Consider the following 137,849-nt stretch of genomic DNA (forward strand, 5'->3'; position numbering starts at 1 on the left):
GGTAAACCGTTGCCGTCTTGTGGAGACTAGCAACAGGCGGGCACAGTTGATAATGCCAGCACAGCCTAGTGGATCTTTTGAGCCTCGAGCTCAATCTGTTGTGCAATCTAGACCTACGTCTTCTTCTACTCCTACTACTTCATCTGGATCTCGTGGTTCACGAGATATGTTTCGTTTTGGGAAGAAGAAGAAGGAGGAGGAGTTTTGTAGTCATTGTGGAGGGAAGCATCCTGCAGCTTCATGTCGGAGAGCTACTAGTGCTTGTTATATTTGCGGTCAGCAGGGACATCTACGGAGAGATTGTCCTCAGCGCATGGGTTTTGCTAGTGGATCGGGATCACAGGTTGGATCTCAGGCTTCTATTGTTCCACATCAGCAGCCAGCACCACAGAGTTCTTCTGGTTATCGTCTCCAGACTCAAGGGAAGGTGTTTGCTCTGACTCAGGAGCAGGCTACAGAGAGAAGCGATCGCATGTTGGCAGGTACCTTCCTGTTATGTGGTATTCCTGCACTTGTATTAATTGATACTGGAGCATCGCATTCCTTTATTTCTAGTCGCTTTGTTAAAAGACATAGATTACCTTATGTATCATTAGATATGGATTTAGTTGTATCTACTCCATTGGAGCAAGAGATAGTAACTAAGCGTCTAGTGATGGGTTGCCTTCTGGAGTTTGAGGGTAATGTGTTAGCAGCTAATTTGATGATATTAGCGATGGCAGATTTTGACTGTATCTTGGGAATAGATATGCTGACTTTGTATCACGCTACTGTGGATTGTTATCAGCGTCTGGTACAGTTTCATCCGGTTGAGGGTGATAGCTGGTATTTTTATGGTGAGGGTGCGTGACCTCCCGATGCCACTTGTTTCGGCTCTGAAGGCATGTCATGTCTTGGAGTCAGGTGGGGAGGGCTACCTCATCTATGCAGTTGATATTTCCACGAGTAGTACGGGTATTGATCAGTTACCGGTTGTCAGCGAGTTTCCTGATGTATTCCCTGATGAGATTCCTGGTTTTCTGCCGGTGCGAGAGGTTGAATTTGGTATTGATTTAGTACCAGGAACTACGCCTATATCCCGAGCACCTTATCGTCTGGCACCTTCAGAGATGAGGGAATTGAAACAGCAATTACAGGATTTGCTTGATAAGGGATATATTCGTCCGAGTGTTTCTCCGTGGGGAGCACCTGTTTTATTTGTCAAAAGGAAAGATGGATCGATACGATTATGTATTGATTACAGGCAGTTGAATCGTGTCACCATCAAGAATAAGTATCCTTTGCCGCAGATTAATGATATGTTCGATAAATTATAGGGTACTTCTGTTTACTCGAAGATAGATCTGAGATCTGGATACCATCAGATGCGGGTACGAGACTCAGATATATCTACGACTGCTTTCAGGACCAGATACGGGCATTATGAATTTCTGGTGATGCCATTTGGTTTGACGAATGCACCGGCAGTCTTTATGAATCTGATGAATCAGATATTTCGAGAGTATCTGGATAGATTTGTCATCGTCTTCATTGATGATATTCTTGTCTATTCTCATGACAAGGATGAGCATGCACAGCATCTAAGGATTGTTTTACAGACGTTACGAGATAAGCAGTTGTATGCGAAATTGAGCAAGTGTGAATTCTGGCTTGATCGGGTAGTGTTTCTCGGTCATGTGATTTCTAATTAAGGGATATATGTTGATCGTAGTAAGATAGAGGCAGTGCTGAACTGGTCTCGTCCGACGACGGTTGCTGAGATTCGTAGTTTCTTGGGTTTAGCTGGATATTATCGTCGGTTCATCAAGAATTTTTTACAGTTGGCCAGACCTTTGACTCAGCTTACTCGAAAAGATGTTTCCTTCATATGGTCCTCGTAATGTGAGGAGTCATTTCACGAGCTGCGTAGACATCTTAATACTGCACCAGTGCTAGCTCTACCTTCTGGATCAGGAGGTTATGTTGTCTATACTGATGCCTCTGGTCAGGGGTTAGGATGTGTTCTGACACAGCATGGACATGTTATTGCCTATGCTTCTCGACAGTTGAAGACGCATGAGAGTAATTATCCAGTACATGATCTCGAATTAGCCACCATTGTATTTGCACTCAAGATTTGGAGGCATTATCTTTATGGCGAGAAATTTGAGATATTTACGGATCATAAGAGTTTGAAGTATTTATTCACTTAGGCAGAGTTGAATATGCGACAGAGACGCTGGATGGATCTTCTGAAGGATTATGATTGTGAAATTAAATATCATCCAGGTTCTGTTAATCTTACTGCTGATGCCTTGAGTCGGCAGGTGAGACTTTCTGCACTACAGACTAGTGAAATATCTCATATGATTCAAGAGTGCTGTTCATTGAGTTTTACGCTCAAGCACAAGAAAGGGAGAAATGGAATTCAGTTGTATACTGTTTTGTCTGAGCCAGCATTGTATTCTCGGATCAGAGATTCTTAGATATCTGATGTTAAGACTCAGCGTTTGGCACGTCTAGCCAATGGAGTTAATACATCTGGATTCCATTTTCAGGCAGATGGTTTATTGTGCTTACCTAATCGAGTGGTTGTACCTAATGTTGCGGAGCTCAGGAATGATATTCTTTCTCAAGCTCATAGGAGTCGATTATCAGTCCATCCTGGAAGCATGAAAATGTATAAGGACTTGCGAACTAGATTCTGGTGGAAAGGGATGAAGCGAAGTGTGTATCAATTTGTTTCAAGATGTTTGGTTTGTCAACAGGTCAAGGCTGAACACCGACGACCAAGTGGATTACTACAGAATCTTGAGATTCCCGAATGGAAGTGGGAGCACGTAACTATGGATTTTGTTACCCACTTACCTATGACTTCACGTCAGTGTGATGCTATCTGGGTCGTTGTTGACCGTTTGACAAAATCAGCACACTTTATTCCTTATAACCGGGAGTATTCTTATGATCGCATGACACGTTTATACATCCAGGAGATAGTGCAATTACATGGGATTCCAGTGAGCATAGTCAGTGATAGAGACCCGCGATTTACCTCACGTTTTTGGGGTAGTTTTCAGGAGGCGTTGGGTACCACTCTGAGTTTGAGCACTGCATATCATCCGGAGACTGACAGGCAGTCAGAACGGACGATTCGTACGCTGGAGGATATGTTACGTTCTTCTGTCATGGATTTTGGCTTATCTTGGCAGGATCAGTTACCTTTGATCGAATTTTCCTACAATAACAGTTATCATCGTAGTATTGATATGGCACCTTTCGAGGCATTGTACGGTCGACGGTGTCGTACTCCGTTATTCTGGGATGAAGTCGGGGAACGACAAGTCGAGGATCCTGAATTGGTGCAGCAGATTGTAGACAAGGTAGATTTGATCAAGCATAGGATCAAAGTTGCTCAAGATAGACAAGCCAGTTATGCTAATATTCATCGCAGGCCACTTCAGTTTGAGCCTGGTGAATATGTGTTTCTCCGAGTATCACCTTTCAGGAAGGTGATGAGATTCGGCGTGAAAGGCAAGTTGTCTCCTCGTTTTATTGGACCTTTCCAGATACTGGAAAAGATCGGAGATGTTGCATATCGTTTGGCTTTACCGCCAAATCTTTCCAGTATACATAATGTGTTTCATGTGTCGTTACTTCGACAGTATATAGCTGATGAATCTCATGTGATTCAGTCTACTGATATTCAGCTAGAGCCAGATCTGTTTTTTGTTGAACGACCAATCCGTATCCTAGACAGGAAGGAGAAAGCTCTTCGGAACAAGACTATACCACTTGTGATGGTACAGTGGCAGTGCCGAGGCATTGAAGAAGCAACTTGGGAAACTGAAAGTCGTATGCAAGCGGAATATCCTGAGTTGTTTGCTTTGTACTTTTGATTTACCATGTAAGCTGTAATTACAGTTGTTGTAATAAAATATGGTTTGAAGATTGTTATCTTGATTTGTCTTTAGATGTTATTTCGCGGACGAAATATCTAAAGATGGGGAAAATGTAGTAACCCAGATTCCATTTTAAGATAATAATATGTTAAACATGATTAAGGGTTAGTAATTAACTGATTTCGGAGTTTAATTTGGGCTTTTGATTTTGGGCCGGATCGAAAGTTCCGAACCCAGATCGGAAGCTCCGATCCTAGCCACTTCGGAACCTCATCGGAATAACAGAGATCGGAAGCTCCGATCCTGGAACGGAAGTTTCGATCTCCAACTGCCAGCAATGCTCGATGACTCAGCCGCGAGTTTTGACAAGTGTTGAACGTAGAGCAGATCGGAAGCTCCGATCGCCCGATCGGAAGTTCCGATCCCGACGTGTCATACATGCACGCAGTGAGATGGATCGGAAGCTCCGATCCTGGAATCGGAAGTTCCGATCTTGGCCGGGAATTTTGCCTATAAATAGGGCTTCTTAAATTCATTTCTAAATACGAATTCCCGAGTTTCTTTCTTCAGTTATATAGTGTGAGATATACACTTGAGGGCCCTATCGGTTATAATAGAGGTTTTGGAATAACCAAGGTGTGGTTATAGTCATCCGGGACTAGCGACTCCAAAGGGCTAACTACGAACGAAGGTATGGTCCGGGAATTTATTTAAGTTTTGGGAGTACTTATTAGCTTAGTTAAGGCTTATAGAATTTATGTAGTGATACGGTGAACTTTTGAATATAGGCTTGGAACCTAGGATCCTACTTTACTTGAACTAGCCTAGAGGTACGTACACATTGACTGAGATTGCCAGTGAGTATACATGTTTATATGTTGCATTTATTTGGCATTATTATATGGCATGATATATGATTTACCGCTTTCTATATTCATATGTCATGTGCATATACACGTACGGACTATAGAGTCGCTCAACTCTATATTCGATAGTCTGTCACTGAGAGTACCGCGACGGCGCGGGCATTTATGTCTGTCTACTCTGGTGTACTGGACGAGTGTGGTTGCACCCAGAGGTTGATCCGTGCGGTGGCAGCACTCATGTGGCGCCGGTACTGAGCATGATTTTTGGATGACCCGTTACCAGTCATCATGTTGCATGCATCATATATTTACGTGTACTCATGTTTATGTACTGGACATTAGCGCTCACGTCCTAGTTGTTATCTTGGACACCCTATTCCATGGGGCAGGTCGCAGGATGGACGGAGCTGGTAGTTCAAGGCAGGACTAGGGAGTAGGAGCCTTGAGGATTTTATTATACAGCAGAATTCGATATAGCCGTATAAAGTTTACTGTTTAAGTTTTCGATTTGGTTGTATAACTACAAATTTAAGCCTGGAGTTTATTACTAAGCTGATATGTATTTTATGGTTTTGTTTCCGCATGTTTTACTCTGTTAAGTTATTTTGTTGTATTAAGTTTAATGCATGCTATTAGTTGCCAGTTAGTAGGTGATACCATGCAGGTTCACTACAGTCACTGTGTTGGTCGGCCACTCGGAAGAGTTTAAGAGAAAAAATGAATCAAATATCCTATAAAAAAAGAGAGTTTAATCGTCACTTAAAATAAATTATCTTATTTTATTTGAGAAGTCAATGTATTATATATTTAAAAAATGGGGAACGATCCATTAAAGATTATTAAAAAAATACCAAACAAAAATAGACTCAAAAGAGAATTACTCTTTTAAAAAAATCAAAAATTAAAAAAAAAACTAAGATGTTCAAAACATGTTTAATAAGTTAATACGTGAAAAAATATTTATAATTTTTATTAAAATTTATATTATTTGAAGTGAATGTATGGTTTTCCTGTATGTACTGTGTGTGTTGTTTATCGAAAAAAAAATACAAAACTTAATGCATTCCGTCATTCGTTCTCCATCATTAATTTTTATGCATGTTTAGTTTGAATATTTTATATATTCTAAATTTATGCTAAGAATTATGAAAAATAATTAAATAAAATGTGTCAATTTTTAGAATATTATGTTGTCCTAAATTATAAAATTCATATATCATTTCGCGGTGAATATTCAGTAAACTAGAGATTTCAATGTCATCAACTGGTATGGATATATATTTTAATTTTGTTTATATTATTTCATGAATTATGTTAATATATTTTGTTTGAATACTTCATTAATTTTAACATTTTTTCAAAAAATTTAATGATTTTTTATTATTGAAGTTCTAATTATTTCTAAATATATATTCTCTCTGTACCATTTAATTTGCAGATTAATGGGATATATGTGATCCAATATTAAAATATGATTTTTTGTGGTGCAATGTTCTGATATGAAGAATTATGTCAAATTTATAAATCTTGAGTATTATATTTTTTTGTATGCATATATGATTAATTTGTTATATGGATAAATCGAATGATTGATAAGAACAAATATTTTTGTAAAAAACATATGATCTTACAATAATTTTTTTGGTTCATTTAATTTACTTCCATATGAAGGTGCATCTTTGTTTAACAATATATTTCTGACACAAAAATGAAATTCCAAATCGGATATCTACTCTCAAGTATATCTTTAAATCTATATTTATATTATAATCAATTCTATTTATGAATTATGTGATTCTAATTTTGATATGTTATAGTCATATATAGGGGTGCAAACGAACTGAACCTGTTCGTGAGCTTTACGAGCCCGCTCGATAAATATTTGATTCGTATTCGAGCTTATCAAACTCGAGCCGAAATTATCTGTTCGATAGTTCGCGAACCTTAATATTTAATTAATATAATATAATTATATAATAAATATATATATATTTCGAACTTTTTTCGAACATTTCGAGCTTTTAGAACTATAATATCCGAATAGTTCACGAATAGGTTCGAATATTTCGAGTCGAACTCGAACTCGAACTTCATTTCGAGCCGAGCTCGAGCCAAAATATTTGAAATTATCGAACTTCGAATCGAGCTCGAACTCGAATATACTCTTATCGAGCCGAATTCGAGCCTTAAAATTTTACCATTATTCGGCTCGATTCGGTTCGTTTGCACCCCTAGTCATATCAACCAAAAAAACTTCATCGACTGACGTATTTAATAATTTTTGTACGTTAAAGTTAATAAATTATTATATTTTTTTATATGATTTGTTATCTTTATTTGAACGTTATTTCAAATATCGTAATTATTTTTTACATAATAATTACGTTAAAATTTAAATATATTATTATTTTATATCAAAAAATTTATATAATTATTCAGACGTTCATATTTCACTCTTTTCTAGAGAAAAAATAGTCCGACTCTTAATTTGGTTTTAAGAATTAAGACCGTTGGTTTTAATAATGAGTGATTGTCCTTCACCGAACTCTCCATCCTGAGAACGGACGGTTTATAATAATAACTCATCACGACACACGCGATTCGTGTTCCATAAATATATAATTTGGTAAAGACTCAAACTTGATAAAAGTGCATGCCAGCAGAGGAAATTTGAATTTGACAGAGAAAAAAATGAAAGAGATGGAAGGAGGCCAGAGGGAAAATCGATGAGAAAGTGGGAGGAAATGGGACATGGAGTGAGTTTTTTGTCAGTTAGTATGGGGTGTGGGGTATAAATGAGAAAATTTAAAAAAATTATCATTACACCAAAAATAGTTTTTATAAGCCACACACACTTAATAATATAGTAAGATAGTAAGATTAATTAGTAAAAGAATACTATGTGCATCACACAAGTGATAGGCTAGTTGAAGTTGTTATGTACAACTTTAAAAATATTTTAAATTTTAATGGTAATTTTATTTTTTCTATTCTTTTGTTCGCAATTTATTTTGCATCCAACCCGCGTTTGATTATTTCTTTTATTATTATTTTTTGACTGGACGTTTGATTACTTCAAAAACAATAAAAATATCTCAATTATTTTTTTAAAAAAATTATACTTGTACAACAATTTCTTAAAAAGATTCATAAAATTTTCAAAAATCTTGTCCAAATATATAGTTTATTTCTTTCACTTATAAAATGCTAAAAATATTTTTAAAATACTTATCAAAACAAAACAAATAATGGGCATTGACAATTTTTCGAGAGGTAACTGATGAATCTTCTTCCGCATATTTGTTTATGATATTTATTCGCGTTCAGAAACATGATTCTGAAAAAAAAAAATCTAACATCATTGCCTTATAATAAACATTAACTTCCCCATCTGAAAAAACCAGCACCAATATTTTTTTATTCACACTACCAAATCCATCAAGTCATATTTATGTAAATTCTTCTTCATTTACCTTCGTTTATCGATTAATTCCCATGTATTTGACAGTTGCATGTATGTTGGTCGTTCCCTCAATTAATTAGGAAATGTTTGTAATCACAAAAAATCACTTTTGTGTAGTATTTTTTAAACCCAAATTATGTGTTAGTTTATGTTTAACTTAATTGGAATCCAAAAGCTAGTCATATGATTATTATAGTTCTTCAAAAGTGATTCTGATACCCCGGGAAATTATTTTAACCCGGACCCGTTCATTATGGGTTGGCCCAATTATTGGATTATTATTATATATACGAGGTCCAACCCAGTTTCCTACCTATTAGGGCGTATCAAGACCTGGGCTGCTGTTAATGGGCCGACCTACCCGAGTTGGGGCCCAGTGGGCTTGGTATATTTTCTAGTTCAAGTAAGACTCAAATACATTGAAGATAAGCTTGGTCATTGCACAAATATGAATGAGATAGGGATAAACTCAAGGACGGACCAATGAATGAAGAGTCCTACTTCAGGACATGTTATAGTTCGACTAGGTAACTTACTCTATTTTCCCCTATAAATACAGGTACTGTTATGATTTCATTATTCATTACTCACTTTTACATTCACGCACTCATATATCTCAGTTTTCGCATTAATCATACTCTCTGCCTTCAAGCCACTGACTTAGGCATCGGAGGGGTCACGCCGAAAATACCTTCGGCGCCCCTTGACCTAGCTATTGCTCGTGCAGATCTACGTGGAGCCCGACCCGACCTGCTTCATAAAGGAGTTGGAGGATCCATTCTACCAGACCGAACTCGAGGTAAAATTTCGACATCATCAATTGGCGCCGTCTGTGGAAATTTGAAGAAAAAGAGTTTCGATGGCTAATCAGAATGGAAATCACCCAAATTTAGAGGAGTTAGTAGCTCAGGCTGTTCAGAGGGCTTTGGCGGAAAGGGGTGAGGCCAATCCTCCGCACCCCGATCATAATGCCCACCTCGAGGAGATCAAAAAGTTAAAGGAGGAGATGGAGCAGCTAAGGAAGAAGCAGGCCGGGTACCTAGCTACCACAACCAGAAACATTCTTTTTACTCAGGAGATATTGGACGCTGATCTCCCCAAACAATTCAAATTGCCTCACGTCGGGGAGTATGATGGTAAAAGAGATCCTGAAGACCATTTAGCACGCTTTGAGAATGCAGCTCTGTTGCATAAATACTTTGACCAGATTAAGTGCAGGTCTTTCCTTACAACTCTCATAGGACCAGCCCAGCAATGGTTCAATATGCTACGCCCCGGGGAGATCAAGGAATTCAAGGATTTTAGCAAATCCTTTTTGCATCACTTTGCTAGTAGCAAAAAGCATCCTACCACTACTTTCAGTCTCTTTGCAATCAAGCAACGAGAACATGAAAATTTGAGAACATATATCCGCAGGTTTAGTGTCTTGGCTCTCGAGGTACCCATGGCTACCCCAGACCTGCTCATCAATGCCTTCATGCAAGGGCTGGATACAAAAGATTTTCTCAAATCTCTAATAAAGAGGTCGCCGGAGACATACGAGGAATTACTCATCCGATCTGAGAAATATGTCAACATGAAAGAAATACAGGTCTCGCGAGCAGCTGTGAAGAGGGAATGGCCAAAAAGTCCAAAGAACAATAGGGTTTCGAGCAGTAATTCCGGGATGGGACAGCCATTCCGACCCGCACTATTAGGAAAATTCACCTCTTTCACTCCTTTGCGCATGAACAATGTCCGAGCTCTTCAAATTTGTGACGATCGAAAACTCACGCAAAGGCCTCCATGGACTGAGAAGGGACCTCGGAATAGGGAATCGGATAAATATTATCACTTTCATAATGAGTATGGGCACACTAAGGAGAACTATCGTCAATTAGATCAAGAGATTGAAAGTATAATACAGCAACACTCGGAATTAAAAAATATATTGACCCGTCAAGAGGGATATCGCCCGAACAGGGGACAGGGAGGAAGGTCAAGACAAAGAGCCAAGACTATTCCTCCCCACAAAGACTTCAATCATCCAAGTCAAGACCAGCCCAGGGATGACCGAGGTCATCAAAGATCGGCCCCTCCTGCTCGAGGAATTATCAATATGATTTTTGGAGGCCCTACAGATGGAGATTCTAATCGAGCTAGGAAAACTAGCAGCCAAAAATTAATAAATATGGAGATTGACAATCAGACTGTCAACACTGGCCCGACCCTCTCTTTTGGGCCGAAAGATTTAAAAGGGGTTTCTAGCAACCATAACGATGCACTGGTAATAAGGGCCATGGTTGCGAATTACGATGTGGCCCGAATATTTGTGGATTCAGGAAGTTCTGTCAATGTTCTATTCCAAGAAGCTATCGATCAAATGGACCTGGGGCAATACAAAATGGAGCCCATCGTTACATCACTCTTTGGTTTCACGGGTCATGCAATCCGGCCTGTTTGGTTAGTACATCTACCCCTAACTCTTGGGAAAGGCAACGGTCGCAAGACTAGGATTGTGAGCTTTATTATAGTAGACACTCCGTCTGCCTATAATTCCATACTGGGTAGACCTGCCATGACCACTTTCATGGTTGTTGCGTCAGCTCTACATCAGAAAATAAAGTTCCCAGTTGGTAATGAGATCGGTGAAGTACAAGGTGATCAAGTTATTGCTCGCAAATGCTATGTAGAGGAGGTCAGAATAGAACAAAAGGTGACCAGGACGGATAGAGTGGACAGACCTGGACTTTCTAGCATGGAAAAAGTCAACATAATAGAAGACACAACTGTCACCGCTGAAGAGGAGGTTGAGGAAATCATGATCTCCCCTCCTTCGGGGACGGTAAAAATTGCTAGCACCCTTGAAACACCGTTAAAGCAAACCTTATTGACATGCTTGAAAAAAAATAAAGATGTTTTTGCATGGTCAGTTTCAAACCTGGTAGGGGTTCATCGAGAAGTAGCAGAGCACAAGCTCAATGTGGTAAATGGTTGCCATCCTATCATTCAGAGGAAACGACACTTCGGCCCTGAGAAAGACGTAGTAATAAAGGAACAAGTAGACGAATTACTCAGAGTTGGACACATTGAGGAAATCTATTTCCCGACCTGGTTGTCCAATATAGTTCTGGTGCCAAAGTTCTCTGGTAAATGGCGCATGTGTGTGGATTTTCGGGATCTGAACAAGGCATGCCCAAAGGACTGTTATCCGTTACCCAAAATTGATCAACTTGTCGATTCCACAGTGGGGCACGAGCTGCTCAACTTCTTGGATGCCTATCAAGGATATCATCAAATCCCACTAGCTAAAGAGGACAAGAATAAAGTGAGTTTTGTGACGTCAACAGGAACATATTGTTACAGGGTCATGCCATTTGGCCTAAAAAATGCTGGGGCTACATACCAAAGGTTGATGGATAAAATATTCGAGCAACAAATCGGCAAAAATATCGAGGTCTATGTAGATGATATCCTGGTCAAGACCCGAACTACGGACCAGTTCATTACCAACCTAACTCAAACTTTTCAGACTTTGAAGCACTATCAGCTTAAGCTAAACCCTAGCAAGTGTACTTTTGGAGTCCGAGCTGGAAAGTTTCTTGGTGATATGGTTACGAGAAAGGGAATTGAAGCAAATCCGAAAAAGGTCCAAGCTATTATTTCTATGAGCTCGCCCAGAAATATACAGGAAGTACAAAGGTTAACAGGAAGAATCACAACATTAGCCCGGTTTATAAGCAGGTCCACAGATAAAAGTCTATCCTTCTTTAAAGTATTAAAAAAGAACAAAACTTTCGAATGGAATGAGGAAAGTGAGAAAGCCTTCCAGGATTTCAAAGCCTATTTAAAACAATTGTCTGTGCTGAATAAGCCCACTCAAGGAGAAGAACTGTTCTTATATTTGGCGGTCACACCTCGAGCAGCAAGTTCAGTCCTGGTTAGGAAAGAGGGAACAAATCATCAGCCTGTTTACTTTGTGAGTCATGATTTGAAGGGACCCGAGCTCAATTACTTAACTCAAGAAAAGCTTGCCTTAGCTCTGGTCATCACCGCAAGAAAATTACGTCCTTACTTCCTGTCACATCCCATCACCGTGCTCACCAATAGCGTTCTGGGAAAAATTGCAACTAATCCAGACGCATCGGGGAGACTTATCAGGTGGATTACAGAGTTGAGTGAGTACGACATCAAATTTGAGCCTCGGACAGCCATAAAAGCTCAAGCCCTAGCAGACTTCTTAGCAGAGACGGTTCAGTTAGAACAAGAGGAGCTTTGGAAGATCTTTGTAGACGGGTCATCATGTCAATCAGGGAGCGGAGCTGGAGTCGTGATTATCTCACCTTGGGGTGAAGAAACAAATATCTCAATTAGGTTGGACTTCAAAGCTTCTAACAACGAAGCAGAATATGAGGCATTATTACTTGGACTTAAGGCAGCACGAAATCTGGGTATTTCCCAGGCTACTCTATATTCCGATTCCCAATTAGCTATTCAGCAGAGCAATGGAAAGTTTGAGATCAAATATGATAAGATGAGGAAATATGCCAAGGCATTAGACAAAGCCAATGAAGGATTCACCGAACTGAACTTAGAGCTCATCCCCCGAGCTGAGAACATCAAGGCCGACTATTTGGCTCGCTTAGCCAGTGCCTTGAATAACCGACCTAATCCCATTGTTGCAGGTCGGGTGCTCGTATCTCAGCTGGAAACTCTTGATGATATGCTAACTCAAATACCAATAGGGGATTGGAGATATGATCTGCACAATATCTAACCGCGAAAGAATTACCAGTTGATAATAAAAAAGCTAAGGAGATAAAGCAAAGGGCAATTCGTTTTATCATGATAGATCAAATTCTGTTCAAACGATCCTTCTCTCAACCTCTGTTGAAGTGTTTAGGTCCCGACGAAGCAAATTATGTATTATGGGAAATTCATGAAGGGTCTTGCAGAAGTCATCTAGGTAGTCTTGCCCTGGCTCGGAAAGCCCTTCTTGCTGGTTTTTTTTGGCCTACTATGCGGAAAGATTCTTCAGATCTGGTTCATGCGTGTTATAATTGCTAGAGACATGCTAACTTACAGTGGAGACCTGCAGAATACATGAGGGCAGTGGTGGCCGCCTGTCCTTTTGATTAGTGGGGAGGAATGAACATTGTAGGACCATTCCCTGTTAGCACGGGGCAGAGAAAATTTTTGTTGGTCGCGGTCGACTATTTTTCTAAATGGGTGGAGGCCGAGCCCCTAGCTAAAATTACAAAAAATGAAGTGCTCAATTTTCTATGAAAAAATATAGTGTGCTGCTTCGGGATCCCTCGCAGGTTAGCATCAGACAATGGAAGACAGTTCTGTGGATCTAAAGTCCGAGCATGGTGTCAAGAAATGAAGATAGAACAGGTTTTCACCTCTGTAGCGTACCCGCAAGGGAATGGACAGGTCGAAGTTACTAACAGAACGATAGTCCAGGCTCTTAAGACACGACTGGATGCAGCCAAGGGCAAGTGGGCGGACGAACTCCCTTCCGTATTGTGGTCTTACCGAACTACAACTCGATCCGGTACGGGTGAAACTCCTTTCAATATGGTGTATGGGACTGAAGCTGTTCTCCCGGTAGAAATTGGACAGGAGAGTGTTAGGATAATGGCATATGGGGCAAACAATCAGGAACTGCGAGCAATGGATTTAGACTTACTGGAAGAGCACAGGTCCCGAGTTGCAATTAGGCTCGCAGCCTATCGCAAGCGAATGACCCAAGCCTACAACAAAAGAGTATACCCTAAGGTTTTCCATGAGGGAGACCTGGTTATGCAAAAGATACAACATCCAGGGGAAAGAGGAAAGCTAGAGGCCAAGTATGAAGGCCCATTCAAAGTGATAGGAAAAGCTGGAATAGCTGCATATTATTTGGATGATGCCATGCCCAAGAAAAAAAGGGTAAAAGACCATGGAATGCTCAGCACTTAAAAAAATACTATCCGTAGTAGCTCAGCTCGAGTCTCGTCATACTATCTTACAAAGATGGTTCTTAACCAGCCGTCTTTTTGCGTTACAGTCAGTCCTGTTTTGTTTCCATCAGGGCCAGTCCTGTTTTAGTGTCAATTTTGTTTTTTGAATGTTGCAAGAGTCAGTTCTGTTTTATGGAACACCCTGTGATTTTTGGTAACATCCTTTATTCAAAGCTCAGGCAGGTCTGGCACTCAAGGACCACATTAGTGGAACTCAAAGCCCAGGCAGGTCTGGCACACAAAGTCCACCTCAGTGGCCCACATCAGTGGAACTCAAAGCCCAGGCAGGTCTGGCACACAAAGTCCACCTCAGTGGTCCACATCAGTGGAACTCAAAGCCCAGGCAGGTCTGGCACTCAAGGACCACATTAGGGGAACTCAAAGCTCAGGCAGGTCTGGCACACAAAGTCCATCTCACTGGCCCACATCAGTGGAACTCAAAGCCCAGACCGGTCTGGAACTCAAGGACCACATTAGTGGAACTTAAAGCCCAGGCAGGTCTGGCACACAAAGTCCACCTCAGTGGCCCACATCAGTGGAACTCAAAGCCCAGGCAGGTCTGGCACTCAAGGACCACATTAGTGGAATTCAAAGCCCAGGCAGGTCTGGCACACATAGTCCACCGCAGTGGCCCACATCAGTGGAACTCAAAGCCCAGGCAGGTCTGGCACACAAAGTCCACCTCAGTGGCCCACATCAGTGGAACTCAAAGCCCAGGCAGGTCTAGCACTCAAGGACCACATTAGTGGAACTCAAAGCCCATACAGGTCTGGCACACAAACTCCACCGCAGTGGCCCACATCAGTGGAACTCAAAGCCTAGGCAGGCTTAGCACTCAAAAAATCACATTGATGGTACTTAAAAAGTTCAAGTTCGGATCGATATCAAAGACTGCAGTAAGGCTAGAATAGTTTTATTTTGGGACTCAATTGGAATTCAGCCAGTCCTGGTATATGTAGGTCGGGCCTTTAACGAGTTGCACTTAATAAATCCTTGATTAAACTTTTAGCCAGTCCGGGTACATGTAGGTCGGACTCTCAAATATTTAAATAGGTTCGATTCAATTAGTCCGGTAACATGTAGGTCGGGCTTTAATGACAACATTTATTGTTTATCCAGTCCGGGCACATGTAGTCCGGACTCTCAGTAATTTACTCGGTGAAATTTCGACTCAACTGGAATCCAGGCAGTCCGGGGATGTGTAGGTCGGGCCCTTGAATGATTTATACTTAATAAATTTGAGAGCTGGACTTGCATGCGCATTTATAACATTAAAACCATGTTAGAATATGAGAATTCTTAAAGAAAACCGAATTGGGAAAAAACATTCATGCACGAAGCAGTAAACAATGTAATAGACCGACTTGGGCAACAACCAAAATTATTGACCACGCAGGGTCTACCATTAAGATTATGTTTTTAAACAACACATACAACAGGAACAAAAATAATCAAGGAACGAAGGCATCTTGAGGCTTTGAACTCTGGTCGGGATCTGCTGGCTTCTCCGGCTCGGCCTCCTCCGAATCCTCATCAGGCATGTCATCGAGAGCCTTGGTATAGTCTAGGAAAAGGGCGGGGTGCTCGGCCTCTGAGTACCCATTAGCCCTGAACTGGGCTAAGCACCTCTTGAAACCCTCGTCAAATAAGGTGTCCGCCTTCTCGGCTACAGCATTAGCAAAATCGGCGGACTTCAAGAACTCTTTTTTCCCGACCTCCTTCGCAGCCTCAAGCTCTTTGGTCAGGGCCCGCGTTTTGCTCTCCAGCTCAATCTTTTCCACCTCTAGTTCAACAATTCTACTATTGGCAGTATCCAGATCGGTACGGCAAGACTCAACTTCAGCACTCATCCCAACCCGTTCTTCCTCATATTCCTTCTTCATCTCACGAGATTTCCGTGTGAGCTCAGAAATCCGAGCAACGAAGGCCTCCTGGTTCAGGTTGTGTTCCTCCCGGGCTTTAAAAGCTCAGCTGGTGATCTCCCCTCCCCAAGCTAGAGCCTGAGAAAATGTAAGGGGTAAATACCAGCTCGGTAAGTGACAGCTCAGTATACGAAGTAAGACTGAAAAATGCAACATACCTGCAGGGATGCCACAGCAAAGTTCTGTTCAGCTTCCAAGGCAGGCACCCCTTGAAGGATTTTTAAATCAGAACGGGAAATCAGGTTCTGCATTATGCCCAGGCAGCCTTGCGGGTTGGGCTTTGAGAAAAAATACATATCTAGGACCCCGGGCTGATCAGGCATTCCCTGAGGCTCAGTATCAGGTAGGGGTTGAACTCCACTATGGGTTCCTTGCCACGAGCTCGGGATGAGGAAACAGCGGGCGGTTGCTGAACTTCGAGAAGACCAGTGTTGTGTTGGTCCTTGGCTTTGGAGTTTTTCTTTTTGGATGGCTCAGCAGGAGGGGGCTCAGGATGAGCATCGGCCTCATCTTCTGTTTTCTTCCTTTTCAGATTCTTTAGAGCAGCTCGGAAATTAGCAGGCATGGCTGCAGATCTGATCCTGTCGTCTAAACCATATAAAAAGCGATAAGTAAAATACACGGGTTTAAGTTAGTCTACATAAGGGTAGCACGGGTACAGGGGTACTACCTACATCCCCTTCGATCTCCTCTCCCTTCCCACTGAAGCCGTAATGACAGAGCAGATCATCCTCAATCAGGCTTTCAATGTTAAAGGTTTGCGCGAACATTGTGTTGATAAAGTTTGTGAAATCATGAGTGGGTAGAGCTGGGGGTTCAGGGGTGGTGAAATTCATAGCCCAATTAGATCGACATTCCCAGGGCTGGTTGGGTTTAACATAAAAATACCTGTTTGTCCAACCCTTGTGAGAAGTAGGGTTACCCTTCAAAAAGGGATACTCGGGTCGCATGGAAATATAAAAATGCCCTGGGGCGGTTTTCTTAATCTGTAGGAAATAGATGAAATTTCCCAAGTCTAAGGGAATTCTAAAAAAACAGAATAGGACAGCTAATGATAGGATCGAACTAAAGGAGTTCGGGGATAGCTGACTTGGACAAATGCAGAAATATTGACAGAGTTGTGACACACAGCTCGGGAGTGGAAACCTCAAGCCCATTTTTACCTGATCTAAGCTAAAACTTAGAAAGTTGAAGGGAGGCTTGTGAGCTCGGTCTTTCCGACCTGGGATTAAAAGCTCATAGCCCGCAGGCATACCCGATCTCTCTCTAGTACTAGGACCCGAGTCAGGACTTAGGTGGGAGGCTAATATTTCAAACCATTGTTTACCCTTAGCAGTTAATCGAGCCTCATCCGACCTAAGTCTATGTAATCGTTTCAATTTTTCCTCTCGGGTTTCAAATAAATCCAGGTCTGAGCTTGGGTTATCAGAGTCAGAGGGATCGGGTTTGTTTTCAGGGGAACTGGGTGCTTCCATAAATTCTACTATTTCCTTAAGGGAAGTTTCATTTGGGGAAGACATTAAGCTAGCCTATGTGAAAGAGAGAAAACTTATAGGTGGAAGGGTTGCAGTGATGTAGCTCGGTACGAAAGCACACAGGTCGGGAGCAAGTAATTCAGGTCGGGCGAGCTCTCGATATTTTAACAGCGTAACAGTACAAGAGTGAGGTAAAAAATGAAATTTTTTACTGACCTATTTATAGAGGAGGTGAATTGATCTAGACCGTTGATTTTACTCTTGATCTGCGACTCGGGACGAGACGAATCAGGGTTTTCTAAGCTTCGGGAGATGAAGCGTCAGAGGGCATCTTGGCCGTTCATAAAAAGAACATCACGCGGATCCTGATCTGGACCGTTCAAAGAAACACATCCCTCATATTCAATGTTGGACTGTCTGACTGAAGTATGGGTGGTACGGGGTCCGGACTACCTTTCTTGGTCTAAATTCATTCTTCTTTTAGATCAGTTAGGGAGGTACTATTGATACCCCAGGAAATTATTTTAACCCGGACCCGTTCATTATGGGTTGGCCCAATTATTGGATTATTATTATATATACGAGGTTCAGCCCAGTTTTCTACCTGTTAGGGTGTATCAAGACCTGGGCTGCTGTTAATGGGCCGACCTACCCGAGTTGGGGCCCAGTGGGCTTGGTATGTTTTCTAGTTCAAGTAAGACTCAAATACATTGAAGATAAGCTTGGTCATTGCACAGATATGAATGAGATAGGAATAAACTCAAGGGCGGACCAATGAATGAAGAGTCCTACTTCAGGACATGTTATAGTTCAACTAGGTAACTTACTCTATTTTCCCCTATAAATACAGGTACTGTTATGATTTCATTATTCATTATTCATTACTCACTTTTACATTCATGCACTCATATATCTCAGTTTTCGCATTAATCATACTCTCTGTCTTCAAGCCACTGACTTAGGCATCGGAGGGGTCACGCCGAAAACACCTTCGGCGCCCCTTGACCTAGCTGCTGCTCGTGCAGATCTACGTGGAGCCCGACCCGACCTGCTTCATAAAGAAGTTGGAGGATCCATTCTACCAGGCCGAACCCGAGGTAAAATTTCGACATCATCAGATTCTAATAAAAGGGCATAGATCCTCTACAGTGGCTTAGTCACAGCACTGTATGCTGTGGTTTGAAAATGGTATCGTTTTGGTAAGTGTTGTAATTAGGCCACAATCAAATGGATGATTGAAATATTTTTTTAGTTTTAATAATGATCATGCTACATATTCGTATTTAAAAATATTTATCTTTTAATTATTTTTTTGTTTAGATTTAATTTTTTAAGTTAAGATATATAATTGAATTATTTAAAAAATATTTTTAGTATTTTATATATAAAAAAATTAAATTATACGTTTGGACATAATTTTTGTAAAATTAACATTTTAAAAAAAATGTTAGAATTGAAAAAACATATTACTTTTTAATTGTAAACATTTTTATAGAATAGTTCTAAACACATATTCATTCTTAAAAACAAGTTTACAATATTTTATAAAATAAATTAATTTTTTTATGAAAAAACATTTTATAAGTATTGTCACAAGTGACTCACAACAGAACCTTAATTTTTCTGTGTGGTTTTCTAATTTTTAATAGTAATATACTTTGCATGAATTAATTTATTATTTAAAAATAGTAAATAACTAGTATTTCTATTGACTTTGTTGAAATTAGTTAATTTAGTAAAAACTTAGAATAAAATTAGATAGGTGAACAATAAAAAAAATTTATCTTGTATATTGGAGGTTCTTATTAAAAAGAAAAAGAATGAAACACAAAATGAGAAACTTTTAAAAAATGCAAAAAAAAAAACTTGAAACAAAAGGGAACAAGGGATAAATGAACAAAAAAGCCTAACATTTACCAAAACGGTGCCGTTTTCAGGGCCATAGCATGCGGTGCTGTGATTTGGCCACCGTAGAGGATTTTGTTCCCTAATAAAAAGGGTTAAAATCACTCTAATCACAATATCACATAGTTATCAAATACTACCCAATTTTTTTTTTCACATTTATTTCCGAAAACTACCAATTTTTTATTTATTTTTTTTATAATCTATAAATTTAATCACTTTTACAAAAATATAATATTTTGCAAATACTCCCTTAAATCAAGCTACAAATTATCAATTACCGGATCTTATTTGAATTTTTCCGTATTTGCTGTTTATATATATTATAGTGTGCTTATATATCGTGTTGTACGTCGCATTTTGTTTAATTTTTTTAATTTTAGATACATCTATAGTTTCTATTAATTCTTCGGTAGAATATATGTTAGTCTTTCCATTTTACGTTGTGTGTTGTGTCCTTATGTATGATTTAACTCATCTTCTCTACCAAACTCAGCCTTACTGTATAATGTTTCGTATGCCATTGTATTATGTATCATATACTGTTTTGGACCTTAAAAATGATTGTGCTAGTTCTCCATGCATTCATCGGATTTTCTTTAGAGAATTGCATGTTTTTTAAACGTCTTAATTATTAATATTGTGAAATGTGCTTAACCAACACTATTAAATGAATTATCGAATTATTTTACATGTTAATATTAATTAGCATGACATGCATCATGTTTTGACCATTTGTTTTTCTTGTTGAATTATATATAGTTTTATATATCATAAAGGGTTGGATCTTATATTATATATTTAACATAAAAATTCACGAGTTTATAATTTATTCTTAAAAAAAAAATTGTCAGAATCGTGACTATTGTTCCACCTGACTTATATTACACATTTATATTTACATTATTTATTGAATACGAGAAGTTAAGAACACATTTTTTAACCCTAAACAAAAAGCGGCTGCGTCATTGATAATTTTCTCCTCAGTACTTATAACGCAAATGATGTTATAATTACCTAATTATTCATCTTCTGCACATCAAATAGCACATGAGTATGCGAGTATGATGTCCCGAATCAAAACTTGGCATGTGAGCTAACGGACAATTGTGCTAAGGAAGTTGTTTGCAAGAGGCTAAGATCGATTAATTCAAATGAACTACACTCATCTACCTCGTTAGAGAAGCCCAGAAGGTTATGGCATGCACTGGCGGAGCCTGCTTGTACACAGTGTGGGAAGCTGCCCACAATGTGCAAAAAATAAGTATATATATGTATGGGTTATATGTATGAGTTTCTTTCAAGTGCCCACCTATCATGCTCACTACCATGCCCACCATTAATGATGTGGCACTATTCTATTGGATGTGATAAAGATGTGGTCCAATAAAATAGTGTCACATCATTGGTGGGCATGATAAATGAGCACTTGAAAGAAACTCTATATGTATATACTGGTTATATATATATATATTGGTTATATATATATATATAAATAATTTTTAACCCAAAAAACTAGCAAAAAATAACCATTTTTTTTGTCTTTTTATAATTTTATATCTAAATTTTAGGCTTACATTTTTACCTACTATTATTTGACAGCTACAATATAAAACTTTTTGTCCAGTATTTTCTCTTATAGTCTAGAACTTTTTGTCCCGTTTTTTTTCTCACAAGTATCGTACACTTTGATTAACAATCATTTCAACTCATGTTACTTAATGTTTCATCATTCATAATATCTCTACAAAATACAGGATTTCACCAAATTTTAGGTTCAATTTTTTCCTTCAATGTTCTTCAATAATTCATTATATACATATATATAGTGCCTTTCTGAAGTTATACTTATTTTTAAAATGTAGAGTTTATATTTTCCATCCGAATTTATTTTGATTGTGGATTTTGAACGTATTGTTCATCATCATTTTTATGATGTTTTTCCGTCAATTAATAAGTGCTTCTTGTTGTGTGTAGCTTATGTTCGAATTTTAGAATACATTATTTCTAATTGTTGATTAATTGATATTTTTTCATGTACTAGTAAAAGTCACGTGCGTTGTACGTGGGAATACTTTTTATTATCGATAAATATTTTTAAATAAATGAGTTGAGATGAGAAGAGATAAACATGCAATTAGTTAATAATATTCATGATATTTTAGTAAATATTAAATTCAATGTAAGATGATATTTACAATATTTTTTATAAAATGAGTGTGAAGAATCTTTGTTTAGATTTTATATGTTACAAGTCTAATTGAATTTATAGACGTTATTGCAAATAATGGTAGTAACAAATACTATAATTTTGTATAAATTATACATTGAGAAAAATATATAATTTGATGTCATAATATATTTAATAAATAAAATTTAAGAAAAAAATATAACAAAAAATACATAGTGTTGAAAAATTATTTTACCACTACTGATTTTGAAATAATAATAATAATACAAATAATGCATTTTAAACTTTAAATTAAATTACTGCGTCTTTTCTTTCTTTACATAATCATTTTTTATTCTTTCACGATTTTTTCGTTTGTCATCCATTATGTATTCCTAAAAAAATAATGTTCTCACAATCTTCGATAATAATTTTTGAGATGTTTTCTCTATCAATTATTTTTATTTTTATATATTTATTCTTTGATTCTTTTGTTGGATCATGCTGAAATAATTTTTTGCTAGAGTATAAATAATTTCATTGTCTCCAACCTCCATTCTTGTATTATTATCTTCTATTACTTTGTAAGTCAATATCGTTGATAATCAATGTGTTATTGAACGGTTTTTTTATTTTTAATTTCATGCTAAGTTGTTCGAAATCTACTATTGCAATAATTTTTGTTGCTAAATTTTTGCTCGAATTTTGAATGCTTTTGATTAAAAATGTTAACATTTCGTCTTGTATTTCAACCGTCTTATCCATTTTGAGAATAAATGTATATTTTTTTATTTAATGTCTCTAAAATCTTGTAATATATTGAAGTGACGTTGTCCTATAAATAAAGAAGATTTTATTAATAATTTGTAATAATATACAGGACTGAGCATTTGCTGCTTTATCAAAAGCTATAACTGACGGTAATAGTGCAACTCAAATCTTTTAATTAAACCGCACAGCAGCCAAGCTTCATGGTTAGATTTTTTTACCCAGAAAGGACAATTATTGCACTCAATAATCTTCATTGCATTCCTTGTAATCAATGAGAATCGAACTCATGAACTTAGCTATGATACCAATTGTAGGATCGATCGTTTATCACTTTACCAAAAGCTTACAGTTTTAATGTTCATCACTTACAGTTATCGTTAATTCGTAATTTTATAGCTATATATATTAATAGTTTAAAATAATACATTATCCATAACTCATGTTAGCCTATAGATATAATGTTTAATATAGTTTTATTTTGGCACAATATTGATATTGATTCTTATGCAATTATTAACTCGAGTTTTCATCATTTGGTTGATTAATATTGAGCAAATATGACATGTTTGGTACCATGCATTTGTTTTATTTTCTTTCTTATGTATGTATGCTCTGAATCGATATGATTTATTATGTATTTGCTAATAAGTGAGATATATTAATCAAATTAAATAAAATATTTATTTTGTAATGTTCTAATTTATGTGTTAATCACTTGTTTTACGAGTATTGATTTATGTTTATATAATAATAATAATACTAATATATAATGCATTTTAAACCTTAATTCAAATTATTAATCTCTATATGTTGAATTTTTATCACTTTCACGATTTTTTTTCCATTTATCATGCATTATTTTTTCTCTATGAAAAATTCAATATTATTATCATCTTTATTAATAGCAATTTATATGGTGGGTCTAGCCAAACACGAAGATCCATCCGGACCTGTTTGTGAACACGTTTGGGAGAGTCTAAACTCGTCTCTCTGGGGCGGGTTTAATACAAAGCTAAGTTTAGACCCGGTCCATTATCATCCTTTTATTGAAGTGTTGTCGTTTTTTAAATAAAATATATTTTATAATAATTGGTAATGTATATACTATTTGAAAGAAAAACTATTACATGTTTAGTTATGGAATCAATATAATATTTAACATTCCAACTAATAAAAAAATTTCAATATTTTTGAACAATATATCCCTCGAGTTTCAATATTTTTATCATTATGATCATCATTATTTTATATCTAAATTAACAGTTTAGAATAAAAAATTATCAATAAATCATGTAAGCTTATAAATATAGTATTTAATGTAGTTTTATCTTGTCACAATGTTGATATTATAACATATGCAATTATTACATTTAGTGTTTTCTATTGTTTTCTTGATTAATCTTGAAAAATTATAGTTTGTTTCGTATCTTGAATTCGTCTTATTTTCTAACTCATGTATATATGATTTCAAACAATATTATTTATTCATTATTTGTTAATAAGTGAGATAAGTTAATTAAACTAAATATTTATTTTGTAATTTCTTATCTTTTGTGTTGATTATTTATTTTGTGATTATTGATTTTTGAATTTTTTCTCTCTCACTTTTTTTTTCATTTACCATACGTTTTTTATTTTTCTGTGAAAGAATCAATTCTTAACTCGAATTCTCATCATTTGGTTGATTAATATTGAGAAAATATGATATGTTTGGTACCATGCATTTGTTTTATTTTATTTTTTATGTATGTATGATCTGAATCGATATGATTTATTATGTATTTGCTAATAAGTGAGATATGTTAATCAAATAAAATAAAATATTTATTTTGTAATGTTTTAATTTATGTGTTAATTACTTGTTTTACGAGTATTGATTTATGTAATAATAATAATAATAATAATAATAATAATAATAATAACAACAACAACAATAACAACAACAACAACAACAACAACAACATATATATATAATGCATTATAAACCTTAATTTAAATTATTAATATATATTTTTTACTCTATATGTTGATTATTTTTTTTTTATATATTTACGATTTTTTTCTATTTATCATGCGTTAATTTTTTTCTATGAAAAAATCAATATTATTATCATCTTTATTAATAACAATTTCTATGGTGGGTCTGGCCAAACGCGAAGACTCACTCGAACCTATTTGTGAACACGTTTGGGAGAGTCTAAACTCGTATCTCCGGGGCAAGTTTAATACAAGGCTAATTTTAGACTCGATCCATTATCATCCTTTTATTGAAGTGTTGTCGTTCTTTAAATAAAGTATATTTTATAATAATTGATAATATATATACTATTTGAAAGAAAAACTATTACATGTTTAGTTATGGAATCAATATAAACTTTAACATTACAACTAATTAATAAAAAAAATTTACAATATTTTCGAACAATGTAACCCCCGAGTTTTAATATTTTCATCATTTATGGTCATCATTATTTTATATCTACATTAACAGTTTAGAATAAGACATTATTTATAACTCATGTAAGCTTATAAATATAGTCTTTAATGTAGTTTTTCCTTGTCACAATGTTGATATTTAAACCTATGCAATTATTACAGCCAGTGTTTTCTATTGTTTTCTTGATTATTCTTGAGCAATGATGGTCTGTTTTTTTAATCATGAATTTGTCTTATTTTCTAACTCATGTATGTATGCTTTCAAACAATATTATTTATTTTGTATAATTTTTAATTTCTTACCTTATGTGTTTATTATTTATATTGTGACTATTGATTTATGGAAAACAAATGTAATATAGATAATGCATTCTAAACATTAATTTAAATTATTACGCAATTATTTTTTCCTTTTATATTTTGAATTTTTTTCTTTTTTTTTTTTCATTTACCATCCGTTTTTTTTATTTTTCTATGAAAGAATCAATATACACATCATCTTAATGGAATTTTTGTGATGATGTCTTTCTCCATCAATTATTTACATTTTGCTATCGTTATTATTTTATTTTTTCGTTGAACATAATTTTTTTATTACTAAAAAGTTTTAGTTACAATAATAACAATAATTTCATCGTTTTCAACTACATTCTGGTATGTATCGTCTTTTATTACTTGTATGTCAATATCGTTAATGATTGATGTAATTGTTGGACATCCTCTTTTCTTTTTAATTTATTGTTTTCCAAAATATAATTATCTCCTTTTGCTTTTAATATTTTCGTTGCTGAAATTTTTTATTAAATTTTAAATGACATTAATTAAAAACGTTTACATTTCATCTTTTATTTCAACTTTTTTTTCTATTTTGAGAGTAAATGCATATTTTTATTTATTTTGGTATATTTAATATTCCTTCATTAATTGCAAGACTATCTCATAATTTTTTTTAATGGTTTTAGCTTTTATGAGGAGAAAAATTAGTTAAATTTTCAAATTTTATATATATCACACACACACACACACACACACACACATATATATATATATATATTAATAACTTTAAAATTTAATATTTTTTTATATTTAAATATGAAATCATGATATAATTATTTATTTCAACAAATCCTTAGACAAATTAAAATATATAATATTTTTAAAAAAATATGTTTATCCAGTCTACAAACAAATAAAAATCAAATATCTGATTTTTCAATCTTTTAGTATTTAATTAAGCTTTTTTTACAATTTTTTTAAAAATATTTTTCGAAATTTTTTTTCAATTTATCTACAAGAAAATAAAAAATAAAGTTTTTTGTATTTCAATTTTTTGAAAACTGAATCCTTATCTAATATGCAAACACTTTGAATTTTGACCTTATCTTAAAGAAAGTAGAAAATAAAGTATTTTGGTATTTTAATTTTTTTTGAAAACTGAATTCTTATCTAATATGCACACACTTTGTTAATTTTGACCTTATCATAATAATCAATTTTACATATAATATAAATATTGATTTACGTTTATGCCCTAACTAAAAAATTATTTTTACTTTTATAACCCTATATATTTTTATATGGTTTTGCTTATAGTATAAATAAAAGGACAAAGTTTTTATTTCACAATTGTAAAACTTTGACCTTTTATTCACACTTTTATATAGGTATAGATTAATTATAGTATATTATTGCATACACTGAACCGAGAGTCTGGCTCCGTCCCTGCTGACATGCAGCACCTCAACTATTTTGTTAATACAAGACTTGTATTACAACTCGACACTTTACACAATACGATCCTAACTAATCCGATATGCTTGAGTGCGTGCTTGTATTCCTCAACTCTTAATTTAATTATCGATGTAAGCTTGAATGTGTTTTGTGAGTTCTTCTTAGAGCCGAAAGCTTTTTCAAACTGTCTTTGATCTCTATTTATAAGAGGATTGTAACGGCTCTCTTTATTCAAATTGTAGCTGTTATCTTATCTTGTCTGTTACCTCGTACTTCTGATATGATGGCACACTTTTGTGCTCTGTAACTTTGCAGAGTTAGCTTGTATGGGAATTTTCCGCAAAGGTACACTGATATCTTTATTTTGACATGTCCAGTTGACATCGTCACTTGTTCAGTTTGGGTAGATCAGTCTTGCACTGTCTAGTCTAGGTAATTCAGTTTGGATTTGTTGAAGCAATTGGACTTTGAGTAGTTTTGCTCTTAGAGACTGATTCAGTTTAGCTCCCTAAAATGAATGTAGTGAACTCAGTTTGATTGACTCGACTGCTTGATTATTTCAGTTTGACTCTAGTCAAAGTCAACTCAGTTGTTGTCTTCAGTTTAGCTCTGAATCTTGTATAGTTTACGTCTTCGATTTAGATCTCGGACAAACTCGATTTACCTTGATATTTGGTCCAGATTGTTTTGTCAACACCGAAACTCTGCAATATTCCAATATAATTAATAGCAATGATTTAACATCAATCGAGCAAAAACATGAAACCAATTTATGTATAAAAAAAAGGATACAAATTCAAAACATAACTTTTGATGAAAAATAAAAAATCTCGAATCAAATTAATTAATACAGAAACTAAAACAACATATTTCTCAAGAAAATAAATACAAAAAACGAAATTTTAGCATATTTTCCAAGAAAATATTAATACAAAAAATGAAAGAAAATTGAATTTCAAAACACAAAAAATAAAATACATAACACATACAAATCTGAAGAAATAGATTAAGAGATTACGTAAAAAAAAAAAAAAAGAGAGAGATGTGTTAACAGTTTAGGTTTTTCCATTCTGTATAGTTTAACGAATAATTGGACGAGAGCACTTATTTACAATTATTTCTTTTATTAATAGTGTTACAGATGTCGTATGTTCGTGCATGTACGGCGTGGGACATTATTTTATTTTTTGTACTTGAAATGATTATTTTGAAGAAAAAAAATACACACATGGCTGGCGAAAAATATCAAAATGCAGTCATACTGCATATATTGTATCGAAAAAAAATCTTATATACCAAAATTTTTGTTATCGGTATAAGATTTGGAAAATTTTGGTATTTTCGGTATACCGAAATATCAAAAAATATAATAATAAAATATATTTTAATTATATACAACGATTTTTTCGATATCAAAATTTTCGATACGGTATGCGATATTCGTTGAAAATCCGATATACCGTACCGAACCACCCCTAAACACACAATGCTTGTATTATTATTGATAAAACCCAACAGAGTTAATTAAAAATCACAGATTATTTGGAATTGATCATAAAATAATGAATGTATACGATAAATATTGAATTTCAAATTATAATATCAATCAAATTCTTATATGTATTTTTGAGAAATACAATTATTTTTTCTAAAAGAGCTAATAATATTAGTCATGAATATTTTGAGTTGAGAAATGATAAACTTATTAGTTTTTTTTTTTGTTTTTTTTAGATTAAAACTACATTTGTGGCACGCTCATGTTTAAATTTAAAATTATTAATATGATACACACATAAGCAAACACATCACGATCAAACTCAAACGTTGAATTCATGCAAGTAATATTTTTAATGCAAAATTTAAGTATTTAAAATTGATTTTAGATACGTAGGATGGGAATCATAAAATAAATTAATATCACTAGATAAATTAAAAAAAAAAATCGATAACTAAAAGTGGTGTGATAATACTATTTGTGCGATTATCTCATCAACACCGTGAAAAATGCAAAGGTCGAGAAATTATTCACCTTTTTTCTCTATTTCAAATCTAGATTTAATTAAATAAATAAACTGTGTAATCCCGAGACGAACAATCATTGAAATTAATTAATACAGCTTAGCTAGCTCTACCTATAACACGAATCTGTTTAATTTGAGACACAATTATCTACGCCCCAGATGGAATTAAAGTCAATGCATACGCCACATAAACATTTTGGTCAAAAACATCGTTTAGTTTAAAGGTTTTAAAATAACACTCATTATTGCACACGATGTGCCCTTATGTGTAGAGATGTCAAACGGGTCAACTCATGGCGGAGCGAGCTGACACACTAAAAATCCACCTTTTGGCGGGTCGATGGCGGACCGACCCACCATTCTGGCGGGCTAAAAATCCTCAACTCAGCCCAACCCAAGGTGGGTTGCGGGTTAGGCGGGCCGACCCGCGGGTTGGCTCATGAAAAATATAAATAAATAAATAAAATATTATAATTAATTATAAATATCATTTCATAAATAAATATTAATAGAACATATTAATAAAAAATTTAATTATTGATTTTATGTATGTAAATTTTATATAAAGTAATTAATACAAAAAAATTCACAACTTTTATTAAAAAAATACATATATCACAATAATAATAAAAATAAATTATTAATTCTTCAGGCCCGCGGGCCAACCCGCGCGGGTCACGGGCCTAGGCGGGTTGGCCCATCTAGGCCCACTTTTTGTTGGATTGAAAAAATTCAACCCAACTCACTTAAAATGTGTGGCGGGCCGGGCCGACCCGACGGGCCTAACCCAAATTGACGGCTCTACTTATGTGTATACTATAAACTTATATAAAGTTTTATTTCTTTTTTCAATTTATGGATCTTATACCTACTTAAAATCTAATTATAGACAGTACAGTTTACATCTGTTCAAAGATTTCATCAGTAAACAAAATAACTGTGATATATCCAGATGCTTTGAGGTATCGAATCATCTTGAATTAGGGGTAATTTTTTGGTATATCGTATCAAATATATTGGTATGGAAATAATTCATACGGGTACCGATATCGAAATTTTAAAATTTTGGTATGAAAAAAATCCATACCGATACCATAAAGATACTAGAAAAAAATTCGATATGCCAAAAAAATGTTTATGTATTGAAAAAATTTCGATACAATATCCAAAAAATTGATTTTTTTGTTTGATATATCAGTATTATTTTGAATATTCGATCAAAAAAATTATAATATGTTACGTCAACCATTAATTGTCACTTATATCAAATATTTGCGACCGATGATAAGCCAACATAATTTGACGTCAAAAGCGTGGCTGCTGGGGTGAATTAGGCAACAAGCAACTAACACAACCAATAATTGTGGAAATTGGCGTCTGCTCTGAAATTTCATTGGTATTTTTGTCTCTTCCCAAATATTTAAAAAAAAATTATTAAAAAGGGGGTGGGATATTCTTCATATTCCCCCACGTAACAGTATCTGAATGCGATTTTGTTTTCGAATCAGCATCTCTCCCAGAAAATCTTGATGGATGGCATGAACTCTGAAGAACAAGAAGAAAAACTAGAAATCTATCACCGTTTGTGCAGAATCTTGGAAGCAATCAACAAGGTTACGCATGAGCTGGAAGCAGGCCAAGATTCGGCCGCCGATGAAGCCTTGATTGAGCTCCAATCGGCTTCAACTTCCATCATCTCCGGTGACCCAAATCTGTTTACCATATCTCAGCATCTCTCCCAGCTCACTGATTTAATTCAGGAGCACAACAGCTCCAAGCCTTCGAATCACGGTATCAGATCTTTCATAGCCAGTCGTCTCAGATCGCAAGGCTTTTCCAGACACTCGGCGGCCGTCAAATCGGAACTCGAGGCTTGTATTGATCGCGAAGTTGTTTCCAGCTTGAAGAAGACTCTGTCGGAGTTGCGTTCTTCGGAAGATGCTGATTCGTATATGTCTGTGATTGACGAAGACAAGTTGTGTGATAAAATTACTGTATTGGAAGAGAGGATATCTCGTGGGTTTGACATAAATTTGCAGGACTTGCTTTTGAGATCAGGGATTTTCTCGGAGCTGGTATGGGTGTTGTGCACTCCAAATTTCTCGAAGATGGTTCGCGAAAAGGCGGCGAGTTCCTTGCAAAGGCTGGTGCTTTTCAATAAAGATGTGTTCGTGGGATCGGTATTGGTGGGTGGGAGCGTGAAAGCTTTAGTTTCAATGGATTCTTTGTGTTCGTTACAAGTCCTTTCGTCGCTGATAAAGGCCATCAAAAGCCCTTTGGTGGATGAAATCGAGTCATGCGGCGGAATATTGAAGATTGTAAGCTACCTGTCATCTGAAGACATGGAAATGAGAATCATGGCTTTGGATTGCATAATGGAAATAGGTTATTTCGGTCGGAAGGAGGCGGTGGAAGTTATGTTGAAAGCAGGTCTGATAAAGAAGCTGGTGGAACTACAGCGGAGTGCTGTGACTGCCGATGGATTCGAGACGAAGTCGGAGAGGAGGCGACACCATAAGCCTCAGCATCAGCCATTTGTAAGCTGTGTGGCCCGATTTGCGGTGCAGTTGGAGGTGGGAGAGGGATTGAGGCAGAGGGAGAAACGGGCCTTCAAGCAGCAGATATTGGACAAAGTTAGGGAGTGTTGTGTTTCGGATGCCGAATCTGCCAACATTGTGGCTGAGGTTCTGTGGGGATCTACTCCTTGAGAATGTGCTAGTAGTAACTGGTGGCAATATGTTGTTTCTTGATTTGTTTCTTGTGAATATTTACTTTGATGGTGTGATAATAATGTAAAACATTTGTTGTAGAATGCTGTTTCCTTGTAAATGGAATTTGTTCAAATGATCATATGAAGTTGAAGCTGATATGGATGATTCAGGATCTGCCACTAGATTTCTTCTACATATATCATGCCATTGTATTCTGCCTTGTTGCTTAATCCTTCATTTCCAGTTAAGGTTCAGCTGCTGGAACAGGGGCAGCTTGTTCTGCCTCCGCCTCATCTAGTTCTTGATACAAACTTTATATCAAATGTGTTCTATTAAAAATAAATAAATTATAGAGATGGCTAACAGATATGTTTAGAATATTCCTTATAATTTTATTTACTTTCTCAAGAAATATTTTTTAGAATATTCTTTATGCTTTTATTTACAACAAATTTTTTATTCTATTTAATTTAAACTACAGAACTGTTAACATTTTGTTACATATATCTTTTTTCGAAGCCAATACATCACAGTTATTCTTATAAAATAAGTTACTTATAAAGTTATAATGCAAACTAATCATAATAGTTTATACTGATAACGTAGCCAAACTCCAACTCCGGCGCTATCTTGGCAGCGAACCGGAGAGGCCTCAGGCCACACAACTTGCAAATTTGCAAACAACCATAAACAAAATGAAAAACCACACCTTCAATTCAAATTCTCCTACAATATTAAATCAAGGCGTCATATATATAAAAAAGCAGGTAATGATCAAGCTTCATCGTCTTGTTTCTTGCAGCGGTGATGCTTCTTGCATGGAGGCGGCGGCGCCGCCGGAGGAGAGCCAACTCGTGCGGCGCAGAAGTTCTTTATCAACGTGAAAGGGAAGTCGGTGTTCAACTTGGAAGACAACTTGGGCAAGCAACTCCCATTGATCTGCAGAACCGCGTTGCAGCATTGAGGCCCGAGTAGTTTCGGCTGTAAGCTCACAAAGGATGAGATTATCTCCTTCAGGCACCCCGGCACGGCCAAGATTATGTCGAGGCATTCATGAATATGCGGCAGCGAAAGCGCGCCCCTAGCAGCCACGCCGACTAGGCCCTGCACCTCTCCGGCAGAGCCAGTAACCGCGACCGAGCCCTGCGCGCCTATGTCGCCGCCGGCTGAATCTGCATGGCTGGGAGCAGTCAAGAGGAGAGAAATCCCTGCAAAGATAACGAAGATGAAACAACGTTGTGTATACATTTTGCTTTTGATGATATATGAAACAAAAGATGAGATGCAAATGTGTGTGTAAAGATTTGCTATTTATAGGGGTTGGGGGGCATGGAAATGAATTAATTCCATATTTAATTGCTTTTGGAGCGTTATTTCTCTTGAATTTTATGTTGTATATTCAGAGTAAATCAATAAATTGAGTCAAAGGATAGAAATGAATGCTCCTTGAAAGGAGGATTTGTGTACGTTTAAGCTTTTGCATTGATGAAATTTGATTTATGGCGTGTATAATAAATTGGTGTTATATGTTTTTCAGGCACAGAATATATTGTTCTTGTTGGCTTGTTGCAATGTTAACCAAGTAATCTTTGCATGTTTTGTAAACAAAAACTGAAGGGTAAAATTAAAGAAAGCTGTAATATTGATATACATATATGATTCTATTGAATGGGAACATTTTTCTGTATTTCTACAATGAATCAGTCGATCTACATTATATACCCCCATACTAGACTACTTGTATTGGTGAGTATATTTAAATGGTATATAGACTCTCACCAAAATTAAGATAATAATTTTTTTTATAATAGCACTTGAAAGATCAAACACCAGGCCAAAAACTTCCTTCAGCTCCACAAGAGTGTTAAGCCTCAATGAACAAGTTAGCTAGAACATCTTGGAAGATCGAGTCTTTGAGCAATCCAACCAGCATGATATCAAACCAGCAAAGCCAGCCTCTCGTGGCTGGGAAATGTCGTTTTCTCGCCTCTCCAGCACCCTCAAAAACTCATCAGAGCTTAAGCTCCCATCGCGATTTGTGTCAAACATGAAAAATATCAGATTGACCACGTTTTCGGTGAGATTGATCCCACAAACCTTAAAGGAATTGCAACATTAATTTGTTAGTAACTCAAACACATATATATCGACAAGTGATCACTGCGTAGTATATTGAGGCATAAAGATTAAGAAATAATGGGGAGAGGGATGTGTTATAAGTGAAGTGTGTTACTTGATCAGCGGCCCTTTTAAAATCTTGCTTTGACAACAATCCATTCACTTTGCCATAACTGAAGAGGGCTATGGAGAATGGCTCCAATCTTTTCCGGAGCTCGGCGAATTTCTTGAATTCCTCAAATGTGATGCGCACATCTCTTAGAGATGTCTCATTGTTAAGTTCATCAACTCGATCCAGAAACTTGTTTACATATCTCATATCAGCAGAAGCAACCATAGATAAGGCAAAGTCTTTTGCACAGATAGTTCCTTGTGACTTAAAATCATAATGTGAAAACTCCAATCTCAGTATCTGTTCATGAATCACACAATTTGTCATAGAATGTGGTCTACTGAATTTCGAGAGCATGTATGAGCTAGTGTGAGCCGAAAACAACGTACTTCATCGTGCAATTTTCTGAAAAACTGAACAAATTTCTGGTGTTCAAGGCGCCCTTTACCATCTTTCCCAAAGAAGTACTCGAGGAGACCTCCATCCTCCACAGAACCAGAAACTTTTAGTCCAATCCTCATCCCATCTCTGTGGTTAGCCCCTTGTCTATTTTGAGTACGCATCAGGTTCATCACCTTTTGAAACTCTTGTTTGTCTATACCGCTGTGCAAAAGTTCCATTTTCGCACGATAAATTAAAATTAATCCTGCCTTTAGTATAAAACTTAAAGGATATTGCTTATACTTTAGATGAATAAAGATCATATCTTGCTCTGTAAAATCTAAAGCGAAAATGCAGTATCATACCCATCGTTATCAAGATCAAACATCCTAAACGCAACAGAGAAGCTCGACTCTGGGATGCTCAATAGTGTGACAAAAAATATATACCTGTCACAGCAAGAAGAGTTGAAGAGAGATCATATTTTGTCACATAACATTTTCTAGAGACAAATTTGATTGATATACTAACTCTGGAAATGAAATAAGCCCGTCATTGTTGGTATCAAATAACATAAAAAACTTGGAAGGAGCAAAGTGTAAATCGCTAGTCGTCCACTCCCCTGCGAGGTTTCCGACCCTGACACTATGTGCCTCAGATGGAGGGAATACAGGAACCACTGCTCTCATCAAATCTACTGGTGTCATATATATTTCTCCCGACGATGTTCGAAACGTTGCAAAGTACTCAAACACCTGAAATGAAATCCATAGATACATTCAGAAAAAGGTTGTTCTCCAAATATGTATCTTAATCCACTTCATATACACAACATACTAGTCGATATGTTATGTCATGCAAGTATTTCAGTGACTGCTCTTCCATTATCGGAGAGGAATTTAAGCATGCACTGCTGAATGAAATCACCTTTTCGGGAGGACTTCGTGTTCTTATGCGTTTCTCGTATTTGAAGAAAACTTTTCTCCTGTATGCATCTGAAAGATTGAACTATTTAGCTTAAGATTTATATATGCATGTCTCTGTTTTCACATATTGAATATTCAATTATAATTTTTCCCCACCAATAGAAAAGGACAGTGAAACAATATGATCTACAAACATATATCAGCTACCTTATAAATTTATTATACATGTCATATACATGATTCGCAAAAACGGTTGCGGAATGGGTGGAACGACCGTTTCGGAACGAGAAAGACAGTTGCCGCCACAAAGTTTCGGGTGAAAATAGTTGATTAATATAACGTTGTTCTTATTTAAAATATCGGCGATTTTACGGACGTCGCGGAACGGAACGGCAATTTCACGGATTTCACGGCAATCGCTGAACATTTTATGTAATTTTTTCAATTTCTTTGAATTAAAAATATTTCAAATTATATAATTATTTATATTTTTATTATTAAAATACTCTGCGACGATAACCGACCGTTCCATGAAATATCAATGGAACTGAAACCTCCGCGTGCGAACCATACCATGGTCATATTGATATACGTACCTTTGAATAAGAAGCCACCTAGTTTTTTTTCTTGCTCCCTCAAATTGGTTCCGGAATCTGCATAAGAAACCATGGAATCTGAACCAAAGATTGATGAAGAACAATAGAAAAGGCCGAGTCCCGATATTCCAACAACCACCGTCCCACAGCAAACTGATCTCAAAAGTGACCTGAAAAACGAAGATTCAAACTGATCATCACTACAAGAACAATTACTCCTCCCACCATTTCCCGAAGACGATTTCAAGATAATTGGATTGTTTGATTTTCTGGAAATTGTACGAGATTTCAGGCCTCGAGCTGCAAAAGATGGAGTCTGTGAAGTGGGTTTTCTCAATAGCGATGCCAAAGAATGCATGATTAATTAACTGTACATCAAAATTGGAAATTGACAATGGCGCGCGGTAGAAGAGATCGTTCGTAGCGGAGGTTTATGGTATGGATTCAGTATAGCGTAGAAGAAGGTGGGGGAATCAGCAATTTGACCGAGACTCGTTCGTGATTGAATCTCATGAATATTACAACGTAACAAATTACTAGAATACAGGTTTTAACTAGGATCTTGCATGCATGCAGTATTGATTGTAAATATATATCCGAACATCATGCTTTCACAATTTAATTTTTTTGTATGTACAATTTGCAAGATTATTTGTATTGAATGATGATATCCATATCCATATCCATATCTATATATATATATATATATATATATATATATATATATATATATATATATATATATATATATATATATATATATTGATCGATAGTTCTATGTAATATAATGTTGATTTGATATCGAAAAATAGCAATGGTTTAATATTAGAACGATTAGAGGTATTAAAATGGGTTAGACACGTTAAGTTGGTCCGTCTTTCCTTACAAAATAGATAGATTGGGTGAGTAATCTCAACCCATTAAATGAAGGGCTGGCTCGCCCCGCCTAATGGTGATTGTGACGGGTTGCAGGTTGGATTGTTAAAACTCGCTAAATTACATGTAAATTTCCTCGGGTTGGCCCGTCCCGGCCACCACCTAAAATAAGTTAGTTGAGTTGGGTTGGATTGATATTTTTCCAACCTAACTAAAAGGTGGGCCGCCCCACCCACTTAGCCTATTGGTGGTTTGTCGTGGATTGTGAGTCGGCTTTTCCTGTTAGCCCGTTTTGATATCTTTAAGAACGACAAGGGAACGAGTCTGCAGTGATGAATTTGGCCAAACCCCGGACCTACTAACTTCGTTGAGACCCACCTTGAGGCCCCGCGTGTCAATCCGACTTGTCCGATCTAGATTAGACCCACAACAAGTTGTGAAGTTTATTTAAAATTTTTTGGGAAAATTGTTCTTTTGGTCTTGTGTTTTGTCATTTTGCGATTTTGAAAAAATTCATCACGTGCTTCCATGCAGTGGTAATCATGTTGAGTACATTTTCTTATTTAAGTAGCATGTTAGTATTTGTACACTTTCATGTTGAAATTTGGAGCACCCAAATAGGGATGGCAATGGGTCGGGTCTAAATCCGACCCCGTATCAAACCTGCTCCGATGGGGCGGGTCTAAACCCGCCTAAACGGGTCCACAAGCGGGTTCGGGGTTTGGCGAAACTTGCCTCGGATCCGTCCCGCCAAAGTATATATACATGTATATATATTTAAAATATACATGCATGTATATATATTTAAAATATATATATAATATTAATAATAATAATTATATTTTTATAATAAATAATTAATATATATTTCATTATTTGAGTGTATAATATTATTAGATTGAAATAAATTTATTTTATTATGATAGGTTTATTATAAAAATTGTTAGAACCTAATGGGGGGGATTTAGGTTCTATTGACAACTTTAACAATTTAAAGCGATTAAATACGCATGCGGAAGACTTAAAGCAATTAATAATAAGTGCGGTAAATAAATACGTAATGTAAATAAAACAGTAAAAGGGATAAGAGATGTTTATGGAAGTTCGACGATAAATCGTCTACGTCTCCCCTTCTTGGTTAAGATCGATTAACCAAGGATCTACTAGCACTTCGAACGACTTGGCTTTGATGGCTCCAAGGATAGTCGTACAACTTCAACACGATCACCGCGCCGATACAACTCAACACTTGGCCTTAAGGGCTCCAAGGATAGCCACAATACTCGCAAAATACACTTGGCTTCACACACAAGTGTTTACAATAACCGAGCAACCAACTCACGAATGAACTTATACAAACAACCCTCGATTTTGAATATATATCACACAAATATTTCTTTTAAATCTTGTAGGAGAGGATCTTGCTTGCAAAGAGAGTTGAGAGTGAATTGGTGAGTTGAGAAGACTTCAAATGACATGTATTTATAGGTGCCAATCCGAACGGGTTTGGGTCGTCCGAACGGGCCTTCGGGTCGTCCGAACCTTGTCTGATTGAAATTTAAATTCTTACGGCTGGTGAACTGTTCGGGTGGTCCGAAGTCATCTTCGGGTCGTCCGAACGGCGGCATTAAATTCATTCCGGCAATTTTTCTTTCGACAAAATCTTCATGGTCGTAAAGGAGTTCGGGTTGTCCGAACCTGTCTTCGGGTCGTCCGAAGTAGTCATTTCGTGGCCTCCGAGAGTGCCTCCGATCTTTATTTAATTCCAGGAAATTCTTCGGGCCGTCCGAACTCACTTCGGATCGTCCGAAGTAGTCTTCGAAGTCTCCGAGCCTGTCCTCCGATCTTTATTAAATTTTGGAAAATCTTCGGATCGTCCGAACCTGGGCAAATTCGAACCCTTAATATTTTTATTTCCAATTTTTGATTATCGGTTCTTGCTTCCAATATTGTCTATACTCAAAAATATTATTACCTGCAAATTTCTCACTTTAAACTGTTAGTAACGATTAACCGAGTTTTGTAATCATCAAAACAATTTAATTATGAGAATTGTTAATGCATTAAAAACATTAATCTCATTACACGAGATTTGCATGCGTTTAAGGCGTAACAAAAATGTATCATTATAAAGTTTTTTGACTAATAATTATTAATTAATTACAAATTGATAAATTTTAACTTTTGAGAATATTTTTTGTTTTAAATATTATCAATATCCGATGAATTGAATCTAGTAGTTTAATTTTTTACTTGTTTGAATTGAGTTGCATGGATTTGGATACGCATAAAAAACCACAAAAGAAAGAGGGAGTTTTGTTTTATGGTTGTTCCATATACATCGGCTTTGGCTCGACTGAACGTTTTGACGAAACTTCAGTTAAGTTATGTTATATAAAAAACAGGATTCTTGCATTTTTTTTCTCTCCTCTCTCTCTCTCTCTCTCTCTCTCTCTATATATATATATATATATATATATATATATATATATTTGAAATTAAATTTAATGATTTTTATTAATTTTTAAACTTATAAAATTTTAAATTTAATAATTTTAAATTTATTTAATTTCTAACGGATCAAACAGGTCTAAACCGGATTGGACCAGCCGGGTTCGTGGGACGGAATGAGCGGGTCCAAAGAAAAGCGGGGCCGGTCTCGGATTTAGCCAGACCCCACTACAAGAAAATTGACTTTTCGCAGCGCAACATCAACATCGTAAAATAATAGTATGCCATTAATACTATTATTTACAGCTTGCCTCTGTATAAGCTGTTAAATTATAGTGTTTACAGCGCGCAGCACGCTGCGGATAATGGTGAAATAAAATTTAGTAACAATAGCGCGCAACACGCTATTGTTTGGATGTTAAGTTAGATTAATTATCGCGCGCAACACGCTGTGAAATAAAATTTAATTTCTACAGCATTTTATACGCCATTGTTGGGCTTTTTCCCATTCAATCGACAAAGCGCAAATTCCCAAATCTCATAAGCGCCAATTCCCAATTCCCAAATCTCATAATGATCTAGCGCGAAATATTTCTCCACGAAATCTGTCGCACGTAACTTCAGGGAAATCTTGAGAAATCTCTCACGCCGCATATCTTCAGAGCAATCTGCGACTAGTAGAGAAGAAATTAATCGAAAATTCATCCGCCTTTTGAGTAAGTCATCGTCTCGCATATAGCTTCTGATTTTCTCCAATTTTTCCTCTTATGATCGAAACCTCTCTATTCTCCCGAATTTTTGTTTTAATTTTGGTAACCCTATTGCTGCAGGCCAGCCTTCACCGATCGATTTTACTTCCTCAGAACGAAATCTCCCACGGAGAACACAGCGACGCAGGTCAGTTTTCTCTTCTTTTTTTTTTTTTGGTTATCAGTCTGAGAAGAATTCGTGGTGTTGAGAAATAATTTGTTGCAGATTTGTTTTGGTTATCGGTGTACCTTGTTAATCTCTCGGGCTTTGTTAATCTCTCGGGCATATGTATTTAGGTGATTGGTAATAATAGACTCTTGCTTCGAAATTGTTGGATCGGGTTTAGTTCCACATCTTTTATCAACAAGGTTACGAGTTATAATAACTAGATATACTCACATTTGTAATTGGTCAAATGTTCACCATATTATATATGAAATCTGATCAAAACTACTCTTGTTTGATTAGCAGAAAACAGTAGAAGTTTGAACAAATTATTGAGTGTGTGTGTAAGTGAAAATCAGCAGATTTGAACAGATTTGAATGGGAGATATGGATCAAAACAGATTTGAACATAGAGCCCCCATATGTTTCAAGATATAGCTGCTATTTTTGTTCCATGTTGTTACTAGATTTAGTATAAAATCATCATAGTAGCTGCTATATTTACCATTGAATTGCCTCTTTGGATAGACATCTTAATCTTGATCTGAACAATATTTTTTTTATCCACGAAGTAAAATAATTTAAGTTTTTGCTCTTTAGGGGTAGCTGCTATTCACAAATTGTAGCACGATTCGTGAGTGAGTAGTAGGACTTGGATCAATGTTTTGCGATGTACTAAGTAATTTAGTTGAAGTTTTTCAATTTAACTCAAAGAAATCAAAGAAACTTTTGAGACTTTTTTGTTATTATTATTGTACTTGACTTGCACTTGAGTCCTTGACAGTGTATGCATGTGTGGGTGCAACAGGAATAAACTCTAATCTATTTTAGAGTCTTGATCAATTTAATAATTGAACTTTTATGATTATTTTGTCTGGTTGAGTTCTCATGAAACGGGATCTATTGGATTTATCACTTAAAATAATTTGCTAATCTCATAGAATTTGTATAAATTATATTTATATGTGATTCTGTCTCGTCTAAGCCTGTGTCTTCGTGGATGTCATTGTGTTGAAACAGAAGCATGGTTATCTTTGCTTTATTTTTTGTGAAGAACTGATTTGAAGTGAATATGAAACTGTTATTTTGTCCATTTAGAAAAATTTTGTCCTAAATTAATTTTCATGACATTTGAAATCTGTCAACTTGTTTGGCCCTCAAATTGTTTGAGTTTTTATTGAACTTACAATCTTGCACTAGTTTGAAATCTGAACAAGTTTCTCAATTATATGAAAATCAATTTTAATTTGCTTCTCCCTTTTTTATTGACTTTTATTTTTTATGTATATTAAATAAATATAAAAATCTTATTTTATATTAAACATAAAATTTGGGGTGTATTGTTGTATACAAATCTTATTTTCAAATTATATAAGGAATCATGAACGCATATATTTGTACATTAAGGTTTTGTTGATTTATGAAATGGATAAGGAATGGATTCATCTACCTTCAAGGCTTGTACCCGAGTATGAAGAAGGGGTGCAAAAATTTATTGCACAAGCTAGGAACTATTCCAAAACAATGGAAGTAATTTTATGTCCTTGCAAGCGTTGCAAAAATAAGAAGTATATGAAATTTGACAATGTGTACGACCACTTAATTATTAAGGGGTTCGATCCTTTTTATACTGTTTGGGTTTTCCATGGTGAAATTTATAACTCAAAATCTCAAGGTGAAGGTAGTTCAGGAGGAGTTCGGATAGAGGATGAAAGTAGAGAGGCATATAACTTGTATAAGGATGTATTTGTGCCGGAAGAAGAGGATGGAAACACTATGCCTGAAACGAAAGATTATATGTTTGCTGATTTATTAGAAGATGCAGAAACTTCACTCTTTCCTGGTTGTACAACTTACACGAAGTTATCAGCAGTCGTCACATTATACAATTACAAGTCTACTAATGGTCACAGTGACAGTAGTTTCAATGAGCTCCTTAAGATCTTAGTTGACATGCTTCCAGAAAAAAACATACTCCCAGAAAATGTTTACTCAATGAGGAAGTTGTTGAAACCATTTGATTTAGGATATGAGAAGATACATGCTTGCCCAAAGGATTGTTGTCTATTTAGGAATGAGCTTAAAGATTTGGAATTGTGTCCGAAATGTGGTTCTTCAAGATGGAAAGTGGACAAAGTCACTGCCAAAGTTTGTAAAGGAGTTCTTGAAAAGGTACTACGGTATTTTTCCATAATACCAAGATTGCAAAGGATGTTCAGATCAAAAGAAAAAGCTGAAGAGTTGATCTGGCACTCGAACCACAAGAGTCAAGATCATATGATGCGTCATCCAGTTGATTCAGTAGCTTGGGATACAATAAATCATAAGTGGCCAGATTTTGCATCGGATCCTAGAAATCTCCGCCTTGGTCTTGCAACAGATGGATTCAACCCTTTTGTTGACCTTAGTTCCAGATATAGTTGTTGGCCTGTTATTTTGGTCAATTATAACCTTCCTCCATTGATGTGTATGGCGAAGGAAAACCTTATGCTGACATTATTGATTCCAGGTCCGAAGCAACCCAAAAATGATATAGATGTATACTTGAAACCTCTTGTGGATGATTTGAAAAAGTTGTGGGACACAGGTGTGGAGTCGTATGATGCATTTAACAAGTCAATGTTTAATATGAAGGCTATTTTGATGTGGACAATTAATGATTTTCCAGCTTATGGAAATCTAGCTGGATGTGCCACAAAAGGGAAACTTGGTTGCCCCATATGCGGAGAAAATGTATGTTCAATGTGGCTTAAGTATAGTAGAAAGTTTGCATACATGGGTCACAGAAGATTTCTTGCTCCTAATCATCCATTTCGTCAAAAAAAGAAGTGGTTTAATGGGAAAAAAGAGACGAAAGGAAAACCTAGACCTTTGAACGGCTTGGAAATTATGGATGAAATGAAAGACATTGAAAATGATTGGGGTAAAAAGAAAAATGGTGAGACTATCAATACTTTGAGGAAAAAAAGAAAGAAGCAAGATAGTTCAAAGAAGGAACAAAAGTCGGTTCAAAGGTGGAAGAAAAAATCAATCTTTTTCGAGTTGCCATATTGGAGTGTAAGTTATTTTGAAATTATTCGTTATTATTTTTATTCATAAATTGTTAGAAATATTCTCAACTAACACTATGAAATGTGTCCATGGTTACTTGTAGGGGCTTCTGCTACGTCATAACTTAGATGTGATGCATATTGAAAAGAATGTCTGCGAAAATATCATAGGCACATTGTTGAACCTGAAGAACAAATCCAAAGATGGTGTGAATGCTCGCAAAGATTTGATTCACTTAAACATTAGAAAAGAATTACACCCTCAACAAAAAGGAGAAAATAAGTATCACTTGCCTGCTGCACCATACACGTTGTCTAAAAAAGAAATGGATGTATTTTGTTCGAGATTGAAGAAAATAAAGTTACCTGATGACTATAGCTCAAATATTGGGAATTGTGTTTCTTTATAAGAGCATAAGCTTATTGGACTGAAATCTCATGATTGACATGTTCTAATGCAACAATTGCTATCAGTAGCATTGAGAAATCATCTACCGAAAGGTCCACGTAATGCTATATTTCTGCTGTGTGCATTTTACAATGAGTTGTGTCAAAGAGTTTTAGATAGAAACCGTTTAGAACAACTTGAGGAGAATATTGCTGAAATTTTATGCATGTTGGAGAGATATTTTCCACCCGCTTTTTTTACTATCTCTGTTCATTTGACAATTCATTTAGCCAGAGAGGCTCGCTTGTGTGGGCCAGTCCAATTCCGCTATATGTATCCATTTGAAAGGTAAGAAATATTCATTTATATTTTGAAAATTTTTATTTTATATTATAAATTATATTTAGATTTTGCTATCAACACTTATTTTACGTGAATTTTTCTTTGTCATCTAGATTCATGAAAACACTAAAAGGTTATGTGAAGAACCGAGCGAGGCCAGAAGGAGTGTTACCTCGCAGAGGAACGAATGATATTTTGTAGTGCTTATATAAAAAAGGCTGCTAACATTGGTGTTCATCCCAATCGGAATGATGATTTTGAAAATGGATTAGTTGAAGGTCGCCCAATTTCTCAAGGAAAAGAAAAGATTTTGGAAGATCACATATTGCAAGCCGCACATCGATACGTGTTGTTCAATACTGCAGAAGTTGAACCTTACTTACAGTGAGTGTAGTTAATTTCATACTATATCAGTCATGATCTTTTACATATCACGTATAGTATAAGATCTCATTTCAATGATTTTAAATAGGATGCACATTGAAGAGCTTAAACAAACAGATCATCGTCTATTAAGTAGTGAAGCATTGTTACAGAAGCAACATATGGAAACATTTGCTGAATGGTTATCAAAACATGTTTCTGTTAACTCTTCAGAGCGACTTCGATGGCTCGCACATGGTCCGAGAAAGAATGTTACATCTTATATGGGTTATGTTATAAATGGACAGCGGTTCCACACAATTGATGTTAAAAGGTCGACACAAGACAGCGGTGTTTCAATTGAAGCTGATACTGTTTGTCAATCTAGTTCTACTATTGATTCACAAATAGTAGGAAGACTATCATACTATGGGGTTATACGGGATATAGTTTTACTACACTACTACTCTTTCACAGTGCCTGTTTTTAGGTGTGATTGGGCCAATAATGAAACTGGTATCAAGATGGAGGATGGTTTTACATTGGTCAACCTACACCAAGGAATAAAATCTTTTGAAAGCGATCCTTTCATTTTAGCATCCCAAGCAAAGCAAGTATTCTATTCCCGGGATAGTGATGAATCAAATTGGTATGTGTTGCTAAAAGCGCCGCCTCGGGGTATTCATAACATGAATGTCGCTGAATAAGATGCCTATACGACATCAACACCTCTTGACGTGTCTCAAATTGAGATTAATGTTAATGAGAAAGAACCGTACACAAGGAATGAGTGTGAGGGAATTGATGTCACTGAGACATGACTGAATTTTTGGTTGTAGATTATTTAGTTATTTATTTCAATTGATAAATTTTCTTCTCAAGTCACACAAGTTCTCGTTTACTATTGCAATATATTTCTCTCCTTGTTTATTTTCTTGTTTATTTTCAGTGATGCATCATGTAAAATTACATGTTTGATCAGGTCATTACATATCATTCAAATGACGAGCAAAATGGGAAAAAAACGCAGCAATGCATATGTGGATGTGATTCAGGTGATATTGTATTCTATTTCAAATCTTGATTTATTTTAATAAAGTACACTAGGACATATAAGTTTCTGTTTTTGTTATTTTGCAGGAAAAAAATAACTCTAGCAATTCATCTAATTCATCACAAGATTTGCGTGGTAAAGAACCAGTTAATGACGGCAAAATGGATAAGAAAAAAGGACGGGGATCATCAAAGTTGAAATTGATTAGTGGGCAACAAAAGTGCAAAGAACTAGAGCGTAATGAGTTTGGACAACCAGTCGGAGATAATTAAATAATATTTGTATCTTTTCTAGGTTGCTTGGTGAAGGAATTTGTGACATATACATTAGATGGATAGAATGACGTAGACGAAGAAGTGAAGGATAAGATGTGGAGTTGTCTCCAGGTTAGTTATTCAATTTTTAACTTCCAATGCTATTGCAAAATGTGTCTTTATTTTCATATCTTGTAATGTATAGATGAATTATAAAGTTCAAGATTGGGAAAAGAAATCAGTGTTTCAAAGGTTATCCAAATTGTGGCGTGATAGAAAATCCAAACTTCAAATTCTTGTACGCCAAGCTAATTCAAGTCGAATGGCTTCACGGGATCTCAAACTTTTGAAACCCGAATTTATGGACCAAAATCAGTGGGAATTATTTGTAAAGAGGACATTTTCGCCTACCTTTCAAGTAAGTATTTTTTTTTGTTTTTATTGTTGTTTTATGGTTTGATTCTTTATTGATTGGAACTGAAAATTATTTTTTTGGTTTTATTTTTCTGGTTAGAACTTGAATATTTAATCATTATTGCTGTTTTTTGGTTTTAATTTTTTATTATTGTAGCTGGAAATGTTTTTTTGGTTTTTCAGCTTATGGTTAGATGGTGAATATTGGGTATTGGAACATAACTGTTGATTTATAGTTTGAACTGCACATTTTTGGATATGTTAATGATTTTTTTTGCTTTAGGAGCTGTAAATTATCTTATTTGGTTTTTGTTTTTGTGGTTTGAACATGGATCTTGAATAAGATATGCTGATTTTTTGTTAGAATTTTATATCATCTTGTTTTTGGTTTTATTTTTCTGGTTAGAACTTGAATATTGAATCATTATTGCTGTTTTTTGGTTTTATTTATTTATTATTGTAGCTGGAAATGTTTTTTTGGCTTTTCAGCTTATGGTTAGATGGTGAATATTGGGTATTGGAACATAGATGTTGATTTATAGTTTGAACTGCACATTTTTGGATATGTTTATGATTTTTTTTTCTTTAGGAGCTGTAAATTATCTTATTTGGTTTTTGTTTTTGTGGTTTGAACTTGGATCTTGAATAAGATATGATGATTTTCTGTTAGAATTTTATATCATCTTGTTTTTGGTTTTATTTTTCTGGTTAGAACTTGAATATTGAATCATTATTGCTATTTTTTGGTTTTATTTTTTTATTATTGTAGCTGGAAATATTTTTTTGGTTTTTCAGCTTATGGTTAGATGGTGAATATTGGGTATTGGTGTTGGAACACGCGTTCTCTGATCACACGGATGTGATACCTGGAGCAGCGAAAGTTTAAAAATTTTATTTTTCGATATGGAACGATTCCATATCGTGGGTATCAAATCCAATCGATTAAAATCTTGCAAGTAAAAATAAAAATCACAATTAAATATTTTTACCTCTTCAAGCTAAGGCTTGATTATGGACTCCAACAAATTTAATCTGCTCTTGTTGTAAATCCCGGGAACCGATGACTCGCTCGATCAATCTCCAGAATTAGGTCCACGAATAGAAAACAGAAACCCTCTGATTGATTGCACTAGAAATAATCAGATGTTTATCGTAGAGAATAAACAAATTTGATCTGTCAATTCAGAATGTAATTTTTTAGAAAAATCACAGACTGAATTTTCTCAAAAGGAACAAGAGGAATTTGAAATTCCCCTAAGAAAATATAGAGTGTGATTTTCAAAAATTTCTTGATAAAAAGTTATTATTTTCGAAACATACACACATATATATATATAATTTCTAGACTGGATTAAGTTATAATTGTATTAGGACACTAACTCCTTAGGGCCCACAATCCATAACTTAAGCCCTACAAGCCAAGCCCGTTATTATAGAAATTAATATAAAATTCATCATGACTTCGATTGATAAACCGATTTCACCAATGTGCACAGAAACCATTTCTGCACCTTTTAAAGTCAAGACAATTTTTCTGAATCCGAATTCAGTTATTTTCAAAAATGTCCATCCCTATGTCATTTTAGGAAATTTCACTCCCTTTAGTTAAGAAGTTCAACTTCTCTTTCATTAAATTTAACTCTTTAAATTTAACTATCTCAACGGGGTTTAGTAATTCATTACTTGTGTGACCCTCAATGGTTCAGGGATACAGCTAGCTGTGGGCTCACAACTCCCTGTGACTCGGAACAACGATTTTCGACTTGCCCAACGAATCATGGTAAGAGCATCTAGCAACATCGCCCCATGATTCCCTAGGTATCACGGATAGTGCCTGCAAGAACCAGTAAGTTTTGGTTAGCATACAGTACAGCCCCTTCATCCATATATCCCGATCGAATCAACAACCATTGGTACATCGAGAGTCGTTCGAGATTTGATAACTATGCAACGCATCTTGAAGATCAAATAGTGACATCGCATGTGCTACTAGGAAACCAAGTAACCTAAATCACATCGAGTACTCTGGCCAGAGATTTGTCACACTAATATCTCCTCAGATCGCATAGGATATCCACACTTGCAAGCGTGTGGTGAATCCTTGACAACAAAGCATCGACTCCTATATGTGTCGTAACTGTACCCAATCCCGACACCTGATGACCCCTTAGAGTCGGTAAACAAGTCAAAGTACAGTACTAGCATATAGAGTCTCAATGATGTTTCAAGTAGTAAGGACTAATGGTGTACAACCAAAACCGCGGACTTATCCACTCAAATAATAATAACCACTTGGAAAGTTCGAATAGGGTAGTTCGATCATTCATCATATGAATATCCATTTGCATGCTTTGAACATCTCCATGTTCATTACCAATGAAACGTGGTACTTGGCATCACAAATGCTAGTCTCAATCTCGAGCGATCTTTATCCTTATTAGCGGACGGCTCAATTGACTAGGAACTGTTTAGAATATACAGTGACTATAAGATGTGTTTCATAATAGTGATATCTCTTTATTCACTATCTCATCTTACTTACACTATAGTATATTCAAAGTCTTTATCAAAACAAAATAGTATATCACAATATAACAATATGAAGAAAGATAAAGAAAATGCCATTAATAAATGTAAATTATATTAAACAAAGATTGTTTATACATAGAGTCATAAAAGCCCTTAGCCACAAGTTGACTAACCGGGCACCCACTCTTTCAATCTCCCACTTGCCCTAAAGCCAACTAGTCATACTACGTAATCCCATTGCTTCGCGATGTTTGTCAAACAATGGTCCTGGCAAGGGCTTAGTAAGTGGATCAGCGATATTGTCTGTAGAGGTCACTATCTCGACAGTGATGTCTCCTCTTTCCAAAATCTCCCGGATGATGTGGTATTTTCTCAGTACGTGTTTGGATCTTTGTTGAGACCTTGGTTCCTTTGCATGAGCAACGGCACCAGTGTTGTCGCAGTACACTGGAACTGGACCAACAGCTTCAGGAATTACGCCCAACTCTTGGACGAAATTCCTCATCCAAACAGCCTCTTTAGCAGCAGCTGATGCTGCAATGTATTCTGCCTCAGTGGTGGAATCCGCTGTGGTGTCCTGCTTGGAACTCTTCCAAGAGACAGCACAGCGATTGAGCATGAATACAAATCCAGAGGTTGAATTCGAGTCATCTACGTCGCTTTGGAAGCTAGAGTCGGTATAGCCTTCCAATTTCAATTCGCTTCCTCCATAAACCATGAATATATTCTTAGTCCTTCTCAAGTACTTAAGAATATCCTTCACGGCTTTCCAATGCATTTGACTGGGGTTGGCCTGATATCTGCTCGTGACACTCAGAGCAAAGGCTACATCCGGTCTGGTAGATATCATCCCATGCATAATACTACCTATGGCTGACGCATATGGTATATGTGTCTTTTTCTCTATCTCTTCGTCAGTCTTGGGACACATAGACTTGGATAGAGAAACTCCATGACACATAGGTAGATGTTCTCTCTTGGACTCATCCATTGAAAACCTTTTCAATATAGTGTCGATGTAGGTTGCTTGAGTGAGTCCTATCATTCTCTTAGATCTATCTCTATAGATCTGTATCCCTAGAATATAGGAGGCCTCATCCAAATCCTTCATCGAGAATCTACCTGATAACCATATCTTTGTTGACTGCAACATCCCTACGTCATTCCCAATGAGTAGGATGTCATCAACATAAAGCACTAAGAACGTCACCGCATCCTTAACTACTTTCTTGTACACGCACGGTTTCTCCGGGTTTTTGATGAAACCAAAGTCCTTTATTGTTTCATCAAATTTCTGGTTCCAACTTATTGATGCTTGTTTGAGATCATAAATTGATCTCTGAAGCTTGCATACCTTATGCTCGCTTCCCATGGATGTGAATCCCCCGGGCTGCATCATATAGATTTCTTCCTTAATGTTTCTATTAAGAAATGCAGTCTTCACATCCATTTGCCATATCTCATAGTCATACCATACTGCTATGGCAATAAGGATTCTTATAGACTTGAACATTGCGACTGGTGAAAAGGTTTCATCATAGTCAACTCCTTGTCTTTGAGTATAACCTTTTGCTACCAATCGTGCCTTGTAGGTTAATACCTTACAATCTGGCCCAAGTTTTTTCTTGTAGATCCATTTACACCCTATTGGAACAATTCCATCGGGAGGTTCTACTAAAGACCAAACTTGGTTTGTATGCATCGAGTCTATTTTCGACTGCATAGCTTCAAGCCATAAATTCGAATTCGCATCAGAAATTGCTTCCTTGAAGTTTTTTGGATCACATCCAATGTCGGGTTCACTTTGATTCCCTTCAAGAAGAAGACCATATCTAATAGGAGGTCTAGAAGTCCTCTCGGATCTCCTAGGTGTAGGCGTGTCCACTGAAGGTTCTTGAGATGTGGGATCGTTATTTTGTATCTCGGGTACTTCTCGAATTTCTTCAAGTTTCATAATCTTGTCTTTCTTATCTAATAAGAACTCCTTCTCCATGAAGGTGGCATTCCTCGAAACAAACACTTTTGTTTCAGTAGGATGATAGAAATAATATCCGATTGAATTCTTCGAATATCCTACAAAATAACATAAGGTAGATCGACTATCTAACTTATCTCCTACTGTCTGCTTCACGTAAGCAGGACATCCCCAAATCCTCAAGTACGAATACTTAGGAGCTTTGCCATTCCATAACTCGTATGGAGTTTTATTCACTGCTTTGGTGTGAACATTGTTCAACAATAATACCGCCGTTTCAAGTGCATAGCCCCAAAACGAAGGAGGGAGCTCAGTGAAGCTCATCATAGATCAAACCATGTCCAACAAAGTTCGATTGCGACGCTCCGAGACACCATTCAGTTGAGGTGTCATAGGAGGAGTCCACTGAGAGAGAATCTCATTCTCTTTTAGATAGCTCAAAAACTCGGTACTTAAGTATTCTCCACCTCGATCCGATCGAAGTGCTCTAATACTTCTACCTAGTTTGTTTTCTACTTCAGCCTTGAATTCTTTGAACTTTTCAAATGATTCAGACTTATATTTCATTAAATATAAATACTCATACCTAGATTAATCATCAGTAAAGGTAATGAAGTAGGTGTGACCAAATTTAGTACCAATACTAAATGGGCCGCAAACATCCATATGGATCAAATCCAACAGATTTTGACTACGCTCAGGTTTCCCTTTGAAAGAAGATTTAGTCATATTTTCTTTTAGGCAGGACTCACAAGTAGGTAGAGAGTTAATATCAGACATATCAAACATGCCCTCTCCCACTATCTTGTTCATCCTCCTTGAGGAAATATGACCTAGCCTAGCATGCCAAAGGTTTGCCGGGTTTTGACTATCGATTTTCCTTTTGTTTGTTGTTACCGATTTATCAACATAATCAACTGGAACATCTTTTAATTTTAAGTTATATAGATCGTTTTTAAATTGTCCATTTTAAATTAAACATTCATTTTTGTAAATATTGCAAATCTCATTCGCAAATTTTCAAGAAATATCTTCTCTATTAAGAATAGAAAAAGAAATAATGTTTTAATGAAATCTTGGTACAAATAAAAACATCTCTCTCAAAATATAGCTTAAAATTGTTTTTGCAAAATTAAACAAATGTTTTCCATAGCTTTTGGATTCAACTCTGGAACCATTCCCGAGCCTTAACTGGGTCTCACCCATCCTAAGCTTACGACTTCTTGTCATCATCTGCAACTCATTGCAAATGTGAGATCTACAACTGGTATCCAATGCCCAAGAAATAATATTAAGTGAAACATTTATAAAATATATCATTTGTAGTTCGTAACTACTCGATATACATTCTTTGCAGTTGCGCTTCCAGTAACCGGATTTCTTGCAGTGATGGCAAACTTATTTAGACTTGTCCATCTTTGCATGTAACATTTGGCCTTGAGATCATGGTCCTACCATTTCTCTAGTTCGGCCAACCTTTCCGAAGTTACATCAGCCGGGGATATTTTTCGGAGGAGCCTTTTCTAACACTTAGAAAATCTTTTCCGAACTCAGGACAATCTTAACTTATGGAACCATTCCGTATAGTTTGCGCCAGAAATTTTGTTTTGTTCGAGAATTGAAACATGTGGATTACGAAGATTCATCATAATGATATACTTTCAGACAATAATCGATGATTGTTTAATTAATTTACTAAGACATAAAATATGGCAAAATTTATTTTATGAATTTCACTCCCACTATTTTAACGATTTCACTACCCTCTAGTGAAAACGGGAAACTGGTTTCCTTAGTGGGAACATTGAGTCCAATTGAAAAACTATAGTCCCGAATAATATCAGCCAACCATAATTTTCAAAAGGTAGAGCTCAATTGCTTCCAAAGCAACCCCCATGTTTTTACCTCATGTCCAATAAGGGTCCAATAATATGACGCCATTTAATGTGACATGTCAAGATGACCCATCAATATTAAGTTGTGATGGACGGTCGCCATGTGGATCCCCAATAATATGAGCCAATCCCATGGGAGTTCCACCCAACTTACAACATGTGTCGATCCAATGTACAGCTTTTCGACGAACGGGCCCTCTCAATAATATGAGCCGGACCGTGCTCGCGGGTAGCATCTCATACATTGATCGTTGATGGAAGGTAGGAATATTTAAACAATATTTAAATTCCCTTTTGTTTATCTTGATATCAATTTTAAATCATATTTAAAATGAGGGATTTTTAATTTTGAAAATTGTCTCATCATGCAATATTTGTATGCTTGCGGGATTCATACAATTTAGTCTAAACATGCATACAACAATAATATCATATATTATTTAAAAGATGATCGATCCCAATCACTAATCGACCCGTGGTTGCCAATCACGAATCTAAGTCCAATCCTAGGTGATATGCAGGTATGCAATGCAATCCTATTACATTGAGCTTCCAATTTACATTTCTTCGGTCTTTATTGTCTGCTGGGCCCACCATTGTCTTCAAATCTTTATCTCCCACTACGTCTAATAAATTTACAATAAATTTCGATGACAAGTAGGGGATACATATTTAAGGGTAAGAACGGGCCATAAACCAGACCCACTTTTTATTACAAATGACAATTCAAATTGGGCCATAAACCAAGCCCATTAATAAAACTCAACAACAATAAAACCAAATGTAAACAACCTAACATACATCTATAATATTGGTCATGACAATCGATCATCCTTTTATCCAATAATTAATTCAATAATTAAATAATTGGATAACATGCAATGACATCATAATTAAAAAGATAAAATCAAATTTTATCTTATCCTTTCATAAGATCATATCTTATCATCAATTGTATCAAAATAATTAATTTTTATAAAATCTAATTTAACGGATAAAATTTATAAATTTTCCAAAAATTCAAATTTATCCAAAAATCAATTTTAAAAATTTCGGACTCAAACAATTTGATCCGACGCCTCGCGGACCAATCAAAAACAATTTTCGATCGGACCAAAAACTAAAATTTCAAAAATTTAAAATTTTGGAAAAAATAAAAAATTTAATTTTCCGGGCTGCCCAGGACGTTCCCGGGCAGCCCCCACATGGGGTGTAGAGCAGCCCCTTGGCTGCCCTTGGCAGCGATCTCGCTGCCCTGGACAGCAACGATTGCTGCCCTTTGATCGCTGCCCCGTTGCCCTGTTCAAATTTAATTTTCGTTTAAAATTTTGTTTTGTTTTCCAAAAACCGAGGCTTAAAAATTTTATACAATCGATTAATTTTAATCGTTTGATCAAAGAACGACCTGGCTCTGATACCACTGTTGGAACACGCGTTCTTTGATCACACGGATGTGATACCCGGAGCAGCGAAAGTTTAAAAATTTTATTTTTCGATATGGAACGATTCCATATCGTGGGTATCAAATCCAATCGATTAAAATCTTGCAAGTAAAAATAAAAATCACAATTAAATATTTTTACCTCTTCAAGCTAAGGCTTGATTATGGACTCCAACAGATTAAATCTGCTTTTGTTGTAAATCCCAGGAACCGATGACTCGCTCGATCAATCTCCGGAATTAGGTCCACGAATAGAAAACAGAAACCCTCTGATTGATTGCACTAGAAATCAATCAAATGTTTATCGTAGAGAATAAACTGATTTGATCTGTCAATTCAGAATGTAATTTTTCAGAAAAATCACAGACTGAATTTTTTCAAAAGGGACAAGAGGAATTCGAAATTTCCCTAAGAAAATATAGATTGTGATTTTTGAAAATTTCTTGATAAAAAGTTATTATTTTCAAAACCTACACACATATATATATATAATTTCTAGACTGGATTAAGTTATAATTGTATTAAGACACTAACTCCTTAGGGCCCACAATCCATAACTTAAGCCCAACAAGCCAAGCCCGTTATTATAGAAATTAATATAAAATTCATCATGACTCCGATTGATAAACCAATTTCACCAATGTGCACAAAAATCATTTCTGCACCTTTTAAAGTCAAGATAATTTTTCTGAATCCGAATTCAGTGATTTTCAAAAATGTACATCCCTATGTCATTTTAAGAAATTCCACTCCCTTTAGTTAAGAAGTCCAACTTCTCTTTCATTAAATTTAACTCTTTAAATTTAACTATCTCAACGGGGTTTAGTAATCCATTACTTGTGTGACCCTCAATGGTTCAGGGATACAGCTAGCCGTGGGCTCACAACTCCTTGTGACTCGGAACAACGATTTCCGACTTGCCCAACGAATCATGGTAAGAGCGTCTAGCAATATCACCCCATGATTCCCTAGGTATCACTGATAGTGCCTGCAAAAACCAGTAAGTTTTGGTTAGCGTACAGTACAGTCCCTTCATCCATATATCCCGATCAAATCAACAACCATTGGTACATCGAGAGTCGTTCGAGATTCGATAACTATGCAACGCATCTTGAAGATCAAATAGTGACATCGCATGTGCTACTAGGAAACCAAGTAACCTAAATCACATCCAGTACTCTGGCCAGATATTTGTCACACTAATATCTCCTCAGATCGCATAGGATATCCACACTCGCAAGCGTGTGGTGAATCCTTGACAACAAAGCATCGACTCCTATATGTGTCGTAACTGTACCCAATCCCGACACATGATGACCCCTTAGAGTCGGTAAACGAGTCAAAGTACAGTACTAGCATATAGAGTCTCAATGATGTTTCAAGTAGTAAGGACTAATGGTGTACAACCAAAACTTTGGACTTATCCACTCAAATAATAATAACCACTTGGAAAGTTCGAATAGGGTAGTTCGATCATTCATCATATGAATATCCATTTGCATGCTTTGAATATTTCATGTTCATTACCAATGAAACGTGATACTTGGCATCACAAATGCTAGTCTCAATCTCGAGCGATCCTTATCCTTATTAGCGGACGACTCAATTGACTAGGAACTGTTTAGAATATACAGTGACTATAAGATGTGTTTCATAATAGTGATCTCTCTTTATTCACTATCTCATCTTACATACACTATAGTATATTCAAGGTCTTTATCAAAACAACAATAATATATCACAATATAACAATATGAAGAAAGATAAAAAAAATGCCATTAATAAATGTAAATTATATTAAACAAAGATTGTTTATACATAGAGTCATAAAAGCCTTTAGCCACAAGTTGGCTAACCGGGAACCCACTCTTTCAATTGGAACATAGATGTTGATTGAGCTGTAAATTATCTTATTTGGTTTTTGTTTTGGTGGTTTGAACTTGGATCTTGAATAAGATATGATGATTTCCTGTTACAATTTTATATCATCTTGTTTTTGGTTTTATTTTTCTGGTTAGAACTTGAATATTGGATGTTTAGCAGTTGTTTGTTACTATGGTCGTGCATGTTGTTATTTTTCTCTAAGTTATTTAATCATACGTAATGCAGATTTCATTTTATCAAACAAGCAATGACTTGGTTTTATATTTTAAATTGAAGTATATATATTCGTTGGTAATCCCTTTATTAATGTCTTCATTTGTTTGTTAAATCTCAGGAAAAGTGCGCCAAATATAGAACAATGAGGCTAAAGCAAGATCACACTCACACAATGAGCCGGAGAGGTTATGCTCGTTTGAGTCACATTATGGTAAATATTGTTATTAAATTGTAAGGCCCGAAAATATTAAATTATTAATTATGGAATTTGAGAATTAAATTCCATATTATGGGCTAATATTGATTTAAGAAGTTATGAAAATGATAGATTTAATTTCCGAGCCGAAAATATTTAATTGAGAATTTACGGATTTTGTGATTTAAATTCCAAGAATTTTTAAATGAAAAGAATAAATATTGAATATTTATGGAATTTAAGATTAAATTCCATATTTCGGGAATTAAAGAAGATTAATTTTGAAGATACAACCCGATCAGAGACTGATTTGAAAATATCGAAGTTTGAAGGGCTAAAATGCAAAAGACCGGGATTATTTAATTAATTCAAATTTATTTAATTTTAATCTGAGTATATTTAATTTGAGAATATTTAGAGTTTCAATTTTAATTCTAATATTCTTAAATTATTTTGGATTTAAATTGAATTAAAACGAAGGTCGAGGACTGAATTGCAATTAATGAAGACTTGAGGGACTAAATTGCAAATATGCAATACATATCCGATTTTAACTTGATTATTCAGCATGATACGTGTATTTACTTCAGAATTCAGAAGTGAAGAACAGGGGAGCCGAAGTCTTCCTTTTCTTTTGAATTATTGATTTTCAAAACGCCGTAACTTTTGATCCGATCGTCCGATTTCGATTTCGAAAGATGTTCTGGAATCCTTGCGATGAGAACTTCGACTTGATGTAAGTATTTTATTATCTTGGCATGTTTTGAATATCAAAATATGGCAGAGATCAGATTATGAATTTATGTTTGTGTTCTTGAGTTGTATGTCGTTCGATATCGAAGCCGGATTGAAAATGAATTAAGGAATGAACTTGTTATGCTGTTATGAGGATTAGAATGATGTATTAATGATTTTAAATGGACGTATGAATTGGATTGAAGTTAAATAAGTTAGATTCAAATTCGATATTTCGTCGGTTACCGATTTTTAATCGCTACGCCGTCGATTTGTGTTTTTGAACCGTTTTGATAGCCTATGACTGAGTTAAGACATTGTTTGAAATGTTATCGATGATATAGCATTTTTATTTCTCAGTTTTGGATGAGTTTCGAAGGCTAACGACTCACGACATCGAGTTGTACCGAATAAGAAGAAGTAAGGTTTGAAATGAATTTGATTGAAGATGTGTTGATGATTTTGACTCGATTCTGAAATGATTGAATAGAATGAATATTGATATGAATGTTTTGATGCTATGTTTCAGATTTGGAGCGTTCAAAACAGAAGAAATACGAAGGTATAATGACGACATCACGAGTCAGGGACTTTGAAACTCAAGAGCGACTATTCTTGAGTTATCCCGCCAAAATCACATACGTATTTATTGTTTTGATTTGATTTTGATGTTGTCGATCCATCCCAGGTAGTGGATCTTTGATTTGAGTCGATATGATTATGATACGAGACTATATTGAATTGATTCTATGCCAAGGTTGCGGTTAACCTTATTTTCTAGCCCAGAATGGCTACGTTAGATGAATATTCATGTCAAGATCGGATACGAATCTTGATGGCAATGAAGTTGAATGAATCAATTCTTGATCGATCGAAAGAAGCGTTATTTACTATATTTCTTGAGTCGAGTTAAATAGAGTCGATATGATTTATTTAACGCTTTTGATATGTTGCTTATACTGAGATGATTTCTCACCGGAGTTTATCCGGCTGTTGCTTTGTTTTGTATGTGTGCATTGCAACAGATGGGGCAGGATCTAGTCTGAGAGGACGTTGATAGCTCGGGAGCAAGATTTAGCAAGTGTGAACTCGGGTTTTAAGTTGAAAAACTTGACATGAAACTTATGTTTTAGAAGCTCACTTTTGAGACTTGGTGTAGCTTGTAGTTTCATGCCTTTTGAGCTATTTATTTGATGTAATAAATGCATGATTTGATGTTAGGAACTTGATATATGAATGCATGCATGTTCTTAGATTTTATAACATGTTTTAGACTTGAATTTGATAGCTTGGAATGGATGGAAAGGATCAAGAATGGCTGCTGAAAAACAGGGTGAAATTCTGCCCAGGAAGCGCCCGAGCTGCAGTTTTTAGCAGCCCGAGCGCGAGCCTTCTGTTTTAGGAAAAATCAGGGGCGCCCGGGCGGTAGTTTTTGACTGCCCGAGCCCACCCCCCTTTGAAAAAAAAAAATATTGATCCTTATTCTTTCCTTATTAGATTAATGATGCTTATTCATTAATTGCCCCTTAAGATTTGAGATTAGCAACCCGAGGCCCCACAATTGTTTTGTTATATTCTCTAATTTAACACATATATAATGATATATGCGTCCTTTGAATTTTTTTCCACTTATATTTTTTTATATCTCTGTATTTAAAAAAAAAAACAAGTCGCAGATACAAATATCACAAGATCGCAAGTTTGGATTGAAGGTCACAAGAAGAAAAATGGTGAACCTAGTACTCAAGCTGTTAGAGAAAAAATGGTAATATAATTAATTTTTTTTAGATAGTCATAATAAAAAATGACCAGCCTAATTTATTGGATTTTTATTTTCTTTATCTTTTTTATTTGCAGAAAGAAATAGAAGAATGTCCACCCGAATCTCAAAACACATATAACATGGCTGAAGATGCAATCAACCTTGTGTTTGGCAAGGAAGCTCGGGGTAGAGTTCGGGGAATGGGCTTTGGAGTCACACCATCAAAAGTTGGAGTTTCTGTGCAACAAAGTGGATCTGTTACACAACTACGACAAGAAATGCAAGAAATGAAGTCCATGTTTTTACAAGAAATGCAAGAAATGAGATCTATGGTTTTACAAAATCAGCAAGAACAGGTTAGTAATTATACATAATATCTCGATCAATTTTTTTATGTACACTTAAATTCTTGAAATATCATGACAACATTTCTTGACACTATTTGTTTCTAAAATTAGGTTGCCAGTGGTGGAATTGGTAGCGGTGTTGCAAATGGAGTTGGTAGTAGTAGTGATATCAATATTGGTACCAAAAAAAGTGGTGATTTTGGTAATGCTACAAAACATGTAGCTACTGTTCAGGTAACTATCTTCAAATTACGTTTATAAATCACAAAATTTTTATAAAAATATAAGTTGTATAATTATTAACTTTTTATTATTTATTTGCAGTCAAATTTGAAGAATGTCGTCATTCATGGAGATATCCGTGCTAATACTAGATGTAAGTTGCTTCATTATGCTGTTGATGGATTAGTTGTAGGAGAAGAACGCATTGCATCCATAGATCCTAACGCAAAAGTGCACCACGTTGTTCTTGGTGGATCTTTTTGGAAAGTGTGGGTTGATAAGATTTTGGTTGAGAAGGTGGACCACCTAATTCGGCCAAATAATGAAATGCGAGTTCTTGATGACGCACTAGGAAGCACTGTCGCATGGTTATCTAAATTTGTAGTTTTGTCTGAGTGATATAGATTCTAGTTATTCGTGTTTTTATCCATGTTTTGGGTAGTATGATAAAAAAAACTCGAGTATTAACTCTCCAAATCAATCAGACTTGAAATTATGTTTAGTTTCTTGTAAAGATTTGCTTCTTTCATTTTCATGAATGAAATAAAAGTTTTTGTTTAGTTATGGTTTTCATTTCTTCGTTCAGTTTAGTGATGTTTTTGTTACAATCCAATCATACGAGGCAATCTATGATAAAATAGTGAGTTGTTGACTTCTTTTTTTGCGGCGTGCGAATGAGTGTCGCTAATAAACTTTTAACGGCGTGTATTGTGATCTGTTGATGTGATATTTTCGCAGCGTGCAATACATGTTGTTGTTGTTATTTTCTGCAGCGTGCAATGTACGCTATTGATGTTATTTTCCGCAGCGGACACTTGTACGCTGCGGATATGTTGTTCCGCAGCGTGCATATGCACGCTACGGATATGGTTTTACGCAGCGCATAGTGCACGCTGCGGGAAGTAATATCCACAGCGAAAACTGCGCGCCGTTGATGAGATAATTTGCAGCGCGCATTGCGCGCTGTTGATAGCGCTTTCCGCGGCGTACAATGCACGCGGTCAATAGCTTCGAAATTTTAACAACATTGAATTGTACAGCATTCATTGCGAGCTACGGAAAGCCAATTTGCACGCCGCGAAAAGCTGTTTTTGTTATAGTGCCCGTTCAGACCCGCCCCTCGCCATCCCTGCACCCAATGTGTTTTCATCAATATTAAATCTAGCTTTAAACGAAAAAATGGAGAAAGTGGTGCTCCCTAGAATTGGTGTTGTAAATGACGGTGGCGGCCGTCAATGATAGCTTACCGTCTTGGCGGTTTAGGTGGTTGAATTTTTTAATATTATTATTTTTATATCTAATCATATATAATTATGCATGCAATTTGTACACAAATTAAATAATGTTTATGCATAAATAATTTTCAGACCATATATTAATATAATTCACAAGATACAAATAAAAGATTCATCACCATAATAATTAATACTAAAATCGTAAAATCCTAATGTAATAATAGTTCTAGTGATCAGGAGATGACATAATTATATTGGATTCATTTCCTAGAAGACTACTTGAGTTACAACTTATGAACAAAATATTTTATATTGTCAAAACTTATCATGATAATTGATATTAGTTATTTCAAATTTGTAAAAACGGCCACGGCTTAATGGTACCCATTCCTCATATAATTAATTGAGAATTAAATTGAAGTCATGAAATAATTAAAACTCAATTTTTTTTATATTGAAATGATGGCAATAAGTGATTTTCAGATCATTAAATAATTAATTAACTACTAGTATCCCTCCCGTTGGAAAATCACATATCGCAAATAATACGACTTATAATAAAATTATTAAAATTCCCCTCGAATGAAAAGGTCATCGATCGAGTGAAAAAAAACTTTATAATAATTAATGAATACTTGGGCTGCATTACTCGTAGTCAAAATTGGTGTCTAGTCAAACACTCAATCAATGATCGGGTTGTCCATTTCCTCAAGTGGTAAGAATTTTCTTGTAAAATTTGTTCTTAAACAAGCTTTTTAATTATGAACGATTCAATTACATATTATGATTGATCTTAATTATCAGGAAAAACTGCAATTAAAATTATGGACGATTCAATTACATATTTTGATTGATCTTAATTATCAGGAAAAACTGCAATTTTAGTCTGAAATGTTTTTCATTTTGCGATTTCGATCATCTATATTTTCATATTTCAGTTTTAATCCTGCATGTTCCGATGTTTGGCAATTTCAGTCATTTTTATTCGAAAAATGCTTACGTCACACTATACACGTAAGCTCCACATCAGCGCCACATCGAAAAAAGAACCAAATTTGCCAACGAAATAAATAAAAACAACGGACTAAAACAAAATTTTAAAAATATAGATATCAAAATCGCAAAGTGACAAACCTATCTAACGAAAGAAAAACAGTTTTCCCTTTTTTTTTATTATATGCATGCTTGAGAGTTGAGATTATATCATTCGGACAAAATTTGATTGGTAAACGTGCACGTACATATTTGAGAAAACTTTGGACTTGTTTTAATATCGTTTACCAATAAATTTTATCCAGATGGTCCTCTAATTCGACTTTTACTAAGTCCATTAATATATTATAAAGTATAAACCCCAAGTGAATACGTACGTACATATATAGCACTCCACTACATACACCTGCATCAGCAAGAAAATCAAGAATACGTATATATATATATATTCTGCAGATTTCCGCATACATAATCTGTGAATCTTTCTTAGTTAATTTACATCATATATACACACACACCTCGATTATAATGTCGAAAGACTCGAAACTAATCGTGCTCTTTCTCGCGTTCACTCTAGCGCTTACATCGGTGGAATGCAACTCCGAAGGTAAACTCATTATATATATCGCACGCAATTTTTATGTCATGCACGACGTGTTCTTGTCCGCGACAACTTAACTAATTTTCGGGTTTAATTTTCTGGTGGAAACGAGCAGGAGATGCTCTTAATGCGTGGAAATTGTCCCTTAGCGATCCAAACAACGTGCTGGAGAGCTGGGATCCAACGTTGGTCAATCCTTGTACATGGTTTCATATCACTTGCAATTCGCAAAATAGCGTCATAAGAGTGTGAGTTTATGATCGATCTATATATATATGGCACTACGTACTGCTTAATTATATATATGGTTTCGCCATTACGATTCAATCCAATCAAGATATATGATGCAAGTTTCTATAGAAATTAATTAAACTAGCTGATGAGTACTTGGACGTTGTTTAATGTCAAAGGGACCTTGGAAATGCTAACTTATCCGGACCTCTTGTGCCTCAGCTGGGCTTCTTGGCTAATCTTCAGTATCTGTAAGAATAATGTCCATCGATTAAATTTTTATATATTAATTAATTTATATATCGACTATAAAAGCATTTAGCCAGTATTTGGAACAGTTTCTATGTAGCACGTCTCATAGCTGAGAAGTGTTTCTTAGAAGATTTCTCAATCACTACCTTAATCAAATTGAACACAGAATTTATTAATTAATTAATGCTTTTAATTTGTGGTTATATTAGTGCTGATATATACGATGTTTTTAAATTGTCGCAGGGAGGTGTATGAAAACCAGATTACTGGAAGAATACCAAGTGAGCTAGGAAATTTGACTCACCTGGTTAGTTTGGACCTTTACGATAATAAACTAAGTGGTCTGATCCCAGCATCTCTAGCCAATTTGAGATACTTGAGATTCTTGTAAGTTGATTAATTAATTTTATAATTAGTACATGTATCAATTTAATTTTACCTCTCTATATATTGTGAATAATGATCAAGACGCATTCCAAGCTTTATTAATAAATCGAATTTGAATAATTATGTAATTAATGAAACGAAGAATTAGTCAATGGTTTTGTTCTAATTAATGACGACAGGAGACTAAACAACAATAAGTTGATTGGGAGCATCCCAGCTGGAGTTCTTCAGCTCATTCAATGGGGTAGCTTGCAGATTCTGTAAGTTTTAATATATATATATATATATATATATATATATATATATATATAATTACTAATTACTTTTTAACAGATAATTAAATTTACAATTAATTAATTTTTGCGCTGATTAATTAATCGATTCGATGTCATGCATGTAAATACACACACACACACACACACACACACACACACACACATATATATATATATATATATATATATATATATAACACAAATTGATTTCATAATTATTATTTATGATTATATATTTATTTATTTATTTTGTGATAATATTAATTATTATCTCAGGGATGTGTCGTACAATAACTTGGCTGGAAGAACCCACCCTACCAAGGCGAAAGGTATGTTGCAACTTTTAGTTTAAAATTTTGAGTTTACAGTACATTTTACTTAATAAATAAACGCGCACACGCATATGTATATAAGCATGTAGTGTCCCTCTCAAAAAAAAAAATGTATGTAGTGTCACTAATTATTCGGTGGTTAAATTAAATATATATAGGCTACGCTTGATAAGTGATGAGATTAATAATATGTGTATTATTTTTGAGAAAGTATAGGATAAGTTTTAAGCAAGGATAACATTACAAAATAGAAATTCCCGTTTGGCGACTAATATATTGTTCATGTTGTTTTTTTTGGACGCAGGTCTCGCAATTACATCTATAGTTCAAGATCCAAAAGCTTAAAGTGTAAACTTGCACTAGTGTGTCAAATTAAAGAACCGTGTCGCAATAAATTATCAAGTGTTCGATTATTGTGTGGTAAAATGCAATTAACATTGTGATCAAATTGAATGTTTCAAGGTACCGTATACATTAATAAACTCGATGATGCTACACTCGAAATCCATGGTTTGAAAATTAGCCTTTACGTTTGAGTGAATTTATACGAAGGATTTAATCAAAATCCATCAAATCTACGTCCAAATGAAAAGTAAAATTTAATTACTTCCAAATATATTCATGAGACCATCCTACACTTCTTATATATGTACACGCACACACAATATATACATATATATAAGTAATGCTAGATATATACCTCGGTGTACACCTTGGTTTACATCATTCCTTATTAATTATAAAAATTTTCTTGATCAATTAGATATTTATTTCTTATCATGGGTATTTTGCAATTAATGAGGGAAATTAGGAAAATTTTAAGTAAGGGTGTAAACCAAGGTGTACACTACAAGGTGTACATCTAGAATTTATATATATATATATATATATATATATATGACTTTTCAGCTGCCCAACAATATTTTTCCACCTCGTTTCCGACCACTAAAATTCGGTATCGGGTTTTAGTTTTTTTTTATTATTTTTCGCATAACTAAGACACGGTACCGGATTTTAGTGGTCGGGGACGAGTTAGACATCATTGGTTGGGCTGCTGAAAATTTATATATATATATATATATATATATATATATATATATATATATATATACGCGGTGTACACAAAATCTCTGCACACCAGTGTGCAGGGGATCGTTGTTATATATATATATTCAATAGGTGAACGTCATATCAACAGGTGCTCACTTAAGTGCTCACGATAGTTGTTGTTTTATATATATATACAATAGGTGAACGTCACATCAACAGGTGCTCACATAAGTACTGCTCACGATAGTTGTTCATCATATCAAAACTTTATATGTATATACACCTTGAGGTTGCGTATATAGTAATTACATGAGACAAATGCATTGCTTGTGTAAAGTTCTCCAAATACAAACATGATCAAAATTTCCCTACTTGTAAAAGTAAATGAAAAACAAAACATCATGGAAACAAGTACAAATGTACTCAAAGACTTGAAAAGTGAACTTCGAAACGAAAATTTCCAACAAATTCAAATTGATTGGAATGCTGCGTGACATCGGATAAGATCTAAAATTTGGACAAATTTTGATTGCAAAAATGTACACTATTTTTTTTCGTTGTTGTTGACTTTGTCCTTATTAGCAAGTTGAATCAAATATGTGGAATTATTTAACCTGGTCAGCCGCCCTTATCGTTTACCTATAAAACATAAATTGCATCCAGAAGGGTCCTCTAATTTAGCGTTGAATACGTACTAATGCATGCAAAAGTTCATATTTTTATAATTTTATAAATAAACCCAAATAAATGCGTACAATATAGTAAGCAAGCAAGAATATTAAGAATATTATGTAGTGAAACTGAACACAAAAATCAAGGTTTTGAAATAAATATTTGTGTAATTGGGATTTGATTAATTAGTACTTGTGTATTTTAATTGGAGCAGGGCGTTGTCTTCAAACAAAATTAGTTGAGAAATACCAAGTGTGCTAGGAAATTTGAGTCATGCACCTAGTAAGTTTGGACCTTTACGATAGATAATAAATTAACTGGACCTTTATACGTTGTATAATTACTAGGTAATTAAAACTTAATAAAGATGTTTTCTTCTTCTTTTATAATTTTTCAAGAATCAATACTGTATATTGTTTTCTATGACAAAAATGATATCCACTCATGACCATGCTTTTTCTTCCTCTTCTTTAAATTTTTGTTCCCTGAATATAATAATCAAATATACTTAGAAAAAAGTGCTGATCCACGACAAATACAATTTTTTTTCTCAATATTATTTTATTTAATAAACACACATGAATTACTAGTGACACTTTCTTCTAGCATTTGGCAAGAAGTTAAAGCTTAATTTTAAAGAAAATACAAATTTGAAGTTAGATAAAAAAAAATTTGTATTCGGTTGGAAATATATATAAAAAAGGAAAATAGAGTGTATATTTGCAGTGTGCCAAAGAACTAACTGCATTTTATCCACACAAAAAAAAAAAAAAAAAACCTAACGGCATGTGTCGAAATGAAATATCAATAATTGATCAACAAATAGTTCCTTAGAAGTTGTAAGCATAATAAAATATGCTCGATTATATTGTGCATTAATATTGTGATTTGTGGTTCTTACATTTTTCATGTATTGATTTTGGGATTCATTATCATGGTATATTCCGAATAAATGCAAGCATGCCTTTGCGAGTCGAAAACAAGAGAAGTGCTACCCAGCCTTTTTTTTTTTTTTTCTGCTTTTTTTTTAACGAATAACAAAGAAGTGCTTTCAAGAATATTTCGCAACCACTACCATATGCATGTAATGATAAACATTGTGAATGAATTGAATATTCCGTCGTTCAAATCATTATCCAAATCAAATATTTTCTTCCAAACACATGCAACTTACACTACAACAAATCTTGGTATCAACAACACTCAAAAGATAATGGTTTTTTTCAAAAAACTGTTGTCTTTTGACTTTTAACTACAGTTTTAGTAAAAACTGTTGTGGTTGGCTATATTTTAATGAAAAAAAACAACGGTCTATGTGCATTTTTTTTGAAGTCTACGACAACAAAATTTTAAAACCGTTGTCTTCTTATGTTGTCTTTTCTTTATTTAGTTTTTTTAAAAAATAATTATGCCAGATCATTAATTTTCTCAACCCCTTTTCCATCAATAAAAAATAAAAAAAATTTCTCAACACTTCTGTTCCTCCTCCTCGCGCTCTCCCGACTCTCTCAAAACCCAACCCTAGCCGCCGCCCACTTCTCACCGTCGATTTGCTGCCACCGGCATCGGAAATTTGTGTTTGGAGCTAGAATTCGATTAGAGATCATGTTGAGCTTCATTTTGATGTCAATATATAAAGGAATGGCGACATGAAGCTTCGAAGCCGTCACCCCTGTTCGACCATAGTTACCCGGTATTGAAACTTCATCCATTCATTTGAAATTCGATCTACAAGTTTGAGATCTTAAGTTGGCGTTAATGTAAACACTACAAGAAATTTTTTCTCATTCGGAGCTTTCTCGGCAGCGGGCTTCTTCTCTGCTAATTTTTTTTCTCTTTCTTGGCCGCCATTGCTATCTTACACTACCAGATATGGATTTTTGAATTTACTGAAAATGGATGGTGTTTTTTGTTTCCTTGTTTTCTTTGTTGCGAGAATGGTGAATCTAGTTCTTCGTGGTATTTAATTTAACTTGTAGTTCTCTTTTTTATGGGTTTTGCAGTGTTTCAAGCTTTGTAGCGACTGCTTATACAGCAAAGTTGTAAGGTAAAAGGGTACAATGTGTTACATTGTTTCAAATTGCGTACCACGCATTGCACTTTCCACACACAAATCGTGGTGCTGGTGAAGGATGAGGTCTTAACTGCACATCTGTGAAATCATTCCTCTCTGCTGCATCCGAGCAGAGCTCTCGTTTGTGTAGAAAGCTTTTACTGGAAGCTGGGATTCAGATGTTCTTGTCACAGGCCATGGTTTGAAGCTTTATAGACGTTGTGCGTGAAATTAAATGTGCTAGTTTTGAGTCATTTTTGTCTAAAGTAATCGATTCTTTTGGTACTAACTTATTTGATGCAACATAATTTTGGTTTTGGTGTGCAATGGTGTTCTATAAAAGCATTTCTCTATTATCCAGGCTGCGTTCACGAGCCGAAAGTACTTTTAGAAACTTGGCTGCTCTCTATATTTCTCTTGCAGTTGTGTTCATGTACAAAGTACAGAAGATGCGTAATAATTGATTTTATATGGTAAAATTGATGTGTTTATATGTTGTATAAACAATAGATTCAGCAGCCAGGTTTCAGCACTTATGTTCGCTGGCTTCAAATCCAAACCTCCTCTAATGTTGTAAGCATTCTGTCAGTAAGCAGTTATTTAATTTGTAGTTCCCAATTAGATCAGTGAACATGAGATGATCATTATACTGAGGGAGCTGAGATAATCAAGTTCCCAAATTGTATTCAATTTATTCTTTTGTACCTATTTTGATAATATCATTATGTGATGTAGCTATTTGTTGTACTATTAATAGATTTGATACGTTCACATAAAAGAGATTTTGCTTGATTTCTCTTCTTTGGTTTGCACTTGAAACACGTTTACCTCATTGATGGTAAGAGACTAAATTTTGGTATTAATTTCCTTTTTTTCCCCCTTCTCTGCTTGCCTTCCCCTTTCTTTCAGGTACAGGATTGAGCAGGAGCTGGGTACAGAATTAAAACAAATTCTCCTTTTATTGATCAAGTTGTCTACTGTCAGTGATACCTGAACCATATGGTGGTGAGTTACTCGAGCATTTTCTATTTAGATGATGTACCATTTCCTAGTGTGTCGAGGTGGTTCTATCAAGACTTATATGTCTCTCTCATTTAAATTTTCATGTATGTTCTTAGGATACCAAATAAATATTGGGGGTTTCCATGTTCTTGATTATGTTTTTGTGCCACTCAGTCAAGATGGAAACCTACGATGGTTCATTTGGTACCTGGAGGCTTGGATATCTGGATTGGCTTGGGTAATTGGGAGACTGCTTTATTTTTTGAAAGCACGATCAACCAAAAATCTGGGGTTTTCTCCATCATTGCATCTAATGTGTTCATTGTGTGCTGTACTGCTGTTCATGTTTTTTTTGGTAGTTTTTCTTTTATTTATGTCAAGCTGTTACATACACTTTGCTTGTATTCTCTTGCTATAATGTGTTTTGCTGATCATCAAAAAATTGAGTAGGTTTTTCTGACGTAGTTTTGAATTGTATCATTATTCAGCTAGTAACTAACAGTTGGAAGAATCTTGAACAGCTTAAGTGGGTTTCGTGTTTTTTCCTGTTTCCACTATAAGACTATTTCATTCCTAAATCTTTGGGCAATGGATGTAGCCAGTGTTTGGAAATGCATAAAATAAAATGATTATGGACAGTTCATAATCATTTTTGTTTCAGTATTTGCAAACACTATGTTGAACATGGAAACTAAATTTGATTCGAGTATGATCAATAATTTAAGAATGAATGCAGAAATCCTACCTCTGGCTCTGGGCTCAACTTATAGTGAATTTAGTCTCAGAAAATCGATTTTTGAGTGGCCCCTCGAGGAAATTTCACAGTATATGTTGGCTGTGAACTGATGTTTAATGTTGTTTATCAAGGATTTTTCCTCACATTCGTATACCGCTCATTTGTGGGCTTGAAGAGTCTAAATATTTTATTTTATTTTTCAAAGAATGTTTCTCCAAAATATTATTAATAGTATTATGTTTCAGAAGTCTTCCAAGCCATGACAAATATAATAACAATTTATTATTGTTATTAGCGAAAACCTAGCAATTATACACTAATATATATTATTATAAGATTGAGAAGTGGGTTTTATTTAACTTGAATATAAGATTGAGAAGTGGGTTCCATATGCTCGTTAATATTTATTTTTGTTGTCCATGGGCTTTATTTTACTTTAATGGTCAATGTTGTTGCTGATCGATATGCTAAGATTGAGAAGTGAGTTTTTTGTACTTGTTCACTTACATGTAATCTCAATTTATTTGCAACATGTGTGTTTTCTGTACATGGTTTTACTTGGTTTTAAAGAATCAAAATTGCCCTCAGATTTGCTAGTCTTCTCAAATTTTTACACGCTGGAAATCCAAATTTCAATCCCTTCATTGTTCACAATCTGGATGCTGCCCATATATTGCTTGTGGAGGTCTTTTAACTAATTTTCCAATTCTGGTATTATTGTATAAAGTTATTGTTTGTTGAAATTTATGAACTTATCATGCAGGACTATAACCCAAAATTCTTGGTATGATCACTGGTGGTGTGTCCAGCCCTTTTTGATACTTTCTTACCGATCGAAAAAATGTGTTTGCATCGTAGGTGAAGGGTTTTGTCACCAAAATGGAGGAGTACATGGGTGCCTGCGATTGCATTTTAACTAAGGTATAACAATCGAGACCGTAAATAAACTTCCCCTCCCCTGTATATCTCCATGGATAAGAAAAGGAGCATATTTATTGGAAACAATCGATGTTTGACTAATGAAAATTTGAATTATCATTACTTCAAATTCGCAGATTTTTTGGAAGGAGTCATTCTTCTATGGTCAGGCCAATCGGGATCATCTTGTCAAAATAGCAAGGGTATTAACAAATTAGAATAACAATTTCTTCTTACTTTTAATTAATATATTGGACTGATTTAAGAACACTCGTTCGTAAATGTCTGTGTGTTTTGATAAGAGTATATCTTACTAGCATTTTGTATAATTCATAGTGTGCCTCCTGCGTTACTTGTTCGGTTTCTTAGAGAGCACCGATCAGAATGGGCCGATCACGGTGTTTGATGTGTCCATTTGTTTTTTGCATTCTGTTAAGGGTCTAAATCAGTAGACAAAGTCTTTGAGTTGAGATGAGTAGCACTGATGGAGATACCACATATGCTAATTTTTTTAGTGGACAGTGAACTGAAAGGGAGTTTCGCTGACCTATCGATTCACGAATATGGAAGCATTGTGGTTAAGAAATTGATGGGTGCAAACAGAGGGAAACATGAACCTCGAATTATCAACGAGATAATCGGGAGTCCAAGGTTCTTGTATGTCGTAGTAAATCCTTGTGGATAATCTGTTCTTGAATGTTCCAAAAACTACTCTAAGGATGGTATAACAATACTCGTCTTTGTTTCTATGTTTATGGTCTAGCTAGCTCTAACTAAACAATCAATACAACTTTGTACAATCTTGTAGGGAAAACTTCTCAAGACTTTGAACGATCTGATCTGCCAACACTCCTAAGCCCCAACTGCTAGATAAGAATTGAAAGAGGGGTCATATCTTCTTGCCGAGAAATAATGCTTCCTTTCTATTTGGCTTCTGTCTTTGTTTCAATATATATTTCCTCTCTCAATTATTCAATATTTTCATGATTAGTTCATAGCTCTATTTTTTAGTATGCATTAAATTAAAATTCAAATTTTGAGTGATTTGTTATACTTAAAAATTATATATTAAATTTTATTTTTGAAATTTTAAATTTTGATTGATTTATAATATTAAAAATTTGTATATTAAATTTATTTTTTTTTTGTTTTTTATTTGACAAATGACAACGGATTTTCACCGTTGTCGTATGTATGTAAAACTGTTGTTGAAGATCCTGTTATTTAAAAGACAAGCCCAAAGACAACGGTTTTTCACTCAAGCGACAACGGTTAAAAACTGTTATCTTATGTCTCAAAAGACAACGGATGTAAACTGTTGCAGAACCGTTGTCTTATGCCTCCAAAGACAACGGATATAAACGGTTGCAAAACCGTTGTGGTATGCTACAAAAGACAACGGATATAAACTGTTGTCGTAGGGCATGCTTTTTACAACACCTACAATTACAACGGTTTTATTCCCCCCCTACGACAACGGATAAAATCCGTTGTCGTTTTGCGTTTTTCTTGTAGTGGTCACTGAATTAAGGTTTACACTTATTTGGATTTAGGGTATTTGATCAATCCAATGATTCTAAAAATTTGAAATAATATGGTTTTGTAAAAAATATGACTTAAAATCGAAGATGATAAACTTGAAATCCATGAAAATTAGTCAAACAAATTGAGTGGATTTGTATGAAAGATTTGAAACAAAACCTAAAGCTTAGACGAGGAGATTCAAATCTTGCAAGAAATATACACTGTATAGTATGAATCATAGTATACAATATTAAACGCAACACACGACTCTGTGCTCTAACTTTTACAATTCATAGAATGAAATACATGAATTTTTGTCTAAATGGAGGTTTATGCATATGCTTGTATGAAGATCGTTTCCTAGTGCTGCACATAAAATGCAGACATGAAAAATCTGCTAAACAAGTACCTATTTCTCAAAAAAAAAAACACTATGTATAGACGTATATGCGATCTTCCATAATCTTCAATATGACTGCTTCAAAATCTTATCACCAAAAAATGGAGTTCAGCATTTTCAGGCAGGTGTGGACCATACGGCATGTAAAAATCAGCTACATATCCAAAATCTTCAGAAAAACGGTATGGATGGAATATTGGGTACATGTCCTTCAATCTACTAAAATTCAAGTTCCACGCAGGAGAAAATCTATCCACTGTAATGAACCTAATCATATGTACTTGAAAAATCTCAAAACCATTATCATATATTTGGATCCAACCAATGCACTCAATCCACCACAAAGAGTTAATGCGGACATGTATAACAATGCAAGTTTTAGAAAAATCAACAATGCATGACAAACACATAATCTAGAAAACATAGCATGATATAGTGACGGTTCATTGGCCCAAATCTCACCAAATTAAAGAAGATGGCTATGTGTACGTTAGACCCATTCATTTGTCTTTTCAACCAATCATCAAGAACAACTACCCATATATATTACAGCCTAGAGAATACAAAACATCATCATTTTTTTGTATGTTGGGATTGGTGTCGGAAGTATGACTCAGAAGAGAAAAACAATAATTATGAACTAAATACCTATTGGACAGAAACCCACAACACATGAAATTAAAATAATGAAAAATATAACCGAAAAAAAATGTCACAAATCGATCCCCTCAATCTGAAATTTCTAATGTGCATGTTATGTCATTTTTTCATGTGAAGAGGACGGCTAATGAAGTGACGTACTCCTTACTCAGTCCTTAGCCAATTGCATTATTTTTATTGGGTATTGTATGAGAGTTTTACATCTAGACTGGATAATATTGTAACAAAAGACCTCTATTAACGAATTATATTCTTGGTCTTGTTATTTTCACATTTTTCATTTTTGATTTCGTTAAAAGTAAATTTGCATGTTTAGTCCTGTAACTTGCATTCTTTTTTATTTTTAGTCCTATTAAAAAATTCACATTTAGTTCGGTAATTTGCATTCTTTTTTTATTTTAAGTCCTGTTAACATTGAATTTATATTTTTAGTCTTGTAACTTTTTTTTTTCACATTTTTAATCATGCTAACACTAAATTTGCATTTTTTGTCCTGTAAATTCCATATATTTTAGTTTTATTTTTTAGTCGTATTAAAGGTGAATTTTCACTTTTAGATCATGTAATTTGTAATTTTTTTTATTTTTTATATTTAGTTTATGTCGAAAATTGATTATGTAACAGACATAGATGACTTAAACTTTAGTTAAAACAAAAAAAGACAATAAATCCAAATCCAAATCCAAGATAGATTTTTGGAAGACAACTTGTATACGTGTCGTTATTTTTTTATAATATCATTTGAAAGAAAATACAAACGAATTTTGGCAATAAAAATGATGTAAAAAATGAAAAAAAAATGCAATTTATGGAATTAAAAATGTAAATTCACCGTAATTAATTTGACCAAAAATAGAAAAAAAATGTAAGTTATGACACTAAAATACAAACGTATCGTTAATTAATATGATCAAAAGTGAAAAAACATGCAAGTTACAGGATTAAAACTGAAAATTCATCTTTAACATGACCAAAAATAAAAAAATAAAAATCATGTAAATTACAGGATTAAAAATATGAATTCAATGTTAATAAGATCAAAAATGAGAAAAAATGCAAATTACAAGACTAAAAATACAAATTTACTATTAACATGATAAAAAATAAAAAAAATATACAAATTACGAGATTAAAAATATAATTATCCTCATTTATTATGTTACACTTTTCTCGTTAAAAAAACAGCTAAATGCATGGTACGTACCCATTCCTAATATAAAAGTTTATAATAATTAATTAATGGGATATAATCGTGGTCAAACTCGGTGAGTGATGTTTGTTGATCTCCTACTTAAGAGTGATGTTTGAGAGTGATGTTTGTTGATCTCCTACTTAAGAGTGGTAACAATTTTCTTGTAAATTTTGTTCTTGAACAAGTTTTTAATAATGGACGATTCAATTATATATTTTGACTGATCTTTTTTATTAATATATATATGCATGCTTGAGGGTTCATGAGATTATATAATTCGGACAAAATTTGATTGGTAGACGTGCACGTGCATATTTGAGAAATAGGGAAAATTGTTTTTTTATCCGGTATGTTTGTCATTTTGCGATTTCAGTCTTTTATATTTTTAGATTTCAGTTTTAGTCCGCTATATTTATTTTTTTGGTAATTTTAGTCCTTTTTTCGATATGGCACCAATTTAGTGCTGATGTGGAGCTGACGTTTACAGTGTCACGCAAGTATTTTCGAATAAAATGGACCGAAATTACAAAAAATCAAAACATGCAAAACTAAAACTAAAATGTGAAAATATAAAGGACCAAAATCACAAAATGACAAACATACAATACTAAATTTGTCATATTCCCTGAAAAACAAGACTTTGGACTTGGTTTATTATCGTTTACCAATAAATTTTATCCAGATGGTCCTGATCTAATTTGACTTTTACTTTGACTAAGTCCATTAATATATTATAAACCCCAAGTGAATGCGTACATATATAGCACTCCACTACATATATACACCTGCATATATCAGCAAGAAACTCAAATATATATATATATATATAATGTCGAAACTAATCGTTCTCTTTCTCGCGTTCACTCTGGCGCTTACATCGGTGGAGTGCAACTCCGAAGGTACGTAAACTCATTACCGTATGTAATTTTATGCCATGCATGCACGACAACTTAATTAACTAATTTCCGGGTTTAATTTTATGGTGTGGAAACGAGCAGGAGATGCTCTTTATGCTTGGAAATCTCACCTTATCGATCCAAACAACGTACTGGAGCTGGGATCCAACGTTGATCAATCCTTGTACATGGTTTTATGTCACTTGCAATTGGGAAAATAGCGTCACAAGAGTGTGAGTTTACGATCCATCTTATAATAGTTTTTGGGAGAGCTTCTAATAATTAAGTATTTTTCAGTTTTTTTTTAACAAAATTTTGAAAAGAACCATAGTACTTACTGCTTATGGTGTCGCCATTACGATTCAATCCAATCAAGATATATTATGCAAATTTCTATAGGAAATTAACTAGCTAGCTAGCTAAATTAATTTAATTGCTGATGAGTTGGTTGTTTAATATGAAAGGGACCTTGGAAATGCAAACTTATCCGGAATTCTTGTGCCTCAGCTGGGGTTGTTGCCTAATCTTCAGTATCTGTAAGAATAATGTCGATGGATTAAAATTTTTGTACATTAATTATCGGCTACAAAAGCACTTGAACGTACAGAATTAATTAATTCTTTTAATTTGTGGTTATATTAATTAGTGCTGATACGATGTTTTAAAATTGTCGCAGTGAAGTGTATATAAACAAGATTAGTGGAAGAATACCAAGTGAGTTAGGCAATTTGACTCACCTGGTTAGTTTGGACCTTTACCATAATAAACTAAGTGGTCCGATCCCAGCATCTCTAGCCAATTTGAGATACTTGAGATTCTTGTAAGTTGATTAATTAATTATAATCAGTATCAATTTAATTTTATTACCTCTATATATATATATTGTGAATAATAATCAAGACGCCTTAATTCCAAGCCTTATAATTAATAAACAGAGTTTGATTCATTATGTCGTGAAAAGAAGAATTAGTCAATGGGTTTTGTTATAATTAATGACAGGAGACTAAATAACAATAAGTTGACTGGGAGCATCCCAGCTGGAGTTCTTCAGCTGATTCAATGGGGTAGCTTGCAGATTATGTAAGTTTAATTTTAATATATACTAATTACTCTTTAATTTACACTAAATAATTTACAATTATATTCATTAATTTTTTACCTCATTAAGTAATGTATTCGCTGTCATGCATATGTATATATATATATATCACAGATTGATTTCATAATTATTTTATTATTATACATTTACTTATTTATTTTGGGATAATATTATTATCTCAGGGATGTGGCTTACAATAAGTTGGCTGGAAGAACCCACACTACTAAGGCGAAAGGTATGTCTTGCAACTTCAGTTTTAAATTTTTGAGTTTACAGTACATTTTAATTAATAAATAAACGTGCACACATATATGTATATATGTACGCAGTGTCACTAATTATTCGGTTGCTAAGGAAATGTTTATAATTTTTAAAAATAAGTAATCGTGGATCTTTTTCTTAACAAATTGTAACACACGACCTAAATTAAATATACATACGTGTGTGTGTGCTAGTTGTCGGCATACACAATAAATGGTATTGTGTCTTATCGGTATACTGTATACACATTAAATGGTATTGTGTAATTTTTTATTTTTGGAAAACCGATCTTTGAATCTTATAAAACAGTTTTCCAACTAAATTCGTGGAGCGATAAGTTTTTTTCCTTTGTCGTTTTTCCCCCCTTCTTAATCGTCGTTAGTACTTAGTTTTCCTATCTTTATTATATATATATATATATATATATATATATATATATATATATATATATATATATATATATATATATATATATTTGCATTATAAAGTGCCACTAATTATTCCGTGGTTATCCACCAGCATTTGACAAGAAATTAGAGCTTAATTTTAAAGAAAATGAAATTTTAAATTTAGATAAAATATTTTATTGTATTTTGTTGGAAAAGTAAAAAGATAGGGAAAATAATTTTTTTGGTCCGTTAACTTGTCCATGTTTTGGTTTTGGTTCATTAACTTTTTCGACGTGGGTTTTGGTACATTAACTTTGCATTTTCAGTGTTTTTTGGTTCAACTGCATACGTGTTAATTTCTGATTGGTCCAAAATGATTACGTGGACCAATCAAAAGTTGACATGTATGCAGTTGGACCAAAAAAACAATTAAAATGCAAAGTTAATATACCAAAATCCACATCAAAAAAGTTATTGGACAAAAACTCAAATGGGGTAAAGTTACTAGACCAAAAAACTTATTTTTCCAAAAAGATATATAGGTGTATTTGAAAAGGCTTAACGTTACAAAATAGAAATTTCCGTTTGGTACTAAATATATATTGTTGATGTTGGTTTAATTTTTTGCACGCAGGTCTCGCAATTACATCTATAGTTCAAGATCCAAAAGCTTAAAGCGTAAATTTGCACTAGTGCGTCAAATTAAAGAACCGTGTCGCAATAAATTATCAAGTTTTCTTATTGTGTGGTAAAGTGCAATTAACATTGTGATCCAAATTGAATGTTTTTACACTCAAAATAAATATTTGTTTAATGTTTGAAGGTATATTATGATGTTAAAATCGAAATCCATGGTTTGAAAATTAACCTTTACACTGTGTTTGGAATCACGGAATTGCATTGGATTTGGTGGGATTTGGAATTGAAAATACCGTTTTAGTGTTTGGCAAAACGGAATTTCAAAAGGGGATTGGTATTTGATGGGATTTCATGGGATTTCATTTAACTAACTGAAATCCTTATAAAATTGGTCAGATTTCATGGGATTTCACGGGATTTGGGTTTATAAAAATAATAAAAATATTTTAATAATAAATATATATACTTTGGTTATAAATTTTAAGTTTTCTTCAAAAATTTTTTACAAAATATCATTTATATAAAATTTATACCATCAAATTCCAAAATATATTTTAATTTTTTTTCAAACACCAAAATGGAATTCAAATTCCATATATTTAAAATCCAATTCCAAATTCAATTTCAATTCCAAATTCAAATCCTATTTTTTAGGTATCCAAACACACTGTTACGATTTGAGTGAATTTATACGAAGGATTTGAAATCAAAATCCGTCAAATCTAATTCGTCCGAATGAAAAGTAAAATTTATCATAAAACTATTAATGATCAGACTATCCTACAATTCTTATATGTGTGCCGTTCATGCGTATATATATACAATAATAATCACCTGCACTCTAATGTGCAGGGTTTTTTGTGTGCGGCTACTAAAACCCGATACTGGATTTTAGTGTTTTTTTAAACTAAAACACGGTATCGGGTTTTAGTGATTGCACACGAAAAACCCTACACGCTAAAGTGAGGGTTATCAAAATTATATATATATATATATTATAAACTTCATCTTGCGAATATAATAATTACATGTATGAGACAAACGCAAAGCTTGTGTGAAGTTGAACTCCAAATATAAACTTGATCAAAATTTTCCTGCTCGTGAAAGTAAATGGAAAACAAAATCAATATCTGTAATTTGGACAAAATTTGATTGCAAAAATGTACATTTTTTTTTGTACATTGGCCTTAATTCTCTTAATTAGCAAGTTTGAATCAAATATGTGGAATTATTTAACCTGGTCAGCCGTCCTCATCGTTTACCTATAAATTCATCCAGAAGGGTCATCTAATTTGGCGTTGAATTACGTACTATTGCTCGCAAAAGTCCATTATTATAATTTTTATAAATACACCCAAATAAAACTATAAAAGCGTACAATATGGTTAAAACCAATGAGAGAATATAATCTTCGTATATCTTAAGAAATAAATACACGATATATATATAAATATATATATATATATATAAATATAAATTGCGAGAAAAGATAAGAGAAAACATAATATTGTTGTTCGATTATTGCACATATATATATATATATATATATATATAAAGCAAGAGCGAGCACCTAATGGTCTCTTGGTATGCTTACTTTAAATTTATTTTTAAAAAAAAACTGCAAAATTATCGAATTGAATTTTTTTTAAAAAAAAATCAAAAACTTGAAAAAACTAAATGGGAAAATTGCTTTTTTGGTCCTGTATGTTTGTCACTTTGCGATTTTGGTCCTTTATATTTTCAGATTGCAGTTTTAGTCCGCTATCTTTATTTTTTTGGCAATTTTAGTCCTTTTTCCGATGTGGCGCTGACGTGGCACCAATTCAATGCTGATGTGGAGCTGACGTGTACAGTGCCACGTCAGCATTTTCGAAGAAAAATGACCGAAATTGCCAAAAATCGAAACATACAGGACTAAAACTGAAATGTGAAAACATAAAGGACCAAAATCGCAAAGTGACAAACATACAGGACTAAATTTGCAATTTTCCCAAACTAAATTTATATTATATACACAAACATAATATTTGTATATAATATTATACACATAATGCATGTACGGTGTAGCTATTTTTTGAAAAGTCAACCTCTAGTAATTTATTAATCACTCAATAGGTCCCAAGTAAAGAGGAAAAGCTCCGGTCTCCCATAAAAACTGGGAAGATGAGAAAATAGAAAAATTAGCGATAAAATGAGTCACTCGATTTGCAAAGCGCCACACATTACTAATAAAAATGTTATTCTGGAAATCCTAAAGACATCTGATTACTGATATACATCATTTCATGTATTGATTTTGGGATCCATATTTGTCATAGTATATTCCGAAGAAATGTGAGCATGCTTTTGCGATCGAAGACCGGGGTATCATTAACCTCGATCAAGAAAATAAAGTTATGTTTGAATGATGAAATAGTGATTTTAAATATATTTAATTGTTTGAATGAATATATTATTTGCATATCAAATTCACTTCTTACTTATTTGTGTATATGTAATTATAAGTATGAATGAATTGATTATTCCTCCGTCATTCATATCATTGTATTATACAAATCAAATATTTTCTTCCAAACATACAACAATATTCTTTTCTTCCAAACACAACTTGCTGAATTAAGGTTGACGCATTTTTTTGGACTAAAAAGGAACACATGTTTCGGACGTGGGGAAGTCCTGATTGGCATTAGGCAATAACACCCATTGCTTTAATTTAGACCTAAGAACTTAATTAAATCACCCAAGAAGAATTGATTCTCAATTTGCGTTGACTAAATAATTCATAGCCCAAAGATTTACTTTGGCTTCCAAACTAAATAAAAATTTAGGGTTTCATTTGCATTATTTCTTTGAGATTCAAAGATATATAAAAGTGATGCACACAATGACACGACTATAATTACCCCAAGTCAAGCACGCTTATTTTTGGAGTTCTTATGTGATGAGCTTCCGAAAAGAAGATGCACCTTCTTGATATGAGTTGTACATATCAAATCTTTTGTACATCTCATTCCGGTGTGGGATCGGTTCATTCATGTCACCCGCCGCCCATTCTTTGGTGGGGTTTTCATCTTTTAGGTATTAACCACCCATATTACGGACCATGTACCGCCCTAGGAATTTTTGGCTCCGAGTGTCACATGCATGCCCACCAGCTTCCGCTTGGTTCGTCCCCGAACCACACCGTACTGGGAGAGGCCAGGCTCTGATACCATTTGTAACGCCCCACTGTATCAAGACGGGTATCAAAACGGGTCTTTTCAGCGTACTTATGTCTTCACTCACACGCACCCTGGAAAACTTCCCAGGGGGTCACCCATCCTATAATTACCCCAAGTCAAGCACGCTTAACTTTGGAATTCTTATGTGATGAGCTTCCGAAAAGAAAATGCACCTTCTTGATATGAGTTGTACATATCAAATCTTTTGTACCTCTCATTCCGGTGTGGGATCGGTTCATTCATGTCACCCGTCGCCCATTCTTTGGTGGGGTTTCCATCTTTTAGGTATTAACTACCCATATTGCGGACCATGTACCGTCCTAAAACTTTTTGGCTCCGAGTGTCACAACAAGCATCTTATTTAGCGCTGGAACCATGCTCAAAGACTTGAGAATAAAGGCATAGGTAAATGCATACATCTTCTTGGAGCCTCTCGAACCTACATCATTAAAATAAATCAAACTCTCATTTAAATAAAAAGATTAAAATAAATCAGGTTATGGTATATATGAATATGAATACATCCCATATTATAGTCCGAAATTCAAGGTCTAACATCGCAAAAAGAAATATTGTACTTCAAAATAAAAATTTCAGCAAGTATACATTATATCGTATTGATTTCTCTAATTAAAAATAAAAATTAATGGGATCCAAAGAATAAGAGGAAAACCGGGGGAAAAAAATAAAATAAAGGTAACATAGACCAAAATTTGTGGGATTTTCGTCAAGTTACCGAATCAAACAAACGGCCGAGATACAACTATAAAAGAAATATACTTCAATTACTATTTCTATAGTTGACCCATGACCCTCCTATCAATGGAGTTTTCTCTTTGATTGTGCAAGAGAAGAGATACAACGGGGTATTGGTCACCATTTTGCTGGAAATGGTATGGATAACGACATGGCTTTTGCAATTAGGAATTTAAAAAAAAAAAAAGAAAAAGAAAGGTTCACCCCAACGATGAGAAAGTCGAGAATAGAAACACTAACAAAAGACAATACAATGAATGAATTTCCCAAATTTTATCGAAACAAAGAAATGAAAATAACATTATGTTTAGGAAGACGAAGAGGCAACAAAAAACATGCACTTGTGAACAAAATTAAAGAAAATCAAGAGCCGTGTGAAAAAAATGAGATGTTAATTATTGATGGGGGAAAATTTTAATGTATTCAACGTAATCACCAACTAATTGGAACAAAAACAAATATATATTGTCGTTAAGGGGGTGTTCAAGTTGGTGAAGTAGATGAATTTTTGGTCATAGGTTAAGAGTTTGATTTCCCTGCCAACAACTTTTTGGACTAGCCTGTCACATAGAGTTTGCCTAGTATGGTTTATCTGACTAGCGTAGTTTGCAGGCTATTGCGTTAGTCCGAGGGTTTTAGTTTGCAGGATATTGCGTTAGTCCGAGGATTTATCCTGAGCGCACAGAAAAGTAGCGGCTGCGGGTTCTCACATTACAAAAAAAAAAAAAAACCAACATAAATTAATTCAATTCAATGGCAATATTGGAAAATCAAATATTATAAAGACACAAAAGTAATTGTGATCTTATTAATGCTTTTATAATATAGATAGAGTATATATAGATAGATAGATAGATTTAGGCACCGTTCTGTTCACAATATTATTAATATATGTATAACTTATCTCATCCTATCTCACGTTATTCTCATCATATTATTTATCCATATATTAACTATTTATTTACATCAATCAAATCATTGAATTTAAATTACTATATTATCCCTTATAAATAATATAATTTTTATTTTATTTATTATTAAAAGGACAAAATAATCATTTAACATTTTTATATAAAATTTAATCAATCAAATCAAATAAACTATAATTTATCAATCAAATCCAATACTATTTTAACTATCATTTCTTATTTATTTTTTATTACATTATACTACTTATCTATATATTACTTATATCATACTCAAACCAAACGATGCCTTAAGGTATTTCAATTCAATGATGAATTTAGTTTAAAGCTGAAAGCCTGAAACGATTCTAAAAATTTAAAATTTGAAATAATTTGGTTTTGTAAAAAATATAACTTAAAATTGAAGATGATAAACTTGATCCATGGTTTGAAAATTATTTAAACAATTTGAGTGGATTTGTATGAAAGATTTGAAATTAAACCTAAAGCTTAGACGAGGAGATTCATATCTTGCAAGAAATATACACTGTATAATATGAATCATAGTATACACTATTTAAACAACACACGACTCTGTAACCTTTACATGTCATAAAATGACATACATGAGTTTTTGTCTAAATGGAGGTTTATGTATATGCTTTTATGCAGACCATTTCCTAGTGCTGCACATAAAATACAGAGACATAAAAAAATCTGTTAAACAAGAACCTATTTAAGTATACATTGTGTCTATATAGACATGTATGCGATCTTACATAATCTTCAATGTGACTGCTTCAAAATCTTAACCATGAAAATATATTCCTGTATTGTGGAACTGAATGGCGTGAACATGTAGAAGACGCGTGATGAGCTCTGTGATCAATGTGCGATTATGCTCGGCAAAAGCCATTTGCCCTCATTCAGCTTCCCTTTGATTTCACTTTTCACAACATGAATTAACAGAACCATGGCTATGGATATTGAAATGATGAGCATTAAAAAAACACTGTTCCATCCACGAGTTGAGATATATCCGGCTAGAAGAGGTCCCAGAGCACCACCTACAGAGCCAGTGCCATCTATAATTGCTGTGACAGTGGCTAAAGCACGAGAATTCCCTTTAATTAAGCTCTGGGTACCAAGATCAGTAGCTACTGCTGTTGTTATTAGGGAGTATGGTCCGTTTACTAGTAAACCAGAAGTAAACATTAATATGGAGTTGGCGAAAATTGATATGCTTCCATAAAGACGGTAGAAAATAAGAGATGGAATAGAGAGAAATAAAAATACAACTGACGTAATTGCACGAGCCTCAATTAAGTCGGAGATCAAACCCGCGGAAATTCCCCCAAAGACTCCCCCGATATCAAAGACTGTGGAAAGAATTCCAGCAGTTTTATGAGATAGATGCACTCCATCAACAGCTGCAAGTTTCGAAGAACAGTGTAGAAGTTATAAGGTGCATACACCACTTATCACCAAAACCTGGCGTTCAGCATTTTCAGGCAGGTGTGGACCATAAGGCATATAAAAATCAGCTACATATCCAAAATCTTCAGAAAAATACTATGGATAGAACATACACAGGAGAAAATCAATCAACTGTAATGAACCTAGTAATGTGTTGAAACAGGTACTTTTGTCTAAAACAACCATCACACATCCTCTAGCTTCCCGATTGGAAGCATAATGCCAGAAGAAGACAAAACCTTTCAGACTTGCAGCCAATTGAAAATCCATATGAGCATCAAAATGCATCACTATAACAGTCTTACAAAGCAAGTTCATGTTTATCATGAAAATAAACATTCTATGAATTCGGCAGTCAAATGCAAAATCTTTGATCAAAACATAAGAAAGCAAGATTACCTGTGTTTCTTATGTAAAAGGGCAACCAATATAGAAATGTGTATGCAACAAGCTTGGAGAAGAACAAGCAGAATGCATATGACCCTACATGTGGCAACCTCCATGCCTCCAAGAAACTTATTGCAACTGAACCCTCGTCCTCAGAATCCCCTATTCCCTCATCGATCTCAACTTTCTGGGACTCAACCAAGGACATTCCTTCAACACTCATCTCGACATCCTCCCTCGATAAAATGAGCCCGAGATTTTCAGGACTGACAACAAGGAACAAATACACAAAAATCGCCACCAAGATAACAAAAATCCCTGGCAGAACGAAAGACCACCCCCATCCGTACCCCAAAACAGAGGAAGCCACTAGAGAACCGATAATGTTACCAACGGACATATGCGAATTCCACACCCCCATGATCAATCCTCTTTTTGCCTTACCAAACCAATTACCTACCACTGACACTACGCAAGGCCAACCGACCGACTGAAATAACCCACAAACAACCTGTATAAACAGAAATGCACCAAACGAATGCAAATGAATAAAGTAACCCAACCCAAAGAATATAACAAAAATGCCACTCCCCACCATCCCAACAGTCAAGAAAATTCTCAAGTCAATCGAATCACCGATATGCCCCGAAAAATACATGCCAATGGCATAAGCTAATAGGAACACGAGATCAAGCTCCCCAAGACGGTGCGGCCCACGCGGACCATCGAATGGCGCCCACCCAGTCTGATTACGAAGTGGGTCTCCGCCGAATTCGAGTGGGTCCTGGCCAGAATTGGACGCCGCGGTGGCATTAGCGGCCAGAGTTTCATGGGTAAGAACGGATTTAACAATGCTGGGGGGTTTACGGGAGGCATGGAAGGCGGCGTAGGCGGTGAAGGTGAGGAGGAGAACGAGAAATCGGTGGAATTGAAGGGTCTTTTGAGGAGGTGCGAGGCCGGGGAAATAGCTGAACCCCGGTGGTGGTTGTGGTGGTGGAGGTGGGGCTAGGGTTTTCAGGTGCATCATCGAATCAGAAATTAATTAATAATGCGTCGTCGTTTGGACAGGACAGGCATATGTGATGTGTCCAAAACGAAGATCTAGGAGAGGAGAAGTTTCGATCGGATCGGATCGCTTGTCATATGTTTAAAGAATGATTGGATAAGGTATATGGACGAATTGATAAGTGAAATGATTTAACTCGATTTATAATTGTAGTAAAAATAATTTTTGATAAAAACAATAATTTTTATAAGTTTGATGAAATCATATGTGAAATGATTTAACTCGATTTATAATTGTAGTAAAAATAAATATTTTTGATAAAAAACAATAATTTTTATGAGTTCGATGAAACCACATAATTGATACGTGAAATGATTTAATTCGATTTATAATTGTAGTAAAAATAAATATTTTTGATAAAAAACAATAATTTTTATGAGTTCGATGAAACCACATAATTGATACGTGAAATGATTTAACTCGATTTATAATTGTAGTTAAAATAAATATTTTTAATAAAAAAACAATAATTTTTATGAGTTCGATGAAACCATATATTCATTTTACGAAATTGAACAGTGTTTTTTGAGCATGTATTTAGAAATTAAATATTGAATTAATAATGATAACTATGTTAAATCTCAAAAAAATTATATTATTTTGGTGGTTGAATGAAAATTATACAATAAATTATATATCCAACCTATTAAAATCTAGACGCAAGAGATTTAAATTTAATATATTATTAATGAAAAATACACACGCTTCATTCGTGTATAAAATAGATATTTTTTCAATATAAAAAATGTAGTGAATGAGAGATTTTTAGTGATTTGTGAATATGAATGTTAATGATCGAATAATATATTTTGACATCTTCAAAAGTAATTTTTATAATAGACGCATCTTTCAAAATAGATATGGTATGCATAGTCGTCAGACCAAGTGGCATATTTTGAAAAATCAAAGCAATATGTTAGAGCACCCATAATGGGTGTTCATTGGGTGTTATTAACACCCTATGAACACCCATGTGGGTGTTCATAGCATTGTGGGTGGGTGTTATTAACACCCACCCACAATAAAAGAGAGATGGGCGTTCACAGTTGTGAACGCCCATCATATTATTTTTTTTTTTTTCAAGAAATGGGGCGTGCTTGCACGCCCCATCATTTTCTTTCTGGCGCGTGCAAGCACGCGCCAGAAAGAGAGTGGGCAGGTGCAGACGCGGGCCCCACGCGTCTGCACCTGCATTACTTTATTTTTTTTTATTTTTTTTTAATTTTTTTAATTTTTTTAATTTAAATAATAATAAATAACGGTAATATATTAAATTATTTGTCAGATTGTGTCAAACTAGTACATTTTTTAACGGAAACTTTTTTTTTGTTATTTAATTTATTTTTTTTTTAATATAAAAAAAATAAATAAATAAATAAATTATAACGGCCAGTTAACGGGTAGTTAGAATTTTTATTTTTTTATTTTTTTTAAATTTTTTTAATTTAAATAATAATAAATAACGGTAATATATTCAATTATTTGTCAGATTGTGTCAAACTAGTACATTTTATAACGGAAACTTTTTTTTTGTTATTTAATTTATTTTATTTTTAATATAAAAAAAATAAATAAATAAATAAATTATAACGGCTAGTTAACGGCTAGTTAGAATTTTCATTTTTTTATTTTTTTTTAATTTTTTTAATTTAAATAATAATAAATAACGGTAATATATTCAATTATTTGTCAGATTGTGTCAAACTAGTACATTTTTTAACGGAAACTTTTGTTTTGTTATTTAATTTTTTTTAAAATATAAAAAAAATAAATAAATAAATAAATTATAACGGCTAGTTAGAATTTTCATCTATAAATACCCTTCAATGCTAACACCAAAATTCATTCCACTTCCAACACTCTTCAATTCTACTTTCATTCTCTCCTATATCTTTCTTACTCTTTTCTGAAATATTATTTTCTATCCGAAATGGATGAAAATACGAGGGCATATCTTACATATTTGTTAAATTCTACACAAAACTCGCAAGAAAATGCATCTTCCCAAAATCCACAAATTCCACCAACTCATCAATATCCACATCCATTTCCAAATATGCAGTTTCCTCCACAAAACGTTCAAAATTTCCCAGGATTTGGAAATTTTATGAGCCATCCGAATTATACCTCCAGAGGTTCACCACAACCCCTTCCAGCCGAATATTGGCAAAACACGAGTCATCCACCATTCACGCCGCCAGTTCTTCAAGGCTTTGGTACCCCATACACAACTGGTACGCATTTTTCATCTTCGATGCCGACTGAACCTGCATCTCCGACTTTTGTCCCAGAGACTCAACTGTCCGATCGTGAATCCCCAATCGAGGTGGTGAATTTAGAAAAAACGATTCCGAATGCTGAGGGTACGAGAAAGCGTTCGACTTGGACAAAGGTTGAAGATGAGGTCTTGGCCAGAAGTTTTGTCACAATCAGTGATGATCCAATAATCGGCAATGACCAGAAGGCAGATGCATTTTGGGGACGTGTCGCAAGCTACTACAATGACAATCGTCCTGCAGGTTCAAACAGCAGAAAAGCTAATGTTATACGGTCACATTGGCACAACACAATCCAGAAGAAGGTAAATCTATTCAACGCAAATTACAATAGTATTTACAGTTTATATCGCAGTGGTCACAGTGATGAAGACATATTGAGGTTTGCGTATGAAAAATATCGCGAAGAACACAATGGTGTTGCGTTCAACCTCGAGCATGTGTGGAGAATTGTTAAAGATCGTCCAATGTTTACTCCACAATCCGATGATCACTTTGTGGCCACAAAGAAGACGAGGACCTCTGAGTCAGGAGCAAGCAACACATCTTCCAACCAAAATGTGAGCGTAGACATAGATGACGAAGATAATCGTCCAATGGGTAGGAAGGCTGCAAAAAGAAAGGGAAAAGACAAAGTCAAATCGACCATGGAGGATCTGACAGTAAACTATAACAGTATTTTTTCAAAGTTCAATGAGTACACAAACGTAAAGAAGTCTGAAGTCGATCTGAAACAAAAACAACTTGAAGTTGAGAAGATTAAGGCAAAAGCTTCCTTGTCCAATGCAGAAGCAAAGAATCGTCGATTGAGGTTGAAGGAGTACGAGATCTTGAACAAAGACACCTCGGAAATGACTACTGAGCAACTTATCATACATGAATGTTTGTGCAAGGATATCAGGTCCAGTTGGAATATATAACACGGTTTGCGCATTTCGATTGATTGTATTGTTTAATTATTGCATTTCGAAGTATTTGTATTGTTTAGTTATTGTATTTTCGAGTGATTGTAATGTAGTATTTCCGAGTGATTGTAATTTTTAATTATTGTGGTTTCGAGTGATTGTAATTTTTAATTACTGTGGTTCCAATTATCGTGATTTAAAATTTTTATCAACTTTGAAAACTAGTCATTACAAAGTAGTAATATCAAATGTCTAATTATCCAATAACTTGACTTATTAGATTACAAATAAAATCAACTTACAACTTATTTCAAAATAAACAAAATTATATTTTCAAAACATATTGATTTAATTAATAGATTTCAAAGATATATAAATATATGGTGCTAAGCAAATAATCTAATCTTTGAAGCAAAATGAGTTTGATAAAAGACACGGCTAAACAAAAAAGGAAAGAAAATATGGTGGAATTGGTATAATTATTAAAATTGTTGGATTGCTCAAGTTATGTGGATTCTCTAAGAATGCAAGCCACGTTAGGTATCTACTATAATAAATTTTTGAGACTTTTTTTATTAAAATAATATAAAAATAAAGAATATATATTAAAGTATACAATTTGAAAAAGTTGATGAATGTATTAAACTATTTTTGCAAAATAGTCGTTAGAAACTATCCGTTGCAAACTAGCCGTTAGAATCTAATCGTTGCAAAATAGCCGTTGGAAACTAGTCGTTGCAAGATATCCTTTATATATAGACACATTGTGCTAAGATATTTGCATTTCACTAAGATAAATTTCACAAACACATATACAACAATATATTTCCTCCGAAAATGTCTCATTCCACAGACAGCTCTAGGTCAAGTTCCAGTTCGACAAGCGAAGAAGAAGTACATGTTCAAATCGATGAGCAAGATGATGATCCGGTAGAAGATCTGATGTTAATGGTACTTCAACAACACCAACAAGTTATGGAAGCATATCAGAGGAGAGAAACACGCAGAAGAAGGAGGTTCATCCAAAGAAATCGTGAAGCCGGTCATGAGAGGCTCGTCAATGATTATTTCTCTACAAACCCGGTGTATCATGATGGAATATTTCGAAGACGGTTTCGAATGCGAAGAGAGTTATTCCTTTGCATAGTGACTGCCTTAGAGAATCATTCGACGTTTTTTCAACAAAGGGAAGATGCTGTGCAAAGAAAAGGGTTGTCACCACTACAAAAATGCACCGCTGCGATTCGTCAACTAGCTTACGGAGTCCCTGCAGATCATCTTGATGAGTACCTACGTATGGGTGAATCCACGGCAATCAGGTGTCTTTTCAAGTTTTGTGAATACTTGGTTGAAATATTTGGTGATAGGTACTTAAGAAGACCAAATGCTGATGATGTTCAACGTCTTCTTCAAATGCATGATGACAGACACGGCTTTCCTGGCATGTTGGGTAGCCTTGATTGTATGCATTGAAAATGGAAAAATTGTCCGGTTACTTGGAAAGGTCAATTTACAAGGGGACATGGGTCACCAACAATTGTGCTAGAGGCGGTCGCGTCTCATGACTTGTGGATTTGGCATGCCTTCTTTGGGGTCGCCGGTTCACGCAACGATATCAACGTGTTATATGAATCTTCAATCTTCAACAACGTCTTGCAAGGAAATGCACCGGAGGTTAATTTCACGGTGAACGGCACTACATATACGAAAGGTTATTATTTAACAGATGGAATATATCCCGAGTGGGCTACTTTCGTTAAGGCTTTTCCTTGCCCGGAGGATCCCAAGAGAAAGTTATTTAAGGAAAGACAGGAATCTGCAAGAAAAGATGTCGAGCGGGCATTTGGTGTGCTCCAATCTCGATGGGCGATTGTCAGAGGCCCAGCTCGCTATTGGTATAGGAAAAAATTAAAACAAATAATGTTAGCATGCATTATTTTGCATAACATGATTATTGAGGACGAAGGAGGTCACGTGATAGATTGGTACAACGATGAAGCGGATGAACTTGCACAACCTATCCTAGGATCCAACCGAGGCTTTCAGGATTATCTTCGGACAAATTCAGAACTACGTGACACTCAAGTTCATCACCAACTTCGCGCGGACTTAGTGGAGCATATCTGGGGGAATTGCAACAACATGAATCCGTGAATTAATATTGTATTTGTTATTTTTAATTTCTTTGAATTGTTATTTTTTAAAAGTTATTGTTGCATTTGAATTTAATAATTTCGTGTATTGAATAAATATATTAAAATGATTTTATTTATTTTTAAAATTAATTAAATTAAAACTTAAAATATAATATTATAAATATATTATAAAATGTAAAAAAAATGAATTTATTTAGTATAAAATAATTTTATAATGTTGAGTGGAATGTGGGACCCATAAATAATGAGTGTTAATGTTAATAGGATTGTGGGTGGAAAGAAGGATGTGTTATTAACAGTGGGACCCATGACTTTTGATGATGTGGAGAGTGTTATTGTGTTAATAACGAGATAGCATTGCGGATGCTCTTATAAAGTAAATATCTAACTCAATCATCAGCGTTCAAGAGATGTATTTAATCACTTTGCAAGCACTCCCTTAGTGATGAACACTTGGTCATAACTATCAAGTTCGATTTTCTTACCAACAGTTATTTAACTAGTTTATCGCATAAAACTTATCTGATACGATTTACTGATCAGCCTAATCTGCATACTATTGCGTACGATTGATTGATTGACTAACATACATATCTATTTACTAATAAAAATATTATTTTCCATCTCAAATATATTATCAAATTCAATAATAATTCTTTTTTAAAAAAAGCAATAATAATTAATGATAAATATAATACTATATTATTAATTAAATATTAAATTAAATAATCACCTAATTTTTTTTTGAAAAAGAACTTTTTTCTAGAGAAATCATTGTCTCCCTAATGACCTCTCACCTTTGAGGCGTGTCTTCTCGCGCAGGCCCTCCATTGTTGTGGTCACCTTCCTCACCAATACAATACAATACAATACAAGGAGATATGCGCTTATAAAATCACTTTAATTTAATAATAAAAAATTATATACAGTTGTTCTCTCTTGGTTGAGAGAAGAGGAGAATCTCAGATGGGGTTAGGCAACAGCGGAATGCGCTCCTGCCCGTCTCCTCGGCCAGCTCCGGCCAAATTCAGGCGACGTTCCCTCACCCGCGCCCTCTCTTCCCTCCTCATCTGCGGCGCCTCCGCTTCTCGCTCGCCGGACGAGGTATGTTGTGTATTCTTACGTTATATGCCTGATGTGTTTCAATTTTGTCTTGTGGTTGTGCCTGTGACCTTTTTTGCCTTCTTTAACCCCAAAACTATATGATTTTTGTGCCTCTTGATGTGCCCGATACGAATATTGTCTATTTTTTTTCGATTGATTTATGTGACATAACACAAGGAGATGTTTCGAGGAATATTTCCTGTGAGCTGAATTTTTCTCTTGGAATGTTTAGTTTGCTATTTTGTCTGTGGAGGAATTCGCTGTCAATAGGGAATGACCTAATTTCTCCAAGAGAATCAGACAATGACAAAGGCAGGGATGAGAGATTTATGATTTTTAACATGGATTTTTATTTTATAGAGTTATTAGTCTACCGTTGGCCGATATAATTTTAATGGCTCCTTAACCATTCTTTTGTAGTGATTGCGCGATATGGACTGTTCAACCGAACCTTGAATGTTTTTTCGCCTCTGACTTTTGATTATAGCTATTGTTCCGAGAGAAAATCTTTGGAGCTCTGCTTGGCTTTCAAATGATATCGTTTAGCATCTAGCTTATTCGTTTATATTATATAGAATAATGTAACAGGAGAATAACACTATTGTGGGGGAGAGCTTAAGTTTGTTTGTGATGTCACTGATGTTAACATAGTCAGATGATATGTACTATCCCAGCTTTCTTCTGCTATATACATTCAGGATGGGTTGATCTACATCTGTTTTATCTTGCTACTCATTGTTCATGCTTATCTAAGAGTCGTCATTTGTTTCTGTAGATGGAAGATCATCCAGCCGAATCTCTGGTGAATTTTTCTGGGCAAGGTGTTCAAGAAAAGTTCAGTACCCAAAATAAAGGTTTTAATATTTCCCGTGGCATTAGAACTTGTCTAATGAGTAGCAAAACTGAAAACAGGGTCTCATCAGTAAGCCGCATAGATGCTACTGATAATCCTACGCTTAGAGCGAATTCAAACAATGTTGATCGTCGTGATAAAGGGAAATACTTGTCTGAGAGTGGGGAATCAGTTCCATATGATCAACCCATCAGTAACTCTAGAGGTAATGAATCTGCAAGCACTTCCTATGTAGATAAACCCATCGGTAATTCTAGAGGTAATGAATCTGCAAGCACTTCCTATGTAGATCAACCACGTCCAAATTGTGATACTGAAAAAGAAATTGGCTCCACGGTTGCTGTCAAGGGAATAAATAGCAACATGAATGGAGATTCTTCTCAAGTCAGTGGAAGGCTCAGCTATTTGAGTAGTCTGCCTTCTCGTGGTCACGAAGAATTTATGTTGGATGAAGCGTCGGTTCAAAATAATGTCCATGAAACTGATTTTTCTAGTTCTGAGTTTGGTTCTTCTTCAGTTGTTTCTGATTCACCCATTGACTTCCAATTTCTGAGAAATAGTAATATAAACGAGAGAATACCTTCAGATTTAGGATTTCTAGTGTCAGAAAGAGAACAAAACCGGCAAGATGAGAGCCTTCTGCATGTTGACATTGTGAGTACATCCTCAAATATGTCATCTAGAAGTTCCGAGATAAGCAGTCAAGAAGCAAGAAGGAATAGTAGAAGATTATTTTGGGATGCTTTTTCTAGACGCAATTCTAGGTGAGATAGAGATTAAAGAGCCTTCCCTTTTTTCACCTAATTATTTTGATGGTATCACTTCTCATGTCAGATCGCTCCTTGATTTCAGTGGTGACTTCTTTAGTGACGAACTTGGAGGAGATTTCAGATCAAGCAGGAATACTACTAGGGGTGGTAGTGAGCAGCAATCACAATCAAGATCTGAGGTAGTATATTTTCCTTTCATTTATTGGAGGGATATCATCACAGTGACACAGTTGGAGAGAGTTTGTCAGTGCATTCTCTTCCTCAGCTTCACCAAAATAATACTCTGTCTTGTGTAAATGTTTCTTGCAATCAGGCCCTTCCTCTTTTTAATTTTCTTCACTCGCTACACCTCATAAACTTAGTGATAATTTGTTCTCTTGTTCTGCTTCATTCTCTTCTGTAGGTATGACAGTATGAGTCTGGTTTGATGTAATGTGTTACTGCTTTCTAACAGTGTCGAATTAGTCATTCTGCATATGGCCGGTTAATAAACTACTTATCTTATGCAGCTCTGGAGTGGTACTGTTGAGTCGATCAATCATAGAATGGCATTCTGTCCCAGAGGTATGCATGCTGATGGCTCATGCTCATGCCATTCAGGTTTTTCAGCTGAAGAATCTGGTTCTAGTGCTCGATCTGGTATTTCTCGAATTGTCATGTTGGCTGAAGCATTGTTTGAGGTATATCTCTGCATGCCGTCCCTTTATGTTAAACACGAATCAATTTTTTTCTTGCTATGCAGCTCTTACTTTATCTGTTTGTTTTCTATTACCTTCAACATGCAGGTCCTTGATCAAATACATCGACAGCCCATGTCTCTTTCCTTGTCCATGGTCTCACTTCCGGCTCCAGAATCTATCGTTGACTCTTTCCCTGTGAAGACTCAAGGAAAGTCAGTGAGATCTCAATCTGAAGATGATGTTACTCAGTATGTTTCTTCTTCCTTTTTTATGTACACAGTGTGAAAAATTAGATGATTTGGTGGTGGTGGTGAGTCTGGTGACTATTGTTCTTTTCCCTCTAAGGGGGTGGTCAAGATTTGTATTTGTGTGGATACCATGTGAAAACGACACAAAAGAATTCTAGGAGACTACTAACCAAAGGAAAAGTTAACTCAATTTATGCACCTAGTCCGTATCTCATGGAATGCCCACGAATTGTGGTTTGAAATTTGACCAACTAATACTAAAAGTTGCATATCCAAAAGTACGCTTGGGTTCCTTACCCAAAGCTTGCAGGATACTTGAATTTTCATACCACATTTGATTTGGGAAGTGCATCTCAGTCATCCATACTGTAAAATGCTAAAAATTCGTGGAAATAATTATTATTTTGTTTAATGTGTACTAATAAGTGATACCTGAGATGATCGGTGTCATCCATTCTCAAGTATTGAGTAATGTTGTTTGGCCTTCAGTTTAGCCTCTTTAAGATGAAAATATGCCAATGCAGGTGCTATATATGCCTTGCTGAGTACGAGGAGGGAGACAAAATACGTGTTCTTCCATGCCAACACGAGTATCACATATCATGTATAGATAAATGGCTTAAAGAGATTCATGGGTATGTGAGCATTGCTGCATTAATTTATCATGTCTCCAAGCTCATGTTTAATAACCATTTCGATTCTGATTCTCCAGTGTGTGTCCTCTCTGCCGAGGAGATGTTCGCGAGGGTTTCACAGAGATCTCCGTTTCCAACTAAGGCGAGGCTTTACTGCTTTTTCTCTGTTTTAATGAATGTAACGTACTTGCTTTATTCCCCATCTATGGAACCATTGGGAGGCTAAGTGACAAGGGCAGCAAGGAAAGAGAAGAAACGAGTTTTAACACTCGGAATATTTTTAGTATCAGTAAATGAGATGGCTTCCTATCCTTTTGCTTGAATCCTTGCTCATTTATGTTACATATACCTATGTATATTTTTAATTTTTTTTTTGGACATCAAAATTTATCGATCATAAAATCTTTGTGGTTATTAAATCGGGTAAAGGATTTTAAAGAATAGAAGTAAGTAAATGAAAAATAAAACCAGTATGTACCAGTACCACCCAAGGACGACATGAACTTCAATTTTGAAAACAAAAGCCATGTAACAATTTTGGAAATCGGTTATCACAATTATTTTTTAATCTAATTTAATAAATTTGGACCAATTCATTATTAATTAAAATATAAAAACATAACACAAGAGTAGTGTATTTGCACAATTTGTCACTGTAAAATAGTGTGGTATAGATAGAAAAACTTTAGTTGCAAGTTTGCAACTAGAATTTCGTTACCGAAAATCCACGCACGGATTTTATTTTCTTAAAAAATAACTGAAAATTATTATTATTTAGTTAAAGATACTTATTAGAGATATACTTGTATATACTATATTTTAAAGTATGAGGGTGTTATCATAATTATTTTTTATGTTATGATATCCATTTTCAAGTATACAGAATACCCATTCAAATATATATTATGTTATAAAATGTGAGGTGACCATTTGGAATACAGTGTCCAAAATTTGAAATTTCAAGATTATTGGTATACTCATAAAATTGAAAATTTTATTGTTTTCCTAAAAAATTGTATAATATTATTGAAGCGATGACGTGCTCATACACATTCACACATGCTTCCAAAATTCAGAGTATTATTTTCAGCTCATTAATTTGGAAGAAATGCGATTATGCATGCGAACCGCAAGCCATTGTTTTCAGGTGTGACAAGTGACCCGTCAACACTACCTTTTTACTCTTCCATTTATTTATTTATTTATTATTAATTTGAACATATATTTTAATCTCAATTTTCATATTTTAAAATCAACTTAAATATATTAAAATTATCAAACTTTAAGCTTTAGCCATAACCCATATCTCTAAATTTTTAAAATCTTCGGAAAATATAACTTAAGTATCATAATATACAAAAATTAAAGCTATTGAAATGCATATTAAGGGGAAAAGGAAAAGCATTATTTTTATAAGGTAAGTGGACCGGTTTCCCTACTTGTTATTTTGTCCCGCTTATATTTTCCCAGCCACGTCTAACTAAATGTCACGTCATATGCAGTAAAGAAATATTATATCGCAGACTAAGCCAGTGAAACAGACCCACGTCGGCTTTCAAAATAAGTTTGGCTCGTCGAATTAATATGTCTTATCAGATAAAATAATGAGTTAGATTGATAATTTTTCAATCCATTAAATGATAGATCGATCTGTTTCACCTAATGATGGATTGTTGTGGATAGGAGCAGGTTGCGGGTCGTCCCGTCCATAGTCACCAAATTACACGTAATTCTGTCGGATTGACTCGTTTTGTTATCTAAAATAGATTATTGAATTGGTCATTGGTGTTTTTGAACCCGCCTAGGGCCAGTCAACGCACCTAATGGTTGGTTGTGGACTGACCGATCCAGCTAATCCGTTTTGACATCTTTATTATAATCACGAATTAACTAATTTTAGTCAAATATGGAACATTGAATTTAATCACTAGATTTATGTGATCGACATGATTTGTAGTTTATCACGTTCAATTCCAAGAGTTTACCTGACATAAATTTGAATAATCGTGACGGTGATGGATGTAATGACACGGGAAAAAAGAATTTAAAAAGGAAAAAAAAAACAGATCCATAACAGAGATGACATAGGGTGTCGATTTGTCCAGTTTGCGCCCATAAAATGCAAATCCTACCAATAACAAAAAATCAAATCTAAAATAATTCTTTTTTCTAGCGAAATAAATTCGTACATGCACCCCTCCACGTGGCCATAACTCTTCACACACACGCACACACTATTTTGTTCAAAATTAATAATAAAAAAAACTTCAAACTTAATACCTAAGAAAATAAATAAATAAATAAATAAATAATGATAATATTTTTTTCCGAAATAAAGAAATATTTTCTTTCCTCTACTCACCAAAATCTAGGCATTGAGCGGCACCTCCCGAGGTTCAATTCCAGCTATCCTCCCTTCAGAAGATTATTTTCAGGAAAAATACAACTGTATACTGTCTATACAAAAAGACATTTGATTATATATACAGGGGAAACTGGTGGGTGTTAAGCTCACCGATGAAAATCTGGTGCTTCGGTGTTTTTTCCGTGTTTTGAATCCATGTGTTCTTGGTGGGTAAATTTTTTTTTTAAATTTTTTGGTATTGATTTTGTGTTGAGTCTATTTGTGTTTGTTTGTGGTTTTTCTTCTTATTGTGTTTTTGCCTCTTTGTTTCAGCTTAATGGGTGTAATATAAACTCTCAGACTGAATACGAGTACGAAAGATACCAACTTTCATATTGCTTTTGTAGATTTTGTACAAGATTCGATCTTTCTAGCGAGCTTGCTGGGAAATTCAATAGTACATAGATTAAATTATGGCCTTCGATCAGAACTCAATACCCAAATCTTTGCGCCCGCTAAATATAGTAAGAACTATGGCTGAGGACCCGCGAATTGCACCATCTGTGACTTCATCGGGGAAGCCTATAGAAGGGTTTTACTCAAACACATCTACCGATTTAGGGGGTAGCCCCGGATCCAATCCTGTTGTTTATTATCCTGCACCAGTCCCTGATGCTCAGTTTATAAATCTAGGTTTGAACAATGCGGTTCCTGGAGTAGCTAGGTGGGTTCAGAATGTCGTACCGCCGCCATTTCAACCAGGTGTTGTGGGTCCCACAGTTAATTCAACAATAGGGTACACTTGTGCCCCTCCCGTGGGAACACGGGGCGTGGGCTCTGATCATACTAGTGATGAGGGTGGTGATGATTCTGTCTCAGGGCGGAAGGTTAAGTTTTTATGCAGTTTTGGTGGGAAAATATTGCCTCGACCAAGTGATGGGGCGTTGAGATACGTTGGTGGACAAACTAGGATAATTAGTATGAGGAGAGGTGCAAGTTTTGGTGAATTAGTTCAGAAAATGATAGATATTTGTGGGCAGAATGTGGTGATCAAATATCAGTTGCCAGACGAGGAACTTGATGCGCTAGTGTCTGTTTCAGGTCCTGATGATCTTGAGAACATGATGGATGAATATGAGAAGTTAATTGAGAGGTCTTCAGATGGGTCTTCTAAGTTGAGAATCTTTTTGTTTTCACCTTCTGAGATTGAGAGTCCCGTCCCCGTACATATTGGGGATTTTCAGGATGGTGGACAGAAATATGTTGAGGCAGTGAATGGGATTATGGATGGACTTAGTGTTGCTGGTCAAATTGCTAGGAAGGAGAGCATTGAGAGTGCTGCTTCTGCTCAGAATTCAGATTTGAGTGTTACTGAGGGTGCTGAGAGCTCTAGCCCTGCTCAGGGAGAGGCTCATGGTCTGCCATTCAACTTTGGATTATCGCCCATGGGAAATCCTGTTGTGGCGCTGGAGACAAATTCTAGAATGACGTATGCAGATCCTAATCCGGCTCCACATCTCGATCCTTCTGCCGCTTCATTGAGCATTCCAATGGCTATAACTGGGCCCATGGATGCTTTAGGTCCATCTCCTGAACAAGAGGTTGAAAGACCTGTTCCTCTTACTGTCCCCCATTCAGTACAGGGAATGGCTTTTCCAGCTGCTCCTTACATGCAGACTTATGTTGATTCTCATCGGGAAACTCTAAACCCTGCTAGCTATCTGCAATATCCTTCTCAAATGGGGTTCCCTTCACAGATTTTGCAAGCAATGTCTCCTGTATACACCCAACAGCCCATCCCCTCTGTAGCTCTACCTCAACAGTATACACCTTCTATGCATATGACAATGAATTCTAGTGCTGTTCCTTCTCTGATTCAGCCGCGACAAGTTCGTGTGGAGCATTATCCTGCAGAACATGCGGTGGCTCACAGGGTTGTCCAACTTCCACCTGAACATGGGCATAACTTGCATCCTGCTCAGGCTCCGTCAGTATATAACTGGCATCAAATTTCACATCCTGAGCAAATAAACTTTTCAGAGGGTCCTCCGCAACCAGTTTTAGTTTCTGACGTAATTCCTAGATTTGAAGACTGTTATATGTGTCAAAAAGCTTTGCCACATGCTCATTCAGACACAATAGCTCAGGAGCATAAAGATTTTCCGTTAAGCACCTTGTCTGACTCAAGATCAGTATATCGTAGTCTGCACTTGGATGACCGTGGACGCGCAATAACTAGGCCTGCTGTAACTGGACCCCTTTCGGAAGGGTTCACAGAACAAGTAGCTACAGGGGCACTGCCAAGAGTTGCAGGTAATGAGGATCGTGATCGTGAAAGTGGATATGTCCAGACAGAGGGAAGTGGGGTTTCACGGAAGTTTGAGGAGCAGAATATGGAAGAGAAAACTAATCATCAGAAGCCTGAAATTCCTGAACATTCTAAGGTGACGTTTCCCCTAGGCATGATGGCGACTAATGTGGTTCAATCTCCATTCGGTATGCTTGTAACTAATGCTCCTCTACCAATGCAAGCAAATATTGTCCAGCCTCAACGCCAGGTTGTACAGGGAACGGCAGTTAGCATGCCTTTAAATAATGATTTTGTTCCCATTGGGTGCATGCCATTGCAGACTTCAGATGATGTCTTTGGTGTAGCCCCAGACCACTTTGCAAGTAAACTTGCAGGTGGAAATCCTAGAGATGATTCTCCTTCTTCGGCATTTGACCAGCTGAGACAAATTGATGGGAGATTGGAAAATCTCCATGTACGCCCATCCGAAATTTTAGTTGATAATGAGCAGGTCAAATCTGTTGCTGAGTCTAGAGAGAGAGACATACTCGAGTCACAACAGAGGGACGGTGGCATTCCATGGCTGCCATCAAGAATGCCTGGTGATAAAGAAACTTTTACAGTCGAGGGAAATAACACATCATCTATGTGTCCATCTTCTAGGGTTGGAGAAATCCCGGACAACTCAGGATCATTATTTAGCAACCAGGATCCCTGGAACTTAAGGCTTGATTCTCATTTCCCTCCTCCCAGGCCTATTAAAATTATTAGGGAGAATGCAGGGCCTGGCAATTTCTTGAATCCAGTGATAGAGACTCCAGTGGACAATGCAGCTTACCCACCCAGAGGAAATTTGAATCAAGATTTCAATCTGAATCATGTATTGTCCGATAAAGGTGACAAGCTATTCTATTGTTACATTTTGGTTTATATCGGTCCCTTGTGTGGTTGGTTACTCACGAGCTTATACTATTTTTGTTAAAGTTGATTCAGATGAATTGGTAAAGCAAGAACTTCAAGCTGTTGCTGAGGGTGTAGTTGCTTCTGTTCTTCACTCATCTGTCCCATCAAATCCGAACCTATCACCAAATGCTTGGACCGATTCTTCACCTATGACCCAGCAAAATGGTGAAGTTCAACCACCCTATGCAGAAATGCAGCACAGGGATAAATTTGAGGTTTGTGTTTGCCTCTTCTCTTTCTGGTATGAGCACCTGAATATGTAAATTATGTGCTTCCGGAATTACATGTTCCTACAATTTTATCTTTCAGGAAATCAAGGCCAAATCGCCCGAAAAGATAAACTTTGGGTTCCCTACATCTGATTGCAAGGGTCGGTTGCAGGTATCCTTCCGCCTTAAAAATGATATTCTTTTATGATCCTTAAATAGTGTAGGGGTCAAATTTTGCCACTTCATGCTGTGTTGTCTGTCTGACCTTTTCATCCTTTTCCTCCTTTCTTTGTGTCAGATTATTAAAAATAGTGACCTGGAAGAGCTAAGAGAATTGGGTTCTGGTACCTTTGGTACTGTTTACCATGGAAAGTGGAGAGGTACGGATGTTGCAATCAAACGCATCAATGATAGATGTTTTGCCGGGAAGCCTTCAGAACAAGAACGCATGGTCAGTGATCTTGTACATCACTGTGTTGATGACTTCGAACATCCAATGATTGCCTCCTTTTTTTATTCATTTTTTATTTTTTAAATGCTTTGATTTATGTTTCGTAAAATAATCAGAGAGATGACTTCTGGAATGAGGCAATCAAGCTGGCTGACTTGCACCATCCGAACGTGGTTGCGTTTTATGGGGTCGTGCTTGATGGTCCTGATGGTACAGTTGCGACTGTTACCGAATACATGGTGAATGGGTCATTGAGGAATGCCTTGCAGAAGAGTGAGAGGTAATAATTGATCAAATCACACTGTAGTACTTAATTACTAGACTAGGACCTGCGATATGCGTTTTTTCTTTGCAATTGACTGCCTGGACTTGGTATCCACCCGAATTCTGAATCTTCTGTAGTTCTTTTTTTTTATATATTTTATTTATTTATAAAAAAACCAAGTTATTGCTCTCTCAAATCTTGATGTTGAGGTGTATGCACATATCCTGTTATCTGCAATAACACTCACATGAACAACCAAAATGTTCCAACTTTGGGTGTGCTACCTGAGAAAAAACTAAGATATAACCCTTCTCGTATCCAGAATTCTCGATAAACGCAAGCGTCTTTTGATTTCCATGGATGTGGCCTTTGGGATGGAATACTTGCATGCAAAGAATATCGTACATTTTGACTTGAAAAGTGACAATTTATTGGTTAATCTCCGGGATCCACATCGCCCAATATGCAAGGTATGTACCTGAATTCGTCTTGCGTTTTTTAGTTGCTTACACGCGTTAAAAAAGTCCTTATTCTGCCCCATCTCAATTTTAACATTGTGATCTCTATGTCATAAATATTAACGTGATGAAAACTCGGTGGTTTGGTGTTGTGTATGCTAATTTGTATGCATACATCCGTGTGCATGTTAAATTTAATTGAAGCGTTATACATGCATGCAAGACTGCCATTAGCTTGTTATGATGTTTGGCCAAATGCTTGAGCACTTGTACAGTGAAATCAAGTGGGAACTTAGTAGATAGCTGCATATTCTGATTGAATCTTGGATTATGGAAGCTGTGCCATCGGGGAATCTGGTTCTGTTGATGTGCTTTCAAATTTAGCTCTGGGATTGATGGCCACAAAACAAATGATGATGATGATTATAATTCTTATTTTTATATTAACCGTTGTGGCATTGGCTTCCAAAAAATTTTCAGAATCATAACAACCCACTGCTACAATTACACGGATTGGAAAATTAAGGGCAATGAGCTAGATGGTTTCACTGCTATTCTGGACAACTTTGCACATTTCAAATTATAAAGTAGCCTTTTCTATTAGTTTATCAAGGCTCCAGACCAATCTGGTATTGCAATCAGCTTAGCTGAATGTTATTATTATTCTATGTCCAGCTTCTTGACATAGATATAGAGAATTGCATTTAACATAATTTCAGACGAGAAGGGGTAGACCTAGGAAAAGTTTAACTTTTCCCATGAGTGGAATCAGCAAGACGGAGGGGAAATCTTGTTGTGCACCAATGAAAACCATGTGACCATGCGTGAAACCTGAAGTTTCATTCTGGAAATTTTCATTATTGTGTGGTGGTTATTTAAAGCTCCTAGTTCAGCTACTTAGTTTGTTTAAACATGACTACTGGACAGTTTAGTTGTATTTTACACTTTATGTCGTTAGGCTCAAGAATCTTAGTTGTTCGTGAATGTAATGGTAGAGGGAGAGAGAGAGTTGGGGAGAGTGAGGGGGACTGGAAGTAGAAGAGAGAAAATATTAATTATATTGTTGTCAAAATCTGTTTGATGTGATCGAGTAGACAATGTATGGGCCTGTTAAATTATTTTTTTTTTAAAAAAGAAAGTAGATAAATGACTGCTAATGAAATGCATTAAATAAAACATTCCATGTAATCACGATCAAATCAAATTTAAAACTTCCCCTTCTGTTTCTGTATATGCCTGAGATGGGTTTATAGTGTCCTTAGTTTATGTTCCGCAGCACAATATTTGATAAATAAAAATGGAAGTGGTAGTCGTACAAATTTACTGGTGATATCTGCAAAAAAAAAATGAGTGGTGAGAAACTGGTTTAAAAGTAGTCCAAGTACATCGTTTGTACCCTGAAATTACCTTGAACATCATCTTTTATACATTATCTTTTATGAAATTACCTTAAATAAAAATGGAAGTGGTAGTTGTACAAATTTCACATGATGTCTGTGTTCTAGCCTTCATTTGTCTTGATCACTTGTAGGTTGGTGACCTGGGGCTGTCCAAGGTGAAATGTCAGACGCTAATATCAGGTGGCGTGAGGGGAACACTCCCATGGATGGCACCAGAACTTCTTAATGGCAGCAGTAGCCTTGTTTCTGAGAAGGTTTTTCTTTAATTCTTTTAAACTTCGAAGATCACTCTGCACTGAACTAACCTCCAACTTGGAACCAAATTTGTACTTTGATTCCACGAATGATAGATGTTTCCACATAAAATGTTAAGAGTATGTTAATGGGAAGAAAGGGAAAAGGGCAGTGCAAAAATGTAATTTCTGGATAATTAAATGCAAATATCAATATATTTTCAGTTGATAGGCCCTGCATCCGCATTCATCTTCGATATTTCTTTAAGTTGGATTCTGTTCTTATGGCTTCATTTGCAGGTTGATGTGTTTTCATTTGGAATTGTGATGTGGGAACTTCTAACTGGAGAAGAACCATACGCAGATTTGCACTATGGAGCCATCATCGGTATGACATTCATACATTTCTGATACGAACCTCTTGTAGGGAACAAATTCGGTTGCTTATATCCGTTCATGATATAATAGGTGGTATTGTGAGCAACACATTGCGTCCCCCCGTGCCCGAACCATGTGATCCAGATTGGAGAGATCTAATGGAGAGGTGCTGGTCATCTGAACCATCGGAGAGGCCAAATTTCACTGAGATTGCTAATGAATTGAGGGCCATTGCGTCTAAGCTCCCACCTAAGGGACAACAGCAAGTTTTGTCAACAAATTCTCATGTCAAAAGCTGATTCTAGGACGTATTGTCTGAATTTGTATTGCGGAAACTTGGCATGTAAGATGAATCCACACGTTTAGCTCCCAATACTGTTAGAAAAAGATTAGGAAGTTATAGATTCATATACTGATATTTGGATTTCAAAAATTTTCAACTATCCTAAAAGAAGGCTTTGATTTTCGGTTTGATTACCACAATAACCCGGTTGAAATCAAAAAATATATCGAATATAACTAATTTGATTTCGAACTCGATAACAGCTAATTCGAAATTCATCTTCGACTTGTTTGCATCCCTGCTTGTTTACATCCTACTCCGGACACAACAAATTGAATTGATATTGCTGATTTTTTTTTATTTTTTAAAAATATTTTTGAGCGTATTTAAGTATGAAACTTTTTCAAGTTCTTGGTTTAAATTTGATCTTGTTTTGTTGCGTTCGACCTTTGCATCAAGTGAGATCACGCGACTCTGAAGTAACACAATGATTTAAGTAAGCGCTGTGGTAGCATCTTTTTTCATGACATGAACACTTATCATCAGTTTGCCAAGATAACAAATTTGTCAGCATCTAAGGTTTTATACAAGTGAAAACAGTTGAGAGACAATTAGCTACTGTATATAGAACCCAATAAAGAGAATAAAAACAGCCGAATATCGCAACAATACAGGGAGTGACTTTGTAAAAGTTGCAGATTTCTTTATTTTTTTTCTTTTTTTTCTCTTTTCATTTTTTTGGGGGAACTTGTAACCTTGTGCTTGAGAGAAACATTTACAAAATTGCTACATAGAATCATGAAAAATTCAGGGTAGAGTTGGGGACAGGATAGGTTTTGCAACTAAAAGCTCACCACAGTCACTGATGTACAATGTCTTAAGAGGTCTGTTCCAGGTTGCGCGAGCGGTTTTAGCTCTTTCGTCCCCTATGAACTCCGCGAATTCGTTGTATTGGCGGATTCTTTCAGGTGGTTTATATGTCGGAATGGAAGCCACGGCTGTGACCACATCAAGCCCTGTAGAATACAGCCTCATATTTTAAGAGCATTCTTGTAACATATAAAGTATAAACAGAGTACAAACAGAAGTTTTGCTCTATGTTTTCAACGTATAAACTGTTTATCGGTAAACTAGTTACATGCATCATGATAGGGCTATCAACATACTGACTACCAAGAATTCACAAAAGATTTGATTTGAAACAGGCGCTTATATGCGCATCTCCATTTAAACTATTTGGCAGCGAAAATGTCAGCATTTACTCATCCTCAAGTTTAGTTCTCTGCTGGAAACACATGAGGGATGTATCAAGTATCCCAAGAGGCATGAATCTTGACTCGAGAACTCGCTGATGCGCGAATGAGAAATACACAAAACTTAAAACCATCCAGAACTCTAAAGAAATTATGCTTTCATCACAAATTTATGAGATGAGTTGATGTCAAAAAGTCCTGATATCACTCAGGATCAGAATTCATTTATTTTAGGGGCATGAAAAACAATCAGGAACATACCAAGAAAACCAAATTCGTCTGTATATAAAAATTTTAAGCCTACCACCACCTAAATTCCTGCTAACTTCATCTCTGCAAACAATTCGGTTCACCGGTTCAAACATATATCATGATTCATAACATCTTCTATCACACCATCTCACCAGTCACCTCTAAATTTTGTGACACAGATTCTTATGCATGTCAAAAGTATTACTTTTTATGAACTGACGCCACTCGTCTCAGGCTCAAGCTTAGTCTTAAGACAAATATTCATTTATTCAACATATAAAGATGAGATTTTTAGAAACTGGATTCAAAATTTGCAAATAAAGATTGAAAGCACCGGAAAATGAGCTAAATAACAAAAAAAATTAGAAGAAATAAAATCAACCCACCTTCAAGAACTGACCCAAAAACAATGTTGTTCTTATCAAGCCGAGGACACGGCCCAGGACCAGTAGTAATCAAGAATTCGACATTATGGTAATCGGTATTCAGCTTCACATCATCGTCATCATCATTCTCCGACAAGCACAATGACACCACACCAGGCCGCGAATGCTCCAACAGAAAAGCCTTGGAATCAACAGTCTCGGCATTTCTAACCAATCGAACAGGCGGCGTAACTTCCCCTTTATCCTTCCTCCCCTGCCGACCCGCCGCGAAGTATTCTCCGGGGAATATCTTGTGAATCAAAGTGCCCTTGTAGCTGGAGCCGCAGGAGCCGGTGCACATGGCTTTGAAATTGGAGACGGTGATTGGGAGGAGATTGCCGTAGAGTCCGAGGACGAGGCGGCCGACGGGCTCGGAATCGGTGCAGAGGGATAGGTCGTACTCGCCCAGCGTACGGCTCTGGAAGTAAGACGGGCAGAGGCTGAGGTCCAGGAAGACCCTGTCGGTGATTGAGATGTCTGGGGTGGATGCGGCGGATAGTGGGGCGGAGAAGGGGAGTGTGGTGGAGAGGTAGAGAAGAGAGCGGCGACTGAGCGGAAGCTTCTGGTGGTGGCGGAGGGGCGGCGGGAGAGGTGTCGGTGGTTGAATGGCGCTACACTTTGCTGGGATGATCATTTTACGGATAATATGTTTTTGGATATGAAATAAAATCCAGTATAAAAATCATCGAATAAAATTATTAATATTATTATATATATTCTTGGAGGAAATTTTAATTTCTATAAAATATATATAAGAAAAAAGTAATCTTTGTAAACAGTTTCAAGTTTTGTTATGATATTTTTGTTCATATTCAATCATCAATGAACATTTTGTTTGTTTTTCGCGAACGTCGAATATATTTCAGGTGATCATGGCAGCACTCAAAGCTAAAAGATTAATTATACTCATATGAATCTTCAACTATATTAAGAATTCTTCAGTATGGGAAAATTTGTAGTCTTAAGAGCGGTGGATACTCATACAAGAGAGTTTGGATATCATTCACAGGCTTAGCTAAGTTTATGAATTCGGCCTCCTACAACACCAACCATTGTTCAATTCTCCCTATATTGAATGTGATGCTTTCCTCTTTATTTTTCAGGAGAAGGGAAAACTTTGGAGCTTCAACTGACAAAGAGCATTTGTACCATGGCTTCTTCTTCATGATAGGAACACTCTTGTGATGAGAACAAACCCCGGAATTCGCGTCTTCGGATTTGTGCAGCGCACAGCTGCAGTTTCTGTGATAAGGCCTTCGCTCTTTCTCCATTTGGTAAACTGACACGCCTCCGTTGAAGCATTGAAGCATTATATCATCTGCAATGGTGTTCATTTCTCCCTCTCCCTCTCCCACTTTTTGTCTTTTGATTGGTGAGAATGTGAACTTTCCTGAAAGTTAATGACATATTTAATGGAATTCAAAGAGGGGATCGGAGCAAGTTTGGAAACCTTAAACTTCCAGATTTAGAATCAAAGGATGCAGGATATTTGTCAAAGGGTTGACCCCGTAGGATCCCATTCCATATGAGTCAGAGGCTCATTGGTTCATGCAGGGTTAAATCGAGGGATGTGCACGAGTAGGCAGGGACCTGAGAGAGGAAACAACATGGTCCAACCCCCAGAGCATACCCCCAAATATTTCATTGAGGAATATGCTCCACACGAGAATCGAACCCGCAACGCTGGGGAATTTCTTCCCACATTACCTCAGGCCTTATCAACTCGCCTGTGCCCCTGTGGGCAGATGCAGGATATTTGTCGGTATGCATGATGCCGAAATGGTAGCATAGCTTGGACAAATGATTTGACTGTTTTGAGCATTGAATAGACGGATCCAACAAGGTAGGGGAGAGATGGTCTTTCGAAAAATCCATTCAATACCCGCTCCCCCGGGCTTTCTCAAATTCGTTGCCTCGTCTTGTTTTTGGTTTGCTTTGACTCACAGCACAAAACAACGAGGCTTCCAGTTTTCTGTCAAGAACCTGAACTTGTTTTTTGTTCCGTCTGTTTAGAACCATTTTTATGAATTTGATCTCGAAACACTTTGTTTATTAATTCTCGTGGTAGAGAAAAATATAGTGTGATTATTCATTTATTTGCATTGTTTTGTTATTCCTGTGAAGATTGGAGAAAACAATGCAAACTGACGAAAGGGTCTTCAAGTGATCCTTGATGCTTTGCAAAAATGGAAGAAAACTCGATTTATTTTCCTTGGGAATTTTGTGTTTTAAAACTTTTGGATGTTACAAGTTACAACCAGGTTTCCAGCAAGGGCTCAAAATCTTGACTTTTTTTTTCTACGAGAAAATTTAGTTTGTCAGAAATTACGGTTATTATTACTAGTAATTTAAAATTTTGAAACTAGATTATTTTCAAAATATGAGCTATTAACTCTTCGTAATTTCAAATCTTAAACACACATTTTCGTAATTTCAAATGTTAGTAACGCGCATCATTGCTAGTTTCGTTTTGTAGCATCCACTATTGAGAATGATCATGTTTTTCTAATTACAATTTTGACTTTGTGAATTTTATTTGACTAAATGAGTATTATATTTATGTACTCAAGATTTGAATCAAATGAAGTTAAAAATTAAAAAAAAATTTAAATGAGATTGTTTACAATCTCAATTTTACGGGAGTTGTGTATTTCACTTCAGTATCACTTTCAACAAAAAGAGAACCTCCATGATTCTAGTGTTGGAAAAATACTTAATTTAAGGGAAAATTGCAAATTTAGTCCTGTATGTTTGTCACTTTGCGATTTTGGTCCTTTATGTTTTCACATTTCAGTTTTAGTCCTGTATGTTTCGATTTTTGGCAATTTCGGTCCTTTTTCTTCGAAAATGCTGACGTGGCACTGTACACGTCAGCTCCACATCAGCATTGAATTTGTGCCACGTCAGCGCCACATCGGAAAAAGGACTAAAATTGCCAAAAAAATAAAGATAGCGGACTAAAACTGCAATCTGAAAATATAAAGGACCAGAATCGCAAAGTGATAAACATACAGGATCAAAAAAGCAATTTTCCCCTTAATTTAATATGAATATATTTTATTCTTGCAATAATTGAAGGTTTAATTTTTATTTTTTTTTAATTACGAAAATCAAAGGTTTTTATATTTATTCGTTTGCCCGGTTTGTATCAGAACGTTGGCCTTGATCTCATTTGAATCATTATTTGCTTTACGAAATATCACATAAATAATTGTAAATTATTTTTAAACTTCTTTTTCTTTCCCCAAAAATAATAATAATAAGGAATTGTTTTAGTGATGAGTACGCCGTACAAACTCTTTTCGTCGTGATTCACAAATCACAATATATCAAAAATATTTTTGAATTTTACAACATTTTTTATGCCCTTTTCGTATCACGTAACCAAGAATGTTTGCACTTGCAACAACGATTTTCTTGGATCTGCCAACATTTTTGTATTGCTCTTATTTTACCGACAAAAAAAAGTGAAAAGAATTGAATGAAAACCACTCAAATTAAGGGTGCTCGACGAATATCGATTCTGTTAAAAGACATTGATAGTACTCTCCGAAACTAGCTATTTACGATCGAATGATATTTTAATCTATGATTATTTTTTTTTTCTAATGCTTTCAAATTTGGAGACAATGAGCTAGGCCCAGATGCAACCATTCTTGTTAATTCATTTTGCGTTTTGATATATATACAATCTTAAAAATTTTCAGTTACTTAAAATTTTGATCGGTTGTTTATAATTTACATGCATGTTTTGAGTTCTAAACATTAATGGAAAATTAATTGAATGTACATGCACAAAGTAAAATCCATGCACCCTTAATTATTGCCGAAGATGAGAAACTCAGATTTACATTCACAAGAAAATTCGATCGAATACACAGCAAGAGGAATCACTCCTCCTGGAATAGTTATATACTCACTTTAAGCTACGCCGTACAAGAAAAAAAAAAAAAAAAAAAAGAAAGAAAGAAAGAATCTAACCAGTTCTTTTTTTTTTTTTTTTTTGAGTACTAACCAGTTCTATTTAAGCTGCTGCTCACCAATGTAACTATATAGTATATACTCACTTTTGCTACCCCTAACAGATGAATTGCAAATATGAGAAGAAGAGATGGGAGAAGCTGATTCGGAAACAACACAATCTTTCCCGATTTTTCGTTTGGGGAACGAAAGGTTCCTCCGGCCTAAACCGGAATGTGAACATTTGTCTTTCCGATTATGCAGTGCACATGAACAATTGCGATGGTATGGCCTCCGCTCGATGTCCATGTCGCACAACGACAAGCTTCCGTCAAAGACACACCGAAACATCATGTCTGCTGATCCGGTGCCCATCCTCTTCCTCTCTTTAGTGCTTTCTATTATCTACCGCGACGTTTGCCTTTTGTAGTTCATGTTTCTTGTACTCGAGGGTTTATATATTTAGAGAAAAGGGTTGGTTCAATGAGTGATGATTATAACTATGGTAGTGTTAGGAGTAACCTAGAGATTGAGAGTGACCCTTTGGTATGGAGCATATTAATTAGGGAATCACTTAGTTCTTTGTGGCAATTAGTCCAACACTTTTTACTAAGGAAAACTCTTGATTCCTACTTGTGGGGAAGACTGACGAAAGTCACCATGTTTTTGTTTCCATTTGTTTGAAAATATGTTTGCTCCTAGGATGCTTCGAGTTTCTACAGAACTAAAGGTTCTTGTGCTTTACTATGTCTTCACTTGATTCTTGATGCTTTATGCACATAAACATTCAGACAATTTTTACTTGAAACTAGAGGTTTTCATTCTAGAATTCAAATGTATTCCCCTCTGATATTTATTCGTTTGTCCTACGTTATCAACAATCACGAAACCAACAAGTAGTAATTTTAGTTCTTTTAGTTTCATTTCATTCCACTAAAACAAACTCTTGTCATCCCCATCGTCTATGAATTATATTATATCAAATAATATGAGACAAACCGAATTCAATTAAGAATAAGTATTTCAATAATAATTGAAAAAAAATACATTTTGTCAATCTACATGGTTTATATTTCCAAGTTTTGTTTAGAACTTTGATGTGAATCAACGATGATGCTTTCGGGCTTTGTGTTAGTTTTGTCTTTTCCCTTGTTTGGAGTACCACACATACTTTTCAAATTGGTAGTTTACAAAGCTTCAATGCAACACAAAACTTGGGCCTTGATGTGGCTAACTTGCCTTTCATTTTCAAGCCCAAAAAAAGATGAATATATTTTGCTTAAACATCACAAACAAGAAAACACTTTAACAAGTTGATGCAGTATACACGCCTAAACAAACATCGATTTCCATGCATATAGTCATAGATAACATATGGACCAACATGGTTAAAGTTCAATATTCTTCTAAGACGGAGTCCAAATGTAAACCTGGCCTCCACTTGTAGCCGCTGCAAGCATCCCGACATTGCATGGATGCGCATCAAAACGACATGGAATAGCGGAAACCAGTTCACTTTCCAAGGTAGTGACAATTTTTTCACTGGCGACAGAGATGACATCAATTCCTCTCTTCATATTACCAATGAAGACATACGAGTCGTCCCAACCCCATACACCTCTGAATCCAAATCATTAAAAAAGGAAATGCGAATGAGCGATGATTTGTTCATATCCAATCCATCAAGATCGCAACTTAAATAAATCATATTCATGTTGATAATACATAAATCATTCGATCAGATTGAAAGTACATGATAATAATAATACCAATAGGGCTCAACTTTAGTGACTGAGAGAAACATCTTACCTAAATGTGGAAATCCATCTTCCTGTTTGGTTGTAATGGAAAACCATCGACGTGTCCTTGTAATTTGCACCACTAAATAAGCCAACTTTGTTATCCATGCTGCACAAACAGATGAAAATTTTCAAAAACTTGTTTAAACAGAAGTGATCAAGGCCACTGAATGAGCATGAAGAAGATCGCAAACAGCATCTTGAAATTTTAAGATTTGCAGAATACATTCTAATTGACTAAGCATTTAACTAAAAACTCCACAAAAATGAAAACTATCATATAGTTGCCTTATTCTGTAAGAAAGATAACCCCGTACAAACCTTGTAGTTACCAGACACTTCCCAGATGGTGAAAAGTAAGCAGATTGTACGGCTTTTTCATGCTCAATAGTCTTCAGGGGCTTTGGTTCATCTGCACTCAAGAATCTCAAATCCCAAATGCAAGCAGTGCCATCTGTGGAACCCGTAACCATGATATTACTGTTTTCTGAGTTAAAGTCTAGGGTGTTAATCCTATTTTCATGCAAATCACATGAAGAAATGGATTTTCCTGCTCTCAAATCCCATAACTTCATTCCTCCTCTGCCTTCACTTAAGTATAAGGACTTGTTGTCGTGTGGATTTAGGGACATAGAGTATACAGTGTATTCACTGGCATAAACCATGTCGAAAACCTCTTTCTCAATATCCAATAACCTCACAAACCCATCATAGCAAGAACTGTATAACTGCAAAAGTCAAAATAAGGAAAACTCAGTGCTCCAATAACAGTAAACAGACCCAAACACATGAATATCGTATTGGGATGCAAGTAATACTGGTTGACCACTTTCCAGCAACAACGTGAAGGTTGTGTGCTGTCAAGCAAGGAAAATGACATAACAAGTACAAAAACACATTTCTTCCAGTAGATGCAACCACAAGATAGTTCCTGCATCGAAATTGTTTTACTTCTTGAGGTTGATATACAGAAAGAACAGTGCCTTAAAAAAAGCCATTCCGATGATTAAAATTTCTTTTACCAATAATCTTAACCAGTCTAATCCCAGCTTCTCAGCCAAAACCACTGCAAGAATGATTCTAAGTTTCAAACAAGTATCTTACATTCAGTTATTTAAAAAAAGCTTAGGAAATGAAATACATTATATAAATACACTGACTCGTGGTTGCAGCTACATTCAACTTCCTTTCTGGAGTCATTATTTAAAGTGAATAAATAAATGAAAACATAGCAGACGTTTGCTACTTAGTTTAGCCTTATACCCAACTCTTCAAATTTAGTTTTAAAAAAATTTAAAAGAACCAAATATATGTGCTATCATATAAAAACAATCATCAGACATGCTCACCTTCGAGATAGAAAATGGATCCATCACAATACCAGAAATCGGTCCTGAATGTGGGTGATAAACATAAATTCCACCATCATCCTCTTCTTTTGCTTCGACATTCCAAAACCCGATATCGCCAAACTTGTTCCCTACCACCAACATTTGTATATCAAGAGTTGGGAAAAACCTCAAATTCAAAATTTTCCCGGGCACCACTCTTGCTATATTCTCTTGATCCAATTTCAGGGCATCCACATGAACTGAACCGTACACCCTTTTCCGCGCCTTTAGTGACTCAAATGGTTTGCTTCTCCCCAAATTTTCCATGGAATCAGCGGGAAATACATCACTCTCAGGCAAAAGGGATTTTTCAGAGCATCTTAAAATGGTTGAAACAAGTGTCCTGTCTGAGGAATTATCACTAGTGCACGCATCTCTCATTGCAAGAGGCACTGGTTTAAGAAGGGAATTTGTGTATGTGAGGGTAGTCTTCAATTTCAGATTTTTCCTCTTCTGATTGTCGTAATCGATATCATCTTTCAAGCCACCAGCAGTAGATGCGTCAGGCGGCTCTCCACGTGTCCTCAGAGACCGGCGTAGCACCACAGGGGTTTCAGTTTTTGGTTTCTTTGTCGGACTACTTTTATAAGATTTACACAGAGCTCTGCCATGGCACGGATTTGATATATGATAGGTCAGTCAAAATATAGGCACATTCAAAAGGCACAAAATTACGAAGGAAAAAAAAATGGTTTCCACACGAAGTAATAGAATGCGAATGGCGCGCAAAATCACTAAAACTATAAAGACAAATAACGAGGTATGCAATTCCTCGAACAGGAAATCTACAGTCGTGAACTAGAAACAAATCGACCAACAAAAAAGTTACACACAAAAACACTTAAAAAGGAAGAAATCTGAAACCTTTGGCGTTTGGCGGCGGCGGAGAGTTCGTTCACTCGAGAGTGAATCTTAAGCGCCGCCAACATCTCGCCGTTGCGCTTTATGTTTTCCAGTCGTCTCCGCTCGTATTCCGTCATACGCTTAGTCATTCCCTTTTCTTGCTCGTGCTGCTGCAATCGGCTCACAATTTTCGGAGAGAGTTCTACGCGGCTGCGCGCGTTATGAGATCAGATATATGTAAATTGGCGGGAAGAATTAGGATTACGTGGCAAGTTTACGGCCGTTTAGAAAATTAGTTTATATATATAATAATTTTTGTGTGATTTTGGGTTGAGTCGACGCTACCGACGGGTAGTATCCCGTGGGTGACGTGGCGGTTCATGATTGGTTAAAATCAGTGGGTCTCACGTGATACCCACTATTTTTAACCAATCATGAGGTTACACGTCACCCGCAGGGTAGTGCCCTGCAGGCGCCATGTACTAAACCGTGATTTTGAAACCTGGAGGCCAAATATATTTTTGTACTAAAACACGACTTTGTCTATGCTAGCACATGGACACTGCCCATGTGCTAGATCCAAGGGCCCATATTTTTTTTCATTTGAGATGATATCATTTAAAATAATATCATATCAAATGCTAAAAATAATGTATCGTTGAATCCCATCTGGGCACCACTCTAATGGGGTAGGATAGACAAGATCCTAAAACACGGAAGAGTCGATGCTGGCATCAGAGTAGTACCTCTGATGCCAGATCAACGGCCCGGATCTTGTTTGCAAGTCAAATCATTTGACCTGCAACAAGATCTGGGCCGTTGCTACCCCCACCCGGGCATCGACTCTTCCCTAAAACACACCACGAGTTTTTGAAGATGTTCAAAGATTTCTTACACACCTTGTTGCAGAGGATCAAAATTGTATGTAAATATACATAATTTATATTTGCGAGACAAATTTTATATATATATATATAACATTTTTCGTCAATTTATCTGATCTTTGTAATAAAAATATAAAAGATCAAAAAATCATAATGATAACTACATGAGGTATGAACAAACAAAGAAACTATACATAAACGATCAAAGGCAGAACAAAAACAACTACGCCAGGCGAGAAGCAAAGAAAACATAAAATGAAACCTATCTCCTATACTCTTTGGAAAAATAAATTATCACTTTGTATGATACACTTGTTCGACAGATTCTTTGATCATATTGTTAGACAGTGTAGTGTTGTTGGATTGTTTCAATGTCCAGTCCCTTTAGCTTCACTACCGATTCGACGTGTCCCTTCAGAGTGTGAAGCTCCCTCAGCCTGTTGTAACATGTTTCAGATAAGACTGTTATCAAGACTGATGTTTAAATCAAGGATCATGCACGATTCCAAAGTTTTCGAAAATTTTTAAACTACCCCATGTCGTGTTTAATGAATCTTGAAAGCATATAGGACCTCTTTGTGATGATGATTTTATAGTTCTGTTTGTACCTTGCGATTTCAGCTCTTCTTTTGGCTTGCTCAGCGATTTCAGACAGTTCTCTGAAGTTGTTCTTGTCGTTCATCAGGCCTGCGGATTCGGTGTTAGATAGGCCGTGCAGGGTTCTTTGAGCCACTGCCCATTGTGCTTCTCTTTCACCCTTGCCATAATCCTTCTTGGTTGTGAAGGCGGTCTGTTTTTTAAAGAAAAAAGAGTTCAGATTCTTGAAGTCAGTACACTGGATAAAGAGAATTCAGCTGTAAGGATGCTTATTTATGGCATAATGTACCTTGTTCTGGATCATGGAATCCCAAGCCTTGCCACTCAACCCATAGCGAATGATGAATTTGAGAACGTCGAGTGGGAAATAAGTGACAATGCTGTAGATCCAGATCACTCCAGCCCATCCCCATCCGATGCCTTGAATTCTTGCAAATCCCCAGCTCGCGTATACAGCGATTGCTGTAGCCACCTGAAAACCCACGGCTTGTGTTTAGTCGAGGATTTCATTTGTTACTGTGAAAGATATTTAGTCTGAGCAGGATATTTACCAACTGGGCTATGAGGAAAGCGCTGACGAGTAACAGGCCAGGGCGTTCCACAAACGACCAGCTTCTTGATCTTGTGACAAATATGAGCGCTTGACTGACGATGCTCACTTGAAGATAAAGAGCTGCGGTTAGCTCATCAGTGCTGCCTCTAATAGATTTCACATGGAAGTGTTCCTATAAATAAATACCATGAGTCTCCTGAAAATCTAATGAAAAGATGAGAGAAGTCATTTTGAGTTATTGGCTGAAGAAAGAACATACTGTGAAGAAGTCAGTATCAGTTGCCAGGTAGAAGAACACGACCGTCATGAGAGCCATGTATGTTCCAAGAACAACACCAGTGGCAAAGATTTCCTTGAGCTTCCACGAATCTGGAACCGGAGATGGCTTTACCCTGTCCTTGGAGATGGTCATGATAGTTCCATCATTGAGAATTGCAATGACAAGAACCATGAATGGTGAGAAATCAAACTTCCAGATAAGGGCAATAAGCAAGAATCCCATAACAATACGGATTGTGATGGACACAGCGTATATGGTGTAATTCTTCATCCTCTGGAAAATGGCTCGGCTTGTCAGCACCGCACAAACTATAACACTAAGTCCAGGCTCTGTCAGAACAATGTCTGAAGCACTCCTGGCTGCATCAGTTGCATCAGCCACAGCAATGCCAATGTCTGCCTTCTTGAGTGCTGGTGCATCGTTCACGCCATCACCGGTCATACCACAGATGTGCTTCATCTCTTGCAGTCTCTTCACAATCTCATATTTGTGCTCTGCGAGTTCAAAACAAAACATCGCGTTCAAAATATATTTCTTCATTGCATATTCACATGGCCACCTCATCCACGTGTTTATTTGATGAAGTGATGCCTACCTGGGAAAACTCCAGCAAAACCATCAGCCTTCTCAATGAGCTCATCAACAGGGATTGAAGCAATCGACTCGTCCTTGCTCTGGCCAAGAAGGGAAGAAGATGGGTACATATTCGTTCCCATTCCAAGCCTGCGTCCAGTTTCTTTACCGATTGCTAGCTGATCACCAGTGATCATCTTCACATTGACACCAAGGTCAAGAGCTTTTCTTATTGTCTCTGCACTATCGTGCCTTGGAGGATCAAACAGAGGCAACAAGCCAACAAACTCCCAAGGTCCTCCAGTACTCTCTTTTGTTTTCTCAGGAATAGTCTGAAATCACAATGCAAGACGTGGTCACAGGTACGTTATCTACGCCAGTTATTTCTTGTATGAACAATGGCATATTTACGCTGCTTCATTTGGTTTGTCTCACTCACCTGTCTTGCAACACCAAGAGAACGGAGGCCACGATTTGCAAAACCGTCAATAATCTCATGAGCCTTTTTCTTGTCATCCCCTTGAAGCTCACAAAGTTCAATTATCTGTACAAGAATAGGAGGGGGGAAATGTAATGTCAGCAATCAATATTTGAGCCAGAAACAGGATCTATTTGTTAGTTATGGACAACTTTACGATCTATTTACTTGTTCAGGAGCGCCCTTGCTGCATCTGTGCCAGTTTCCATCAGAGTCATAATAAGTGATTGCAGTTCGCTTGTCCACTGGGTTGAATGGCAAGAAATGCACCTCTGTAATTCCTGCTCTTGCCTGAAACACTCCAAAACAGAAAATTAGTACACTAAGATATCAACTCTTCTTTTCAACAGGAGTAAAATATTTTTAAAAAATATTACCTCCTTGGGATCACTGAGCATGTTAACAATTGAAGTATCAATGGCATCCTGGTTCTCAATCCTGGAAGCCCTGGCAGCAAGCAAGAGAACAGTGTCCTTATCCATGTTCTTTGGGAAGGCCTCGACTAAGGTTTTATCGACAGTGAGCTTATTGAGTGTAAGAGTGCCAGTCTTATCACTGCACAGCACATCCATGCCAGCCATCTCCTCAATGGCCGTCATCCTTTTTGTGATGGCGCCTTGTTGTGACAGCCGGTGAGATCCGATAGCCATGGTCACTGACAAAACTGTAGGCATAGCAATTGGGATACCTCCAATAAGCAAAACGAGAAGATTGTCGATTCCTTCTCTGTATTTTCTTTGTTGGATAGGGTACATTACTACAATCTCAATCAGCATGCCAACACCAATGGAGCAGATACAGAAGTTACCAATGGCAGTTAAAACCTGATTCGAAAATAGACACCATTTCAAGGCAATTTAAAATATGAAACTTGTTCAAAATTTGGTCTCCCATTTTGATTCAAAAAACATATGATACCTGTTGGAAGTGTCCCACGTTATTGGTGCTGTCCACAAGATGAGCAGCCTTGCCAAAGAAGGTGTGGACACCGGTGGCGATAACCACAGCCTCGATCTCACCTTGCTTACATGTGGAACCGGAGAACACTTCATCACCAGGGTGCTTGGTTACAGGAAGGGATTCTCCCGTGAGGGCTGATTGATCGATCTTTAAAGGATCACCCTCCAGGAGACGAGCATCAGCCGGGATAATATCTCCCAACTTGACACTGATCAAATCTCCAGGAACAAGGATGGAGGCTTCTTGCTCACTCCAGTTTCCATCCCTCAAAACCTGCAAGCAAAATGAATCATGCCATCGAACAAAAGTCTTTGAGAAAGAACCACGGTTAGATGATTAAGGGTACCTTGGTTTTAGGCGCGAGACCAGCCATAAGGGCAGCTGCAGCATTTCCTGCATTGTTTTCTTCAATGAAACTGATTGTCGAGTTGATAATAAGAAGCACGATGATACCGACGAAATCTTGCCAATCCGGGGGCTTGCCCTGCATCGACAATAAAAATGAGAATCATATACTGAAGAAATGGTCTGGAACAGAACAAAACAAACAAGTAGAATTCAACATGATTTAAACATTACCCCTCCATTGGCCAAAACAATGGCCATAATGGCAGCACACTCCATAACCCATGAAAGAGGATTCCACATAAACCCCAAAAACTTGAGGATCTTGCTTTCTTTCTTCTCCTCGAGTTTATTATAGCCAAAAATTTGAAGCCTTTTCTCTCCTTCCTCCGACGTCAAACCCTCTCTCGTACATTTCAGCTGCGTGAAAACTTCCTCGATGGGAATACGTTCCTGTCATGCATACAAACATAAATCCTCAATCACATGATAAAAAAACTCAAGGCAATCACATGAACCAAAATTCCATTCAACCGAGAGATTCAACTATCGAAAAAATGACACTCACAAGGTCAAGTTGTTCATTCTTTATCTCTTCCAAGGAGGAGTCGGAGGCCATGATGTTGGCTCTTTTTCAAGAAAAAAAACATGCAAATTCCAATCAAACTCGACAAGAAAATTAAAGGAAGAAAGACTGAGAGCAGAAATGTCCCTCTATCTCCCTCCCTCCAACTTCAAATCAATGACCAAATCTCTCACGAAAATCCTGTTTCTTTTGGTAGTTTTTAGGCCTCCATGCAAATCAATGAACAAGCTCTTCAAATGAAGACAAAGGGATGTCTTTAATCCAATACAGAAGCCTCTTGTATTTTTATATTTCCGGCCATTTTTGGTTCCGATGATGAAGGGAAACCACACATTTGCTAACCTCTTGTGAAGAATGTGAGCATATTATTTTTGCTTAGCCATTAAATCAGCTATTACGTACGTTTCAGTTATAACGCCTTAATTATGACCCGCTAATCATGGAGTTCATCCCAGATTATTTATTTTCAATTTTTTACTTTACATTTTGTTATTTGTTCCTAAATTAAAGTAAAAATATTGATTTTTAATATTAGGATCCTACGATTACATGTATATTCTATTGAATGGAAAAATAGATATACGTACAGTTTAATAAAATATTTTATTTTGACTAACATGAGGTTTATCCTGTGCACATGTTGATCAAAAGAATAATAATAAAATTATCATGTAAGTTGAGAATATTTTGTAGAAAACAGTTAAATTCAATGTCTTTTTTTTTTTTTTACTTTTCAATTTAAAAAATAATAATTTTTTTTGAAAATAAAATTTGATTTTAATATAGTTTTTGGATAAATTTTCTACCTTGATCAAACTGAACCACCGAACTAATCATTCCATATGTTTTTGAAGCTTTTATTAATATAAATTAATAATTAATACAAATACAAATTAATAAATATTTTGTTCGGACTAATAGTCCAAAGTTTATCGATGTGCATGTTTAGCGGTTTCGAATTTCATGGTCATTGATGGGATAGAAGCCCAATTTGTTAATTAATCAAATAAGCCCAAATTTATAAGCCCAAGACACAAGGGCCCAAGCCCGCGAAGCACTCTTAAAACATCTATAAATAGACGTGTCTATCTTATATTCAGGGTACATTCTCATTTTTTCTCTCTAACTTGAGCTTTCTTATTTTGAGAGATTATCATTGTGTTCTTTGCTGACTTGAGCATCGGAGTGCCTACGCCGGGGAACCGCCCGGCGCCTCTGACGTTTGCTTGTGACGCAGGTGATGATCCACGAAGTTTTAGCTTACCTTACGCTGCAAGGTTCACCTTACGCTACAGGGTTCACTCTACGCTACGTGTTTACCTTACGTTACGAGGTTCACTCTACGCTACATGTTTACCTTACGCTACAAGGTTCACCTTACGCTACGTGAGTGCTCTACGTTGCAAGGTTCCGACTACAGACCTTACGTACCAGTACTTGTATTTTTTGGCTACATCAGCTTGGCGCCGTCTGTGGAAAACTGTTTACCTCGTCACTGAGAATGAATAATCAGCCTCACAACTCTCAAGATACTGAAAACGATGGACTACCACATCAATCGACAATGCAGATTACACAGACAGAATTGAGAACCATGTTAGAGGAGACCGCCGCCCGCGCTGCGAGTGAAGCATTGGCAAGATTCTTGGAGTCCCAACAAAATGACAAGTCCGAGAAGATAGCCGACGAAAATGGTTTATCCACCGCTAACCCGAAAGAGGACGCACAAAAGAAAACAACAAATGAAGCAAAAACTCCACCACTTAATTCCAAGAAGAAGACAACCCATAGAGAGGATGAGGCCCAGAGTTGAGCTCAGAGCACCCCAATGAATGAAGAAGAAAAATCCTTGGCAATTCTACATGCCAGACGCAACCCATTCACTACAGCTATCCTAGCTGAATCATCTCCCAAGGGAATAAAAATCGCCAATATTCCGGAATATGAGGGAACAGGTGATCCACAAGATCACCTCGACAAATTTTATGCGAAAGCGGATTTATATGACATAAGTGATGCTGCTTACTGCAAGATATTCCGAACCACTCTGTCAGGGCGCGCACTTTCTTGGTTTAACAAACTACCTTCCGGAACCATTGAAAACTTGGAACAGTTAACTCAGTGTTTTCTCCATCAATTTTCGATCAACAAAAAGTATCCGAAAACCGCAGCATATCTGTTTACAATCATTCAAAAGGAAGGGGAAGGCTTACGGGACTATGTACAACGGTTTACGCAAGCCGTCCAAGAAGTTCCTCATGTTAACCATGATTTGCTAGCAGAGATAATGCAACAGAACCTCCGACATAGAAAATTCAAAGAATCGATAGCAGGAAAGCCCCCAACCACCCCAGAAGAATTACTGGAAAGGGTAGAAAAATATATCCGCATAGAAGAGTATATAGAGCCAAGATACCTGGGGAAGAGAAGACGGGAGGAAGAGAAACCATAAAGTAAGAGAAAAGAAGATAGATGAACTGCTCAAAGTCCCCGAATTTAATTCACCCCCCTGAATGCACGTCTGGTAGACGCAATGATAGTGGCTGAACAACAGAGGTTATTGCAACCTCCTCGCCCAATGAAGGAGAACCCTAAGCGACAACGATTGGAGAAGTATTGTCGTTTCCATAAGGATAAAGGGCATACCACTGAAGATTGTTTTAGCCTCCGTGCTGAGATAGAAAAGTTAATCAAGCGAGGATACTTGGGTGATTATGTGGATAAGTCTCGTAGTCAACAGCGAGACAACAAGCATCATGATGACAACCGTCAACGTGAACAACGAAAAGAGCGAGGTGACACAAGTAAAAAACCTGACTAGAGGGAAGTGAATATGCCTACGGGAGGCAAAATATCTGTCATAACTGGAGGGCCAGCTTGCGGTGATACAAACCGTGCACGGAAAAATCTTGCGCGTGCAGTCAAGGGAGATTATTCATCCTCACGTCAGGTCTCCACCCAAACAGTACATGAGATTTCAAGACCAAGTGAAGAGGTATCATTTGGAAATGCAGATTTGGAAAATTTTTGAGATGAACACAACGGTGCCCTCATAATTTTTGCAACAATTTCTAACTTTTGGTTGAAAAAGATACTAGTGGACTCCGGAAGTTCAGCATATATCATTTTATGGGGTATTCCAGAAAATTAGAATAAACAACATTAACACACAACTATTGCAAGTAAAAACTCATCTCGTCGGTTTTGCGGGAGAGAAAGTTGAAGCAGCAGTGGAACTCACACTACCACTTTCTCTAGGAGCATATCCTCGACGAACCACCAAAATGGTTAAATTCTTAGTTGTTAAGGCCCTTTGACCTTATAATGTCATACTTGGACGTCCAAGTCCGAAGCTGTTTCAAGCAATAACATCTACGTATCTCATGAAATTGAAATTTCAAATTTTTGACGGAATCGATGAGGCGATCGGAGATAGTCGGGTTGCGATAATTCCATGCATCTATCCTAAGGAACTCTACGGGAAGTCGTAAACAGTGTTACACCTTAAACGCATACAAATCTCGTGTTATGAGATCAATGTTTTTAATGCATTAACAAGTCTCATAATATTATGTTTTGATGATTACAAAACTCGGTTAATTGTTACTAACCATTTAAAGTGAGATTTTACAGATTAGATTTATTGATGATTAAATTCTTGGAAGCTATTTTGAAGCTATACATGTATTTATAAAGTCTTGTATTGCTCATTGAATGGATGAAACATTGTTAAGAGATATGAAGAAAAAGACAAGAAGAAGCCAAAGTATGGAGCAGCAACTTCCAAAAATTACTGGGAATTTTCTATGCATTGAAATCCGATCTTCATCAGTCATAATCGTTATGAGGAAGTTTTACATGTGCTGTCCAAATTTGAGAGCAATCCAACGGCTAGATATGAAGTTATGATTTTTCCACAAAAGTTGTGCAGTACCTATTTCTACAGAACTTGAAGTGAAGGATGAAGAATCAACTTCTGAAAATTACTGGACGTTCTTGAGACATCCAAATCAAATCTCCACCCATCAAAATCAATATCAGGATGTTTTAAAACTTATATCAAAATTTCATATCAATCCAACGGCTAGATATGAAGTTATGATTTTTTCACAAAGGTTGCACAGTACCTATTTCTGCAGAACATGAAGCAAATGATGAAGATTCAAATTAAGAAATTAACTGGGATTGTTTGAAACATCCAAATCAAATCTCCACCGATCAGATTCCAATTTAGGATGTTTTACAACCTCTGTCCAAATTTCAGATCAATCCAACGGATGGATATGGATATATGAATTTTTCAAATTTGTTGCACAGAACAAGTTCGAAAACATGATGAAGCGACTTCCGAAACATACTGGGCATGATTTATTCGTTCAAATAAAATCTTCACCGTTAAAAATAAAGATCCAGATGTTTTAAAGATTTGGTTTAAATTTCAGATCAATCCAACGGTTAGATTGTGAGATATGATTTTTCAACAACATCCGCTCAATGCTGGGAAAAAGTAGGCAGCAGCGCCGAACACTTTTTGTCACTCCTTGACTTCTTAACACACGCTCCAAGCACTCAAATAAAATTCAAATCTTTGTCAACTATAAATAGAGGCCATCCAAGTTCATTTGGAGATATACCAACTCATCTCTTCTCTCCTTTGCAAGCAATTTCTCATTATCAAAGTGTTTGTGTGATATATTTGAGAGTGTTTGTAAAAATAGTTTGTGAGTTGGTTGTGCTATTGTTGTAAACACTTGAGTGTGAAGCCAAGTGTTTTGTGCTATCGTTGTAAGCACTTGAGTGTGAAGCCAAGTATTTGTGTTGAGGCTATCCTTGGAGCCCTTAAGGCCAAGTGTTCGAGTTGTATCGGCGCGGTGATCGTGTTGAGTTGTACGGCTATCCTTGGAGCCATCAAGGCCAAGAGTTGAAGTGCTAGTGGATCCTTGGTTAATCGATCTTAACCAATAAGGGGAGACGTAGACGATTTATCGTCGAACTTCCATAAACATATCATATTTCATTTATCGCTTTATTTCTTTTACGCATTTATTTACCGCATTTATTTTTGATTGCTTTAAGTCTTCCGCTTGCGTATTTGCATAATTGCTTTAAATTGCTAAAGTTGCCAATAGAACCTAAATCCCCCCTCCCCCCATTAGGTTCTAACAAACAGTCAGGTCCTTGTGACAACTCATTGAAAGAAAGAAGCAATAGCTTGACTATGATAAGGATCGAAACAACATACACCTTATCGAGAGAGAATCGGAAGAGCAAGAGAGAATGAAAGCCGCAAAAACCCTCAAATACATAGAGATAGTGCAAGAACATCCAAAGAAAATCCTAAAGATCGGATCAGATTTGCCAGTAAAAGAGGAAAAGACTTTGAAAAACTTTTTGCAGAATAATGTCGATGTCTTTGCTTGAGGTGATGAGGCTTTACTAGGTATACCTCCAGAATTAGCACTTCATCATCTTAATGCGGATCAGCGAATGAAACCAGTCGAGCAGAGGAAAAGATCTTTCGGTCCAGACAAAAGCAAACATATTGTTGCAAAGGTTGAAAATATTTTAACAATGAAATATATCAGACCGACTTCGTACCCAGAATGGCTAGAAAATGTCGTATTGGTTCCAAAACCCGGAGAAAAGTGGCGTCTTTGCATAGATTATACCGATTTAAATAATGCTTGTCCAAAAGATATTTTTCCGTTGCCTCGCATAGATATCTTGGTCGATTCAACTGCAGGCTGCGAGCTGCTTAGCTTCCTTGATGCGTACCAAGGGTACAATCAAATAGGCCCAACCCCCAATGATAAAACAAAATCAAGTTTTATCACTGATCGCGGAATCTATTGCTATGATGTAATGCCATTTGGACTCGATAATGCTGGAGCCATGTATCAGCGATTGGTGAATAAAATGTTGGCAAACTTAATTGGACGAAACATGGAGGTTTACATAGATGACATGCTAGTTAAGAGCATTCAAGCAAACAAACATATTGAGGACCTTTCCGTGTGTTTTGAAATATTGGAAAAATATCAGATGAAGTTGAGCACCGAAAAGTGCTCTTTTGGCATGCGAGGTGGAAAATTTTTGGGTTACATGGTTTCACAAAGAGGAATAGAGACGAATCTCAAAAATATTAAAGCTGTTCTAGGCATGCAACCCCCACAGAGCGTTAAAAGAATGTAGAATTTGACTGGAAGAATAACAGCCTTAAACTTCATTTCTCGTTCTGCAAACAAAGGTTTTCCATTCTTCAAAATATTACGACAAGGAAAGAGATTCCAATGGACCAAAGCATGTCAAAAAACATACGAAGATTTGAAGAGATATTTATCAACACCTCCACTCCTAACCAAATCTCGTGAAGAATATAATTTGCTACTTTATTTAGCAATATCATCCGAAGCAATTAGTGTTGTACTGGTAGTTGAAGAAGGAAGAGAGTTCAAACCCGTGTATTACACAAGCCAAACATTACAAGGAGCAAAACTTCGGTACACCAACATAGAAAAGCTAGCATTAGCTTTAGTGACTACAACAAGAAAGTTACGTCCATACTTCCAATCTCATCAAATGGTGGTACTGACCAATCATCCGCTCAAGCAAGTGCTCGCCAGACCGAAGGCGTCTGGTAGAATGGTTAAATGCGCCATCGAATTGAGTCAGTACAGAATTGAGTTCCAGCTTCACCCGACTATTAAAGTGCAAGTTCTAGCATATTTTCTCATTGGAATTACAACTGTTGACGCAGAATCATCAGCCTCAACCTGGACACTGTATGTAGATGGATTCTCCATATCGCATGGAAGTGGAGACGGAATTGTGCTAGAAATCCCTCAACAAGACAAGTTCCAATGTGCTGTCAGATTTCAATTCAATGCATCAAACAATGAAGCTGAATACGAAGTGTTCATCATTGGCATCAAGGTGGCTCTCTCGATAAGAGCAACAACGTTGATAGTTTACAGTGATTCCCAGCTAATAGTGAATCAAGTTCATGGAACTTATGAAACCAAAGAAGAAAAGTAGCGCACATACTTGACTCGAGTTAACGAGCTCCTTGACCGGCTAGAGAACTACGAGATAAAACAAGTACCCAGGAATAAAATGAAGAGGTTGACAGTTTAGAGAAACTAGCAATCTCCTTAGCCCAAACATCGATAGTCGAAAAGTAATATTCCTGATGCTCAATAAGGAAGAAGCCGTGAAGAACCTACCACTGCACGAAAGCTAAAAGTGCGAGCTGCCAGATTTGCTATCATAGATGGAGAATTATACAAGCGAGGTTACTCCCAGCCATTCCTGAAATGTCTCCCTTCAAGTAAAGCAGATTACGTTCTTCGCGAGATTCACGAAGGAATATGTGGAAATCATTTAGGGGAAAATCACTGGCTGCCAAAGCATTACATCACGGATAATTTTGGCCTACCATGAATAAATATGATTTGGAACTCATCCAACATTGTCGGTCATGCCAAGAACATGCCAATATTCACCACCAGCCCGCAACATTGCTACAACCATTGGATAGTCCACTACCTTTTGCCCAGTGAGGAATGGACCTTATAGGCCATTTTCGTAACGCCCAGAATTATTTAATTTTGATCCGAGAATATTTAATTTGGGAATATTTAGAGTTTTGATTTAAATTCTAATATTCTTAAATTATTTAGGATTGAAATTGAATGAATTGAGAAATTGAGGATTGAATTGCAATTTTTGAATCGTTGAGGGGCCAAAGTGCAAAATCCTAAAATTATATGGACACTTGTTATGGAAAATTGTTATGTACGTGTGATTCACTATTTCCATCAGACTTATCAAGGAATTTTCAGAGAACAAGAAAGGAAGAACCGAGAGCAGAGATTCCAAGCTTCATCTTTACCTTCAAATTCATATATCTTGAGCTACGGATATCCGATTTCGATTCTGAAAGATGTTCTGGAATCCTCGCAAGAAGAACTTCGATTTGATTGCTTGAACAGGACATTTCAATTCATTGATCTTAACTTCGAAATCGATAGAAGAAGGAACAAGGTTTGAGACTATTCTACATTCAAGTTGTATGGTTTTGAGCAGAATTGAGTCAAGGCTTATATTGGTCATCTTGTACAGCTTTGAACAGTTAGAAGACATCCTACACTTCACATTTGAAAGGTAAAAGTGGACTACTATTTGTTTGGGATTACAACTCGAGATGGTTTGTATCGAGTTTCCTTAAATCACATACTTGCTTGCTTAATTGCTCTTATGTGGTTTACTTTGAGTTGTTGAATGAGTCTTTGATGTTATGAATGCTTTGATGATGATATATGTTGCATTCATCTTGCAAGACTTATTCCTTGATTTTGAAATGAACGAAAACGTTCGAATAGACGATTTGAGGAATGATATATGTATGGCCTGGGAGGTTGTTTTAGCCTAGCATCTGAATTGCATATATGATTGCTTCAAAGTCTAGAGAAGAAAGATAAGTAACCCCACCTCGAGCGGGAGAGTCGGTGGATTAGTTATGATATCTACTTCTCGGGATCCCAACCGATGATTGACGACATGAACCTTATTTTGAAAACATGCATTGTATTTACTTTTATATCATGATCTTGATATATGTTGTTATGCATGTTTAGTCGCTTTTACTGGGAAATCTATTTCTCACCGGAGTTATCCGGCTATTGTTTTGTTGTGTGTGTCATTGCAATAGGAGGGAGTGGATCCGGACAAAAGCGGAATTGAAGAACAAGGGATGAGAGAACATAGCGTGATGATCCGAGTTAGAATTTGAGTGAGCTGTCATGTTGTAGAATTGAACCTTAAACATGATCATGTTATAAGATACTTGTACCAAAACTGGTAGATGATTTAGTTGTGGTTTTGTTGATGTTTATAGGATTGAGATATGATGTAAATCCTTGAATCAACATGATGTACCTTGATCTTGTTTATATAGCAATGTTCTTGCTTATTTTGAGAAGCCTTGTTTATGTTTTAAAGGCTTGGAGATGATTCAATCCTATCAACTATACCATGTTTAGCATGCTTGTTGGTTTTTGATTATGTATGGAATCCATAGGAGTTGATACTAGGTTGAATGGCATGGAAGATCTCGTTTTGACAGCAGCAACTTTCTCTGATTTTTCTTCTGTTCCTGTGCTCGCTCGATCGGTAGGAAATGACCGATCGAGCGAGGCCTTCTTGTTGCTGGACAGAAGGTTGTACTCGGAGGACTCGCTCGATCTGCAAAATTTGGCAGATCGAGCGAGACCAATTGCTCAGGCACCCGAGAGTTGAGCTGAGGAGCTCGCTCGATCGGTGATATTTCACCGATCGAGCGAGGTGCTCACCTTTAAAATTTTTTTTTTATTCTTTTGTTTAGACATTGATACTTGTCTAATCTTGTTGATTAATTGATTTTGAGAGATTAGAACTCGGGTCGTCACAACAGGTGGTATCAGAGCAAAACAATTCTGGACTTAGATAGACAGTGAGTGGGGTAGATCGAGTCTTCTGCCTTACTTATTTATGTTTTTTATCATGCTATGATTTAATTACGTGATTGAATTACATGTTTTAAATGCTAGCATGATTTACTTTCAAGTATTTTTATTACAAGATGTTGTATTTATTTTATTTGAAAGTATGATTACGATGATTAAAGATGCATGCCTACTGGAATATCTGAACTGATTAGAGGCATGGATTCTGATGATTTATGATATGCTACCTGATTATCTGAATTGATTGGAAGCATGTCTTGTTGAGTACTTCGATTATTTATTTAAGGATTGAATCAGAACCGAGTCTTGATCAGAGGTAAGATGATCAGAGGAGGACTGAAATAATTTGATGATTTGGTATCCTAACCATTTTGATAATCAGATATGTCTCGAAGACCAGGACGACCTCCTCTGAGACCTCATGTTCCTATTTCTCTACCAGAACAGACAGTTCATACTCCACCGACAGTTGTCACACCGATAGTGCCTGCAACTGCAGTCCCGAGTAATGAACAGGGCAGTACATCACGAGATATGACAGATATGACTGCAACTCACATGGAAACACTACTGAAACGTTTTCAATCCTACAAGCCGCCAACTCTGAAAGGTACCGAGAATCCCGTTGAATGTGAAGGATGGCTTGATGATATGGAGATGTTATTCGATTCACTAGACTACGGTGATGAACGAAGAGTTAGACTTGTTGGACATCAGTTGCATGAAGTTGCTAAAAGCTGGTGGTTCACAATAAAGAAATCTCTGGAGCGTCGAGGAACTGTTCTGACCTGGAATGTCTTCAAGACTGAATTCTATCAACGTTTCTTTCCGGTATCTTATCGAAAAGACAAGGGTGTCGAATTTGCTAATCTGAAGCAGGGAAACTTGAATATTGAAGATTATGTTGCAAAATTCACTACATTGCTAATATTTGCTCCACATGTTGCAGACAGTGACGAGGCTATGGCTGATCAGTTCATTAATGGACTGAATCCTGATGTTTTTACACTGGTGAATACAAGGCGACCGAATAATTTTGCTGATGCCTTGAACAGTGCCAAAGGAGCAGAAGCTGGCTTGATACAGCAGCGAGGAGCTTCGTATATTGCACAGCCTCCGAGACAGTCACAACCTTCAGTTTCAACTCAGCAACAGTCGTCTCGATTTGACAGTGGTGGCAGTAGCAGTGGCAAGAAGGGATATTTGCAAGCTAGAGAAAAACAATTTAAGAAATCTGGAAGCAGTTCTTCAAGTTCCAGTGGTACGAAACAGAAGTCTGGGGTATTCTGTAACACTTGTGGTGGAGGACATCCAACTGATCAGTGTCGAGGTGTATCTGGGAGATGCCATATATGCCATCAGACTGGCCATTTTGCGAGAGTATGTCCTCAGAGAGGTGCTGGACAGGCACGAGGTGCAGAGTCATCACATCAGTGGCTCAACCCGTGAGGCAAGACTCCTCTGTCCATTCCTTTCAACCATCACCACCTCAGCAACAGTCGAGGCCAGGAGGAAGTCAGGTAGGCAGTCAGCCACAGAGACAGCAGGCTCATGTTTATGCATTGACAGAGGAGCAGGCACAGGGAGCACCGGATGACGTGATTGCAGGTAACTGTTCTCTTTATGGTTATCCCGCATATGTCTTGATTGATACAGGTGCATCCCATACGTTTATATCTACCAAATTTGTTGCATTGCATGCTTTGCCTGTTGAAACATTACCTGTTGTAGTATCTGTTTCTTCTCCTTTGGGGAGGGGTCTTATATCGATTCAGATAGTTAAGAATTGTATACTACAGTATGATGGTAATGAAATTGAGATAGATTGCTTCGTACTTGGTATGTCTGATTTCGACTGTATTATTGTGATTGATATGCTGAACAAGTACAGAGCTACCGTAGACTGTTTCCAGAAGATAGTGAGATTCAGACCTGAAATGGCTGGAGAATGGAAATTCTATGGTAAGGGTTCACGTGCCAAGATTCCTCTTATTTTTGTATTATCTATGACCCAACTTTTGCAGAAAGAGCAGAGGGATTTCTTGTTTATGCAGTTGATGTGTTGAAAACTAGCCCGAACCTGGCTGATTTGCCAGTGGTTAGTGAATTTTCGAACGTTTTCCCTGATGAGATTCCAGGGTTACCTCCGTATCGAGAGATTGATTTCAGCATAGAACTGATGCCATGAACTGCACCGATTTCGAAAGCACCTTATCGAATGGCACCAGTTGAACTGAAAGAATTGAAGGAACCGTTAGAAGATTTACTGGCCAAGGGATACATTCGACCCAGTGTTTCTCCTTGGGGAGCTCCAGTACTGTTTGTCAGAAAGAAAGACGGTTCAATGAGATTGTGTATCGACTACCGGCAACTGAACAAGGCTACGGTAAAGAACAAATACCCTTTGTCTCGTATTGATGATTTATTTGATCAGTTGCAGGGTTCTTCTGTGTATTCCAAGATCGATCTAAGATCTGGATACCATCAGCTGAGAGTTAGGGATTCTGATATTCCTAAGACTGCGTTCAGAACCAGGTATGACCATTATGAGTTTATAGTTATGCCGTTTGGTTTGACAAATGCTCCAGCTGTGTTTATGGCTTTGATGAACCGTGTGTTTCAGAAGTATCTCGATGACTTCGTGATTATTTTTATTGATGATATTCTGATATATTCAAAGAATTTGATTGATCATTCTGAACATCTGAGAACAGTATTGAAGACTTTAAGAGCCGAGAAACTGTATGCTAAACTGTCGAAACGCGAGTTTTGGCTGAAACAGGTTGTCTTTCTTGGACATATTATATCTGGAAATGGTATTTCTGTGGATCCAAGTAAAGTCGAAGCAGTGATCAGTTGGTCGAGACCGACATCTGTTCCTGAGATCCGGAGTTTTATGGGATTGGCTGGGTATTATCGTCGATTCATTAAAGATTTTTCCAGTATTGCAAAGCCTATTACTCAGTTGACTCAGAAGAATACTCCATTTGTCTGGTCTGATGCTTGTGAATCCAGTTTTCTGGAGTTGAAGAAATGATTGACCAGTGCACAGTCTTGACGATTCCTTCAGGTACTGGTGGTTTCACTGTTTATTGTGATGCATCTCACCGAGGTTTAGGTTGTGTTTTAATGCAGCGAGGTCATGTGATTGCTTATGCTTCGAGACAATTGAAGCCTCACGAAACCAGATATCCGATTCATGATCTTGAATTGGCCGCTATTGTATTTGCTTTGAAGATTTGGCGACATTATCTGTACGGGGAACAGTTTGAAATCTATTCTGATCACAAGAGTCTGAAATATTTGTTTTCTCAGTCAGAATTGAATATGAGACAGCGGAGATGGCTTGATTTGCTGAAAGACTTTGACTGTGAAATTAAATATTATCCAGGAAAATCGAATGCAGCAGCTGATGCCTTGAGTCGAAAGGTATGTTCTTTATCCTTATCGACGATTGGTGTATCGAATTTGATTGAAAATTGCTGTTTATCTGGATTAGTATTTGATACAAACTATCAGCCATTACGACTCTATCAAATGCAAGTTGAACCAGCTTTATTGGTAAGAATTCGAGATGCTCAGAAACGTGATCAAAATGTACAAAACTCGATTGAAAAAGTCCGATCAGGGAATGTATCTGAATATCGGGTTCAAGATGATCTTCTATACGTTCACAATTGCCTTGTAGTGCCTGATCTTTCTGATGTACGTCAACAACTACTGAAAGAGGCGCATTGTAGTCGTTACAGTATTCATCCTGGTGGTAGGAAGATGTATAACGATCTAAAAGCTCATTATTGGTGGAAGAAAATGAAGACTGATATCACTGATTTTGTAGCTCGATGTTTGAATTTCCAACAGGTGAAGGCTGAGAGGAAGAGACCGCCTGGTTTGTTACAGAGTTTGTCTGTACCTGAATGGAAATGAGATCATATTTCCATGGACTTTGTGACTAGATTACCTCGATCTTCTAGAGGTTGTGATGCTATCTGGGTGATTATTGACAGATTGACGAAATCAGCGTGTTTTATTCCATATCGTATGACATATAGACATGACCAGATGGTAGAGATTTATATCCGTGAAGTTGTCAGATTGCACGGAGTGCCGAAATCTATTGTATCAGAGCGTGATCCTCGATTCACATCACATTTCTGGCATAGTTTGCAAAGTGCTTTGGGTACTCAGTTACACTTGAGCACAACTTATCATCCACAGACTGACGGACAGTCTGAGCGTACTATTCAGACATTGGAGGACATGTTGAGAGCTGTAGTGCTTGATTTTGGCACTAGTTGGCAAGAATCACTACCTCTTTGTGAATTCTCGTACAACAACAACTATCAATCGAGTATAGGAATGGCTCCTTTTGAAGCTTTATACGGAAGAAAATGTCGATCTCCTTTGTACTGGGATGATATTTCTGAAGTACCTGATACTGGTCCTGATATGATACGTGATATGAATGACCAGGTGAAGCTTATTCAAAAACGAATGAAGACAGCTCAAGATAGACAGACGAAATATGCCAACATTCGACGTCGACCATTGTCTTTTGAACAGGGGGATCGTGTATTTTTGAAGATTTCTCCATTCAGAGGTACAGTCAGATTTGGCAAGCGAGGGAAATTGTCTCCACTCTACATTGGTCCTTATGAAATTCTGGAGAAAATAGGCAATCTCGCATATCGATTAGCTCTTCCTCCATCGTTATCTGGAATACATGATGTCTTTCATGTATCGATGCTTCGAAAATATCTTGCTGATGAATCTCATGTGCTTCAATCTGATGAGGCTGAACTCGATGAGACTTTGAGTTATTTTGAAAAGCCAATTCAGATTCTTGATCGAAAAGAGAAGCAACTACGAACGAAGACTATTCCACTTGTGAAAGTACAGTGGAGTCGTCATGGTATTGAAGAAGCGACTTGGGAGACTGAATCTGATATGAAGCAAAGATTTCCTGAGATGTTCCAATGATGTGAGTATTCTTTAGTTTTCTGTTATCTGATATTTGATATATGATCTGTTGATATTACTTCAGATTTCGAGGACGAAATCGTGTCTTAGTGGGGGAGAATTGTAACGCCCAGAATTATTTAATTTTGATCCGAGAATATTTAATTTGGAAATATTTAGAGTTTTGATTTAAATTCTTATATTCTTAAATTATTTAGGATTGAAATTGAATGAATTGAGAAATTGAGGATTGAATTGCAATTTTTGAATCGTTGAGGGGCCAAAGTGCAAAATCCTAAAATTATATGGACACTTGCTATGGAAAATTATTATGTACGTGTGATTCACTATTTCCATCAGACTTATCAAGGAATTTTCAGAGAACAAGAAAGGAAGAACCGAGAGCAGAGATTCCAAGCTTCATCTTTACCTTCAAATTCATATATCTTGAGCTACGGATATCCGATTTCGATTCCGAAAGATGTTCTGGAATCCTCGCAAGACGAACTTCGATTTGATTGCTTGAACAAGACATTTCAATTCATTGATCTTAACTTCGAAATCGATAGAAGAAGGAACAAGGTTTGAGACTATTCTACATTCAAGTTGTATGGTTTTGAGCAGAATTGAGTCAAGGCTTATATTGGTCATCTTGTATAGCTTTGAACAGTTAGAAGACATCTACACTTCACATTTGAAAGGTAAAAGTGGACTACTATTTTTTTGGGATTACAACTCGAGATGGTTTGTATCGAGTTCCCTTAAATCACATACTTGCTTGCTTAATTGCTCTTATGTGGTTTACTTTGAGCGTAATTGCTCTTATGTGGTTTACTTTGAGTTGTTGAATGAGTCTTTGATGTTATGAATGCTTTGATGATGATATATGTTGCATTCATCTTGCAAGACTTATTCCTTGATTTTGAAATGAACGAAAACGTTCGAATAGACGATTTGAGGAATGATATATGTATGGCCTGGGAGGTTGTTTTAGCCTAGCATCTGAATTGCATATATGATTGCTTCAAAGTCTAGAGAAGAAAGATAAGTAACCCCACCTCGAGCGGGAGAGTCGGTGGATTAGTTATGATATCTACTTCTCGGGATCCCAACCGATGATTGACGACATGAACCTTATTTTGAAAACATGCATTGTATTTACTTTTATATCATGATCTTGATATATGTTGTTATGCATGTTTAGTCGCTTTTACTGGGAAATCTATTTCTCACCGGAGTTATCCGGCTATTGTTTTGTTGTGTGTGTCATTGCAATAGGAGGGAGTGGATCCGGACAAAAGCGAAATTGAAGAACAAGGGATGAGAGAACATAGCGTGATGATCCGAGTTAGAAGTTGAGTGAGCTGTCATGTTGTAGAATTGAACCTTAAACATGATCATGTTATAAGATACTTGTACCAAAACTGGTAGATGATTTAGTTGTGGTTTTGTTGATGTTTATAGGATTGAGATATGATGTAAATCCTTGAATCAACATGATGTACCTTGATCTTGTTTATATAGCAATGTTCTTGCTTATTTTGAGAAGCCTTGTTTATGTTTTAAAGGCTTGGAGATGATTCAATCCTATCAACTATACCATGTTTAGCATGCTTGTTGGTTTTTGATTATGTATGGAATCCATAGGAGTTGATACTAGGTTGAATGGCATGGAAGATCTCGTTTTGACAGCAGCAACTTTCTCTGATTTTTCTTCTGTTCCTGTGCTCGCTCGATCGGTAGGAAATGACCGATCGAGCGAGGCCTTCTTGTTGCTGGACAGAAGGTTGTACTCGGAGGACTCGCTCGATCTGCAAAATTTGGCAGATCGAGCGAGACCAATTGCTCAGGCACCCGAGAGTTGAGCTGAGGAGCTCGCTCGATCGGTGATATTTCACCGATCGAGCGAGGTGCTCACCTTTAAAATTTTTTTTTTTATTCTTTTGTTTAGACATTGATACTTGTCTAATCTTGTTGATTAATTGATTTTGAGAGATTAGAACTCGGGTCGTCACAACAGGTGGTATCAGAGCAAAACAATTCTGGACTTAGATAGACAGTGAGTGGGGTAGATCGAGTCTTCTGCCTTACTTATTTATGTTTTTTATCATGCTATGATTTAATTACGTGATTGAATTACATGTTTTAAATGCTAGCATGATTTACTTTCAAGTATTTTTATTACAAGATGTTGTATTTATTTTATTTGAAAGTATGATTACGATGATTAAAGATGCATGCCTACTGGAATATCTGAACTGATTAGAGGCATGGATTCTGATGATTTATGATATGCTACCTGATTATCTGAATTGATTGGAAGCATGTCTTGTTGAGTACTTCGATTATTTATTTAAGGATTGAATCAGAACCGAGTCTTGATCAGAGGTAAGATGATCAGAGGAGGACTGAAATAATTTGATGATTTGGTATCCTAACCATTTTGATAATCAGATATGTCTCGAAGACCAGGACGACCTCCTCTGAGACCTCATGTTCCTATTTCTCTACCAGAACAGACAGTTCATACTCCACCGACAGTTGTCACACCGATAGTGCCTGCAACTGCAGTCCCGAGTAATGAACAGGGCAGTACATCACGAGATATGACAGATATGACTGCAACTCACATGGAAACACTACTGAAACGTTTTCAATCCTACAAGCCGCCAACTCTGAAAGGTACCGAGAATCCCGTTGAATGTGAAGGATGGCTTGATGATATGGAGATGTTATTCGATTCACTAGACTACGGTGATGAACGAAGAGTTAGACTTGTTGGACATCAGTTGCATGAAGTTGCTAAAAGCTGGTGGTTCACAATAAAGAAATCTCTAGAGCGTCGAGGAACTGTTCTGACCTGGAATGTCTTCAAGACTGAATTCTATCAACGTTTCTTTCCGGTATCTTATCGAAAAGACAAGGGTGCCGAATTTGCTAATCTGAAGCAGGGAAACTTGAATATTGAAGATTATGTTGCAAAATTCACTACATTGCTAATATTTGCTCCACATGTTGCAGACAGTGACGAGGCTATGGCTGATCAGTTCATTAATGGACTGAATCCTGATGTTTTTACACTGGTGAATACAAGGCGACCGAATAATTTTGCTGATGCCTTGAACAGTGCCAAAGGAGCAGAAGCTGGCTTGATACAGCAGCGAGGAGCTTCGTATATTGCACAGCCTCCGAGACAGTCACAACCTTCAGTTTCAACTCAGCAACAGTCGTCTCGATTTGACAGTGGTGGCAGTAGCAGTGGCAAGAAGGGATATTTGCAAGCTAGAGGAAAACAATTTAAAAAATCTGGAAGCAGTTCTTCAAGTTCCAGTGGTACGAAACAGAAGTCTGGGGTATTCTGTAACACTTTTGGTGGAGGACATCCAACTGATCAGTGTCGAGGTGTATCTGGGAGATGCCATATATGCCATCAGACTGGCCATTTTGCGAGAGTATGTCCTCAGAGAGGTGCTGGACAGGCACGAGGTGCAGAGTCATCACAATCAGTGGCTCAACCCGCGAGGCAAGCCTCCTCTGTCCATTCCTTTCAACCATCACCACCTCAGCAACAGTCGAGGCCAGGAGGAAGTCAGGTAGGCAGTCAGCCACAGAGACAGCAGGCTCATGTTTATGCATTGACGGAGGAGCAGGCACAGGGAGCACCGGATGACGTGATTGCAGGTAACTGTTCTCTTTATGGTTATCCCGCATATGTCTTGATTGATACAGGTGCATCCCATACGTTTATATCTGCCAAATTTGTTGCATTGCATGCTTTGCCTGTTGAAACATTACCTGTTGTAGTATCTGTTTCTTCTCCTTTGGGGAGGGGTCTTATATCGATTCAGATAGTTAAGAATTGTATACTATAGTATGATGGTAATGAAATTGAGATAGATTGCTTCGTACTTGGTATGTCTGATTTCGACTGTATTATTGGGATTGATATGCTGAACAAGTACATAGCTATCGTAGACTGTTTCTAGAAGATAGTGAGATTCAGACCTGAAATGGCTGGAAAATGGAAATTCTATGGTAAGGGTTCACGTGCCAAGATTCCTCTTATTTCTGTATTATCTATGACCCAACTTTTGCAGAAGGAGCAGAGGGATTTCTTGTTTATGCAGTTGATGTGTTGAAAACTAGCCCGAACCTGGCTGATTTGCCAGTGGTTAGTGAATTTGCGAATGTTTTCCCTGATGAGATTCCAGGGTTACCTCCGTATCGAGAGATTGATTTCAGCATAGAACTGATGCCAGGAACTGCACCGATTTCGAAAGCACCTTATCGAATGACACCAGTTGAACTGAAAGAATTGAAGGAACAGTTAGAAGATTTACTGGCCAAGGGATACATTCGACCCAGTGTTTCTCCTTGGGGAGCTCCACTACTGTTTGTCAGAAAGAAATACGGTTCAATGAGATTGTGTATCGACTACCGGCAACTGAACAAGGCTACGGTAAAGAACAAATACCCTTTGCCTCGTATTGATGATTTATTTGATCAGTTGCAGGGTTCTTCTGTGTATTCCAAGATCGATCTGAGATCTGGATACCATCAGCTGAGAGTTAGGGATTCTGATATTCCTAAGACTGCGTTCAGAACCAGGTATGGCCATTATGAGTTTATAGTTATGCCGTTTGGTTTGACAAATGCTCCAGCTGTGTTTATGGCTTTGATGAACCGTGTGTTTCAGAAGTATCTCAATGACTTCGTGATTATTTTTATTGATGATATTCTGATATATTCAAAGAATTTGATTGATCATTCTGAACATCTGAGAACAGTATTGAAGACTTTAAGAGCCGAGAAACTGTATGCTAAACTGTCGAAATGCGAGTTTTGGCTGAAACAGGTTGTCTTTCTTGGAAATATTATATCTGGAAATGGTATTTCTGTGGATCCAAGTAAAGTCGAAGCAGTG

General features: G+C 36.0%; 11 protein-coding genes and 1 pseudogene across 14 annotated transcripts; 7 read left to right on the forward strand and 5 right to left on the reverse strand.

The window, feature by feature from the left end:
• Window positions 1–33,220: 33,220 nt before the first annotated feature.
• Window positions 33,221–35,824, reverse strand: LOC140878170 (calcium uptake protein, mitochondrial-like). Its single transcript, XM_073281781.1, has 7 exons — window positions 35,467–35,824; window positions 34,872–34,939; window positions 34,476–34,699; window positions 34,310–34,393; window positions 33,953–34,166; window positions 33,567–33,863; window positions 33,221–33,430 (listed from the first exon to the last, which is right to left on the reverse strand). The coding sequence occupies exons 1-7, from the start codon at window positions 35,822–35,824 to the stop codon at window positions 33,221–33,223; spliced, it is 1,455 nt and encodes a 484-aa protein (XP_073137882.1).
• A 5,309-nt stretch (window positions 35,825–41,133) lies between these two features.
• Window positions 41,134–43,178, forward strand: LOC140878171 (uncharacterized). Its single transcript, XM_073281782.1, has 2 exons — window positions 41,134–42,765; window positions 42,863–43,178. Exons 1-2 carry the CDS (start codon window positions 41,134–41,136, stop codon window positions 43,166–43,168), a joined length of 1,938 nt encoding a protein of 645 aa, XP_073137883.1. The 3' UTR covers window positions 43,169–43,178.
• An 18,174-nt stretch (window positions 43,179–61,352) lies between these two features.
• LOC140883399 (leucine-rich repeat protein 1-like) lies at window positions 61,353–63,585 on the forward strand. Its single transcript, XM_073289848.1, has 7 exons — window positions 61,353–61,610; window positions 61,720–61,852; window positions 62,015–62,086; window positions 62,331–62,474; window positions 62,654–62,734; window positions 63,026–63,078; window positions 63,386–63,585. Exons 1-7 carry the CDS (start codon window positions 61,532–61,534, stop codon window positions 63,424–63,426), a joined length of 603 nt encoding a protein of 200 aa, XP_073145949.1. The 5' UTR covers window positions 61,353–61,531; the 3' UTR covers window positions 63,427–63,585.
• A 10,532-nt stretch (window positions 63,586–74,117) lies between these two features.
• LOC140883400 (leucine-rich repeat protein 1-like) lies at window positions 74,118–76,697 on the forward strand. The gene is given in 8 exon segments (XM_073289849.1): window positions 74,118–74,187; window positions 74,287–74,338; window positions 74,340–74,417; window positions 74,649–74,720; window positions 74,861–75,004; window positions 75,184–75,264; window positions 75,466–75,518; window positions 76,568–76,697. Coding segments are annotated over 8 exon segments (591 nt in total). The 3' UTR covers window positions 76,609–76,697.
• Window positions 76,698–81,989: 5,292 nt separating this feature from the next.
• Window positions 81,990–84,472, reverse strand: LOC140881662 (putative glycerol-3-phosphate transporter 5). Its single transcript, XM_073287141.1, has 2 exons — window positions 83,330–84,472; window positions 81,990–82,884 (listed from the first exon to the last, which is right to left on the reverse strand). Exons 1-2 carry the CDS (start codon window positions 84,342–84,344, stop codon window positions 82,340–82,342), a joined length of 1,560 nt encoding a protein of 519 aa, XP_073143242.1. The 5' UTR covers window positions 84,345–84,472; the 3' UTR covers window positions 81,990–82,339.
• A 1,841-nt stretch (window positions 84,473–86,313) lies between these two features.
• On the forward strand, window positions 86,314–87,579 carry LOC140878172 (uncharacterized). Its single transcript, XM_073281783.1, has one exon. The coding sequence runs from the start codon at window positions 86,314–86,316 to the stop codon at window positions 87,577–87,579; it is 1,266 nt and encodes a 421-aa protein (XP_073137884.1).
• A 792-nt stretch (window positions 87,580–88,371) lies between these two features.
• LOC140878173 (protein ANTAGONIST OF LIKE HETEROCHROMATIN PROTEIN 1-like) lies at window positions 88,372–89,718 on the forward strand (annotated as a pseudogene).
• A 794-nt stretch (window positions 89,719–90,512) lies between these two features.
• LOC140877095 (uncharacterized) lies at window positions 90,513–94,405 on the forward strand. 3 transcript variants are annotated; one of them, XM_073280612.1, is made up of 8 exons: window positions 90,513–90,824; window positions 91,600–91,882; window positions 91,967–92,441; window positions 92,530–92,626; window positions 92,957–93,127; window positions 93,233–93,375; window positions 93,900–94,010; window positions 94,088–94,405. In XM_073280612.1, the coding sequence occupies exons 1-8, from the start codon at window positions 90,687–90,689 to the stop codon at window positions 94,149–94,151; spliced, it is 1,482 nt and encodes a 493-aa protein (XP_073136713.1). In that variant the 5' UTR covers window positions 90,513–90,686; the 3' UTR covers window positions 94,152–94,405. The 3 variants fall into 3 exon arrangements, with proteins under 3 accessions (XP_073136713.1, XP_073136712.1, XP_073136711.1); XM_073280611.1 differs by having other exon boundaries at window positions 91,600–91,658; window positions 91,737–92,441; XM_073280610.1 differs by having other exon boundaries at window positions 91,600–92,441.
• Window positions 94,406–96,333: 1,928 nt separating this feature from the next.
• Window positions 96,334–103,467, forward strand: LOC140877094 (uncharacterized). Of its 2 annotated transcripts, none has more exons than XM_073280609.1 (10): window positions 96,334–96,581; window positions 96,688–99,540; window positions 99,638–99,822; window positions 99,917–99,988; window positions 100,115–100,267; window positions 100,384–100,547; window positions 100,855–101,002; window positions 102,522–102,644; window positions 102,924–103,011; window positions 103,092–103,467. In XM_073280609.1, the coding sequence occupies exons 2-10, from the start codon at window positions 96,828–96,830 to the stop codon at window positions 103,298–103,300; spliced, it is 3,855 nt and encodes a 1,284-aa protein (XP_073136710.1). In that variant the 5' UTR covers window positions 96,334–96,581; window positions 96,688–96,827; the 3' UTR covers window positions 103,301–103,467. The 2 variants fall into 2 exon arrangements, with proteins under 2 accessions (XP_073136710.1, XP_073136709.1); XM_073280608.1 differs by having other exon boundaries at window positions 96,335–96,581; window positions 99,629–99,822.
• Window positions 103,468–103,911: 444 nt separating this feature from the next.
• LOC140884235 (peptidyl-prolyl cis-trans isomerase CYP28, chloroplastic) lies at window positions 103,912–105,866 on the reverse strand. Its single transcript, XM_073290926.1, has 2 exons — window positions 105,176–105,866; window positions 103,912–104,300 (listed from the first exon to the last, which is right to left on the reverse strand). The coding sequence occupies exons 1-2, from the start codon at window positions 105,846–105,848 to the stop codon at window positions 104,092–104,094; spliced, it is 882 nt and encodes a 293-aa protein (XP_073147027.1). The 5' UTR covers window positions 105,849–105,866; the 3' UTR covers window positions 103,912–104,091.
• Window positions 105,867–110,325: 4,459 nt separating this feature from the next.
• Window positions 110,326–113,419, reverse strand: LOC140884336 (uncharacterized). Its single transcript, XM_073291065.1, has 5 exons — window positions 113,229–113,419; window positions 112,323–112,968; window positions 111,295–111,701; window positions 110,984–111,082; window positions 110,326–110,794 (listed from the first exon to the last, which is right to left on the reverse strand). Exons 1-5 carry the CDS (start codon window positions 113,354–113,356, stop codon window positions 110,581–110,583), a joined length of 1,494 nt encoding a protein of 497 aa, XP_073147166.1. The 5' UTR covers window positions 113,357–113,419; the 3' UTR covers window positions 110,326–110,580.
• An 844-nt stretch (window positions 113,420–114,263) lies between these two features.
• LOC140884741 (ATPase 8, plasma membrane-type) lies at window positions 114,264–118,702 on the reverse strand. Its single transcript, XM_073291588.1, has 13 exons — window positions 118,446–118,702; window positions 118,112–118,330; window positions 117,879–118,016; window positions 117,491–117,805; window positions 116,950–117,396; window positions 116,741–116,863; window positions 116,534–116,638; window positions 116,117–116,426; window positions 115,501–116,015; window positions 115,240–115,413; window positions 114,978–115,160; window positions 114,700–114,881; window positions 114,264–114,528 (listed from the first exon to the last, which is right to left on the reverse strand). The coding sequence occupies exons 1-13, from the start codon at window positions 118,494–118,496 to the stop codon at window positions 114,432–114,434; spliced, it is 2,859 nt and encodes a 952-aa protein (XP_073147689.1). The 5' UTR covers window positions 118,497–118,702; the 3' UTR covers window positions 114,264–114,431.
• Window positions 118,703–137,849: the final 19,147 nt, after the last annotated feature.

Source organism: Henckelia pumila, chromosome 2, assembly GCF_033568475.1.
Source record: "Henckelia pumila isolate YLH828 chromosome 2, ASM3356847v2, whole genome shotgun sequence".
In the NCBI taxonomy this organism is placed as follows: Eukaryota; Viridiplantae; Streptophyta; class Magnoliopsida; order Lamiales; family Gesneriaceae; genus Henckelia; species Henckelia pumila.

Bases quoted from the DNA above. Each gene is read 5' to 3' on its own strand.
- LOC140884336 (XM_073291065.1), bottom strand. From the start codon at position 113,356: ATGACTAAGCGTATGACGGAATACGAGCGGAGACGACTGGAAAACATA. The intron at 112,969-113,228 runs GTTTCAGATTTC...GTGCCATGGCAG, and splicing joins GCCGCCGCCAAACGCCAAAG to AGCTCTGTGTAAATCTTATA. The intron at 111,083-111,294 runs GTTTGTACGGGG...CTGTTTGTGCAG, and splicing joins AAGTGTCTGGTAACTACAAG to CATGGATAACAAAGTTGGCT.
- LOC140878171 (XM_073281782.1), top strand. From the start codon at position 41,134: ATGGATAAGGAATGGATTCATCTACCTTCAAGGCTTGTACCCGAGTAT. The intron at 42,766-42,862 runs GTAAGTTATTTT...GGTTACTTGTAG, and splicing joins TCGAGTTGCCATATTGGAGT to GGGCTTCTGCTACGTCATAA.
- LOC140877095 (XM_073280610.1), top strand. From the start codon at position 90,687: ATGGGGTTAGGCAACAGCGGAATGCGCTCCTGCCCGTCTCCTCGGCCA. The intron at 90,825-91,599 runs GTATGTTGTGTA...TTGTTTCTGTAG, and splicing joins CTTCTCGCTCGCCGGACGAG to ATGGAAGATCATCCAGCCGA. The intron at 92,442-92,529 runs GTGAGATAGAGA...CCTTGATTTCAG, and splicing joins TTTTCTAGACGCAATTCTAG to TGGTGACTTCTTTAGTGACG.
- LOC140884235 (XM_073290926.1), bottom strand. From the start codon at position 105,848: ATGATCATCCCAGCAAAGTGTAGCGCCATTCAACCACCGACACCTCTC. The intron at 104,301-105,175 runs GTGGGTTGATTT...TGTATTCTACAG, and splicing joins TTTTGGGTCAGTTCTTGAAG to GGCTTGATGTGGTCACAGCC.
- LOC140884741 (XM_073291588.1), bottom strand. From the start codon at position 118,496: ATGGCCTCCGACTCCTCCTTGGAAGAGATAAAGAATGAACAACTTGAC. The intron at 117,397-117,490 runs GTATCATATGTT...TTTTCGAATCAG, and splicing joins ACGTGGGACACTTCCAACAG to GTTTTAACTGCCATTGGTAA. The intron at 116,427-116,533 runs GTGAGTGAGACA...TTGTGATTTCAG, and splicing joins CTCTTGGTGTTGCAAGACAG to ACTATTCCTGAGAAAACAAA.
- LOC140878172 (XM_073281783.1), top strand. From the start codon at position 86,314: ATGGATGAAAATACGAGGGCATATCTTACATATTTGTTAAATTCTACA.
- LOC140877094 (XM_073280608.1), top strand. From the start codon at position 96,828: ATGGCCTTCGATCAGAACTCAATACCCAAATCTTTGCGCCCGCTAAAT. The intron at 99,541-99,628 runs GTGACAAGCTAT...TTTTTGTTAAAG, and splicing joins TCATGTATTGTCCGATAAAG to TTGATTCAGATGAATTGGTA. The intron at 102,645-102,923 runs GTTTTTCTTTAA...CTTCATTTGCAG, and splicing joins GTAGCCTTGTTTCTGAGAAG to GTTGATGTGTTTTCATTTGG.
- LOC140883399 (XM_073289848.1), top strand. From the start codon at position 61,532: ATGTCGAAAGACTCGAAACTAATCGTGCTCTTTCTCGCGTTCACTCTA. The intron at 62,475-62,653 runs GTAAGTTGATTA...TAATGACGACAG, and splicing joins TTGAGATACTTGAGATTCTT to GAGACTAAACAACAATAAGT. The intron at 63,079-63,385 runs GTATGTTGCAAC...TTTTGGACGCAG, and splicing joins CCACCCTACCAAGGCGAAAG to GTCTCGCAATTACATCTATA.
- LOC140881662 (XM_073287141.1), bottom strand. From the start codon at position 84,344: ATGATGCACCTGAAAACCCTAGCCCCACCTCCACCACCACAACCACCA. The intron at 82,885-83,329 runs GTAATCTTGCTT...CGAAACTTGCAG, and splicing joins CTTTTACATAAGAAACACAG to CTGTTGATGGAGTGCATCTA.
- LOC140878170 (XM_073281781.1), bottom strand. From the start codon at position 35,824: ATGCATTCTTTGGCATCGCTATTGAGAAAACCCACTTCACAGACTCCA. The intron at 34,940-35,466 runs GTACGTATATCA...TCAATCTTTCAG, and splicing joins AGGTGGCTTCTTATTCAAAG to ATGCATACAGGAGAAAAGTT. The intron at 33,431-33,566 runs GTAACACACTTC...AATTCCTTTAAG, and splicing joins TTAAAAGGGCCGCTGATCAA to GTTTGTGGGATCAATCTCAC.